Source organism: Balaenoptera musculus, chromosome 1 (genome assembly GCF_009873245.2).
Source record: "Balaenoptera musculus isolate JJ_BM4_2016_0621 chromosome 1, mBalMus1.pri.v3, whole genome shotgun sequence".
Lineage (NCBI taxonomy): Eukaryota > Metazoa > Chordata > Mammalia > Artiodactyla > Balaenopteridae > Balaenoptera > Balaenoptera musculus.
Genome location: NC_045785.1, coordinates 38905245 through 39049423, shown reverse-complemented (window position 1 = coordinate 39049423; position 144179 = coordinate 38905245). Strand labels below are relative to the sequence as shown.

The window sequence follows — 144179 nt, the reverse complement described above, 5'->3', positions numbered from 1 at the left end:
GCATGTGTATTAATGCAACTTTTGGGGCCTTGGCTTTCTTTTCTGTCACACATTGAAATAGTTAAGCTCCATAATCTTATTGTTTGTTTAAAGTTTGCTCTTGGATGCAGGCCTGTTCCAGAATAACTAGCAGATGCGAAAAGCATCCATTATGTATTTTTGCAATTAGCCGAAAACCCAGAAACTTTTTCATAAATAACAGACACAATTCTGTGGGTTGCTTATTGCTGGGAGCCGCCTCCTCTCCCCGGCTCGCCTGAGCCGGCCCCGGGCCCAGCCCCAACCAGGCCAAGCCAAGGAGGGTTTGCACACTGTCCCTAGTGAGATGGAAAAACCATTAAGAGTTCAGAATAGAACTCAAGGGACAGCTTACAGTGAGGAGGAGAAAGAGAAGAATAAAGAGGAGGGGTGAGAGGAGGAAAAGTGCAGCTTCCAAAATCTGAGAAGACTCTGTCACACTGGCTCATCCAGCCTAGCAGTTACCCAGCCTTCTGGTCTAGACCCAGCTAAACAGACACAGGACAAATCCACATTCTTTTACTTGTCTTTAAGGTTTGTCCATTGTATTTCTCCACCTTATCTTTGCATACTACCATCTCCCATTGTTCGGAACATGGTCTCCCCTATGCCTCACGCATTCTCACTGCCATCCTTTTGCCAGTGCTGTTTCCCTCTCCTGGAATACACTTCTCCTCTTCTCCAATGCAAACCAGGCACCTCTTGACCACCAACAGCATTACCATCAGCAAACTTCTTTGAGTACCTATCCCAGGCACTGGGGAGGGGACCTGGGAAGCAGAAAGAAAAGCTTAGGGAAACTTCTCAGTATTTGAGTTCTTATGTGAAGGCACAGACTCTCATCATGTTCCTCCCTGCTACTATGGACAGAGAGCTGTTCTGTGTCCTGGGTTTCAGGAGGGACCAGAGAATGTGGCTGGGCTGCCAGGTGGACTTCAGACTGAGACTACAACTTGAACAGGATGGTCTGTGAAAGAAAGAATAGCTGGGCTAGAAGACACTAAAGCATCCCGCTGAGTAGAGTCCTAGGCTCTGCTTCCTCCAGTGATGGGGAGCTCATCAAGCCCTCAAGCAGATCAATTCAATGTTGGTCAGCTCTGACTTTCAAAGGCCTTCCTTATGTTGCTTCTGCTGCCCTTGCTCTGCCCTCAAGCCCACACTGAACACAGCTACTCCATCTTTCTTCAGAAGTCTAGAGAAAGTGACAATGGCCCCCTGGGCTCGCCTTACCTTTCAAGACAGTGGCAGCTACTAAGAGAGATGAAGGCAGCTCTCCTATGTCAAGCTGGCGGCCATTTGACAACTTCCTTAGTGGGGGAACACTTGTGACCTTCTCGAAGTACTTCTCCTGCCTCAACCCATGAGCTTCAGGGATGGCAGGCTAGGCAACTGCTTGAGCTGTGAGCTTCCATTAAGGTTGTTATCAATTTGTCAATTCATCATGCACTGAGTACCTACACTATGCTAGGCACCGTGGAAACAAAGACCAAGAACACGTAGTCCCTTGCCCGTAAAGATTCAAGGCTGGGAGTTTCCAATACTGCATCTGGCCACTCTGTTTAGTACAGTGTTTCTCAAAGTATCAATATCAGCATCACCTGGAACTTTAAAAGAAATGCAAATTCTTGGACCATACCCCAGATCTACTGAACCAGAAACTCTGGGTGTGGGCCCAGCAATCTGGGTTTAAGAAGCCCTCCAAATGATTCTCATACACTTGAAAGTCTGAGAACCACTGGTTTAGATTCACCTGGGGAGCCTTTAAAATTAATCAGAATTTCTGGGGTGGAGCCTGAGGCATTGGTTTTTAAAAAATGGTTTAAAAGACGTTGACTAAAAGCTCAGCACACTGAATGAAATCCAATAAAAAGTACTGGTTCTGAAGCATCACAAGATATTACTTTGCCTTCCCAAATCCTTGTTAGTAATGACAGAGGTAAAGGCATATTGGTGTTAAGGAATGGGAGCTGGGTTCTAGGCCTAGCTCTGCTTCTATCTGGGGGGGTTTGCTAGTGCTGTTTCCCTCTACTGGAATACACTTCTCCTCTTCACCAATGCCAACCAGGCACCTCTTGACCACCAAGAGCATTACCATCAGCAAACTTCTTTGAGTACCTATCCCAGGCACCGGGGAGGGGACCCAGGAAGCAGAAAGAAAAGCTTAGGTAAACTTCTCAGTACTTGAGTTCTTATGTGAAGGCAGAGACTCTCATCACGTTCCTCAGTCTCTCTTCCGTGCTACATCAATAGCCAATAAAATGTATTAATAATAAAACCTATTAAGAATATACTCTGTGCCAAGTCAGTAAGAGAATAAAAATATACAACTAAGACCTCTTAGAAACTTCTTTCCCAAAGACTCCATTGATCAAGAACTACAATGCATATTTATTGAGTGACTACTATGTGCAGGTACTGGGAAACAGAGATGAACAAGACAGACATTTTTGCTTTCCTGGCACTTATAATCTAGCAGAGATCAACAGGAAGTAAACAAAGAAACTTCATAAATTATGCATATGTGCAACAGAGAAGATAAATGTGGGTAATGGGCTAGAGACAGAGGAAGTCTGGTGGGGTATTAGAGGTCACACTTCAAAACTGGGCTTAAGTACAGGTAGGCATGGACTACTAGAAAGACAGGAGGCAGATGTGGTAAGGCCCAGAGGTCTGGGCTCCGGTTCCAGACGCACAACTATCTAGCTGTAAAGATTGTGGGGCAACTGACTTGGGCTCCTTGGACCTCAGTTTAATCATCCATGAAACAGGTCGGTAAGAGAATCATCGCAGCCTACCTTGTTGGGAAAACAAAATGAGATCAGAGGTAAAAAAGTTTGCCAGCATTAAAAGCACTCTACAGAAACACAATACAGTTAAGAAACCAAAGGTTGTATACTGTTGTATTCCTCACAAACCTGCATCATAGTTTGAAGGAACGGCCAACCAGTTTTTTTGTAATGTCATCATTTTAGTGCTACTGTCATCTCCTGTAACTAACCCTCTGGTCTCGGTCACAAGGGTTAGCATCTCTGAAATCTGGCTTGCTAATGTGACCAGTTAGCTCAATTAAGATGGCAGATCCTTGCATGAATGTGATTACAGACTGTAATAACGCCTCCTATATGCATCTATTATTTCAGCAACTGGCCATAATCTGTGTATTGTCATATAAAACAATGATTTAGCTGATGACTGTAAATTAAATAGCTCCTTTCCTAAGTCAAATACACAACCTATACTCAGAAATATCCATGAAATTACTCAAACCACAGGATAAATAAAGATAGAGGGTGTTAAGGACATCACCTAACACCTGAAACCCATCATGTATGAAGTAGAACTGGGCTCAACCAGCTCTTGCTTCTCTGTACAAATGATTTTATTCTCCCTACCCTCATCCCATCCCATCCCCTAAATTTCTGAATCTTCCATTAGTACACAGTACCAGCAGTAGCCTCAAGTCAGCAGTTACCTTCTTTCCCTAAATAGCACTTATCCAGACCTAAGTAAAGGCCCTAAATAGAGGAAGGAATACAGATACAGTCTCTGCTCAGTCACGTTTGATATTGGATATGACAGAGACATTCTGACACAGAATTTGACACTAGGTGTTCTTTTTTTTTTTTTACTTTTTGGCCCACCACGCAGCATGTGGAATCTTAAGTTCCCAGACCTGGGATCGAACTTGTACCCCCTGCAGTGGAAGCACGGATTCTTAACCGCTGGACTGCTGGGGAAGTTCCAACACCAGAGGGGTTTTGATGCCGCTGTTTTAACTTGGTCATTTTGATGTGGGAATATTGACTCAATCTAAAAGTTAGCCATGAAACTTTAGCATTTTTCCCCTTAAATAATGTAAATAATGTGTTCATCTTGACCACCATCCCAGTTGAGGATAGGATGACAGTTGTGCCTTTTGCGCCCATTACCTGATAACTTAAAAGAGGCTGGGACTTCCTGGTGGTCCAGTGGTAAAGAATCTGCCTTACAATGCAGGGGACGCGGGTTTGATCTCTGGTCAGGGAACTAAGATCCCACATGCCACAGGGCAACTAAGCCCACGTGCCACAACTACTGAGCTCGCGCGCCTCAACTAGAGAGCCTGCGTGCCACAGACTACAGAGCCCATGCGCCCTGGAGCCTGCGCGCCACAACTAGGAGAAAACCCGCATGCCACATCTAGAGAGAAGCCCACGCACTGCAATGAAGAGCCCACGCACCGCAACAAAAGATCCTGCATGCCTCAAAGAAGATCCCGCGTGCCACAACTAAGACCTGATGCAAACAAAACTAAATAATTAAAAAAAAAAAAAAAAACAGAGGTTTACATTTTGACAAAGCCACTTTGATGCAGCCTTGCAATGCTCATAGGTACTCTGGCCAAGTTCTGGCAGCTGCTTTGGAGCCACTTATGAAAATGCTTCTTTATAAAACTAATAAACAATCTAGGGTGAGCCACGTACAAGAGCTTTGTGCTTTTCAGTACTAACTGCTGGACCGATTCAACATCTTTCCCCTCTGGCTCAGGAAGTCCTTGGAGCCAGGTGGCTGTGAGACAGCCAGTTCCACCCACAGTCCTCAAAGGGCTGTAAGTATTTACCAACTAGCAGGGAAACTTATCCAATTCAGGAGTTTTCTTGGAAGTCCACCCTGAGTCCACTGTAGCAATTTTTTCCCCTTAATTTCATAGACGCTGCCACCGAAAGCATATTTCTTCCAGGGAGCCTTCTAAAGGGAACTATATGTGTGTTCCCAAAGTTCACATACATGGCTTTATAAAAATTTTACATTCTCTTTTTAAATGTGGTTACTCAACCAAACAAGAATACATCTGCTATTCTGTAGTAGTATGCTGCTTAACTGCTTGATTTCACTGTGTAGAAGACAGCTCTTAATATTTCTTAGGGTTATCTACCATTAGGGTTGGGATGTAGTAACCCACCTCTGCAGATGCTTTTCCTCTGGTTGGTTAGGACATCAAAGACCAGTGCTAAGAAGTTGCATAAAGTTACTTCAAAATGTATCACAAAATAAAAAACAATTTTCTGTGGCTGCAAGAACCTCACCACCTAGAGAAATGCTGATTTATTACCTGTCTCACTAAACAGTACAAAATAATTAAGCCCGCTTCTCTTATGCCTGAGTCTTAGAAGGACAAAGTCATGAAAGAAAAGCCTCTTTGAAGAATGAATGGGATGGAAGAGATCCCATAGAAGTCTGAGCCCTGGTGATAGCCTGGAGCTGGTATGGCTGACATAGGGCATAGGGTGGTAGCCAGAAATTCAACTTAGTCCTTCAGCTCTCCCCAGAACAGGAAAGATGATGACCTGCAGAATTTAGCTGAAGTCCAGAATTAACATCACAATCAAAATAACCACACCCCTTCAAAGGAAAGCAGACTTGAACCCAAGAGAGTACTTACACTGAAGTCAGAGATGAATAAAGGGATAAGTGATTAGGACCATTTTTACCTTTTCCTTTGGTACACAATATATGAACTTCCTTTCATTTAAAAAAAATTGCTTAGAATTAAGGAGTACTTAATTAAGCTGAAGTATGCAGGAAGGCTAGGGAGAATTGCAATAAGCTATATAAAAATGACTGAAGTTAGCCAACAGAAGACATCTGAAGGTCTGTCCACGTCGGAGTGTTAGTTTTAGATAGAAAACTCTTGGAAGGCAGAGTATGTGTTTGTAGCACTGTGGCTTGTGCAATTAGTATATGTTTGCAGATGAAGGACCAAACCTCCAGGGAAAAGATGCTGACCTTGTCTGGCCAAAACTGTCAACCACTATTATCTCCAGGGACCACTGGAATGTCAGGCAACCACTTAAATTACATGGACAAAGCTACAAGGCCACAAAAAACCCCGCATCCTGATGCACATTGCCTGCTGCCAATTTCCCCCTCAAAGAGACAAGCGATTAATGCTGCAGGCCAGTAATGAATTGGGCTACTTGTGCCTCAATCTGGATTACTTCTTTAAGGAACAGGATAAAGTCATGCTTTCTGCTTAATTCAAGATGCATAAACATCATACACAGAGCGGAAAATTCTCTTGGATCCTGAACTCTGCTTTTGCCCTGTGAGGACCCACATGTTAAATATGATACTTCTTGATCTTCAGTATGCTTGAGAGAATAGAAATCTGAACCAGCAAACAGCAAAGCCCATAGCACAAAATTTATTGGGATTACTCACTAAATATTGATAATTCATACACATCCAACATCACTGAATAAAAATAATGTTAGTTAATTTTTTAAAAACAGCAAGCCTTCCATTGGGGTCTTTAAAGTCAAAAACTCATTGATGACTGTATCTTTAATAAATGAAATGACCAAAACTAGTGAAGTCAGATGTAACTCAATCAACTCCTAAACTCAATATTGCCAACATGTTTTTCTACTTAAAAAGCAAACAAAAAGGAAAGCCTTGTAATTTAGCAATTACTATGTTTCTGGGTTTTTGCTCTCAAATGCCACAGAAAGATATTTGATGAAAGGAAGCAAAGCACCTAGTCTCAGCAGTCTTCTTAAAAACCTTAAGTTTGCTTTCACAATATAAATATAAATATTTAGATCCCCATCCAATGGATTTCTTCACTTATGTGAGTAGGAATGTTCTCAAAATTGTAGTCTTTACTCTTGCTTCACACTACAGCTGTTTGATTGAACTACCACTACCAGTAAAATCCCTCAGTATTGGCTAGATTAAATCACTAGATAAGAATTCATTACAATCTCTTCCAAGAAGCCAAGATAATCTTAACACAGATTTTAGTGGCTAATATGTTACAATACTTATGGATACTTTGTTTTCTATGGCAAGTATGTTGAAAATTCATCACTAATAAGTGAATTTCATAACACACATAGAAATAAATAAATCTATTACAATATAAGAACATCCATAAATTGTCCTCACTATTCCCAGTGACTTTAAATATAAAATATAATTATACAAAGTCAAAATTCCTTGCCCAATTTAACCCTGTATACCAAACAGTATAAGTGCTGAAAATGAGAAAAATTTTAATAAATCTCACATTAAGAACCTTGGATACCACTTTGCATTAGTGATGGCAGAAAAAGATATGGAGAAAAATTTTTCAGAGATTTTTAAAGGAAGAATGAATTTAAGAGAAAATTCCTTTGGACTCTATATCTTTTTAAGAATTCTGTACCTTTTAATACTTCAACATGATGCCAAGAAAAGAATTTACTGAATAAAAGTAGCCAGGAAGGGAATCAAACATTTGTAAGATAAATTTATTATTTTTCTGACCAAAGTGCAATTTTTAAATCTTCTTAAACAACTACGAAAAAAAGTATTCAAGAAAATAAAATACAAATGGGAAATTTAACCATTAGATTTCTTCTGCTTTGTACTAACCCTATGCTTAGTCTAGAAAACAAACAAAAAAAACTTTGAAGTCTTACTAAAACACTAACCAAATCATTTTACCATAAATCCACTAAGTACATGCATTTCAAGGTTCCACTACTAGGAATTTTGTTAAGATCAGTTTAATCATTAATAACATTATATAATAGAGCAAAAGGAACACATGTCATTAGATGTGATCCTTGCCCCTTACCCTCAGATTTATGTCAGAATAAAGCTGACAATTCCACCAGGCTCTGAACCCCCAGTGCCCCCATCCCAGCCCCTGGAAGCAAAGACTATGCCCTGCAAACAACTTTGTACAAATTGTAGTAAAACAAAGCTTAAGTTTTCTTACCTTTCTATAGGAAATGGTCAGCTATTTGATAAATACTAAAATACTTCTAGGAATTCATTTCATGAGTTTGTTTAACCAAACACATTGTCCAAGAACTCACTACACAAAAAGTTCCTTAGAATTTGGTCCATAAATTCACTTAACAGGTTGGAAATTTAAAACCTGCAAGAGAAAGAAGACGTGGGGAATCCCTAATCCAAACATGTTGTAATTACTAAAGGGATATACACACATACTAAAAAGTTTCGCTCACAGAAGGCACAAACTATAAAAGGGATATTCTTTTTGAATAAAAATAAAGAACTAGCTAACACCCTTCTTTGTTTTGTGAGCACCATAGCTAAGATGAAGTTAGACTCGAATTCAGTCTACTCCTGTGACAAAAAAAAGAAAAAAATGAAGATAAAAAATTTAATTTGTCTTACTACATACTTTCCAGCCATTAACTGAGATGTAATTATGAAAGATTAAAATTGCCTTAAAAAGGGGTTGTGATAGCAGCTATCAAAGCAATATTCAAGCATGATTTCAAGGATGCTTTCAGGTTTAGAGTTAGCCTTCTTTGTCAAAAATCTTCACAACTTCATCAAAAACCTGTAAAGGAAAAAGATAATAATAATAATTTAAAAGGCAAATATTGTTAAAACACCATATGGCTAAGTTCCTGTTAAAAGTCAATTTTACATGAATTTTCAAAATGGATTATTAAAAAAACACATTATAATTTCTTAGTTTCATCTATTTTACTTTAGACAGTAGTACAAAACCGTTAATAATTATGAACGTGTTGCTTCAATATAAAATTATGAACATGTTGCTTCAATTTTACTAGTGCTTTTAGGACAAAACAAACTTCTTGATAGGCTACCAATACTATAAAAAGTAAAAGTAAATGCAAGTGGCTTATCTTCCTAGTTCTGATTCTAAAACACTAGGTCTTCTGTATTACCTCACCTCTACAGGAAGGGACCATGGATAAAAAAACAAAAATTACCTCACCTCTACAGGAAGGGACCATGGATAAAAAACCAAAAATGACTATATGATAAAAAAAGGTCCAGGGGAAGATGATTCAGGGAATCAGGGAAAGACTGGGTGAATTTAAGAGACACTAGTAGTGGCTGGGCACTGAAAGTCCGCAAACCACAGTACAGAGACGCAAGATTCATGAAGGAAGAGGCAAGCATTGAGTCGTGGAAACCCTGTACCTCTGGAGCTACGTGCTCTGTGATGGAAGAGATGAAAGAAACCTGGGGCTCTTCAGCTAGATGATTTGCTATTCATGTTACAGATTTTTAAAAAATGATCATGGTCCAAATCACAGTTCTGAAAATGCCAATTTTCCAGTGCTTGAGAAAAGAGGTTTGGAATAAATACACCACCCACTTTTTACAAAGAACAAGTCTGAAATTGTAAAACCCATTTTAGACTCTATCCAAAAAGAAGTACACCTGAAACTAACACAATATTGTAAATTGATAAAATATACATACTTCAATTTAAAAAAAGAAGAAAAAGCCTAGCTTTTCATTCAGTCTCCAGTGTTTTGAAAAGCAAAATAATCTGTCATGGTATTTCTTTTTCTCCTGCATATTGCTCCCCTCCCTGCCCCAAATCACATTGTTACTTTACTATTAGGCAGGCTAGGGATACTCACTTCATCAACAGATTTAGAAGCATCTATTTTCTTAACTTTCCCCATTTCTTCATATAAGTCAATAATTGGCTTTGTTGACTGAAGATAGGTTTGAATTCTGCAACAGAAGCAAATATTGCAAAGTTCTAAGCATACTTCTCTCCCCCCTGTTATAGGACAGATCGGGGGACAATACAGAATAAAACCCAGTTGGCTCCCTCCCTTATCAGCTTTTTAGACAAGCCATTCTACATATTTAAGCATGACATTTTCTTTTTCTGGTCCAAAATGGGGCACGTGTTTTATCTGTTATTCAAGTTCCAAACTGAGACGTGGTGGCAATGTGTAAAAACTGCAAAGTACCTCTTTTCCAAGCTCTCTCTGTTGTCATCACTTCTACCACTACTCTTTCCCCTCTCAAGACATCGTTCAATACAGATCTAAAAAGAGAAATATATAAAAAGTTATTTTTAAAAAGATATGAATTTGCCAGTCTTTTAAACCTGAAAAGAGAAGAAAGTTCGGAGATTACCAACAAAACCCTGCATTAAACCCAATGTGTTTAATTCATTAATCAACATGCAAAGTTGAAACATGTGGTTCAATTTATATAAACTAGGTTAAATAAGTACAGAGCATAATAAGAATTCATTCATGACTCAGTTTTTCCTGTGTATTTTTTTTCAAACCGCAATAAAGAGATGATCTCTATGTGTATGGTTCCATCTATTATTAACTTATTAGGTATGAATTACATGCGTCAAACTTTGTTCCATTTTTGCTTACTTTTTGATAATTCCATAAATATCCAAATATTTAAGAGTTAACATATTTGCATTTGAATAAAGTATCCCTTGTTAATCGTGAATAAACATTCCTTAGTTATAAAGCTGTGGTAACATTCTAAAATTAACTCTGAAGAATAAGTGAAAACATACTTTTGGGGGTTGGAAAAAGAGAGTTACATTTTAAAACAACTCAAAGGCTGCAGCAAGTCTCTCCACCACAGGCACATTTGCAATTCAACCTAAGAATAGTCAACTTCCTTCAAGGCAGTACTGCTGATTCTTATTCTTTCAGGCCGTTGGCATTAATTTAATAAAGTTTATATTACAGCTGTCATACAGACTCAGGCCTTTTAATTAAATGATTCCGGGAAAAAAAAAAAAAAAGATACCGAGAAATTCATTTAGTTATTCAAAAGTATGTCTGGGTATGTTATTAGAAGTACCAGAAAGAAAAAGACTGCTTTCCTGCTTTTTTTCATTTCACTCTTAGAAGACAAATCAGGCTATCATACACGTTTCTTTAAAGTAGAAAGTTTTCCCAACTTCCCAGAAATGTGTGTTTGTTTTCCAGTAAACGACATCCTAAGGCAAGATACTCTCTGATAATAGTGCCTACTCAAGAAGTAACAATGCAGCTTCATTACCTAACATGGTATGAGTCAATTCTTAACTCAAAACAAAACACAAATTCTTGTTATTTTGAAAATAAAGCAGATTTTAGGCCCACAATATTGCTGATGCCAAATAGCTTAAGACAGTGCTGTTCTGTGCATCCAACTTACCAATTCAAAAAATACTGCTGTCAATATAAAATGTAAATATAAGTGAAACAAATCACTTTCTTTTTCTCTAACAGTTGACCATCAGCTGTTTAAAGCCCATATAGGCAGATGAAGATTTTCATTACCTCATTATTACAGTCAAAAAACAAAACGAAAGATACATCAGCCTTCCCATCCATGGTCTTGTTCCAACCTTGAAGGTTGTCTTGATTTCTTGGAAACCCATCAATCAAGAATTTATTCTTCTGAGCACTGGCCGCCATTATCTGATCCATTTCCTAATGAAAAAGGAAGATTTAAGTTCAACACTACATTAATGCAATTTCTTAAGCAGAGTGGTAGCTATATGGGTGTGTTTTATTATTATTCTTTAAATCATAAGCGTGGAGGGTGCATAGGAAAAAAAAGACTTAAAGGAAATAACGTTTGCCTCAAGCTGGTAGAGTTATGGTTATGTATCCCCCATTTTATACACATACACACACAATTTTTTTTTCTGTAGTTTTAAAATTTTCTATAGTTAAGCATATATTATTTTCACGAACTTATAAACAGCAAAAAGAGAAAAATAAGCATTAACCAGTATCTTTGCTCCAGTCAATAGAGACCCTTATCTTGCCTTCCCTTTCCTCTTCCCAAGTCATTTTGCTATGGTAGGAAGTATGCTGCTTCTATAGGTACTCAGATTCTCTGCAATAATTCAAGTCCAACTGCAAGAAGCTTTGGATATATAAAGAGATTGCTAGCATTAATTATTAGTGTAGGAGTCAATAGTCTTTTTTTTTTTTTTTTAAACTGAAGCTAATTTAAACCTAAATGCCACTGGCCACCCCAAAACACAGGTAGCAAAGGAAACAATACATTCAGAAAGACAGCAATAATTGCACATTTCACCATCCTCTTCCAAAGTCTGAATTTAGGTAGAATGTGGAAATATGTGAATGGGAGATGCAGATCTCGAATCTCCAAATCCTTACCACTATCAATCACCATGAGATAAGCACAGATGCATGTCTTCGACAAACTCCAGAGGAGCCTCTACTCTAAAGCAAAACGACATCCCGTTCCCTCAGTGCTCAGACTTTCCTGGTTCCTCAAGAAGAACAATGGCTGTCAGGACCCCTAATTCCTTTATCTGAGGGTTGGCTTTAACCCAGCATCTAGCTTCTCCAATATTCACAAAATTTCACAGAATGCTTTTGGACCCCTGCTATAGCATTTCTATCCCAATTATGGTAGTAGAAGACATCTGAAGGGGTACATCAATATTCTACTCACTCAACATACACTCATTCAAGGCCTACCATCAGGGAACATGAAGAGCAAGGTCATGGCCCCTGGCGGGCTCACAGTCCAGTGGGTAACAAATATGTGTAAGTAAATATGCTAAGTTCTATACTGAGGTATGCAAGGATGCTGTGATAAAATGAAGAAGCAAGCACAAACTACCTGGGAAACTGCCAGGAAGAGCTCTACCAAAGAGGTGGCAGAGGAGCTGAATTCTGAATAATGAAATGGCAGGCAGACAGGGATCAAGGTACTCCAGATGGTGTCAACTGGATGTTAAAGGCTCAGAAATGAAGAAGCATAACAGCTTTGATGAATCTGAAATAAGCTGGTAAAGGTGAACCTTAGGATGCGTGTAGAGAGTGGAAGGAGAAATGACTAGAAAGTAGGTAGGGCCAAAATTAATGAAGAACTTATTATACCACACTAAGGATTTGGTTTTTATTCTGCAAGCAATACAGGACCACTGAGAAATTTTAAGTAGTAGAAGAACATGCTCCCATCACCTTTAGAAAAAAAAAATCACTGACTGCACCATGAAGGATGAATTAGAAGGGGACAAAGATGGATTAAAGGCAAAAGACTAATGATAAGGCTCTAGTGATGGTCCAAATAAGAAAAAAAGAGGATCTTGGGACTTCCCTGGTGGCACAGTGGTTAAGGATCCACCTGCCAATGCAGGGGGACACGGGTTCAATCCCCGGTCCGGGAAGATCTCACATACCGCGGAGCAACTAAGCCCATGCGCTGCAACTACTGAGCCTGCGAGCCACAACTACTGAAGCCCGCATGCCTAGAGCCTGTGCTCCGCAACAAGAGAAACCATTGCAATGGGAAGCCCGCACACCACAATGAAGAGCAGCCCCAGCTCGCCGCAACTAGAGAAAGCCCGCACACAGCAACGAAGAGTCAACGTAGCCAAAAAATAAATAAATAAAAAATGAAAAATATATTTCAGTGATTGATTTCCCAACATAATGTCTGCATTCTTCCCAATATTACTAAAAAAAAAAAAAAAAAGAGGATCTGAACTAAGATGATAGTAGTAATAGAGGAGAAAAAAACTATTAATAAATAGAAGAGGATAAAGAGAAAGATAATTGAAAGGATCTGCTCACTGAGTGGATTTGGGAAAGTGAGGAAGAGGTGGAAAATATAGGATGGCTCCCAGATTTCTGGCTTGGGCAGCTGGGTAGATGGTAGAACCATTAACCAGGATAGGAAATAAAGGGTGATCACATTTTAGATGATACAGTCAGACTCGGACATGTTGATTTTGAGATACTTGTGAGACATTCAGATGGATGCCTAATAGTTAGAAATATAGGTCTGGGGAATTCCCTGGCAGTCCAGTGGTTAGGACTCCGTGCTTTCACTGCTGATGGTGCAGGTTCGACCCTTGGTCAGGGAACCAAGATCCTCCAAGCTGTGGAGTGCAGCCAAAAAAAAAAAAAGAAATACAGGTCTGGAGTTCAGAAAAAGAGGTCTGTGCTAGAGTTATAGATTCTGGGATCATTAGCACAGTGAAAACCTTGGACATGGCTAACAACATCCAGCAAGAAATGTATAAAATAAGAGGAGAACCAAGGATGAAACCCTGAGAAGCATCATGGTTTAAGAAACTTGCAGAAGAAGAAGAGTTATCAAAGGAGACTTAAGAAACAGCAGTCACTGAAGGAGGAAGAGAATCAAGAGAAACGGTGTCACAGAGAACAAAGGAGGAACGAGTTTCAAAAAGACAGGAAGTTAAAGGCTACAAGAAAAATGACTGAAAATATCCCCTAGATTTGATAGAGATCACTGGTAACATCAGCAAGAATAGTTTCAATGAAGATGGAAATAGAGTCTTAGTGCAAACAGCTGAAGAGTAGAAAATGAAAAAGTAAAAAATGTAGACTACTCTTTCACAATTAAGCATAAAAGTGGAGAAAGGGCATTAAATCCAGAGAATAAGGAGAGAGGATTTAGTTACTCTGAATGGAAGCAGGTTACTCCACTCTCTGAGACAAGAGGTAAGAATGTGTGTGAATGAGCCACTCTTCAAGTTTCTATGGTTCCAACCAGAAGCTCATGTATCTCTTTTCCATTGGGCTTCAACTATTTCTTGCTGTTCCCACTCTTCCATTTCTCCTTCACGTTTCTTATATGTGAAAATATCTATTAATGACTATAATCTTGAGAATCTATAGTGGAGAGTTATCATGTAAATGCAAGGCATCTGTTTTTAGATGGGACCTATTTTAGTTTGATAGCTGTTAGTCTCAGCATTTCACACTGAAGATGGTGATGCATGCACCAGAAAAGGAAACATCAAGACTGAGAGAATGGCAACAATGGGAGGGTCATGGGAGGGAGAGAGGGAGGGAAAGAAAGAGGGAGGGAGGGACAAAGTCTGGAAGAAAACAGAAAAGGGAAAGGAGGAAAAAGAAATAGAAATGGAAGGAGGATGGATTCTCTGCACGCTGGGAAGGGTCAAGTGTACACATATGAATGTTCAGTTGTAGCTGATCCTAGACCAAGGTAGAGAATGTTTCCTACTGTACAATTTCTTCCCAGGTGAAAGTGGAATTTCCAGTTCTGCCATTCTCAAACACCATGACCACCCTCCACAAGCAAGAAATTCAATACTCTGATTTTTTTCATTACTCAAAGGGAGAGCAGATTTAATTTCTCATTTCCTTGTTGGTTTTAACTGGTTGGCATTCACACTCCTTACCCTCCTCAACAAACTGATGGTTATCTCAACTGGCACAATCTTTCCATCTTTAATGTACTTTTCAATGAGTTCACCATACTGTGAATCTGGGTTCTTCCTTTCATCACGAAGAAGTTCTCCTGCAGAAAGGTGTGTGTAGCCATATTTCTGAAAGAAAAAACACATAGGAAAAAAATCAAAATACATTCAACCCAGTGTTAGGACTACTGTTTGTTTCCCTTCATGGTAACTTCTATATTCTAATTTTTCTATAATAAACAAGCTTTGCTTATAGAATAAATAAATAATAAAGAAAAATTGAAGAGATTTCATACAATCCAGTTTGCTTAAAAAATATCCTTAACCTACGTAGCACATGGTAGCTATAATGTTCACAAATCATGCAATCGACCCGAAATTTATTTAACTATTCAAGGCATTAACAGCTCATCATATTCCTTCACAAACACAAAGTTTAAATGTTATTAATAATGTTCAAAGAAATGTCTAACAAAAATCTATATAATTCAAGGCAAAACCCCCAAAATCTTACCACAGTTGGCTGTACCCACCTTCTATAAGATCTTCCCTTCCTTAAACTCAACACATCTAAACTGAACTCATCAGCACTTACACAAACCCCATTCTTCTGTTTTGTTCCCTTTCTCAGTAAACAGTACAAGTCCTACCTCTCCATGAAATTACCTTTCCTGACCACTCTGGAGAGTGGACACATAATCAAATAGTGTCTTAGAGTATCACTGTCTCTCCGTCTAAACCAGTATCTTCTTTACCACTCTCAAAAGTCCATTTCCTACCTCTCTAGTTGTGACTAGAGAGGTCTCATCTGTAAAATGGGAATAGAGATACCTATTTTATAATTCAGTGGTGATGATTAAATGAGATAATGTATTTATATAAAATGCCTACCAAAGAGCCTGACATGTAGTAGGAGATAAAAGCCATTTACCTCCTTGCCATCATGAAGATACTTATCTTAAATAATCTGTAAGCATTTTTATATTATATATACACACCATTTTTATATTATTACATATATGCGTGTGTGTGTATATATATGTATTCACTTTAAAGGTTTTTTTTTTTTTTAAATAAATTTATTTATTTATTTTTGGCTGTGTTGGGTCTTCATGGCTGTGCGTGGGCTTTCTCTAGTTGTGGCGAGTGGGGGCTACTCTTTGTTGCAGTGTGTGGGCTTCTCACTGCAGTGGCTTCTCTCTGTTGCAGAGCACAGGCCCTAGAGCGCACGGGCTTAAGTAGTTGTGGCACGCAGGCTCAGTAGTTGTGGCTCATGGGCTCTAGAGCACAGGCTCAGCAGTTGCGGCGCATGGGCTTAGTTGCTCTGCGGCATGTGGGATCTTCCCGGATCAGGGCTCGAACTCGTGTCCCCTGCATTGGCAGGCGGATTCTTGACCACTGTGCCACCAGGGAAGTCCAGCTTTAAAGGTTTTGACAGAGAGACCAATCAAAGGACTTAAGTGAGATAACAGATATGAATACAATAAATACACTGTGAAAGGTCAGGAGTATAGTAGTATTACAATTGTGATGGTCATTATTATTAAGGATTTACAAATGATGTATTAGGTCAGGGTATAGGGTAATAGTTGAACTAAGTCACATAAGATGTTATAGTGTTATTCTGCCACTTCCCCGTGGTTGGAATGAGAAAACAATATGGATCTAAGAGACAATTATGAATACTGAAAAGCTTCTTCCTCCACATGAACTAGCATGTTCCCTTTTATTAAATCAAAAGAACTATAAAATCTATTTTCATAATAATAATTTTCATAATAATAAAATAGATTATTTTTACTCTCAAATATCAGGATACTGAGATCTATATTCAATGTTCAATTAAAACAATCATCTCATCCCAAATTTTTACGATTCCCTAAATGGGTTTTTATCTCATTCATAGTAAGTGTACCATAAATATTTGATATCTTAAATTTTATCTTTAATTTCAATGTTAAGATTTGAGGCAGCCCACACTCCCACCCCTCCTTCCAAAATAGAATGTGTCAATTGCACATCTTACAAAACTTAACTCTCTCAATTACTGAGGCTACAGTGAGTTTTCTCTCTCTCTCTTTTTTTTTTTTAGATTGCAGAAGCCATTCTTTACTCCTTTTCTATCTCTAAAAATTGCTGGCTAAACTTGTTCTTGTTTACTAAAGTAAGCCAACAATAAGGTAGTCAGCAAAGAAAAACAAACTAAATAGTTTATTTGCTGACTAAAATTGGATATAAAGTTTGAGGAGAATAAACAAAAACCACAGTATCACTCATGTCTCTCTTAGGCATACAGCTCCTTGCATTAAAAGAAATGATCAAAAGTGTATTTAGTTGTTGTAATAGGCTTTTAAAAACATTCCCATCATTTACAGAAAATGGAAATAAGTACAAAAGTACTTAATTATTTAAATTGTTATTTTAAAATTATTTTCACACCACACCATTTTTAAACGCCTACTTTTATCACCAAGTATAAACTTTTGAAAGACGGGTATGGATATGGAAAAGACTTTATAAAAAACAAGATGTGACCTACTTTCCCATTTACTATGCACAATTTTCAGAAAGTATTTTGCAACGGCTGTCCACAAAATTTTACAGCAGCTTCATTTTCCACTGCTTACTCTGGCTCCTGCTTGGAAGTCTATGCTTGCTGGATGCTCTCATCTGGTCTAGAGATTATAGCATATGGTAATATTGAATAAATGCAGAGACAAACAGTACTAAACAATGGCAAACGCTCAGTGAAACACCAACAGTACAGATTGCTCTGTACAGATTGCCTTGGCTGTATGAACAACGTATACATTTAGAAACCCAGCTAGTAATTTAGAAATTAGTACACACACTGTTTGTTTCTTGACATTGAAGAGCTCAAATTTCCAAGCTTACATTACATTACAATGGGTTTTGGCATATCACTTTTTTAAAAGAGAGACTAGTTGTAAATTGTAGAAGTGTACAAATGATATGTTTTTTAAAAATTACACAGAAAACCACCTTATCTGCAAAGTCCAAGGAGATAAGGAATTTAAATAAATATAATCATGCCAAATCTATATGTCTTTCTATTTCTCATCCACATTCCATTTTTTAAAATCCTCTATTTACCAGTTACTTTTTTATACTATATTTTTAAGGATTTTGCTGAAGCTTTCCTCTTACCACAGAGTTTCTACAACAAAAAAGCAACTATCACTTACACACTAGTTATTATGGTATTTAATAATAGCTAAACTTTAAAGAGCACGTTTTCAAAGCATTCTGCTGTCATGAAGTAGTCACTGATGCCAATTCTGAGGAAAGCAAGAATGGATATTTCCCAGGCTTAGCCCAAACTTTTTCACATTCTCTGAAATTTCCTAGCAATTAAAATCTAGTGGGTCACTAATTACAGTCTTAAAACCAACATTTAAACCACAGCAAATTATAAACACTATAAACTATAACTACAATTACAAGCCACTATTCAGCTAAAAATAGTAGTTTTCTAGTGACAAATGTATAAATTCAATTCATTTAGAGTAACCGTCTAAATTTTTTTACTTTCATTTTCTCCTTTAAGAAGTTGAAAAACAACTCAATAACTTCTGTGAATTAGACACTAAGATTTGGAGGGAGGAAAAATGCACCATATTCTCAACAAGTACAGAACAGCACTCTGTTACTACAACTAAGCAAATGTTGACAATTTTACGGTATCAAATCTCTAATCATCTTGATAACTTCTCTCCCTTCTTAGCAATTCTCTTTCTTCCTTTCTAAATTTAGGTAATGTCGTTCTATGTGAATAAAAACAACAACAAAAAGAATCAAAACCAAAACAATAGCAAAAAAAAGAGTTCAAGGTACAAATGATGCGTAAATGGCAAGTCCTTGGGGGCAGAGGAGCTCCACATGCCAGGCACCTCCTCCTGTGAGTATGGCAATTAGAAAGTGCCATTGGACTGCTACTGAGCCTTGAGCTACATAGAGGGAACACAGCAGAGATAGCAGATACAAATATATTTTTAAAGCAACTGAATTAAAACTATTGGTGTCCTTTAAATAGCTGACACATCTATGAAGCATCTAAGACTAAGTTACTTTGCATTCCCTGTAAGATTAGTGAACCTTAAAAATCTAATTCTGATTATGTACTGTCAGCAATGCACCTTCAGCACAACACCTGGAAATGCTATCCGGAGCCATCCAGACTCACCAGTTTGGCACTGTTGCAAACAATAGCTTTAGAGCTTACAGCATCCCAGCAACACTTCATGTAAGGCTATCATTTATTTCAAAAGGCATTTCCAACAGAACTTTTTCCGATTACTCTGAGATGTCTGATAAGCACTTTCCAGTAACATTATCTGCCAGTCTTGGAGAGCTTACTTTTGACTGTAAGAACTGCTGTACAGTGCCCAGATGCTTAAAATTGGTGAACTGTTTAGGGTTCCTTCCAGTTTTACCCACAGAGTGTTAGAAAAAGGATTTTTCTTATAATCACCATTTTACAGAGGTTAGAAAGAAAGAAAGAAAGGAAGGGAGGGAGGGAAGGAGGGAGGAACGGGAGTGGACGGAGAGAGAGAAAGGGAAGGGGTAGGGAAAAGAGGAAGGAAGGAGGAAAGGAGGTATAGGAAGGAAAGAAGACAGTGGGAGAAAGGTTAAATATAATATTTGACTTAAATTGCTAGCTGATTTCCAATCTCATTTTTAGTCCGCCCTCATTGTATTTCCAAATGTGTACATCACGTTTGACCATGCCTATTTAATTACAAATCTACATATTAACTATAAACTATGAAAGTTATAAAACAAGCTAAATCTTTTCTTAGGCAAAATCTTTAGCAGACAGACTCCAAATTAACATGAAGCATATTTCTTTCTCTAATTAAAGAGTGATAGTTTAAAAGCTTATATCCTGCAAAGGAGAAAAGAGGAGGGATATAATCCATTCAACTGCAGACAATTACAGCACTATTTTATTTTCCTCAATGTTATGCTCTTCATGTAAGAAAACCTTAATTCAGGCAATACATGGAACTTATTTTAAATCCATAAATATTTATTAAGTTCCTATAAAGTGCCAGGCAATGTGCTAATTTGGGGGAAATAAATAGGTTATATTCACAAAGGATGCAATAATGACTTACATATTTACAGTGACTTGAGCCCTACTATTAATTAATAAAGTCAATTTTTCATATTTGCATTAACTTTTCCTAAGGAATTCAGTCTTTACCAGCACTGTCTGCTTGGGGAAGAGGTGATTCTTCAGAGGCAATGACAAGAAGGTAGAACAATAAATAAAACTTAAAGAAAGGGGTGATTTAGGGGCTTCCCTGGTGGCACAGTGGTTGAGAATCTGCCTGCCAATGCAGGGGACACGGGTTCGAGCCCTGGTCTGGGAAGATCCCACATGCCGCGGAGCAACTAGGCCCGTGAGCCACAACTACTGAGCCTGCGCGTCTGGAGCCCGTGCCCCGCAACAAGAAAGGCCGCGACAGTGAAAGGCCCGCGCACCGCGATGAAGAGTGACCCCCGCTTGCCGCAACTAGAGAAAACCCTCACACAGAAACGAAGACCCAACACAGCCAAAAATAAATAAATAAATAAGAAAAGAAAGGGTGATTTAGAAGCCATGAAATAGACTGTTTTCTCATTTGTGTAAGGCCTCAATAACCCTCTAACATTTTGCAGAAGACTTCTCAGAATATTGAGGATTTTGGCATCTGTTTTACATACCAAATGGCCCCTATAGCAACTGTGAATTGGAATTTTCACACTCCAATTTCATTCCAGTTGGTCATTTCCAGTATTTTTACTTCTTTTAATTCATCTCAGCCATTCTGAATCAATCCACATTCCCTATAACAGAAAGGGATGGAAAATAGTCAAAGATGAAGATGAGGCCCAGAAGCCTCCAGGGATTCCAGGAGCTCACAGGCAATAATTTGAAAATTTCCAACATGAATGGATAGGCACAGAGGTCTTGTTAATCTTAAGAAACACTCATCTCATCTTGTTAATTAAATGATCAATTCTTATTGTCACTGCAGAGCCTACAAGCAACACACTCATATCACTACAACACAAATACTGCTGCAGGTGGTCTAAGAGCCTAGAATTCAGTTAATTCGATTCCTGTGAGAACACTCAGAGGATATACATCAAACCACTCAAACGAATCTCTAGCCTCTATTCACTTTATGAAAGAGAGGTTTCTTAAACACTAAGCAGTACAGTACCAACTGTACTTATTTTTTTTAAAAAAGGTAAGTAACATTAAAACGAGAATACCATTTACCCAGGGAATACCAAAAGTAAGAAAGTCACCCTAAGAAATATAACTACTTGGGAATACAATTTGTAAAGAGCCTCACTACAAAATAACCACAACATTTTAATAGCTTGGGTTCTCTTTAAGAACTAGAATTTATTTGGATTTACCAATCAACACTTGAGAAAAATGTGCAAAGGATAACAAACTCTGAATTCAGTAACATATGCAAACATAAAATTTGAGCACCTGAAACATTATCAAACAAATGGAGAAATGCATTTAGAGAAACACATAGGCTTCAGCAAGGATCAGAAGAACATAAGAACCTTGCATGAAGTCACATACTTAGAACACTGAACTAATAATTTGAGATAAGGTTTTATAACTAAACTCTGTCACAATCCAGTGTGACTCTAGGAAATTTATTTACCCTTTTTTAGATTTCAGTTTCTTCATCTGTAAAACAGAAATAATATCTATACTACCAGAAATCATATCTATACTACATTACACTATCAGCCACAGCCAAATATCATTATTAGCTGTTAAAACTAGAAGTATGAAGAACATACTCCTAAAAATGTGGTCTACGCTACTAGATTCAAGACCTACTATGAGAGCAGTCAGACGGGTCAGGGAGGAGTTAGACTAACTCATATAGGCTATTCCTGGAGCAAAGTCCAAGATAATCAGTGGCTAAACTACTAATTACATAGCAATAAAGGAGTGAAGTCAAAGAATAACTATAGAACAAGGAAAATATGATACATGAAAATGCAATTCACTATGAAAATACCCTCAAACACCCAGGCTCCAAAAATTGGCATCACAGATGTATTTGAGTATATTAAAAATTTTATGAGAACAAGAATGTATCTATCTTGCTTACTATCTTCTTATAAACAAACAGATCAATAGCCTTCCAAACAATTAGCAATGGCTAATTAGAAAATATACATTTTAAAAGATCCTATTCAAGTCAACTGTACCTCAATTTAAAAAATCCTATTCAAAACAGTACTAAAAACTTAAATTTAGGGATAAATCTAAAACTAATATGTAAGAATTATAAGAAGAAACTAGAAACACTTAAAATCAGTATCATAAAAAGAAGGCATTCTATGTTCCTGGATAGAAACATTCGATACTGTAAATATTTAAATTTTCCACAAATTAATCTATAAATTGATTGCATCCGCAATCAAACTTCACCTGGGATTATTTATTTTTTAATGAAACTTGATGAGTTGATTCTCAAGTTTATCAGGAAGGGTAAATGTGAGAGAATGACCAAATTCGAAAATAATATTAACAACTACAAATGGGAACTTGTCCTACCAGGTGGCATAAAATATTATAAAGCTACAGTAATTAAAACAGCATGATACTGGTATAAAAATAGACAAATGGAAAAATGAAATTCAACAGAGTCCAGAAACAGACCCAAGTATAAATGGGAATTCAATAAGTGATAGAGTCATCATCTAAAAATCAATGGGGAAAAGATGAACTATTTAATAAATGATACTATGCAACCGGCTACCCATCTGAAAAAAAATTAGACTCTTGCATCATATCATATGCAAAACTAAATTCCAGGTAAATTAGAGTTCTAAAACAACACAATATATGCAAAAAACAAAAACAAAAAAAACAACAAAAAACAACCCTAGGATAGTACTAGGGGAAGATAATCTTGAGATAGAGAAAGACACTCCAAAACAAGAACCAAAACAGCTAAGATTTATGTTTGACCACATAAACAATAAAAACTTATCACAGATACAACCAAATGACAATCAACAGCTTGGGAGAAAATATTTTCACCATACAAAGGTGACAGGGTAATATACATTATACACAAAGAGATCCTACTAACAAAGAAAAAAGCTCAATACAAAAATGGGCAAAGAAAAAACAATTCAGAGAAAAGAACATATGCTCAACCTTACTGGTAATCATGAAAATGCAAATTAAAGCAATGTGATTTCATTTTTCACCCATCAGATTGGTTAAAATAAAGACTTATATCTGGCTATGGCAAGGGTGGGGGTGGGGAAGAACCAGCATCCTGACAGTTTGTGGGAGTGTAAATTGGTTCAGCCTTTTTAGAGGGCAATTTGGCAGAGTTTAACAAAATTTAAGTTTGCATACCCTTTGGCTCAGTAATTCCATTTCTAGGAGCTGTGCTACTGAAATAGTTGCACGTGTGCACAAAGACATATGTAATGAATGTTTATGTCAGCATCATCTGTAAACAGAAAATCTAAATGTCCAAAAATATATGAATAGCTAAGTAAGATTATTGTATATATTATGAATGGAGTTGAGCTATCTGCATGTTCTGATATGGAAAGCTATCCAAGATACACTGTTAAGCAAAAAAATAACAATAGGCAATGTTTGTGTGCGTGCATTTTTATCTGTGTATAAATACATCAAAAGAGGACCAGAGAGCCACACACAAAAACGTTGGTAGGTGATTACATAAGGAGAGTAGGCTGGGACTTCCCTGGCGGCGCAGTGGTTAAGAACCTGCCTGCCAACGCAGGGGACACGGGTTCCATCCCTGGTCCGGGAAGATCCCACATGCGGCAGAGCAACTAAGCCCGTGCGCCACTACAGAGCCTGTGCTGTAGAGCCCGTGTGCCACAACTCCTGAAACCTGCGCGCCTAGAGACCGTGCTCCACAACAAGAGAAGCCACTGCAATGAGAAGCCTGTGCACTGCAACGAAGAGTAGCCCCTGCTCACCGCAACTAGAGAAAGCCCATGCACAGCAATGAAGACCCAAAGCAACCAAAAAAAAAAAAGAGTAGGCTAAGGTTAAGGAGAACTTTCACTCTACTTTATGTACTTTTGAATTGTTTGAATCTCAATGTACATGTATGTAAACTTACTAAATTTTTAATTTAAAAAAGCATATATTCTATCCACACATCTCTACATGGCAAATATCACAAAGACTTGGTTTTTCTTAAAATTTAATTTAATTTATTTATTATTATTTTTTTATACAGCATCACAAAGTAAGATTGTTGATTTAAGTGTTTTATTAATATCAAATCCTAAGAGAACACCAAAATGAACTGCCTCACATTAGGAATAAAAATCCCTACATAAAAAACATTATCTAAGTTCAAGAAAAAAGAAAAACAGTACCTGCACAATCACAAACTTATTTAAAATTTAAAACTAAATCACTGTAGAGAATAGCAGCAAAAATCAATTCAAATGTTTAGATAAAAATTTCTCTGGAAAGTGATCCATTCCTTAAACAAAGGAGAAACAAAAGTATAATATAGCAACACTGAAACACACTGCATGGGCATGAAGTCAAGAGTTATAGAAGGAGACAGAAAACAGTCCAGTTTTATAGCCTAGAAACAGATGGAAATTTAGAGACACACTCAGTTGAGAGGATCCAAAAGGCACAGCAGCAAAAGTTTAAAAGGAAACATATTTCAGTGAAGCCTTACTCTAGACACTAGAGTTCAAAATTATAAGCAAGATGTTCTGGAAATGACACCTCCATGACAGACAATGTACCCACACTACTTCTAGTCTCCAGAATGACCCCTTGGAGCACTTTCAGAACTTTATTGTGCCAACCACTCTCATGATTTTTTTTTAAAAAGAGAAAATTAATCTAGCTTAAACAACAAAGAATCATCTTCATTTTTAGTCCATCAACCTGTGCTAATAGGAGAAAGTGTGAGGAAAATCAATATTTGGCTTTAAAAAACAGTATATGTTTCTAAAATTTTTTGGTATAAAATTTACCTTCATGATTACATTTTTCTCAATCTAAAATTAAAGTCAGTCTAAGAATATACATTTTTGATGGTATAGCCATCAAATCCTAGCCCAGCCTGGGATTCAATGTTGACCAGAGACAACTGTACCCATTTATATAATGTAGAACAGGACATAAGGGATTACTGGTTCTTGATTAGAATCTAACTTCTTCACACAAAGGAAATGTCCTAAAAAGTGGTAAGCTTATGGGAAATTTTTATGGAAAACTTTCTTTCCTGCCATGACTACACAACAGGAAGAATGCTGGAAACCATTTTGCAAAATGGACAACCTCTCCCACCTCTCTAGCCTGACTTAACTTGGACCCGATTATGCCCTGGAATCAGTCAAGGAAGTAACAAGAATCTGTTGCCCCCACTCTTCCTTTCCATCTACCACTATCTCCTCTCTCTTCCACCCTCAACTCTCAGTCCCAGGCACAATACACTTACCAGTTATACCTCTTTTACAGTTCTGGCCTCACTTTATCAATCTTTTAATCTCTGCACCACAGGCAAGAGAAAGCATACTGTATGTTCTAAAGTGCAAGATATCAGACCTCATCAAAATTTAAAACTTCTGTGCTTCCAAGGACACTACCAAGAAAATGAAAAGACAACCCACAGGATGGGAGAAAATATTTACAAATCATATATCTGGATAAGGGACTTGTACCAAAAATATATTTTTAAAACTTTACAACTTAGCAATAAAAAGATTAATAACCCAATTTTAAAAATTGCAAAAGACAATTTTTTAAATGCAATATTCTGGGGGGGAAAAAAAAGGACAAAGGATTCAAACAGACATTTCTCGGGGATTCCCTGGTGGCGCAGTGGTTGAGAATCTGCCTGCCAATGCAAGGGACATGGGTTCGAGCCCTGGTCTGGGAAGATCCCACATGCCGCGGAGCAACTAGGCCCGTGAGCCACAATTGCTGAGCCTGCGCGTCTGGAGCCTGTGTTCCGCAACAAGAGAGGCCGCGATAGTGAGAGGCCCGCGCACTGCGATGAAGAGTGGCCCCCACTTGCCGCAACTAGAGAAAGCCCTCGCACAGAAACGAAGACCCAACACAGCCATACATACATACATACATACATACATACATACATCAATCAATCGATCAATCAATCAATCAGACATTTCTCCAAAGAAGATATACAGATGGCCAGTATGGAAAAGTTCCTTATTAGTCATCAGGGAAATGCAAATCAAAACCATAATGAGATGCCAGTGCACCCTTCAGGATGGTAATTTAAAAAAAAAAAAAAAAAAAAAAAAAAAAGGACATGTGAGACATGAAAGATGCTCATAGCACTAGTTATTAGGGAAACGCAAATCAAAACCACAATGCGATACCACTGCACACCTTGTAGGGTGGTTATAATCAAACAAACAAACAAACATAAAATGATAAGTGTTGGTGAGGATAAAGAAACCACACATCACGGGTAGAAATGTAAAATGGTACAGCTGTTGTGGAAAAGAGTTTGGCAGTTCCTCAACAAGTCAGAATTATTATATGATCCAGCAATTTCACTCCTAGCTCTATACCCAAAAGACTCAAACAGATGCTTGTACGCCAGTGTTCACTGCAGCATTACTCACAATAGCGGAAAGGTGGAAGCAGCCCTTATCCAACAACAGATGAATGGATAAACAAAATGTAATAAATACATACAACGAAATATTATTCAGCCATAAAAAGGAATGAAGTTCTGATACATGCTAACATGGATGAAACTTGAAAACACTATGCTAAGTGAAATAAGCCATAAAAAAAAAAAGGACAAATGTATGATTCCACTTACATGAAGTACCTAAAATAGGCAAATTCAGAGGCAAAAAGTAGATTAGAGGTTACTAGGGGCTGGGGGAAGGGAAGAATGGGAAATTATTGCCAATAATTGATGAAAAAGTTTTAGAAATCGTGGTGATGGTCGCAAAACGTTGTAAATGCAATTAATGCCACTGAATTGTACACTTAAAGTGGTTAAAATGGTAAATTTCACGATATATTTTACCAAAGTTAAAAAAATAAATAACATACCAAAAACACTGAATTCTATGCTTTTTAAATTTTATTTCTTTTTAATAAATTTACTATTAATTTTTGGCTGTGTTGGGTCTTCACTGTTGTGCGCAGGCTTTCTCTAGTGTGGCAAGTGGGGGCTATTCTTCGTTGCAGTGCGTGGGCTTCTCACTGCGGTGGCTTCTCCTGTTGCGGAGCACGGGCTCTAGGCACGCGGGCTTCAGTAGTTGTGGCACACGGGCTTCAGCAGTTGTGGCTCCCGGGCTCTAGAGCGCAGGCTCAGTAGCTGTGGTGCACAGGCTTAGTTGCTCCGCAGCATGTAGGATCTTCCGAGACCAGGGCTCGAACCCGTGTCCCCTGCATTGGCAGGCGGATTCCCAACCACTGTGCCACCAGGGAAGTCCCGAATTCTACGCTTTAAATGGATGAGTTGTATGGTATATAAATTATATCTCCAAGTATTTTTTAAAAAACACAGAATACAACTTCTGAAAAAATCAGAAACAAAATTTCCAAAACAAGGAATCAATTAATTAAATAATGTATGTAATCTACAGAGTACAATATCATATAGATTATGTGGTAAAAGTGCATTTATTAACATGGTGATATGTTTGTGATATTATTATAAGTAAAAAGCAGGTTTCCAGAGTATGAGCCTACTAAAAAAAAAAAAAAAAATCTCTGGAAAATTATGTCCCTAAATATTGATTAACGGTGGTTTTCTCTGGATGGTAAGATTACTGGCAATTTTTACACTCTTCTTTTTACTCACCTGTATTTTCTAATTTTTCTATAATGTATATGTACTACTTGTATAATTAAAAAGTAACCAAAAGTGGGACTTCCCTGGTGGTGCAGTGGTTAAGACTCTGCACTCCCAATGCAGGGGGCTCAGGTTCAATCCCTGGTCAGGGAACTAGATCCCACGTGCATGTCGCAACCGAGAGTTCACATGCCACAACTAAGGAGCCCATGAGCCGCAACTAAGACCCGGTGCAACCAAATAAATTAAATAAAAATTTTTTTAAAAAGTAACCAAAAGTAAAAGTATGCATATTTTTAGTAACAGGACAGTTAAGGTACATATACAGGCTTAACTTATGAAACTTATCCAATCATTAGGTCATTAGCTCCATCTGGCAACTAGTAACCTATTTTGAATATAAAGAGCGTGTATACTATAAACTTTTCCTTAAATCCACTTGCCCTTTCTAGGATTTTTAAATCTAAGTTAACTCCAAACATTTTCTCTAAGTAGAAAGACCTTTCATATTTGATAAACTCTAAAATACCATCCTGGGTTTTTAAAAATCTGTAAACTTATTAGTGTGGGTAATCATTTCCTTATGCTGTAGTAAACAATGGGAATACAATGCTCCCCAAAACTACCTTAATCTAAATTACTCTTTGATCTCTTCACTGTAGATCTTTTCTAAAATTATGCTAGCCTTTACAAATTTACTGAGTGCCATGTACTGTGCTGAACACTGTAGAAGCATTATGCTGTTTCATCTTTATAACAACCTAGTTAAGTTGTCATTATTATCATCACTTTACAAATGAAGATAACAGAATCAGAAAAGTTAAGCAACATAGCCACAGGTGTTAGACCGAGATGTGAACCAACAACTGACTTCAAAGTCTACATTCTTTCTACTACTATGCTATATTGTAAGAAAGTTGGCTCCAATGTCCCATTTCTTAAATATTTTTAATTAAAAAAAATTCATACATACACAATTGTTCTACTTCAAAAAACTATTCCTTTTCCTGCCTTTACACATTCTTTGTTATCACTCTGAAGTTCTACGCAAACAAGAAATACAGTGGGAATTTATTAAATACAATTCCTTGGTGCTCCCATTCATACAGCATAGAATGGCAAAGAAGATACACATATTCATAGTGATTGGATAACATGCCTCTTGAATGTGACTACACAGGATTACAATACTATCTAACAATGAAGTCTCAGTATACAGAACTGTTTTAGGGCTAGCAAGACCACCTATTTCCATACCCCTCATTTTATGAAAGGGGAAACTGAGATAAGCTGACTCGCTAGTTAGCAGAGAGGAAACTGGCACTTGAACCCAGGTCTCCTGACTCTCAGTGACGATTATTCCACGGTGGGCCTCTGAGGTAACTCCTAGGTGACAGACATGGAAATACAGAGTCTTGCCATCAAGCTACTATGGCCTTCGCATGACAGAATCTGCTGGTGGAAATTAAAAAGGAGACTCCAAGTTCATGGACTTTATCATTTTGTTGTATCCTAGCATGGAGAGAAGATCAGGAACTTTATCCACACACAGAGCCAGGCATATCTGACCCACCATTCAGCCAGATTCTGACCATCCTTGCTTCGTTTGCTTCATTCTTGCCTTTCTCCACTTGTGACACCATTTCCATTTCCACTTGCCTCACCCAATAATCATTAAATAAGTAGCAAATAAAAATTTCCAATTTAAAAACCTAAATTAACCATCAAGTCAATTCCCAATTACATAATATCAATAAAACATCTTCTGGACTGTCTGTTTACTCCCAGTAGACACCAAGAGAACAGAAATTCATGTTATTATCTACCTAATTATACTTAAAGTCTTATAGGTTAAATTAAGCACATAGAACTTTTCAGTGGCAAACATCAATGACTAATACATCATGGAAATTCCAAACACAAAGTGAGCAAAGAAGCAGTCTTTTGTAGAGTCCCAAACTAAGCATATTCAATTGCTTGTTGGTATAGAATATACCTTAATGATAAATGGAACCAACTTACCGGTCTTCTGGAGACAACTGATGGAAACCAAGCATGGAACATGTGTTTTTTTTTGGGACCCAGTTCCTCAAAGTGAAAGTTTCTAAGAATGGTACGTAATAACTGGGGCTTCTTCCTTTACCAAAGTGCTGTTTGGTTAGCTTTGTTCACCAGCAGCAGGAAACTGTCGGCAAACAGTATGTTCAGTCACACCTGTTCTCTATTAAGTTCTAAATGCTCTTATCACATGTTCAGTCTAGAAAAATGTCCTTAATTTAACTGAAATGTTAGAATAAATACATTCTCATATGGCAACTGGGCTAAAAGTACTAGCTTTAAGGTTAGCAAGAGTCAGTGTGATCAAGCTAACATGACACAAAGAGTAAGATGGTTATCCCGTCTCCACCTTTTCTCTCTTATCTAGTCTAAAAGTCCCACTACTAGAGTGGTTTCTCTGAAATGCTCTCAATTTCAATTCAGAAGGACAACCATTAAAATACTGTACTCCTATGTGACTTTCGGAGGTCTTTCGTGACTACAGTCCTCTCCTATTAGCATCTTAACTAGGATGTGGTGTTTAATCGATTACCATCCATCACTAAAACTTTAATCCAAAGGATGTAAATCAAGTAGATTTCAATGGGAGTAAGGATAAGGGGAAGAACTGACATTGAAGAGGTGTTCTGAGCTAGGGCAGACTTAGGTAGAGGCGTCTAATTTTGATGGGGGTGAAATATATACATTCATTCAGAGAAACTCCTCCCAGGACTTCCCTGGTGGTGCAGTGGTTAAGAATCCGCCTGCCAATGCAGAGGACGTGGGTTCGAGCCCTGGTCCGGGAAGATCCCACATGCTGCGGAGCAACTAAGCCCGTGCGCCACAACTACTGAGCCTGCACTCTAGAGCCCGCGAATCACAACTACTGAAGCCCGTGCGCTTAGAGCCCGTGCTCCGCAACAAGAGAAACCACCGAAATGAGAAGCCTGCACACCACAATGAAGAGCAGCTCCCGCTTGCCGCAACTGGAGAAAGCCTGCGCGCCGAAGACCCAACACAGCCATAAATAAATAAATGAATAAAGAGAAACCCCTCCCAGCACAGCACACCCATGTAGTTGGATATATATATAATCTCTAATATTTGTATATTTATTAATATATAATTTTATTATTATTTTTTAATGTATGACTGAGCTGGCCAAAAATTAAAGGAGTAACTCAAATTCAGATAAGTCAAGAAAGCACAAATCCAGAGGAGAGAGTGCTGGAGCTATGGCTGCCCTGGGGACTTTCCCCATCCCCAAATCACAGGGGGCTAGACCCCAGGATTTAATCAGCCACAGAGAGGGGAAAGGAGACAAAGACTGAGACCTAAATAGGATTGGAGGTCAGATCAACGAGCTCCACATAAAGTCAGGACCTCTGAAGGATGATACCCTAGGTGCTTGAACTAGGAAAAAAGAACCTACCATGTAAGGAATACAGCAAAATTTCCTAACCACAAGCCCATACTGATTAAAGAACCGTCTAAAGGATATACTTCAAGAAAGAAAATGATCTCAGAAGGAAGATCTGAGGTGCAAAAATAAATGGTTAGTAAAGAAAATGGTATGTATGTAAGTTATTCTAAACAAACATTTGTTATAAAACATTAACAGGTCATTTGCGGGGATTAAAAAGAAAACTCAATATAGAATTAAAATCCTAAAAAAAAGAACAGGATAGAAAATAGAGTTGTGTCCTAAGGTATTTGTATTGTTTGGGGGAGAGTAAAAATATTAATATTAGACTTAAGTTAAATAATATGTGTGCTTAAAATTTCTAGGGTAACCACTAAAAACAGATTGTATAGCTTCCAAAGTACAAAGGAATAAATCAGGAAGGAAAAAAATCTTAAGCAAGTCAAAAGAAGGTTGAGCTAGGTGTGGCAGGAGGGAAAACACAGAAAAAGTAAGATGATGATGATAATAATAAAAATAATAGTTAACATTTATATAGGAATTATCACATGCCAGGCACTGCTCTAAGTACTTTACATACATTAGCTCATTTAGTCCTCACAACACCCCTCTGAGGTAGATACTATATATTATTGTTCCCATTTTACAGATGAGGAAATTGAGGCAAAGAGAGACTAAATCTTTGCTAAGATCTCACACATAGTAGGTGTTAAGATAAGATTCAAACCAAGACAGTCTAACTCCAGAGTCTGAACTCTACATACTGCCTAGTAGACAATACACTGGTATGACACTTCGACATTTGTTCATATCCTTGCAAATCAATTTTTCTTCAGTCTACTGACTAAGAATGACCACCGAAGTGTAGCTACTGACACTGCTCAAGATATTTCTTTCATTGACTATTTATAGATAAGCACAGAATAGGCAAGGAGAGAGATGCTAACATATATGAAGTACCAGACACAAAGTAGGCACTGTGTCAGACATTTTATTACGTGGATTCTCTTGGCTAATCCTCATAATCACCCTGTAAAGTAGATTAATATCCCAAATTTTCAGGGGAGAAAACCAAAGAGCCAAAAATTTAAATAACTCACTAAATGGCAGAAATCCAGGTATGACTGGCTTCAAAATCTACTTAACAAATGTTCATTGAGCATCAATTTATGCCAGACATTGTACTAGACACTGAAGATGTAAGAGTAAATTTAGAAATCTAAGGTTCTCATCCTTATGGAGCTTATGGTGTAATGAGGGAGACAATCCAATAATCATGAAATTAAACGTGAGCTACAAACAGATAAATGTTATAAAGGACAACAGAATTAAAAACTGAAAGGACAAAAGAATAACAAACTGACAGATGTTTTGAAGTGCTATGAGATCACATAATAGAGAAATCTGACCTAGTCTAAAAATGTGAGGGCCAGTTTCACTGAGGAAATCATTTTTAGCTCATGGTTCCCAAACTGAATGTCAAAGTACCCTGGAGCACTGCAGTGAATTCACAAGAGTGCCCTGGGTTTACATTTTTAAGGGAAACAGAGCAACACTGGACACCTATTAGATATCATGTGAACCATCAGCTCAGGGTAGTTCACAATTTCAACTTTAGATCATGCACATTCTTTTCAAAGACACATCTTTGTGATGCTGACTTTTTGGTGGGCAGTTGCTGTGATAAAAATAAGTACCACGTGAAAATTAATGTGGAAAATAAAATGAGTATGGAAGCGTCTAATCTGATTCCAAGGTATGAGAAACTGGGCAGTGCCAACAGGCATTTACATCCCATTAGTAAGTGACTGTGGTTACATAAGAATGAAATTAAGTTGCTACCTCTTCTTTTAATGTATATGTACTGTTTCTTCAAACAGCTACTAAGTTGTTAGAAAATACTTATTAAGTATTGTTTGGATCCAATTACTTAATAAATACAACTGTTAGATACTTATTTTGGACTAAGGTGTTTGTGAAAAAAATTACTGAGACACTAAGGGGACCATGAACTGAGAATGTTTGGGAATCTCTGTATTAAGCTAAGATCTGAAGGAGAAGTAGGCACCTCAAACACCATGCAGTAGAATGAACAGGAGCAAAAGACAGGGTCCCCATCCTTGAAGACATTACAATCTAGTTAGGGAGGCAAATCTAAAAGATAAACAGTTTTTGTTTTTTTTTTGTTTTTTTTGGCCACGTTGCACGGCTTGAGGGATCTCAGTTCCCTGACCAGGGATTGAACCCAGGCCATGGCAGTGAAAGCCCAGAATCCTAACCACTAGGCCACCAGGGAACTCCTGATAAACAATTTTAAAACAATTTAATGTTAAACTTTAATATTTGCAAAAATCTTTCATATCTTTTCTCATGAAATTCTATTAAGTATGTGTCTATCTCTACTCTAAATTGAGAACCTCTAGAAGCCAGTATCCCCCAACACAGACAGAGCAAATAGTTTGCATTTAGGAAGTGTTTTCTGGGTCAATCTCACTTGTGTCCGTTTACTCTCCTTAGCCTTTTCTCAGAATTGAAACCTCCAACTACCCTATGCAAGGGTAACTCTGCTTAAGTGTTCTCCACTCCCCCACATCTCCTGGCTGCTTCTTTCCTACTGTCCTTCTAAATTCAGCTCATACATATCACTGCCCCCCAGGAAGCCTTCCCTGACCCACTGAGCTGTAACTTAAATGTCCCTTATCTAAATGGTCTGTGTGTATATTTCTGTCAGAGGACTTACCACTCTGTCCTGTCATAGTCACTGTTTAACTTCCATATCTCACAGCTCACTGTAAACTTTTGACAGTAGGGTCTGTGTCTTATTCACCTTAGCAACTATCACAGTGCCTAGCTCTCAAAGAATGTTTTCTGAATAAACGACAAGTAAAGGGAAATTTTTTTTTAAGTCTAATTATGCTTTTCACCTTAATGGACTTCTTGGAAAAAATGAGTAATTTACTCAGAAAAACTTTGAAGAGGAGATTAACAAATTTGAAAAAATTAAAATGATTGATAATCATCCAGTGCTAGTAAAAAAAAAAAAGCATACAACTGCTGATAGAAATGTAAGTATAATGTTTTTGAAAAGTAATCAAACAATTATCAACTAAAATTAAAAATGCACTTATCTTCTGACTTAGCAATCCCACTTTTAGGAATTTTGCTTGCAAAAGTAAAAGCATCCATATGCAATATCATATTTACAAGGAAATTTATTGAAGCACTGTTTGCAATAGCAGAATAATTTCTTGAAAACTACCCTGAATGTCCATCAATGGGGGGAATGGTACAACTATGCTGTGGTAACATCCATATTATGGACTATTCTGCAGCTACTAATAAAAATGAGTTAAGTCTAGGGCTTCCCTGGTGGCACAGTGGTTGGGAATCTGCCTGCCAATGCAAGGGACACGGGCTCGAGCCCTGGTCTGGGAAGATCCCACATGCCTCGGAGCGGCCAGGCCCGTGAGCCACAACTACTGAGCCTGCGCGTCTGGAGCCTGTGCTCCAAAACAAGAGAGACCGCGATAGTGAGAGGCCCGCGCACCGCGAGGAAAAGTGGCCCCCACTTGCCACAACTAGAGAAAGCCCTCGCACAGAAACGAAGACCCAACACAGCCATAAATAAATTAATTAATTAATTTAAAAAGAAAAAACATTAAAAAAAAAATGAGTTCAGTCTATGTGTAGAGGCCTGAGAGGATAGCCATGATACATTCAGTAAAAAAAAAAAAAACAGAATAATCCCATTTGGAGGTAAAAAAGGTAACTATATGCACTTTTATTTGTAAAAATATTGAGAAAGAGTTAATACCAGACAGTTAATACTGGTGACCTCAGGGTTAGAGGTCACCAACAAATATGTATTACTATTGTAACTTAAAATGCAAAGAAAAAAATGAAGTTTTCAAAAGTAAGAATAGTAAATAATCTGAACATATTCTCCCCTCCTCCAAATTCTTAACAACAACAACAACAACAAAAATCCCACGTTACCATTACCTTAATGAAAGGGTGGTGCTTCAGGAGAGTCGAGGATTCTGTGGACTCTCTTTTACAGATAATTTAAACTTTCCTTTAAAAAAAACAAAAAACCTATCTCTCACTCCAGCCCATCCCACCAAAAGGAGAAAGGCCTGTTCTGAAGCAAGCTTAATGTCCAGTGGATCTTCCTATCTCGTTTCTTTAATGAGTGGTAGTCTGCTTTAGGGATTTGTAATCAGGAGCTTAAAAATTTTAGAATGCTCATCATATTTTTACAACTATACCATTTATTCACTGAGAGTAAACTGAAGTGTTACATGAGAAATCAGAGTAAGACAGAGGTTTCATTCAAATACTTCTGGTCCTGAAATTGGGAGTACTAACTGCTCCTTGGGTGCCCCCTGGAGACCGAATTTTAAATTTTTTTACATCTTCAGGACAAACTGGTGTGCTATATATTCATTCAAAGAATACTTATTAAGCACCTATATGTCAGGTACAATGTTCAACACTAGAGACAAAAAGATAAATAAAATCAAATTTCTGATTTCTACATACTTAAAGTCAGTATCACCCAAAACTTTCTAAGCATAGCAGGTAGGATACAATGTATAAGTTACCCATACAGGTCCTGGAGGAAGTTAAAACACAAGATGATAAAAATGCTTCTGGGGTGCTACAGAAAGCAACTTGGCATGGATATAAACTTTAGCATAATTGTTCATTTAAGCAGAATGTTCACCATCTTTAAAAGAGAGTAGGTTTAAATATCCCAGCTAACACATGCAAAATTGTGGTTGTTATTTTCAGACAAGTTTAGGTTATGGCACCATAATTTTTCTTGGGCTAAAACAATATAAATAAAGCTTAATTTAAAAAAATTCAAAAATGACATGGTATCTTCCATCATGATTTTTTAGTCACACGTTATTCCACAATAATAACTCCACTCTGAGCACTTGACTCCTGATTGCACTGATTTAGAAAATGGCTAATTTTCAAAAACAAATTTGAGTATGAGAAGACAGACTTAAAAATTAGTTAGAAAATAAAACAAAACTGAAAAAGATCAGTTCAACTAAATGGGCAAAATTCAATCTCAAAGCCTCCCTCAAACCTTTCCTTTCCAGTTCACAACACTTTCAGAAGATGCTGCATCGGATCTGCCTTTTCTTCCTCAAGGTCTGGGAGAGCAAGTAGCACAGGTAGAATTCACAGCTAGAAAAACAAAAAAAAAACAAGCAACAGCTTCCCTCTGGTGACACCCTCAACCATAACTGCAATGTCCCAGGATATTAGAGGGCCAGATATTCTCAGGTTCTGTAGCAAGGGTCCAAAGATGTACTTCTGGTGGCCTAAGCTGGAAATTAATGTAATCTTCCTAAAGAAACAATTCTGATTCAGCCACATTTCAGGTACCCTGTTAGCTAAATTAGTAATGGCATGATAGTTGGGGAATTTAACCTTGATTTATATAACTTTTCCCCTACAGAAGAAAATTAGCCCCCAAAATTACAATCGTTTGGGATTCAGCTTACATTTGCCTGTATAATAAAACATTGAGTCAAAATGCAAGAGACTCACAAAAGAAACAAAACAAAACAAAAAAATCCTCTGACTTAACTGACCATAGACATTCCATTGCTTAATCCACTAGAAGACAGCAACTGCTGAATTATAAGCTATTTGGAATTGTAAGAAAACAGTTGAATTTAAGCTCATATAAGTGTTGAAATCTTAAAGAATAAGATAATACATTATAGAACATATCTCATCATGGAAATCTTATAATTCTTAATTAACAGGTTTAAAATATTATCCATTGGGCTTTCCTGGTGGCGCAGTGGTTGAGAGTCTGCCTGCTAGTGCAAGGGACGTGGGTTCGAGCCCTGGTCTGGGAGGATCCCACATGCCGCGGAGCAACTAGGCCCGTGAGCCACAACTACTGAGCCTGCGCGTCTGCAGTCTGTGCTCCGCAACAAGAGAGGCCGCAATAGTGAGAGGCCCACGCACCGCGATGAAGAGTGGCCCCCGCTTGCCGCAACTGGAGAAAGCCCTCGCACAGAAACGAAGACCCAACACAGCCAAAAATAAATAAATAAATAAATAAATTAATTAAAAAAAAAACCTTTAAAATACTATCCACCATTATCAAACAGAATAAAGAATAAATACTAGTTACAGAATGTGGAGATTATTTTTAACCCAGTAGAGTAATATGGGTATTATCAGTTTGGGTGTGAACACTTAAAGTCACATTATGATTCAAAAACAAAATATTTAAATACATTCCAATACATCAGTCATAAACCAATTTTTAAAAAGTAAAACTACAGTGCACTTCAAAGTAAAAACAACCAATCTCATAAATTAAGAACAGGAACTCTAAAACAGAGGAAAAAATTATTTGCATCTATACATGCCAGATACTTTACCTCATTTCATATTCATAAATACCATACCAGACAGGTATTATTTCTTCCTTCTTACAGAGGAACCCAAGGTAAAACAACAACTTCTCTGGGACTAAAGAGATAGTAAATGGAACAGTTAGGGTTTGAACCCATATCTGTTTGACTCTAGTAAAGTCTTTTCCCCCTCAGAATGGGAGAAAATATTAGCGACCGACAACAGATTCATCTCCAAAATATACAAACAGCTCCTGCAGCTCAATATTAAAAAAACAAACAACCCAATCAAAAAATGGGCGGATGATCTAAATGACATTTCTCCAAAGAAGACATACAGATGGCTAAAAAGCATCATTACATCATTGCTAATTATTAGAAAAATGCAAAATAAAACTACAGTGAGGTATCACCTCACACACATCATAATGGCCATCATCAAAAAATCCACAAACAATACAGGCTGGAGAGGGTATGGAGAAAAGGGAACCCTCCCACACTGCTGTTGGGAATGTAAATTGGTACAGTAACTATGGAGAACAGTATGGAGGTTCCTTAAAAAAGTAAAAACAGAGCTACCATGTGATCTAGCAATCCCACTCCTGGGCATGTATCTAGAGATAACCATGATTCAAAAAGATACATGCACCCCAATGTTCATTGCAGTGCTATTTACAATAGCCAGGACATGGGAGCAACCTAAATGTCCTTGACAGAGGAATGGATAAAGAAGATGTGGTTTATATATACAATGGAATATTACTCAGCCATAACAAAGAACGAAATAATGCCAATAATGCCAAATGACAATCTCTAGGTCCATCCATGTTGCATTTGTAGCAACATGGATGGACCTAGAGATTGTCATAATGAGTAAAGTAAGTCAGACAGAGAAAGACAAGTATCATATATCTCTTACATGTGGAATCTATAAAATGGTACAAATGGACTTATCTGCAAAACAGAAATAGAGTCACAGATGTAGAAAACAAGCTTATGGTTACCGGGGGGAAGGGAGAGGGAGGGATAAATTAGGATATTGGGATTGACATTTACACACTACTGTGTATAGAACAGATAACTAATAGGGACCTGCTGTATAGTACAGGGAACTTAACTCAATACTCTGTGATGGCCTATATGGGAAAAGAATCTAAAAAAGAGTGGATATATGTATATGTATAACTGATTCACTTTGCTGTACACCTGAAACTGACACAACATTGTAAATCAACTATACTTCAATAAAAATAAAAACAAAAAACAAACAAAAATAAAGTCTTTTCTCCTTCCCCTACTATGCTATTTACATGTAAGAGTTATTTCATATATACAACAAAAACCTGAAACTATCCAATTGTCATGTCTTTTAAAAAGTGAAAAGAACGAACAAAAATAAGGAGAAAAATATTTATGTATTTTTTGGTTGAATTAGCTCCACTTATAGTCTTACAAATGATCAACAATTATAAATACAGCTGTAAAACACATAATGAAGATGCTACCATCCGACTTTTTCTGGATGCTCTTTAGAGAATAAAATATAGGACAGGAGTGGGTTGTATGAACCTGGGAGAGGAGTAAAATCCCAAAGGTAATAAAAGCCATATCCTGGAAAAGAGGAGGAAACTATTTTAGAAGTTCTGGGTGAAAACTTTTGCTGGTCACCGAGTTTCACAAGGATTCTTTGGTGTTTTACAGCACTACTGGTCTCCTCTTCTGTTTCTAGATATCTTCTGTTTTCCTTCTCTCCCAAACATTCCCCCGATTCTCCAATAAGCCTTTCACCCACACTGCAGCTAACCACGTATCTGTTCGAAAATTGTTAACGGAATTGAACCATTAACCTTACCACGCTTTGGGGAAAAAAAAAAAAAGTAACACCATTTTAGACTTGGGAGGCATTTCATACTGAGTTTAAATCTGTGTGCACAGCCTCTACTGTTCTAGTGGGGACAACCGAGACTCGGAGAGAGGAAGTGACTTGGCCATGGACTAAGTGTAAGTTGGCAGCCGGGCCAGAGGTTGAAGTTTGATCTCAGACTCCACGTCTTTTTCCAACCACACCAACCCGGGCTGAGCCTCAGGGATGGCACTGACTTGGACGGGTTCAGAACACCTAAAGTAACGCCCTGTCGCCCGGGGCTCCTTTCTAGGATAAAGACCAGTTAGTAGACGGTTCAGAGTTTAGAGGGCCTGCAGGAATGGGCGTGGTGGAAAAACCGGTCTCCCCTTCAGGCAGCGGTGGGCGCACCCAGCCTCTAACCCAAATCGACGCCGCTGCCGCCTCCGGCCGCCCCACAACCAGCGACACGCTGACCTCTGCGCGCTGGGGTCCCCGGAAGCGGACCCTCCCGGGATCCCTCTCCCAGCCCACTCTCGAGACGAACTTGGTCCCCAAAATGAAATGAAAGAGGGGCGCAGGAACAAACCGATCCCAAGCGGTCCCCCTCCTTTCTGGGTCCCCCCGAGGCGGGCGGACGTGGACTACCAGTCCCGACATACCACGCGCCGGCGGACCCTCGAACCACCGCCAAGCCGGCGGTGCGCCGGTCGCCGGGACTCGTAGTCCGTGGCTCCGGGACGGTGGGGGGTGGGGTGGGGTGGGGCGCGTGGGGGAGGCGCGGACAGCCGCGCGCTGCGGGACGGGCCGGCCCGGCGTCCGGTCAAGCACAGGGAGCCGCCGGCTGCCCGGGCCTCACCTCGACGATGCGGGTGCACTGGGTCCCCTTGCCGGCGCCGGGACCGCCGAGGACGAACACGACCTGCGGCTTCATGAGGCGGTGCGGGCAGAGGAAAAGCGGCCGGCCGGTCAGCAGCGGGAAGCTAAGGCCTAGGACGTGCAGCAGCCGGTGGCCGCAGCGGCGAAGCATGCACCGTGGCTCGGTAGGACGCTGATGCAGCTGACAGCGGCCGAGCAGGCGTTAGAGCGGGAGGGGGGCACGGAAGAGGGGGCGGGCCGAGCCGGTGCCAGCCGCGGTCCAGCCGCCGTGGCTGCCGAGGCGTCCGCGCCGCGGCCGGAAGGGGCGGGCTTCCGCTGCTCTCTCGTTGGCCGCGCCCCTACGTCCCCCACGCGGGGCCGCGCTCGCGTCCTCCCCGCCCCTCAGCCGGCTCATTGATTCTTTCGGTCCGCGGGTCCTTTATACTGAGCGTCCTGGTGTCGGGCCTGGGCTGGCGTCTGGGATGTGACCCACGGGAGAGCAAAGCCCATTGTCTGTGCTCGCAAGTTTAAATTCCAGGGGCCAGGCAGCCGACCTGAACAAGTCAACACACGAATAAATAAATGCAAATAGCAATATCGGCTTTGAAGGAACCAAACGGAGGAATAACAAGAGATGAATGTAATTTGGGTAAGGTAGTCAGACCTCTGAAGAGGTGACATAGAAGACAAGGCATAAGGATAGGAAAGAGCAAAACTAGGCAAAGACTGGGATAGAGTGTCCCACAAAGGGAGAAAAGGCGAGTGCAAAAAACCTAAAACTTTCAACTGTTAGAGCAATTGAAAGGCCAGTGAGATCAGAGCTGTGTGAAACGAAGGAGGGAATGAAAGGTGGGAGAGTTTGGCCGACGGCAGATCAGTCAGGCCCTTTGGTTAAGGAAAGGAGTTTGGATTATATTCTAATTGCAATGGGAAGCCCTTTTAACTATAACTCCATTTCCCTGCCCCTTGCATTAGGGAAAAATCTTGAGAACAAAAGGAGTCCAAGGAATGAGTCTTAGTGAACAGACCTTTAAAAGTTGGAGAGAGGAGGAGGAACCTGAGAAGACAGAGCCAGAAAGGTAAGAGGAAAATCAGGAGAATGTGGTGTTCCAGCAAAGAGTGTTTGGGGTGGGATTGTGGTGGTGTAGTAGTGAACACTGTTAAAAACAAATGAGTAGGGCTTCCCTGGTGGCGCAGTGGTTGAGAATCTGCCTGCCAATGCAGGGGACACGGGTTTGAGCCCTGGTCTGGGAAGATCCCACATGCCACGGAGCAACTGGGCCCGTGAGCCACAACTACTGAGCCTGCGCGTCTGGAGCTTGTGCTCTGCAACGGGAGAGGCGGCGATGAAGAGTGGCCCCTGCTCGCCGCAACTAGAGAAAGCCCTCGCACAGAAACGAAGACCCAACACAGCCAAATAAATAAATAAATAAATTTATTTAAAAAAAAAAAAAAAGCTTAAGGTCAGACACTTACATTACGATTAAAGAAAACAAAACAAAACTCTCGGGCACTTACACTACAAACTGCTAGAAAATAACATAAGAGAAAACCTAGATGGGTATGGCAGTGACTTTAAAAAAAAAAAAAAACAAATGAGTACAGATAAATTGGATTTGGCAGCAGGGAGACTTAGAAACTCTACATTTCTGCCCAAAGCAAATCATACACTATATCTAATTTGAATCCCGATTGAAAAAGGAGTGGATAGGAGATGAGTAACTGAAAACAATACTGAGAATAAGGGTCAAGGCAAAGTTCATTTAGGATGGGAGATAGGGGCCATGCTGTCTAATATGGTAGCCCCTAGCCACATGTGGCAATTTAAATTAATTACGTTAAGAACAATTAAAAATTCAGTTCCTCAGTCACAATAACAACATTTCAAGAGCTCAGTAGTCACATGTGGCTAGTGGAAATTGTATTAGACAGCACACATACAGAACCTTTCTGTCATCACAAAAAGTTCTGTTGGTCAATGCTGTACTCAAGCTTGTATTTAAGCCGCTAGGAATGATTTGACAGAAATGAAGAAAGGTAACCCTTGAGAAGAAAAGTCAGATGGGCAGGTCCAAAGGGCACATGGAGGGCCTTAGATGATTTAAAAGGTCTTAGAGAGGAAGATGTTCATTTGTAACAGGAGTTACAAGAAGGGTAGAGCTGCAGGAAGGTTTGAAGGTAGGAAGCGTTCCTGTCTGATAACTTCTGTTTTCTTAGTAAAGAAAGGGCGATATTACCTGGGGGGAAGGAGAAGGGACTAGGATATTTGAGGAGAGAGAAGGTATGAAATAGACATCTTTGAGATTGGAAAATGTGTTTTTCTAAAGAAAACTAATCAGTAGGACTTCTGGGAAGTATTAAGAGCTCATCTGGTTTTTGAGACCATAGGTTTAAAATAATTGAAGATATTTGTTCAGGTGCAGGCAGAGAGAAGGCAGACTGTTGAGTTCATCTGGGATTGGGGTTTTGCCAGGGAAGTACAACAGAGGGAGAGAAGACTAAGGGAGTGTTTGCAAGAGAATGTTTATGATGATGTATGCAGAATCAAAATCATACAGAAAAGCAAATGGTGGCATGTGAGGGCTAATAGTGGGGATGTGGAGGGGAGCCAGGAAAGGGGCCAAGGTATTAGAAGTATTGATGTCAAAGAATGGTTGCAGTGGAGTACTTGAGCACGTGAGCAGGCAGGCAGTACAGATGCTGGTGGTCTGAGTTGGATATTTGGAACTGAGGTATCAGAGCTTGTGAGTTTCTGCTGATGCTGAGATCCGGGGTGAGCCCATGGGAGTGGAAGAGTGAAGCAGACGCACACCCTGTTATTAGAACTGAGAGGCCCGGGTGTTCAATTTATTATCCAAGTAGAAGTTTAAGTGAGATAGTATTGGCGTGAAGAGAGAGACTACAAGAGAGAAACTAAGTTGTTGAGGGCAGAGTGCCAGGAAGGGATACAAACAGGAGAGGAGGATAGTGGTACAGCCTTCTGTCTGGCTACCACCACTCTCCTTTTCCCTGTACTACCCCTTTCCTCTTCCCTCACAGTATTTTCAGCCTCTTCCCCATCTTTTCCCCCAACTCCTCCACTCTTTTTTTTTTTAATTTATTTAATTTATTTATTTTTGGCTGTGTTGGGTCTTCGTTGCTGTGCGCAGGCTTTCTCTAGTTGCGGTGAGCAGGGGCTACTCTTCGTTGTGGTGCGTCAGCTTCTCATTGCGGTGGCTTCTCTTGTTGCGGAGCACGGACTCTAGGCGTGTGGGTTTCAGCAGCTGCGGCTCGCGGGCTCTAGAGCGCAGGCTCGGTAGCTGTTGCGCATGGGCTTAGTTGCTGTGCGGCACGTGGGATCTTCCCAGACCAGAGCTCGAACCCGTGTCCCCTGCATTGGCAGGCAGATTCTTAACCACTGCGCCACCAGGGAAGCCCTCCACTCTTTTTTATTTTACTTATTTCCATTCCCCCTCCCCTTCTTTTCCCATTTCTAACTTCCTCCCCTTCTCCCCATCTACTTCTCTTTTCCTTTTCTCCTCCCCACCCTCTTTCTTTGCCCCTCTAATCCCTTCTCCCTTCAGTTCCTGCTTTCTTCCTTTCCACACTTCTACCTTTCCCTTCCCATCATGGAAGAAGGAGTGGAATATCTCTGATTATCATAGCTAAAGAAGTCTTATTATTAATAACTTATTATTCATATAGCTTCAAAATAGTCCCTTTTTTGCTTGTTTATGACACCTGTCATAGCTACTATCTTATCAATTTAGTGACATAGGTGTTACTATTATACTCATTTTGCAGATGAAACCAAAGCCAAAAGTTGTCTGAAGACAGCCAGCCAGTAAGCAGCAGGAGCTGGAATTCAGCTTGTTGTTGTTGTTGCTATAGAGTTGGCATTATCTCGTTTAAAAAGCAGAGCACATCAAGGTTGAAAGGAACTGTAGAGTTCGTAAGTCCAAAGTCTTCATGTTACCAAAGGGTAACAGGTAAGAAAGTAAGTTCCTGATCCAAGATCTCTTCCCACTTAGTACGACAAATAATTAGGACTCAGGGAGGATTAACAGGCAGGGGCATCTGACTAAGAGCAGGGAGACCTATGTTTAAGTCCCTATGCTACCAATAAGTCGCTGTGACCTTAAGAAACTCCTGTGAATCTCGGAACTTCAGTTTTTCATCTTTCAACTAGGAAATGGAGAGAAGGGTAAAATGAAAGCCTTGGTGTAGATGACCTCAAACCATCCTACTGTGTTTAGTTTTTTGATGAGAAGAGGGACAGTTATCCAATTGCTGCTACTATGCCTCTTGAGGGCATGTCCGTGGTAGCTAGCATAGGGATCTGCAAATTTTTTCTGAAAAGAGCCAGATAATAAATATTTTACGTTTTGTGGGCCATACCATCTCTGTTCAGCTACACAACTTGGCCATTATAGTAAAAAGCAGCTTCAGACAATACATAAACAAATGAACGTGATAATGTTCCAAAAAACTTTTTTTTATGGACACTGAAATTTGAATTTCATATAATTTGCACATGTCTCAAAATGTCATTCTTTCTTTCATTTTTTTCATCCATTTAAAAATGCAAAACCCATTGTTAGCTTGTAAATCTATACCAAAACACGTGCCCACAGGCTATAGTTGCTGCCCCCTGGCCTAGCAGAATGCGTGGTGTTAGAAGTCCAATCCAAGCTCAGAGGAAGGCTCCAAATCCTCCACCTACCAGGGAGGAGGACCTAGGACATGTCAGCTGAAAGTAAGAATGACTGGTCATATTATAAAGAGGTAGTAGGAGTACAAAAAAAAAGGCCATATTGAAGCAAATGTGCCTCTTTTCCATTGTGCATGTTCTCTTAAGTGACTTTTCTGTATCTCTTATGGCATAATTGCCAGAGTTGAAAGATGTTAAGGGGATGGGGGTCTGTGGAAAAGGGTCTAGGAAGCTATTCTTTGGCTTTTAGTGAAAGCCTTGTGCCCTTTTCACATGCGTTAGGAGAGAAACAAAAAGATAGTCTTTCTGGCTCCCATGATAGAGTCCACCAGTATTAATGATTGCACATAGGAGTCTGGGTTCAAAACTTCATTGTATACTTAGAGCAATATGTAGTGACTTTTCTCTCTTTGACTCCCTGGAGAACTTGACTACAGCAGGCTAAGTCCTAAGTATCCTGCACCTTGCCCATCTCCTGCCAACCATGCTAGGCAACTGAGGAAAATACTAAAGAAGAAAGATATAAAAAAAAGTGAAACCTAGATACCCACATCCGCCAAGGGTTTTCCAGGAAGTCATTTCCAGGAAGAACAAGACTAGGCCAAAAGGACAGTTTATTATTTGTTGGCTCTTTGGGCCTATTCTGGTTATCTGTTCCTACGCAGCAAACCTTAGTGGATTAAAACAACAAGGAATGCTTGGCATGGGAACACCACCCCCAGCCCAAACGGCACACACATTTGGTGACCAGAAGTGTTCAGTATGAGTAGTGCTGTGGGTAGAGAGAGGAGACACATGGAAGTGTTTTTCCAAGACACCTGTTTACCACACCAGGCAGTCCCATGGAGCCAAGCCAAGGAGGCTAGGATCCGTAAACGACACGGTGCTACTCTGATGCTCGAACATTTAACCCGCCTGCTGGTCTAGAGTGAAAGGTCTAACTCTTAGCACCTTGGTCCTCATTTGTCCCCAAAGAATTCATTTTGCCTTAGCCTTATATCAGTGCTCCTACTCCTTGGAGGTGGCAGAGAAGCAATGAGTTCCACCTAGATGCAAACAATCAGACCCTCAATAAGAAAATGTCCCAATAAGAATATATTGAGTAAATGGCTGTCACCTGTAAATGGTAGAGGGCCATTTCCTACCTAAATCCATAGATTGAATCCATAGATTACATAAATTTGATTAATATCTATTGAATATCCACTATGTGCCAAGGATTTCCTTATATTACTTAGTTTTTGGATGATATTCAAACTTTTAAATAATCAGTACAATCAGAATATTTATAGAGATTTCTGTGCTGGGGATTTGCTGTGCCAGGCATCAATCCTCTAATTGTGGGGTCTTGAGGAGGTCCTAGATGTCCCAGGAGAGGGGAAGAGGGCATTCAAAGTTCTCAGGGGAGAAGCTATATCCAACTCATATGGAAATAATTCACTTTTAACCACCAACACAATATTACCAGTTGTCTGTTGGCTAAACATCAAGCCTGCCTTATAAAATGCTTGTAATGCTATGAAGTTAGTACTGTCATTTTGCATATTGAAAAAGAGAGCCAGGAAGTGGAAGTACTTTGTTCAAGGCCACAGAGGCAGTAGATAGCAAAGTCAAACTCAAACTTAGCATGTATAGCTTCAAAATATGCATTCTTTCTATACATTACTGACCCTTTATGAGATAAAAAGTTCCATACTCACAAAATCCCTTCAAAGTAAGTTCTGTTACAGATGAGAAGACTGATCTCAGAAAGATGTATAACAAGAGCTATCCTCAAAACCCACTCCTACCCATATGAGTTTATTTATCAAGTACGTTAGGTCTTTGGGGCATATATTCAGTGTATGCATACTGTTCCCAGAGTATAGCTATGTTCCTAGTGAACTCTTGAGGGTCTTGAGAAGTAGGGCCTTGTCACCATTTATGTCCTATTTATCATAATTGTCCTTTAGATATCTGTTCCCATACTTTCATTTTCCCACTCTTGACCACACCTGTTTGCTGGTATGTGCTGTTCATTTTTCAGGATTCAGCTCAGATTTTACGTCCTCCAGGAAGCTCTCTCTAAATTCCCAAGACTGGGTTAGGTGCCCCTCTTTTGTGTTTCTACACCCACTACCACCACCACCACACTTACTCTGTTCCTTGTTTACTTCTGGCCTAACACTGTGGTGTATTGTGCATCTCCATACTAGATTTAGAGCTCCTTGAAGGAAGAGACTATGTCTGATTACTCTTTGTACAACATAATGTGTTACTGTTACAACGTGATTTGCTCTCTTAAGGGAACTCCAGGGTTCTTGGAAGATTCAGAATATATAACTTGGTTGCTGCCACTCAAGTTCTATCTACAATGGTCTTTGGCAAGTACTTCCTTGTAATTCCAGAAATACCTTTCTTGAGTATACCTAGGAACTGGTTTCTAGGATCAGTCTGGGTGATGGAGCAAAGATAGGGCATGTGGGTGGCACAAGTGGGTGGGTGGCAGGCCATATGCTTTGCGTTCAGGACTTCATAGCCATCTGTTATATTGTGATCTATTTCCTGGAGGGATGCTTGGCCCATTACACAGCTTGATGCTTAATGGAGGTTCTAAGATGAAGATTCACGTTATTCAGATTTGCACGGTTATTGCTGTAATGCTTTATCAAAGGAGCTTTTATCAAAGATTCTGAGAGCATTGGTTAAAAGAAACATGGTCTTTTAAAAGCTGATGTGCCAAATCTGGCAACAGACAATATGCCTACCCTCCTGGGAGTGACTGTCAGCTGAGCTCAGTCCATACTGCAGAATGGCAGCCTGACCAGTGAAGGGAGATTGTCTTTGGCAGGTCTTACAGTGTTTTTGCCTGTTAACTTTGCAAGCCTAGGTAGTTTGGTTATGCCTAGTGTCTTTGTCTGCAAAATCAGGATGATGGTAAAAAAAATCAGTGTGGCCAATACTTACAGAGAATTTACCGATGTGTGTTATTTGCTCATTCTAGTCTTTATTCCAAACAATCCAAGCTCAAAAAATAAGTAGAATAAGTCAACATGACTTGACACATAAATTGTTATTATTACCTCTCCCAAGAGGTTTGAGTCTCAAAGGAATTGTGCATAAATTAACAGATTAACAGTCCCCCTTAAAAATGTGATGTTCCTTAAAAGCAAAGCTGTAGTTGTTTTGGAAAAGCAGCAGTCCAGCTTAGCTCAGAAGTGTAAATAGAGAAAGGGAAAGTTGGGTGTTTGGAGAAATTTAGTAAATAAGGGCAGAACCGGTAACTGATTCCAACTTCCCTGTTCCTGGTGAAAACAATAGCACTTTAATTCCCACGACTAGCCTATTAGCAGGCACATCAGGGTTTATAACACTGAACATTTACCAGTTCTAATCATAAAGAGCATGTCATGTGGTCAGGGACTGAAAGGGAATAAGGAAAAATGAAAACAATTGATATGTTAGAATGTAGAATTTTGGATTAATTTTTCCCATTACACTTTTTTTCTTTGTAGCATCGTTTATGCGACAAATTCATACATTTTTTTAGAAGTATGACATACTGGAAATGGTTCTCTGTGAAGCAAATTAAAGTGCTTAGAAATTTGAAAAATAATACCAGTAGCTTTTCTCTGTAGGGGCCAATAGCCATAGCAATTCCATGGTGTCCTGAAATGACATGAATATATATAAGCAAGGATCAAAGAATAGCACAGTATATATTCAGTCTATTTAAACTGGACTATAATCTAACAATAATTCATATTTGCTTTGGATAATTACCTCTTATTACCCCCCCCCATAAAATTGTGCCTTCCTTGTTCTTTGCTTGTCATGTCCTTCCAATTCCCCATGCCATCTAGCACAAAGCTTAATGTGTGGTAGATCCTTGGTAGAACATTTGTAGATTTTATTTCACTAAGCTTATTCTCTAATTTAACAAATCATTCCCTTAATCTCTATGTATGTACAGCAATGTGTTGCTCATTTATTAACACTGTCAGTTGTCAGTATACCTGGACTAATAATATATGGGCAGCCTTTTAATTGACTTTCACACTTATTATGAATTAACTCTTTTATGATAATGTACAATATACAAACGAGGAAAATCAATCTTAGAGAGTTTAAATGGCAGAATTGGGGCCAGATGCCCAAAGCCAATGCTTGTTACATCATACCATATTTCAAAACAAAATTTTTAATACCTAAGGAATAAGCCCTTTGGACTCCTCCAGGTTGTCCTAAATATGAGGCTGAGTCATTCCAATCCAAAAATGAAGTCAGTAATTACTTTTCATTCAATTCAAAAAATATCTACTCCATCCATAGCATTTAATGTATATCCTGCTTAGAAGTCCAGTGGTAACAAAATGGTTAATTGAAGTCTTTTTGAGTTATTATTAAGCAAAAAAGAAGGCATTTATCTTATTTTATTGCTGTTCAAAAAATTAGCATATACTTCAGCTCTCCTCTTGCCCCCTCCTTTCTTTTTTTTTAAACAGAGTTTATTTTTAAGAACAGTTTTAGACTAACAGGAAAATTGAGAATATAGTAGTCTCCTCATACCCACCGCCCCGCCACCCAGTTTCCCCTATTATTAACATCTTATATTTAGTATGGTACATTGTTACAATTAACTATCCAATATTGGTCACTGTTATTAAGATCCATAGTTTATTTACATTTTCTTAGTTTTTAACCCAGTCTTATTTTTCTGTTCCATGATACCCCATTACATTTAGTTATCTCTTTAGGCTCCTCTTAGCTAGTTTCGCAGACTCTCCTTGTTTTGATAACCTTTACAGTTTTGAGAAGTACAGTTCAGATACTTAATAGGATTCCCCACTGTTGGAATTTGTCTGATGTTTTTCTCAGGATAAGTCTGGGTTTATAGATTACTTGGAAGGAAGACCACAGAGGTAAAGTGCCATTTTCATCACAGCATATCAAGTATACATACTATTGGCCTTGATCACCTGGCTGAAATACTGATGGTCAGGTTTCTCCACTGTAAAGTTACTCTTTTCCCCACTCCTTTACATACTGTACACCTTGGAAAGATGTCAGCATGCCCAGCCTACACCTAAGGAGTAGAGAGTTGTGTGTTATGCTTGCCCCTTCCTTTTTGTCTAATTCATATCATCTTACATTTCTCTTTCAGATATTTTAAAGTAGTTCTTAAAAGAAAACATAAATCATGAGGGGCCCACACAAAGTTTTTTTCTTTTACATCCTAAATTCACTCTGTAATCAAATTCTATTGAGTTTACCTTCAAAATATACACAGAATCTAACAACCTCTCACCACCTCCATTGCGGTTCAAGCCATCAATCTCTCCCTTACGTTATTGCAGCAACCTTCTAACTGGTCTCCTTGCTTCTGCCTTTGCTCCCTACAGTTTATTCTCTATGTGGCAACCATAGTAATACTTTTAAAACCTAAAATCAGATCTTGTCATTCTCCTATTTAAAATCTTCCATTGGCTTCCAGTCTAACTGAAGAGTGCAGCTAAGTCCTTATAATGCCTTATTTGATCTACCAACACCTCCTCCCTCTTCAGCTGTTGATATTCTTCTAACCTACTTTGCTCAGCACATGCTGGCCTCCTGCTCTTCCTTGAAGATGCCAGGAAACTCTCACCCCAGGGCCTTTGCACTTAATGTAAAGCATGGCAGCCATCAAAGTCTGCCACCTGTATCTCTAGAAAGGACATGACAATTAGCTGCGCAGAGTACACTTGGCTGACAGCCTCTTCTTATGGTCTTCTGGATCTGCCTTAATTTTGTGCTTGCTCTTTATGGGAAGCTCCAGGCAATGACTGAGCACAGCAAGGGTTCTAGTCATTTCTGCCTAATGTGGGACTCCTCCAATGGGCAATCTTTGCTCCAGAGTTCCCCACTGGGTCAGCCAACTTTGTCAGACGTGCATCACTAGCTGAGGCTCTTCCTGTTCTCACACCAGAGCTGAGGAACTCACCAGCATTTCTCTTAAAATGTGTGCCCTAGATTCTAGGAATTTTTCCAGGAAAGCAGAGAATGACACTCTGTGGAGCATATATTTCTTGGCTAGTTTGATACATTTTTCAGGATAGTGTTTTCACTCTGTCAAAAGGGTGGATGCATATTCAGAACCAGACAGCCTACAAATGCAGCGGACTTCAAGACACTCCCATATTGCTCAAGAAACTAACAAAAGTCTAGAGAAACGTAAGTGACATTTGACATTTTGAATCTGGACTCTGCACTAACTAGCTGTGTGATCCCTTGTTGAATAGGGATAGTAATACCTACGTTGACTGTTAGGACAATCGAATATGATAATGGAGGAGAAGGCTCAATTACCAACAATACTTGTGGAGATAACTATAAATCATCACACTAATACTAATAACATATGCTATATATATATAATACCAATACTATATATAATACCAATACCATACATAATACCAGTTTTCGTTGTGGAGATAAGTATAAATGGCTTATAAATTTGTCACGTTCTTTTCTGCTCAAACAAGAAGGAATTAAATTTTTTTTATGTTATTGAGAGGAGAGGACGATTCTTAGGGAAGAAATCTAACTTCCCCTCTCTTTTTGCCCAATCAAGGGATTTGGTACGCTTCTAGTCGCCGAGTGAGAACCGGGGCAACGAGCACTTCCGGTTTCCTCTGCCGTCCTCTCATCCTCCAGGCTAGGCTTTCCACTGCGCGTGCGCAAAGCCCGCCCCACCCCGGAACTTAACCGTTGACGAAATTGAAGTGTTTAAATCCTCCGGAACCTAATCCTGGAGCGCGGGTGGCGCCCTCCTTTCTGCACGGAGGCTTGGGATTGGTCGGTATGGGACCGGTGCGGGGCGCTGATTGGCTAGAGCGTCAAGGTGTCGCGGCGACCGTGCGTGACGCCTTCGGCACCGCCCTTGCTCCCTGACGGGTTGGGCTTCTGACCAGTTAGCAGGCGTGGCGCGGACTTCGGTTTTGCGAGCTTCTGTTTGCCGCCCTGGTTCCCGCGACCTCAACGTCCCAGAGGCGGGGCGGAGTCGGCGGAGGCGCTCTTTGGGGCCGACCTCTGTTCCGGCCCAACAAACAAACCTGGACTCGGCGGAGGTTGCGGTGAGTGGGGCTATGTGCTTCGGTTCCCCTGAGGAGCGGCAGCAGGACGTGGGGAAGGAGGGTGGGCAACACTCAGGGCCCAGTGGTGGGTTCAGGCCTCCAGGAGCCTGGACTAATGAAGTGAAGGGAAGCTAGTAAGGAGAAATAAATTAAGCGGACCATGAATTCCTTGGGAATCGTTTGTACGTAGGTGTGTGAACGAGGTTTGCAATCGATAACGTGCCGTTTAAAGTTTTTACTGTGAAAATTTATTGACTAAAGCCCTGTGTGCTCGGACAGCTACATAGTAAGGAATCAGTTAACGTTTGAAGTTCGTGGTCTACTGGAAGTAATGTATAAACAGCAAAGCGTGAAAATGCTGTGTATGTGAACACAGGCGTTAGTAACACCACCATGGTGCCTAGGAAATGGTTTCACAGAGGAGTTGACATTCGGATTGGATTGTGAAGGATGATGGGGGTTTACCAGGGCTTTCCAAGTAAAGGGGACAGCCGGTGTGCAAAGATACTAGGAAACTGCAAGTAGTTCACTTTGATTGTGTTGTTGGAAGAGTAAATAGGGGTTAAGTTTGGAATAATAATAGGGTGGGGCCAGATTTTGAAGGTCCTTTTTTCTGTACATAGAGAAGAGCCATCAACTCTTCAAGCAGAATAACTTGATCAGATTTATATAGAAATATCCTTCTAGCAGCACTGTGGGGACATTTCAGTAAATCTGGTGAGAGCTGATGAAGTCAGGAACTGAGGTAGCAGAGATGGAAAGACAGAATTTACATCGGGGAAGAGGGAGGAAGGAAGAGGTAAGGATGACTTGATGGTTTCTATTATCCAGGGAGAATATGTTTTGCTAGGTATAGGTGTTATGTTTCACTAGCTTTAATTGCTTGTGTGTTACTGTCAGAATAAACTGTCTCGTGTGTTTTTCTAAAATGAGAAGTAGGTCAACATTATCTTTTTACCCTAATGCATAAAGGAAGAGCAGACAGATATGGAGTTTTAAGACTCTTTTGTTTAATGAAGAAAAACGGCACTTTATTACTTCCTAGAGTTACAACTATCAATCTGAATATTGTTATCCATGACAACCAAGTAGCATAGAAGGACTTTAGAGTTTAAAACATGCATTGCCTGGAAGCTGCGTGAAGTCCAGATACCTCTAACAGGGACTTTTTATCAACCTTACAAGGGCACTTTCAATAGGATTTTGTTCTTATAAATATTTCCAGCTTCTGACTTTAACTGAAAAATTCTTCTAAATGACTTCTGCACCAGCATGAATAACTCTCTCCTTCCTTATCTTGCTTTACACAATTCATTTTTGCTAGAATTGAAGTAGAAGGTACAGGGCCTAAAGATTAACTCTAAGATTTAGTAAAAAGACATAGCAAATAATGAACTGTAAAGAAAGGACTTTGAGGTTTGTATTTTGCTTAGGTAATATTTAGATTTAGATATCCAGTGGGCAATTAGAAATATGGGCTTGAAACTCAAAAGAGAGGTGGAAGCTGAAAGTTTGTTATATACAGATAGGTGCGGAAACAATTGAGAGTGGATGAGATTACCCAGAGAGGGTATGTGGAGCCAAAGAAACACCGCTGACTTGGCACTGATACAAGTTAGTTTGTGGGTATGCAGCATTTGCCTCCCATCTCCACAAGACTGAAGATTCGTTGACTTTATTATAGACCTGATAAACATCTGGCCCGAATTGTTCCTATTTGCTTCTTTGTGGTTTTCTGAATATTATGAGGCTTTTGGTCAAAACCTCATGCCCAAAATACTACTGCCCTACCCAGCTCACTAAATTCATACAAGGATCTTGGGGCAGTATCTGTACTTTCCTTAATGAATAGATATATTGGTGGGTTTTGCTGCCTAGAATAAATATTAACATTAATTATACTGAATACTGTAAAGTATGAAAATGATCAGAATCCACAAGCACTTTATTAATTATGGATGAAGACACTTCACATAAGTAACCTAACTTTGTCTATTATTTTGTTAATATGTGGTTAAATCATGTTTCCTTTTAGTTTTTGTTTTTGTCACTCATTAATAACATTCTTTTTACTTCTTTAGGATCCTGAGCATGTGAAATTGAGTAAATCATTCACTAACTATCATGGAGCCTATGTATCCTCTCACAGGGACCCAGATGAATACCAGGTATAGAAATATTTTTACAAAATGTTTTTTTTTCAGAGCTGCTCATATAACTTGGGTTGGAATAGAGGGGAAAAAGTAATCTTTAGAACCAGGAAAATCTGGGTCCATATCCCAGCTCTACCACTTATTAGGTGGGTGACTGTGATCAAGTTATTTAACTTCTCTAAGCCTCAGTTTCCTCATCTGTAAATTGGGGACAGTAATCTCTAACAGAAGATAATTGTGAAGGGTTAAATAAGGTTACTAAACTAAAGGGTCTGGGACATAGTAGGCAGTCAGTAAATATTAGTCTCATTTCCTCCTTCCCTTATTTTAGTTTCACAGAGGGTCTTTTTATTGATGAAAAATAGTACCTGAACTTTTGAGGCTAAAGATCACATACATATTTATTTACATCCTAGACAAATGGGAAAGTGGTTGAGTTCCTTCCTTCTTCTAAACCCTAATTCCTTGATGGGAAAAATTTCACATTGGATGTATCAAGTTTCCTACATGTCCCTAAGCCTTTGCCCACTCAAGTGGTGTAGGAAGGAGGGGCTTGCCACCTGTCTCCTGATTTTCTCAATCTGTCACTACTGTGAGGACCAGGCAAATTGGCTTGTGTTATTTGGCTCTTTGGATCATTTATTGTTCTTTTTTCCCCCAGAGAAGAACAATTAATGCTGACGTGTGAATTTTTTTCTTCTAAACTAGAGTTGCATCCATGAGTTACCTTTATTTTCTGTATTATTTTTCTTTGTGCCAGATGTTCTTGATGAAGACAATGGGAAACATGACCCAAAGAGGCTGTCATATTCCTTTTGCTTAATTTTGGCCCTTCTGTTCTGTCCTGTTGCTACCTCTTATTCTTTGAAAATTCGTCAACCTCTGTTCTTCTCTTTAATTTTATTATTGGGTCAAATCCATTCCTTACATTCTAGGGAAGATAATATACTCGTGTGATTTAAACTGATTATTCCTGGTATATTCAACTCTAGTTTTTTAATTCATTTATTGAACTCTGGTTTTCAGTAATCTGTGGGCTTTAGGGCAGCAGTTTTGAATTATTTTTGGTTACAGACCCCTTTGAATATCTGATAGCCATGAATCTCATTCCCTATAAGGAAAAATACTTTTATACATACATGCAACATTTTGCACCCAATTTCAGGGCGTTTGTGTCTCTCTTGCCTCTAAAGTCTACCTGTATACCTTAGATTAAGAAAAAGACTAATAACGGCATTTATTGAAATCTTGCTCTGCCAGGTTTTGTGCTGAGCACTTTGCATACATTATTTTTATTTAATCCTCACAACAAACCCATGAGGAGTAGGTACTATTATTATCCCCCTCTTTTTTTTTTTAAATGAGGAAGCTAGCATAGAGAGATTAACCAATCCAAAATTATATAGTTGGTAAATGGTATAGCCAGTATTTAAACCTGGAATGATTTCTACTCTGTACTGCAAGGAAGTAAACCTGAAGTAGTGTAGGTTGGGCTTTAAAGGTACAATGGACTACTTAGAGCAAAAAGAAATAGCTAACATTGAGCACTTACAATAAGCCAGGAATTTTTCTAAGCATTTTACGTATATTGACTCATATTCAATATAACTCTACCAGGAGATACTGATGTTATTCTGTTTAACAGCTGAGGAAACTGAGGCACGGAGACAAATTTTGAAGCCAGGTTTCAGACCTAGGCAGTTGATTTCCCGGCTTTGCTTTTAACCCTTATGTCATAGTGCCTCTCACCAATTGGTAAATAATAAATATATTAGATATAGAGACACAGATAACTTGACAGTTGGTCACTTACTACCTTTGTGACCTTGAACAAATTTCTTAATTTCAGACTGTGTCCTCATTTCAAAAAAGGGAGATTAAAAATCCTTATAGATATTATGAGCTCAAATCAGACAAAGATTTGAAAGCAAATAGCTAAGAATGTGGTGGATAAAGCACTACATCATTCAGTTTCTAGTAGTATAAGCTTTGAAATCAGCCACAGTTAGATTCAAATTCCAGCTCTGCCTCTTAGTTGCTGTATCAAGTTATAAAAGTTACAGTTTGTTATCTATAAAGTGGACAATAAAGTGTTTCTGGAACAGTTTTAGTGAGAAATATTGTATATGTAAAGTGCCCAGTAGGATGCCTGGTACATAGTAAGTGATCAGTAAATGGACTAATATATATATTTTTTTTTACTGCAATTGACTTTTTTTAAAAAAATATTTATTTATTTGGCTGTGCTGGGTCTGAGTTGCGGCACGCGGGATCCTCCGCTGCAGTGCATGGGCTTCTGTCTAGTTGTGGCCCGAGCGCTCATTAGTTGAGGGCACGGGAGCTTAGTTGCCCCGAGGCATGTGAGATCCCCGACCCAGAGATCGAACCTGCATCTCCTGCATCAGAAGGCGGATTCTTAACCACTAGACCACTTGGAAAGTCCCTGGTGCTAATATTTTAGTTGAGAAGTTTTATCAGATGAAACATGAAAGTAAGATCTAGAACAAGATATTCTTAGTGCATGATATGAGAAATATTTTTTCAGTTCAACTATTTCATAATCTACTACCATGCAAATGCACTTCTGTAAGTAGCTCACTGTCAGAGCTTTCTTGCTTTAGTTACATGTGATTAAAAACTCTGTGATGAAATCCTATATGATTTAACATTGAAACCTAGCTTTACATTGCTTGTGTGATCTTTGTGGAGGAATTATTAATGATGTCCTTTTGATGCTTCATTAATTAAATTTATGTGTGGGACTTCCCTGTCCATCCAGTGGTTGAGACTCCACGCTTCCACTGCAGGGGGCACAGGTTCGACCCCTGGTGCCTGATGCCACGTGGCACTGCCAAAAAAACCCAAAAAATACACAGAACAATAACATAAAAAACTTACGTGATAGGGCCCAAGATACCAAATTTGAAAACCCTGAGAAGTTTTTGTGCTTTTCATAATTTTTTAAGTATTATCTAGAAATCATCTAGAAATCAGTTCAGGGCTTCCCTGGTGGCGCAGTGGGTGAGAATCCGCCTGCCAATGCAGGGGACACGGGTTCGAACCCTGGGCTGGGAAGATCCCACATGCCACGGAGCAACAAAGCCCATGCACCACAACTACTGAGCCTGCGCTCTAGAGCCTACGAGCCACAGCGACTGAGCCCACATGCCACAACTACTGAAGCCCGCGTGCCTAGAGCCCGTGTTCCGCAACAAGAGAAGCCACCGCAATGAGAAGCCCGTGCACTGCAACAAAGAGCAGCCCCTGCTCGCTGCAACTAGAGAAAGCCTGCGCGCAGCAACGAAGACCCAACACAGCCAAAAATAAATAAATAAATAAATAAAATTTTTTTAAAACACAGTCTTTAGAAATCAGTTCAGAAGGATGGATATTATTTTAAATTTAAATGTAAATTCATGGTTTATATTCATTTTTCAGTTACTTAAAGAAGATTTTATAGAATTGATATTCCCAGTTCTTTTTAAAAAGACTCACATGTATATAAATATATATATGGATAGGATAAAAGGACAGAAAGTCATACCTAAATTTTGAGTGCTTATTCTCTTGATAGTAGAGTTACAAGCGATTTTTCTTTCCTTTTTACTTTTTAAAAATATTTTTCAAGTCTTCTAAAATTACAAAAGTAATCTGAAAACCCTATCATTTACAGTTAAACTGTTTCTTATAAAATTTCTACTGTTTTTCATTGTGCTTTGATTTAAAAAAAAAATTTTTTTTAAGGTTTTCTTCAAGTAGGATGGTGCCTTTCTATTTTCCTCCGTCAAAATGTGCGCTTTGGAACCCAGTGCCAATTGGAGATTATATCTACTTACATCTCAATTACCACAGGTATAAAACGTTTCTCTTTCCAAATCAAACCAGTTTAAACAGGAGTCAAAAGAATATGTAAGGCAATGATTACAGTGATCCATTTTTCTTTTTTAAACTTTTCCATTCAGGAGCTCCCCTCATACAAAGTATTCTTTCTGCTGCTTCTTAAATCTGTTCCTTGTGCTTTTGAGAAGTAATCTTAATTTCACAGTTAAAATATTCTGCAAATCTAAAGTTCTAAGTATTATAGGAATTCAAAAGAGACAAAATATAATAAAAACTGAGTTTTTCGTCATGCTTCCGCATGGTGTCTTTGAAGAACACTGAGAAGATTGATTTTGAGTTGAATAGCCCATTTTAGAAGGAACATAAAATATTTCGGTATGGCCAGGATCGTGAAAGACATAGAAGCTTAGTCTTCAAGTAATAGAAAATAGAGATCCACTGAGATTTTATATATAAGAGAGTTACTTGCTAAAAGCAGAGTTCTAAGAAGGATGGATCATAGTGGGGAGACCCTAGAGTCAGCCTAATGCGAAATGATTTTCTATAATCCAAGGAATGTAGATTTATTCTGTAGTGGTTTAAGGTGGTGTAACTGGAGTCAGACTTCCTGGAGGGTCAAATCCTGATTTTACCCTTTCTTATTTAAGTGACCTCAGTAAAGTAGCCAAGGATCAGTTTCCTTATTTATAAAATGGGGATATGACACTTATTTCATAGTACTCTTGTAAGGATTAAATGAGACAGGCTGTAAAGCAGCAATTGGCACAGTGCCTGGACATAGGAGGTAGTCAATAAATGCTAGCTCTTATAAGGGTTTAGAGCAGTGTAGCAGTATGGAGACCAAGAGGAAAGAATGAAACAAGGTGTTTTGAAGAAATGTATAGCATTTGATGATCAACTGAATAGAGGAACTAAAGGAAAATTACAAGTCAAAAAGTATTTAAGGGCCTCCCTCATGGTGCAGTGGTTAAGAATCTGCCTGCCAATGAAGGGGACACAGGTTCAAGCCCTGGTCCAGGAAGATCCCACATGCCACGGAGCAGCTACGCCCGTGTGCCACAACTACTGAGCCTGCACTCTAGAGCCTGCGAGCCACAACTACTGAGCCTTCGTGCCACATCTACTGAGCCTGTGTGCCTAGAGCCCATGCTCCGCAACAAGAGAAGGCACCGCAACGAGAAGCCCACGCTCCTCAATGAAGAGTAGCCCCCGCTCACCACAACTAGAGAAAGCCCACGTGCAGCAACGAAGACCCAATATAGCCAAAAATAAATTAAAAAAAAAAAAAAGTATTTAAGTTCTCAGAGAAGGATGGTATCATTGACAAAAACAGAGAGTGTCTTGTGGAAGTTTAAATATTTGTCAGACTTGTTCATTCTTTTCTATGTGTCTGTTAACCTATATTTTCTATTGCCATCTTTCTCTGCTGCATTTTGAGTAATTTCTTTTATTCTTCAGCTCTTCTAATTTTCTCTTGAGCTGTGCTTAGTTGCCATCTAATCTGTTCATTTAGGTTTGTAAATGTGGGCGTATACTCTATATGTGAAAGATTATTTATAATATATACACACAGTTTATGGAATAATAAATTTGTCTGGTCTTTTTTGATAGTATCTTGTTCCTTACTCATATTTTAGAGTCCCTTTTATATTTCTTTAAACATGTGAATTGTATTTATATTCTGTATTCAATAATGCTAGTATCTGAAGTCCATAGATCATATGTAAACAAATGGATGTGACTATTTCAATCAAACTTTGTTTACAAAAACAGGAGGGCTCATAGGTTCTTGATCCTAAAATTCATAAAATTAAGAATTTTATGAATGCCTGGAGAACAACTATAACTTCAGTGTCTGCTTATTGCAATTCTGCTTTCCAGGCAGTCCTCCTTACCCGCTGCCTTTGACCCTAGGATTTCCCAACAGTGATCTTTCTATACATTTTAAAAGATGTGTATTATATTTTAGGCAACATTTCATGGCAGGAAGGTTTTTTAGGCTATCAGATCCACCACATTTGTAAAAGACTTTTGTTATTTTTTAGAAATCCAAAGCTTGTGGTAACTGAAAAGACCATCCGACTTGCTTGTCGTCATGCTAAGCAGAATAAAGAAAACTTGCCATGCTTTTTACTTGGTTCTCTCACAGTAGATGAAGGTAATATACTTTGAAAAATTATTTTTATGAGTATAATAGATTTTATGTTTACTGTTTCAGTCAATTACTGTAATGTACTTTGGCTAATTTTCTTTACTGTATACCAACGTTATGAAGATGAGTAAAAGTTGACACTACTCATCATAGACTTTACAGTTTGGTCAGGTGGATAAATATATATGTAAGTCATTCTTTTTAAATGAAAGTTTAGTGTACTCTTAGTATGAACAAAATGCTTTCCTGTAATCTAGGCTTGCTTGGTTAATTTCACATTTCATAATTGGCGTGCTATATAATAACTGCTATTTTTGTTCTTCAGATGAAGAAAGTGTGACATTGACAATAGATCGTTTTGATCCTGGTCGAGAGGTACCTGAATGCTTAGAAAGAACCCCTACTGCTTCTCTTCCTGGGGACTTTGTGATCCCATGCAAAATTCATACTCAAGGACTTTGTTCAAGAGAAATAATAGTGCATAATGCAGATAACTTCAATTCAGCTTTTAAGGTGAGATTTGTTGATAATGTGATTATTCCTTATTCAACACAAGAATCAAACTATGTGTACTGTGTTATATTTTAATAAACCCGTATTTAATAGGTATTCATTTAATTTCTGACTAAATGATGTTGACCTAAAATGCAATTAGATATGGCTTCTGAGGACAGAAATCCTAGGTAGGTAATATGGGTAGCATTCCAGAAGAGGAAGCAACATGACCAAGATAGCAAAGTGCAAGATGTGCTCAGGGTAACATTGAGGGTGGAGATTTTTGCTGGATTTGTGGGCAGTCAGACTTGAGTATTAGTTTGTTTAGATCATAGAGAGCCTTGTCTGCCAGGCTACGGAATTTGAACTTTATCTAATGGGCCATGTTTTTCATTGAAAATTTCTGAAAAGAGGAAATACTGTTAAATCAGGGATGGTTAATGTGATAGGGAGGGCTGACTGAAGTCAGAATAGTTAGGCCATTGCAGTAGTCAGATGTGTATTAGAGGTGGGTGTATTAGCCTATAGCAGAGTGGTGGCAGTGAGACCAGAAAGGGCACAGTCGTGCATGAGCAACTACAGAGGAAGAACTAACTTGACAATTTGGGGTAATAAGAAAAGAATCAGAGAGGAATGGACCTTAGATTCTCTGAGACTGAGTCAAAGTTAATTTATGCCCATTTTTAGCCACGTAATAAATATTTATTGAAAGCGACATTCTCCAGTAAGAGTTTAAAATGCTGCTGAGACATATAGGTTGGAAATATGTGATGGAGCTTGGTTTAGTAAATCTTTTTTGCTTTAACATAATTATTCATGTAACCTTTTGGTCACATGGAAGAAATAAGAGAATTGAAATGTTGCAAATCAGAAATTGTTTCATTTTGTTAATGTAAGATATATGAAACAAAACCTTCAGAAATAAGGACAAATTTCAAAGCTTTAAAATAATTGTATAATATTGATTCCTCAGGCTCTGCAGCATCATGTGTGTAGCAAAGATTCCTTGGATTGTGGTAAACTGCTTTCCCTAAGAGCTCATATCACTTCCAGGGAGAGTTTGGACACTGTGGATTTTGACTTGGATTGGGCAGCAGTAACTCTAGCAAATACCTTTAAATGCACACCTGTGAAGCCCATCCCCATTATTCCAACAGCTCTGGCAAGAAACTTGAGCAGTAATCTGAATATTTCTCAAGTTCAAGGTACCTATAAATATGGGTAAGTAAAAGAGCTATTCATCCAAAATTTTAAATATTCGTCACATTAGTATATTTTCATGTTATTCACATAATATGAAATAATTGTTTGGTCAGTTTACATGCCTGAGATCTGTGGCAGCTAGATAAATAACCAAGGAAGGTGAAAAAATTGTTAATTTTTGCTGAATATAGTTTTCTGATAATGAGCCTAATGGAGGCTGGAGAATTATTTATAATATGCAGGGGTTTTAAAAAAATTAACTTATTTATTAATTAATTTATTTTTTGGCTGTGTTGGGACGTCGTTGCCGTGCGCAGGCTTTCTCTAGTTGCGGTGAGCGGGGGCTACTCTTCATTGCGGTGCGCGGGCTTCACATTGTCGTGGCTTCTCTTGTTGCGGAGCACGGGCTCTAGGCACGCAGGCTTCAGTAGTTGTGGCACGTGGGCTCAGTAGTTGTGGCTTGCGGGCTCTAGAGCTCAGGCTCAGTAGTTGTGGTGCACGGGCTTAGTTACTCCGCGGCATGTGGGATCTTCCCGGGCCAGAGCTCGAACCCGTGTCCCTTGCATTGGCGGGCAGATTCTTAACCACTGCACCACCAGGGAAGCCCTATAATATGCAGTTTTAATTGTGAATAATGAGCACTGCAGATAAAGGAGATTATTAAATTATAATGTATAATACTCTTGCTTACCAAATTGTCAACCACTTGAGGGTGGAGTTTCCTCACATAGCTGAAGCAGCATCCTCTCTAGCTTCCTATTAACGCTCTTAGATTCTTAGGAAATGTAAGCCAAATTGCTTGCTTTCTGATCCTCAGCAGGGCTGCTTCCCTGAATCCTCATCCACTTTCTTTATCCATTGTCTACTGAGCTAAGTCAGACAATGTAAGCACCGACTGCTTTAAAGTCTAAGCAATTCACTTCTGGCTTCCTTTCCCACTGACTCCACCCTAGTTCCTGTTAGGTCTCTAGAGCTGAAAATGTTTGGCAGGGTAAACTCAACTTCAAGTCTTGTCTACCAAAAATGCCTCTTCAAAAGAGGATAAGAAAAAGGATTTTCTTTTCAGAGGGTCCCTGGAACAGCAAGAAAAGTTCCCACATGCTGATCAGAGCACCTTTCTGGTTGGGGTGGCACAAAAGAAAAAGCGTTGCTATATTCCAAAATCATGGAATGGTCAAAGGTGATAGTGATTAAAAAGTGTTTGAATTAAATTGAACATTTAATTCTCTTGGAGTAATAAAATACTTCTCAATTGGTACATAGAAATTTGTGTTAAAATTAACCAAAAAATTAATTTATTTTCCTTAGTACCTGTGTCCATCTAGTGAAGCCTGAATTTACCTTTCTTTGAATTATTCCTTTGTGACCCCTTGGCATGCCAGTAGTAACCCTGGATGTTCAATATTCTATCTAATCACTTATTCCTCTTGCCCCTTTCGACCTAGAATGATTTAATTTATGACGTTAGCCTTTTTCTTTGACCACATTCACTTGTTTACCCTAATATTTATTAGGATCCATTGTGGAATAGTATTGTGTTATACACTGGCATTAAATAGATAAAAAAACCATACTTACGGTCCACTAAGTATATTATCATGTAAACATGATGTGGATAAACGTAATAGGGGTTTATATATAGTGCAGGGAAAGCAGGAAGGTGTGTCCAAATTGCCTGGGAAAATCATGGAAAGCCTAAGCTGGTTTATCAGGTTGTCAAGGCAGAAGAGCTCTCAAAGCAGGTGTAAGGGTCATTGTTGATACATAAATCTTGTGCCAACTCAGGCTTAATCATCTTGTCACATGGCTTGATAAATTCATCATCTTTGTGTTTTAGGGTTATTATAGCAATAAAATGTATCCTCAGTGATACTATTAAGACTTTATATCACAGATGGCATTGTTTTTACTTTTGTGTTTTAAAGCCATAACAGTAAACTCTTGACAGTTGTACTTATCATATTCTTAAAACTTATTGTCAGTAATAAGTATATTATATTAACAAAGTATAAATGTAGTATAATGTCCTTTTAGGGAAAAGTGAGCTTTGGGGTTCTATCATGATGGTTGCAAAATTCTTTGATAGCGGTTGGAGGAATATAGTACATGGAAGATTGAATATCCCTCACCTAATTCAGCCTCCTTCAGTGAGAAGTCACATCTGTTGCAATCTTGTCAAGTCACCTGCATGCTTGAATACTTCCAGCAACAGGAAATTCATTTCTCCCAGGGAAACCTATTTGGTTCTGAAATTGTTAGCCTTGATTTTAATACTTTTGATTTAAAAAAGTTGATACTTTTAGAGCAAACTTTTTCAAAAGGTATGTAATCTTCAATGACCATTTTAATATATAGAAATTTTAAGATATTAAATCTCTTCCATGTCATCCTCATAATTACTAGAATCTTTTTCTACACTTTGAACTGTTTTCTTTGTGTGCATGTGTATGTAAGAGAAATTATTCATTTGAATCCTCTCCTCTGCTTGAAATATACTTCTTCGGCACTCAGATTATCTCTTTTAGGTAAAAGTGCATATTTCCAATTGTTTTTACATGAATGTCTTCTGTTTAGATATCTTACCATGGATGAGACACGCAAATTGTTACTTTTGCTGGAATCTGATCCCAAGGTTTATTCTCTACCATTAGTGGGAATGTAAGTATTGCATTACTTATGAAAACCTTTTCAGCCATATATGTATTCAAATGTATATTATAAGCATGTGAATCATTTGTACTATGAATATGTCATTAATACTTGTATCACCTTATAAAACCATAAATGCCAATGATGCTTAAGCTTTCTTATTTTAACAGCTGAATCAGTTAAAACAAGATTTTTTTCCAATCTTAGGAAGAATTCCAGTATATAAAACAAAGCTGAATTCTTCTGGTTGAAGTTGAAGCCTTACAGCCCTGTTTCTTTAACCTTATTCACTACCCCTGTCCTTAAGGCACCTTGAAGAACTCAGGAGTCAGGATAACACTGTTTAAAATTCACTGCCAGGCAATTTTGCAGAAATTCTCTTTGGTGTTTATGGCAATCTCTTTTCGAGTTGGTGGTTAATGACATTTAGATAGATTATTCAATCAGAAATTTATATTAATTCAGTATTTATTGAGTGCTTACCCTATACATAGTATTATGTTTTATACTGTGTTGGGATTTAAAGCTCCTCAAGGAATTAATAATTAAAGGTGAGGTGATAAAATATTCAAATATTCCCACATAGAAAGATAAATAATAAGAAAGTGTATGATTTACTATGAAATAAACAATTTAGGCAGTGAGCACTATTACTGTTTGCAAGAGAGATGATAGGGGACGTTTTCTTAGAGAAGGCAAACTTGAGCTGGACCTTTAAGTGTGTAGATAATAGAAGGGAGGATTGATTGGGAAGGGAACCCATATGTGGGAATGGTATGCGCAGACTTAAAAAATGAGAGTAATGGGAGGGACGGAGACGCAAGAGGGAAGAGATATGGGAACATATGTATATGTATAACTGATTCACTTTGTTATAAAGCAGAAACTAACACACCATTGTAAAGCAATTATACTCCAATAAAGATGTTTAAAAAAAAAAAAATGAGAGTACAGAAATGTTCTGTGGACCATGAAATCTCCTTACAGTCCTTTTGCTCTGGTCCTGGTAGTGGCTGTGTGTTATTGCTGCTAAGTGAATATCTATTAAGAGCTTTCTGAGACTTCCCTGGCGGTCCAGTGGGTAAGACCCCGTGCTCCCAATGCAGGGGGCTGGGGTTTGATCCCTGGTCGGGAAGCTAGATTCTGCATGCATGCCACGACTAAGAGTTTGCATGCTGCAACTAAGAGCCAGTGCAGCCAAAATAAATAAATAAATAAATACTTTAAAAAATAATAAAAAAATATTTTAAAAGAAGAGTTTTTTGTTTTTCAGCCTACCTGTATATTTATAGACTTAAATCCTCTCAATAACTTTATGGTTTTAGGCTGTTAACTTCTTTCTCCCCTAATTCAGCCTATTCTTTCTAATGCAGGCTGATTGATTCTAATTGATTTCTGCTTTCACCTCTATTGTTAACCATTTTCTTTCCCACAGTTTTACCATCATTTCAGGTGGAAGAGGACAGAAAGTAGTGCTCTCTCTCTGTATCTGTCTGTGGTTATAGGTATATCTATAGTCTCCCTCTTAATTATCAGCATGGTTTAATGTTCATAGATTTCTTATTTATGAGCCCTTTAATCTGTTCCTGGTGAATGCCAAGAATTTCTGCCACATTACCTTGAGAAGAACATAATCTAAAGGATGTTAAGTACTATTTTGTAAAATGACTATAGTTTTTAATTTCTATTTTTTGTTTTAGCTGGCTGTCTGGAATTATACATATCTATAGTCCTCAGGTGTGGGCTTGCTGCTTGCGCTACGTGTTCAGTTCTTCTATTCAAGAAAGGTAAGTGATATTTTTTTCTGTAGGGTTTTATTTTGATCTTTACCTCCATTCATGTTTTACTGGTGTTATTTAAAGTTCATGCAATGCCTTAACCTTTTATAATACTTACAAACCAGAAGGACACACTAAGGCAGTCAAACATTATATTAAACGGGAATAAAACCAGACAAAAAAGGTGACATTGTGCTATACGTGGAAATATGAAGGAATTCACTTGCCTAACGACAGTACTGTAACACAAAAGACATACTTTTTATGAGTGGAAAAAAGACCCTAGGGATCATCTACTCTAGAGTCCTATTTTATAAAAAAGATTAATTTTCATTGAAGTGGCTGAAAATGAGTTTGAATTTGTTTCAAGTGTTTTATTGTTACCCTGTGCTACTGATAGTACCTTAAGAAACACTTGAGATGAAGTTTAATGTTCTTGGAACTAAAGCACAAGCATTGGAACTAATAGGGAAACTTTATTTCTAACCTCAACTCCTCATTTAATTTTGTTATTTTGTACATGGTACCATTATTTGCCTCTTACTTTCTTCATCTATTAAATGAAAATTCCAGAGTCTGTTTCTGTCTGCTTTGGTGGCTATAATACACTTTTTAAAAAAAACTTTAATGAAAAGGCAGTATAAGTACATGGCAATAAATCAGACATATATAAAGATACATAATAAAAATGTCTCTTCCACCCCATTTCCCCAGACTCTATCCCCAGAGACAATCACTGTTAAAAGAGTATCTTGTGCTTCCTTCTTGAAATACCAATGCATAGACAAATAACATCCTTCCCTGGTCTGTAAAAGTTAAATCACAAATGGGATCAAACCGTTCTCCCTTTTCTCTGTTGCTTTTTTCTTTATATCATTATACCTTGGAAATCATTACTAAATCTTGGCACATACAGATTTAATACACATATTTTACAACTGAATAGTAAATAATATATACTATATTTTAAAAACTACTCCTTTTGCTTGCGGACAACTTTGTGTATACAACTTTGTGTGTATATACTAGTATATTTGTGGAATAAATTCCTAAAAGTGGTTTTTCTGGGTCAAATAGTATATAATTTTAAATTTTGGTAGATATTGCCAATTTGTGCTTCAAAGACTATCAGTTTATAATCTTTCCAACAGTGTTTGAGAGTGCCTGTTTTCTCTGTCCCCTCACTAACACTGTGGAACAAGTATTTGTTGAGCACCTACTATGTACCAAGCACTATTCGTGATATTGGCAATAAGCAGTAAACAAAATAAAGACCCTGCAGAGATAGGCAGTAAACAGAAAAAATAAGTAAAATAAATAGTATTTTACAAGGTGATGAGTGCTGTGGAGAAAAATAAGCAGGGGAGGTGGATGTTGTGTCTATGGTAGTGGCAGGTAGGGTTGCAGTTTTAAATAGGGCAGTCAGGCAGGCAAAGACTTGAGATAGGGGAGTAAGCCATGTGGCTGTCTGGGGCAGTATCACAGGATGATGGGTACAAAGCTGTGGGTGAAAGATCACCTTGCATCTTCAAGGAACAGCAAGGAAGTAGCGTGGCTGGAGTGGAATGAGGGAAGGGAAAAACAACAGGACCTCAGAGAGGTAACTGGAAGGCCATTATTAGACTTTTTTTTTTTTTTTTTTGGCTGCGTTGGGTCTTTGTTGGGGCGTGTGGGCTTTTTCTAGTTGCGGGGAGCTGGGGCTACTCTTCATTGTGGTGCGTAGGCTTCTCATTGCAGTGGCTTCTCTTGTTGCAGAGCACAGGCTCTAGGTGCACAGGCTTCAGTAGTTGTGGCTCGCAGGCTCTAGAGTGCAGGCTCAGTAGTTGTAGCGCACGGGCTTAGTTGCTCCGCTGCATGTGGGATCTCCCCGGACCAGGGATCGAACCCGTGTCCCCTGCATTGGCAGGCGGATCCTTAACCACTGTGCCACCAGGGATGCCCCCATTATTCGATTTTTGATCTTTGCAAATCTGATGTTTTATAATCTCATCTTCTGGGAATCTCCTAATCATGTCTCTTGCCATTATTCTATCGGGTTGTGTATCTTTTTCACATTGCTTTGTAAGAGCTCTCTTATTCTTTCTCACTCTCTGTATATATACATTTATATAATATGTAAAGTATACAGAGAAGTATATATTTATTAAAATATATGTGTTATATGCTGCAAAGATTTTATATATGTGTATATAAATATGTTATAAAAATGTGCGTGTGTACATATGTATACGTATTTGTATTGGTATAGATATGTGGCAAAATTTTATTTCCCCCAGATTGTCATTTCATTTCACTTTGGTTAATATTTTTTCCCAGACATTTTTTAAAGTCAGATTTATCCATCTTTTTTTTTTTCTATTTTGCTTAGAAAGGATTTTTATTGAAATGAAAATCTCTTGTTCTTTCTCCAGAAGCTACAGTTCTACTTTTTACATTTTATTTTAATTATATAATATAGTTAGTTTTATTTGCAATAAAAGAGAAATTAAATATTCATTTTAGCTTATTAGTAAAATTAAGTTTTATTATCAGTGACTGGTCTTGCTTTAATTATTTATTGTTAGTAAATGCTTGGTGAAGTTAGTTTTGAAGTTCTCTCTGCTAATCTGAAGCATTAGGGAATTTCTTTGATACCTGGACTCTTTAATTACTGCCAGCCTTTAACCAGGGAGGCATCAGCACTGCTTGGCATAGCTTAGGTTAGTACTTTACAGCATTCTGATCAGTGGTCTTGTCTGACCCTAGAGAGAGGAATTGAGCAGAATAGACATTCTGCCTCCTAAACCCTCGGTGCTTTGTTTTGTTAATAGTGTAATATATCCCCAAATTATCTTTCTTTTTTTTTAATAAATTTATTTATTTATTTGTTTGTTTTTATTTTTGGCTGTGTTGGGTCGTCGTTTCTGTGCGCTAGCTTTCTCTAGTTGCGGTGAGCAGGGGTTACTCCTCGTTGCGGTGCATGGGCTTCTCACTGTGGTGGCTTCTCTTGTTGTGGAGCCACGGGCTCTAGGCACGCAGGCTTCAGTAGTTGTGGCTTGCAGGCTCCAGAACGCAGGCTCAGCAGTCGTGGCGCACGGGCTTAGTTGCTCCACGGCATGTGGGATCTTCCCGGGCCAGGGCTCAAACCCATGTCCCTTGCATTGGCAGGCAGACTCCCAACCACTGCGCCACCAGGGAAGCCCCCCAAATTATCTTCCATTCAACATTTTACAAAGTAGAGACAACTACTAAAAGTATTTTTATTTTTTTATTTATTTTTATTTTTTTTAAGTATTTTTAAATAGTGGGTTTTGGTGTGTATTTTAAGGACTCTTGATTACTTTACAGATATTTGTTGAGTCATGTAGTGAATAAGAAAATGAATGTTCATTTTATCAGTGTTTATAGTAGTGAAATATTGTGAATAATTTAAATATCCACTTTTAGAAGTCTAGGTGAATCAATAATAGCACATCTATAAATTGTAATACTGGATAGTCACTAAAAAAGAATAAGGAGGTCTAAGGTATAATATAGAATAGTGACATGGAAAGAAATCCAAGATTGTCAAATAATAAATAGCAAATGCAATTAAGGAAGCAATCCCATTTACCATTGCAACAAAAAGAATAAAATACCTAGGAATAAACCTACCTAAGGAGGTAAAAAACCTGTACTCAGAAGACTGTAAGATACTGATGAAAGAAATCAAAGATGAAACACATGGAGAGATATATACCATGTTCTTGGACTGGAAGAATCAATATTGTGAAGATGGCTATACTACCCACAGCAATCTACAGATTCAGTACAGTCCCTATCAAATTACCAATGGCATTTTTCACAGAATTAGAACAAAAAATTGTACAATTGGTATGGAAACACAAAAGACCCCGAATAGCCAAGGCAATCTTGAGAAAGAAAAACAGAGCTGGAGAAATCAGGCTCCCTGACTTCAGACTATACTACAAAGCTACAGTGATCAAGATAGTATGGTACTGGCACAAAAACAGAAATATAGATCAATGGAACAGGATAGAAAGCCCAGAGATAAACCCACGCACCTATGGTCACTTAATCAATGACAAAGAAGGTAAGAATATATAATGGAGAAGAGACAGTCTTTTCAATAAGTTGTGCTGGGAAAACTGGGCAGCTACATGTAAAGGAATGAAATTAGAACACTCCCTAACACCATACACAAAAACAAACTCAAAATGGATTAAAGACCTAAATGTAAGGACAGACACTATTAAACTGTTAGAGGAAAAAACATAAGCAGAACACTCCTTGACATAAATTGCAGCAAGATCTTTTTTGACCCACCTCCTAGAGTGATGAAAATAAAAACAAAAATAAACAAATGGGACCTAATGAAACTTTAAAGCTTTTGCACAGCAAAGGAAGCCGTAAACAAGTTGAAAAGACAACCCTCAGAATGGGAGAAAATATTTGCAAATGAAGCAACTGACAAGGGATTAATCTCCAAAATATACAAACAGCTCATGCAGCTCAGTAACAAAAAAACCCCAAACAATCAGAAAATGGGCAGAAGACCTAAGTAGACCATCTCTCCAAAGAAGACATACAGATGGCCAAGAGGCACATGAATAGATGCTCAACATCACTAATTATTAGAGAAATGCAAATCACAACTACCATGAGATATCACCTCACACCAGTCAGAATGGCCATCATCAAAAAATCTACAAACAATAAATGCTGGAGATGGTGTGGAGAAAAGGGAACCCTCCTACACTATTGGTGAAAGTGTAAATTGGTACAGCCACTGTGGAGAACAGTATGGAGGTTCCTTAAAAAACTAAAAATAGAACTACCATATGACCCAGCAATCCCACTCCTGGGCATATACCTGAAGAAAGCCATAATTCAAAAAGATACATGCACCGCAGTGTTCATTGCAGCAGTATTTACAATAGCCAGGACATGGAAGGAACCTAAATGTCCATCAACAGAGGAATGAATAAAGAAGATATGGTACATATATACAATGTACTATTACTCAGCCATAAAAAGGAACGAAATAGTGCCATTTGCAGAGATGTGGATGGACCTGGAAACTGTCATACAGAGTGAAGTAAGTCAGAAAGAGAAAAACAAATATTGTATAATATTGCTTATATGTGGAATCTAGAAAAATGGTACAGGTGAACTTATTCGCAAAGCAGAAATAGAGACACAGTTGTAGAGAACAAACTTGCAGATATCAACGGGGGAAGGAGAGGGTGGGATGAATTGGGAGTTTGGGATTGACATGTGTAAAATAGATAACTAATGAGAACCTACTGTAGAGCACAGGGAATTCTACTCAGTGCTCTGTGGTGACCTAAATGGGTAGGAAATCTAAAAAAGAGGGGATATATGTGTACGTATAACTGATTCACTCTGCTGTACAGCAGAAACTAACACAACATTGTAAAGCAACTATACTCCAATAAAAAATAATTTTTAAAAAAAACTGTATCACAGACCTATTGAATATGTGGTTTAGAAACACCAGTAATCACGTTGTGTGCTTTTAATTAAATGTTATTTCTCTTTTCCCTCAAAAAAAAAAAGGAACAAATGCAAATATTGTGTATAGTACCTTGTTTTTGTTAAATTGTACAAAATGTTTGCATATGCCTAGGGGAAAATTCTGGAAGTAAATACGGTAAACTGGAGAGTGGAGTGGGATGGTTTTCATTTTCTATTTTATACATTCCTGTTTTTGTTTGAAGTATTTACAAGGAATATGTATTCCATAATAAATGTATTTTAAAAATTAAAAATTAGTAACATTAAAAAGTAAGCATAGCGAATTCCCTGGTGGTCCAGTGGTTAGGCTCCACACTTCCATTGCAGGGAGCATGGGTTCGATCCCTGGTCAGGGAAAAGTAAGCATAAATTTGCCCCTCAGTTTTCTTCCAAAAATTGGACTGTTTAGTTAGTCTATTAACTAGATTGAGAGACTCACATAGAATTCTTTGAGTGTACTCTTGTTATTCTCAGTAAATTTTAATTAAATGGCATTTTTTTATCCAGGGTTTTTTCAGAATCTGGAAGTTTCATTATAGTTCTCTATTCTGTGACACATAAGGATCCTGAGTTTTATGAATGCCTCCCTTGTGATGGCAGGTCACCTGACCTTCGATTCCAGCTACTAACTAGTAAGGAAACATTACATCTTTTCAAAGTAAGTGATTTGATTACCTAGCACACTAATGACTATTCAGGGTTGTACTCAAATTATTAGGCTTTATTTATAATCAATCTTACTGAATATTAACTTTATTCATTTATGGTTAATTTTGTTTTGTAAATTTTAGGCCATGCCTCCAGAACCAAATTCTAATGCAGGATCAAACGTTATCTACAGAGTAACTTTCCCATGTTTTCCTAAAACCTTTGAAGACTATATCAAGAATTTAATGTATATGTTGTATCATTTTATGATATTGAGAGTTAATTTGTGATCTTAGTGTTTTCTTTGTCCTGACTGTTAATTTCTAAATGTATGGGTATAACAAATGGTTTCTCATACTTAAAAGTCAGTGTCTATAATATATAACCCAAGGAATCAGGATAGATTAATATGACTGGCAAAAAAATTCGTTCAGGTTTTTCTGTAAGATCTTATGGGAAAACCTGAAAAGAACTTTTTGGCCAACCCAATACATTTAGGTGATGGTCACAGAAAAAGTAGATCTTTGAAACCATAAGTGTTGTTACGTAAAAACATTCTAAGGCCAAAAATGAACAATAATTCTGCTTTTTTTTTTTTTTTTTTTTTTATAAAAATATTGACTATCCCGGGCTTCCCTGGTGGCTCATTGTTTAAGAATCCACCTGCCAATGCAGGGGACATGGGTTCAAGCCCTGGTCCCAGAAGATTGCACATGCTGCGGAGCAACTAAGCCCGTGTGCCACAACTACTGAGCCTGCACTCTAGACACCGTGAGCCACAACTACTGAGCCCACGTGCCAGAACTACTGAAGCCCACGTGCCTAGAGCTCATGCTCCGCAACAAGAGAAGCCATCGCAACGAGAAGCCTGTGCACTGCAACAAAGAGTAGCCCCCGCTCACTGCAACTAGAGAAAGCCCATGCGCAGCAATGAAGACCCAACGCAGCCAAAAATAAATTAATTAATTAAAAAAAATTTTTTTTACTATCCCTAAATAACTGTGTGTTTCCACTTAGATCTTATTTTGTGCCTTTAATTTCATTTATAGGTTGTATTGATTCATGAATCAAGTTTTTGTATTTTAATTATAAACATAATCATCTTAAATGAGGTCTATTTATTTCCATTTTAGAGACATATATCATTCACTCATTTTATTCTTCAGATTGTATGCTCAGTTTAAAGTTACTATTTTAACTGAATCCCTGGTTATTGAGTAAGTTACATAGTAAAGGTAATTAAGTTTTTACTTTCATTTATGTAGTAGGGAGACGGATAGTTTTTTAAAAAGGTTGCATAAAAATAGAACCATATGATTCAGCAATTCCACTTCTGGGTATTTATCCAAAGGAAACAAAAACACTAATTCAAAAAGATATCTGTACCACCATGTTAATTGCAGCATTATTTACAATAGCCAAGGTATTAAAGCAACCTAAGTGTCCATGGATGGGTGAATGGATAAAGAAAATGTAATTTATATTATATGATATTACATTGTATCATATTATATTAATATAATGGTAAAATATTCAGCTGTAAAAAAAGGAAGGAAATCCTGCCATTTGTGACAACATAGATGGACCTTGAGGGCATTGTGCTAAGTGAAATAAATAAAACAGAGAAAGACAAATACTGTATGTCACTTATATGTGGAATATTTAAACAACAACAAAAAAACCATTTAATTGAACTCACACAGAGAACAGATTGGTGGTTTGCAAGAGGTGGGGGGGAGGGGGGGTTTGAGGGTGGCCGAAATGGCCAAAGGTGGTCAAAAGGTACAAACTTCCAGTAATAAGTAATGGGGATGTAATATACAGCATGGTAAGTATAGTTAATAATACTATATTGTATTTTGAAAGTTTTTTTTTTTTAATTTATTTATTTACTTTTTGGATGCGTTGGGTCTTCGTTGCTGTGCGCAGGCTCTAGTTGCGGCGAGCGGGGGCCACTCTTCATCGCGGTGCGCGGGCCTCTCATTGTGGTGGCCTCTCCCGTTGCAGAGCTCAGGCTCCAGGCGCACGGGCTCCAGCAGTTGTGGCACGCGGGCCCAGAAGCTGTGGCTCGCGGGCTCCAGAGCACAGGCTCAGTAGCTGTGGCGCATGGGCCCAGTTGCTCCACAGCATGTGGGATAACCCCGGGACCAGGGGTCGAACCCGTGTCCCCTGCATTGGCAGACGGATTCCCAACTACTGCGCCACCAGGGAAGTCCTTGAAAGTTCTTATAAGAAAAAATTTATCATTCTGCATGGTGATGGATGGTTAACTAGATTTATTGTAGTGTGTGTTTCACAGTATATTCAAATATTGAGTCATTATGTTGTTCACCTGAAAGTATTATGTCATATGTCAATTATATCTCAGTTAAAAGAATGATTTTTTTAAAAAAGATTATAGTTACAGAAGTCAGAAGTCACGTTCCCCCCAGTGTTTCAGAGCTACTTGTCATCTAAATAGAATTCTCTGGTATTTATGTAAGTCACATCTCAAAGTATGACCTACTTTATTTCAGAATGTTGAACCTTCTGACAAAAACCCAGCCTGTTTTGAACTGAGTGCTGAAGGCCAGAATGCAGAAAGAGAGTTTTTTAACAAGGTTTCCAAGAATCTTTCAATTAAGAGGTAAAAGATATTTTATTGTCATGTGTACTTTTTTTATTACTTTTATTAGTTTTTTGGTGAGTAATTAAAGTAACTCCCTAATTATTTCTGAGGAAACTCTTTGTAAATCTTATACCATAGGTATCCTTGCTTTAAATGCATTCCTTCATACTCAGAGGTTGGATGATAATTTTAATGAAGTGACAACTCTAATATGGTTCTCATTTGAGTTGATTTATTACATAGGGGAACAAAAGTATTTGTCGAGACATTATCTGTTTAAGAAGAAGCATCCTGTTTTTGTTTAGTTTGCCTTCTGTTCTTCCCTTCTTTGTAGTATTAAACCTAGGCCTGTCAGATAAACTACTATAAAAAATAACTCCTCTACCTAAAAAAGAAAACTTTTAAAGCAAATGCACTTGGAGAATATTAAATAATGGTTGTGAATTTTTGGGTCCATATATACCTTTTATGGTAAAGTAGATATTCCCTTTGTATTAGGGTTCTCCAGAGAAACAGAAGCGACAGAATATATATACATAGAGATTTGTTTTAAGGAATTGATTTGTGCAGTTGGGGAGGCTTGTCAGGGCCAAAATCTGCAGGGTAGGCTGGCAGCCTGAGAAAAGTTGCAGTTAGAGTCCAAAGGTGGTCTGCTGGCAGAATTCCCTCCTCTTGGGGAGGTCAGTCTTTGTTCTATTAAAGCATTCAGCTGATTGGATAAGACCCACCACATTATGGAGGATTACATGCTTTACTCAGAGTCTACTGATTTAAATGTTAATCTCATCTTAAAAACACCTTCACAGAAACATCTAGAATAATGTATGACCAAAAATCTGGCTACTGTGGCCTAGCCAAGTTGACACATAAAATTAACCCTTCATATCCCTATTCCAGCTTTCTCATTTATTTTACTATGTGCCAGATAATGTGCTAAGAGCTGGGGATATAGTGGTATTAAAAACAGATGCAGACACGATCCCTTTCCTCATGGAATTTATAGTTCAGTAATGGAGTGTTGAATTCTCTGTATTATTTGAGAGGTCCATTAATTTAAGTTAATATTTGCCAAGTATTTAATAACCTCATTTAAAAGTTACTTTGGAATGCTGGTTTATTCTTTGATTCTGTAGCTCAGAAACTATTGTTATTTTTAACTTGCACTTAAAACTGATTTGTCCTTTTCTCAACTTTTTGATTATAACCTTAACCTATCTTTGGGCCTCTTTAATACTATCTGTTTAGTATCTTGCATGAGAAACAAGCAGGTATAAGGTTCATTATAGATTATTGCAATTATTGAGAAAATAGCTCGACTTTTTTTTGGCCACGCTGCCTGGCACGCGAGATCTTAATTCCCCAAACAGCGATTAGACCCATGCCCCCTGCATTGGGAGCACTGAGTCTTAACCACTGGACCACCAGCGAAGTCCCTAGCTTGACCTTTTTTTAATAGCATTCATTCATCTGTCCTTAACACTTGATTCTGTAGGTGGAAGTTAACTATGATACAGTTTTAAAATAAATGCCAGCTATGCCAACTATTTATAGAGGCTACATAACATAATAGTTGTGAGTTCAGGTTATGGTATAAGACATATATGTGTTCAAGTCTTGGTTGTAAACATCACTATCCCATCTGTAAAATGGGAATTATGACTATATCCGTATTGATTTCCTATTGCTATTCTAACAAAGTACCACAAACTTAAGTGACTTCAAACAATACAAAGTTATTATCTTCTTGTTCTGGGGGTCAGGAGTCCAAAATGGATCTTTGGGGCTAAAATCAAAGTGATGGTAGGGCTGCGTTCCTTTTGGAAGCTTTAGTGGTGAATCCGTATTCCCTTTTCCAGCTTCTAGAGGCCACCTGCATTCCTTGTCTTACTCCATCTTCAAAGCTAGCAGCATAGCATCTTCAAATCTCTCTCTGACTTCTTCTGTCCTCCTCATATCTCCTTCTCTGCCTGACCATCTTGCCTCCATCTTATAAGGATGATTGTGATTACATTGAGCCTCCACATCTCAAGATACTTAATCACATCTGCAAACTCCCTTTTTTCTTTTACACTAACATATTCACAGGTTCTGGGGATTAGAAAGATGTCTGAGGTATACTCTATCTTTGGGCATTTTAAGTTATCCTTGAAACAGGTTAGATCAGCAGAAAACTATATTCTTATAGACTTGCAGGACCACCTTCATTGTCTTAAGGTTTAAGGTTTTATTCAAGATTTTATTGAATGTTTATGGAAGAAAAAGCCCAATTAAGGGGACACTTGCAGTTTCTCTAACATTGTTGAAAAACCGTGTCTATTTTCTTTTTTTTAATCAATTTATTTATTTACTTATTTATGTTTGGCTGCATTGGGTCTTTGTTGCTGCGCATGGGCTTTCTCTAGTTGCAGCGAGCGGGGGGTACTCTTCATTGCGATGGCTTCTGTTGTGGCCGAGCACGGGCTCTAGGCCCACGGGCTTCAGTAGTTGTAGCACGTGGACTCATTAGCTGTGGCTCTTGGACTCTAGTGTGCAGGCTTAGTAGTTGTGGCGCATGGGCTTAGTTGCTCCGCGGCATGTGGGATCTTCTGGGACCAGGGCTCGAACCCGTGTCCCCTGCATTGGCAGGTGGATTCTTAACCACTGCGCCACCAGGGAAGTCCGGCCGTGTCTCTTTTCAACTCTGACCAAAGTTTTGATAAGGATCAGTCATTTTTAGATTTTAATTTTAGTAAAATGTTTATCTCATCTAGATAACTGGTATTAAAATTATACAACATTAAGTTTTTTCTTTTTGTCTTGGGTGCTAAAAAAGCTCAGAAATGGATATTTTTTGTTTCTTGTGTTTTTTTGGCTGTGGCACGCAGCATGTGGGATCTTAGTTCCCTGACCAGGGATTGAACCTGCACCCCCTGTAATGGAAGCACAGAGTCTTAACCACTGGACGGCCAGGGAAGTCCCTCAGAAATGGATTTTATTGCTCAGCGTTGGGAAATTTTATATGTGTGTATCTATGTGTATATTTGTATATGTTTATCATAAGTAAGTATGTAGCAAATATTAATTCCTTGCCACAAACTCAGGTGTACCAAAAATGTAACTCTTTTTGTTTTTATTCTTTTCTCTTTTTTTTGGTGCAGCATGTGGGATGTTAGTTCCCCAACCAGGGATCGAGCCCGATTCCCCTGCATTGGAAGTGCAGAGTCTTAACCACTCGACCGCCAGAGAAGTCCCTTACTTTTTTTCTTTTTAAAAGTAATTGAGGGAATTCCCTGGCGGTCCAGTGGTTAGGACAACGTGCTTTCACGGCCGGGGCCTGGGTTTGATCCCTGGTTGGGGAACTAAGATCCCACAAGCTGCGCGGTGCCACAGCCAAAAAAAAAAAGTAATTGAAGTTAATTTCTATTTTGAGCCCCTATTCATTTTGCTCAGTTATAGAAGCCAAATTTCAGTTAATTCAAGGTCTGTTTATCCTGTTTCTTCTGAGGTTATATGTAATTTAGAGGGGACTAATGCTCTGCCACTACTGGTGATGTGGGGTGACATGATTATCATCCATCCACACCACTCAGCCATCTGCTGAGGTGTTTTCTTTCTTTCTTTCTTTTTTTTCTTTCTTTCTTTCTTTAGTTGCACCAGGTCTTAGTTGCAGCAGGCAGACTCCTTAGTTCTGGCTTGCGGGCTCTTTAGTTGCTGCTCGCTGGCTCCTTAGTTGAGGCATACATGTGGGATCTAGTTCCCTGACCAGGGATCGAACCCAGGCCCCCTGCATTGGGAGTGTGGAGTCTTACCACTGCGCCACCAGGGAAGTCCCTGAGGTGTTTTCATTTGCATCTGGTTTTTGGCAGTTGGTTTGTGCAGGATCCTGCTGCGAACTCCTTACCCTATTCAGGTCACTGGCTCTCTGAGTCATGTCCATGCTGCACTGAGGCATATGGAATATCATTCTGTATTCTCCATGTCCTTCTTGAGTGTGGGTGGAGAGCTTTGTGAGATTGTTTCATTGCAGCACCTTGGCACAGAAAGAACTCTGTGTTTGCCTCTACAGACTATTAGGGTTTGGGACTAAGGTCTATTCTGCTGTCAAATCTTCCATATCTACCTGGGGGTTTCTGTTGTTCTCCTGCTAAGGAGACAGGACCCTTTCTTAGGAATTCCGTTAATGTCTAAGCTCTCTTAGCTTCCTTCTGGCTTTTCTTTTGTCTTCCCTACCTCATCTTATTGAGATTTTATTTAGTTTAGGATGGAAAAAAACTGGATGCATATAGTCTTTCAAATTTTAGTCTTAAACTCTAATTTCAGCTTTTGAAACTCAGTACCAGCACTCAAAATTTTTCTGTGTTCTATTGGGACATGGCACCTGTGACACAATAACTTCAACTGACTAAATGGAAGGAGGTATTTCAATTAACGTCTCAGAGTATTTTACCATCACAGATATAAGTACATAGGAAAATGTAATTCCTTACTTGATTTTTCTTTCCAACATAATGAGTGTTTAATGCAGTATGTTTAATACAGTGAGAATACATCTCTCTTATCAGATGGTAAATTTTTGATGGCAAGCTCTGTATCTTATTAATTTCTATACTCCCCTAAGTGGTGAATCAGAAAATGCTCAGTAACTATTGCTTTATTATGACATTAAGAATAACTGGGTTATGGATGCAACTAGAGATTATCATACTAAGTGAAGTAAATCAGAAAGAGAAAGACAAATACCATATGATGCCACTTATATGTGGAATCTAAAATACGACACAAATGAACCTATCAGTGAAACAGAAACAGAATCAGGGACATAGAGAACAGACTTCTTGTTGCCAAGGGGGAGGGGGGTGGGAGAAGGTTGGGTTGGGAGTTTGGGATTATCAGTGCAAACTGGTATATATAGAATGGATAAACGACAAGATCCTACTGTATATAGCACAGGGAAATACGTTCAGTATCCTGTGATAAACTATAATGGAAAAGAATATGGAAAAGAATGTATGTGTGCGCACATGTGCGTGTGTGTGTGTGTGTGTGTGTGTGTATGGATAACTGAGTCACTTTGATGTACAGCAGTAATTAACACAACATTGTAATTCATCTATGCTTCAATTAAAAATAAATTTAAAAAAAAAGAAAAACTGGGTTAAACTTGCCATGATCAGAAGAGGGTAGATTATTAAGCATCAATCTGACTGGCTCAGCTTTCCTGATCATCTGGCACTGACCTGAAAAAAATAAAATAATTTGTGGTTGTCAGATACGAAATTAAATGATCCAGATACTATTGTGGCTTATTAAAGGACTTTATTCAGCTTCAGAAAGAAAGAACAAATGAAAACTAAATTACTGAAGACTTACATTTTCTCCCCTCTGTTCTTTAGGTCTTCTCAAAAGTTACCTCCAGGGAAAATGCCAATAAGTGATCATGACTCTGGTGTTGAAGATGAAGATGTTTCTCCAAGACCAATTCCTAGTCCTCATCCAGTGAGTCAGAAGGTATCACTGATCTTAGAACTCACCTTTGTGATTAGAAACCTAAAAATCTCTTCGTGTTAAAGCACTCAATAATATTACCTAAAACTTCCTTAAGTTCATTCTAAGATATATATAGCTATCTATATGTATATGGCTTTGACTATATATAAAGATATGTACATATTCCTCACAGGTACATATAATTATTATATGTAATAATATATATGAATATATACATATATTGTAATAAGTATATGTAATTATTATTCCCAGAGAAAACTGAGGAACAGATTGGTTAAGTTACCTGCCTAGGATTACATAACTATTAAGTAGTAAAGCTGGAATTCAGGAAGTTTGGGATTTGGTAAACCTCGTGATTTAGGAGGTTTAGTTTCAGAATCTGGTGCTTTTAACCCATTTAGACTCAACATTCTGTACATTAACCAGAACTCAACATTGTTTCTTATTACCATATTCCGAGAAAACATTCTACTTCCTTTTAGAGATTGCTAATAACCTGTCATAATTTTTTATTGAGGCCAACTAGTGGGTTATTTTAGAATTGTTGTGTCTTAATTACTTATTAGAAGAAAAAGGAATGAGAAAGGCTTTTTTAAATTAATATTAAATTATAACCAAATTCACCACAGTGAGTATTTTGTTTATTCTTTTTGGCTCTCTTCCAACTCTTTTAGTTGGTATCAGTAAAAAGAATAGCAGTGAATAATTTCACTTAGTAGAATATTCTGAATACTTATTGGAAGACCCTTATTTAAAATGCAGAAACATTATTCTTTACTAGATGTGTTGAAGCATCAGGTCTGATAATTTTTTTTGCAGGGAGGGTAAAAAAAGTCTGTTATAACATAGTTTCCCATATTGTGTTCTGTGATCTAAGCAACATTAATCAGTGTTCCAATGAAAGGAGTTTCATTGTTAAATAAGTTTGTGAGGGCAAGGACCTTATTTATTTTGTTCACAATTGCATTTCTAGTACTAGCACATAGATGCCCAGAAAATATTTGTTAACTGTCTAAATAAAGAATAAACACTTTTTAATAAATAATTGGATGTAATTTGGAAAATACTAATCGAAGGAAAATGAAGCATATATCATTATCTTAAAAAGTACTTTTTCCTCTTTCATTTCTTTCCCACTTACAGGTTTCTAAGATCCAGCCATCAGTTCCTGAACTTTCACTTGTATTGGATGGCAACTTCATAGAATCAAACCCTGTGCCTAACCCACTGGAAATGGTGAATAATGAAAATCCTCCTTTGTTGATTAACCATTCTGAACACTTTGAGCCATTGCAACCCCAGCTTTATGATGAGAAACACAGCCCAGAAGCTGAAGCTGGAGAGCCTTCCTTGAGAGGGCTACCAAATCAAGTAAACCAGGACACTGCTCTTTTGAGACACTGCAAAGTAAGACGGCCATCTACCTGTAAGAAAGGGAACCCCCATATCAGGAACAGTGTTAAACCGTCTTCTTTTAATGGACCATCTCCTGAGGCATCTGAAAAGCTTCAGACAGTTTCTGCTGGAAATGTACACAAAGAAGAGTATCCTGTAAGATCCTCCACATTTAATTCCAGGCAGTCTTCCCTTGCCCCACAGTCCCACCCACACAATTTTGTTTTTTCGCCCCATAATTCAGGAAGACCGATGGAATTTCAGATACCTACTCCCCCCCCACCATCTTACTATTCCACAAATGTTTGCAGTTGTTTTCAGCATCATGGCCGTATTCAATATAGTCCAATAAATTCTTTGCAAGGAATGAATACAGTAGGATCCATTCAAGACCTCCAGTCTGAAGCCCTTCAGAAACATTCATTATTTCATCCAAGTGGATGTCCAGCTCAATATCATAATGCATTCTGTTCCTCAAGTAGTCCTGTAGCCTTGAGACCTCAGGGAAACATGGGGGGTTGTTCTTCCCACAGCAATGTAGAACCATCGCCTGTGGCAAGACTACCTCCACACGTGGACTCATGTAACCCATGGCCTTGTGCAGTATGCGTGCACACACCCAAGACTGGGTCAGATAATGGAATGATGGGACTATCTCCGGATGCGTATAGGTTCGTCACAGAGCAAGACAGACAGCTGCGACTACTTCAGGCACAGGTTTGCTAGCTTTCTTCTGTTAAATTCTTGGTATTAATAGGGTTTTTAAAAAATAACTGGCAACTCTTCAGTAATTATAGTTTATGGAGTAGAATTGTAGAATGTCAGAACTAGAAGAGACCTTGAAACTGAATTCTAGTCCCTGTTGTTTTACAGGTAAGTAAAATGAGGATTAGAGAGAAAAAATAATTTACCCAATGACACATTGCTAGTTAGGAGTAGAACTAGGCCTAGAAAGCAAGTCCTCTCTTCTCTGTCTTGTGCATATCCTAACCTACAACATAATTGTATTTTTCTTTCACTTTTTGCCTCTAATGAGAAGTCTGTATAATTTACTAAACTTTATATACAACTAAATATAAAGCCTGCACAATAGGTTCTGATACTCTCTAGTTTGTCAACCCTATAGTGTGTAAACTAACCTTTAGCCAGTGTACCTTTACAGAATACATGTAGTGCCTCCTCTGTGTATCTATACTAGACTTGTTCTACTCATTTTATTCTGAAATGCTTCCTTTCTTCAGGCCTTTACGACAGAGTTCTTAGTCTTTTAATTATATCCTTGCACAGTTTAGTCTTTATTGTATTGTGTCTTTTTCTTTCTTTGCTAACTGACACCCTTCTTCCACATACCTACCACAAACCCCCCACTCCTTCCTTTCCCCCTAGTACCAATGGAAACAACCTGAAATAGATTCTCTCATAGTTTTTTCCATGACCCTATAACTATACAAATATATGTAAAATGGACATATATACGTGTGTGATTTTTTTTAAAACAATCTTTTATAAAATTGGGGTCATAGTGTTCACATTTTGCAAAAACAAGACAGTGACATTTTTCAAATTCTGCTTTAAAATGCTTTAGATAAGACACCCAAGAAAAATTCAGCTTTGCTGTTTGTTTAAACCCAGGTATATCCTCTGAAATTGTAAAATGTAACTTGGATTTTAACAAATGATTATAAACATTTGGCAGAATTTTTAATGTGGCTAAATATTTCACATTGAAAAGAAATTTTTCTTTCTTTCTTTCTGGTCTTGTTTTTTTGTTTTTTTTTTTTTAATTTATTTTTGGCTGTGTTGGGTCTTCGTTGCTGTGCGCTGGCTCTCTCTAGTTGAGGCGAGCAGGGGCCACTCCTCGTTGTGGTGCGTGGGCTTCTCCTTGTGGTGGCTTCTCTCGTTGCAGAGCACGTGCTCTAGGCGCGTGGGCTTCAATAGTTGTGGCACGTGGGCTCAGTAGTTGTGGCTCACAGGCTCTAGAGCACAGGCTCAGTAGTTGTGGCTCACGGGCCCAGTTGCTCCGCGGCATGTGGAATCTTCCCAGACCAGGGCTCGAACCCGTGTCCCCTGCATCGGCAGGCGGATTCTTAACCACTGCGCCACCAGGGAAGCCCTTTGGTCTTGTTTTTTAAAAAAAGATATAGCGGCTAAAAAGGTCTTCTAAGCTTTTAGGAATCTTAGTACTTGGGATTTATATACTTAAAATGTAAATTACAGACTACTGGCTCTGGTGTAGATTATGAGTCACTATACTTGGAGAACACAAAAGATGATGTAGAAAATGCTTCTATGATAAATTCACATAGTATTTTGCTAATGTATTTTTAAAAACTTTTTTAAGGTAACATATATTTAAATTTTTTTTTAACTTTTTTTTTTAAGCTGTTTTTGATGTGGACAATTTTTAAAGTCTTTATTGAATTTGTTACAGTATTGCTTCTGTTTTATGTTTTGGTTTTTTGGCCACGAGGCATGTGGGATCTTAGCTCCCCGACCAGGGATCGAACCTGCACCCCCTGCATTGGAAGGCAAAGTCTTAACCACTGGACTGCCAGGGAAGTCCCTATTTAAATTTTTTAAGAGTATCATAACATTTTCTATATACGTTTCTATAGAACTATCTTATTCTGCATGGGATTCCCTTGTTATGTACAAGAAATCGTCTAATTGGTCTCTTACCAATTATTTCAGCAGTTTGAAGTTTCTGCTTTTACAAACAGTGCAGCAGTGAACACCCTTATACTTGTATCTTCCTGTATATATGCATGTACCACTGTGGCATAGATCTCTAGAAGTAAAATTTTGAAGTCAAAGAGAACACACATTTAAATGTTCGAAGATACCCAAACTTTCTCCTCTTCTAATATTCAAAGTCTTATTTTGGTGTAGTGGTTAAGAGAGTGGGCTCCTTGGGTTCTCATCCAATTTTGGTGTGACATAAGTTATACAATCTTGGGCAAGTTACTTTATGTGTCTGACTTAAGTTTTCTCATCCACAAAAGAGGAATATACATAAGTGTATGGAGTTCTAAGGACTGAATGAGTTACTAGGTAGGGTCCAAGAATAGTGCCTGGCATATAGTGCTCAGTAAATGTTAACTATTACTATTATTTTCATTATTGTTATTATCTCAGTTAATGACATCACTTCTCATCCTGCTGCTCAGGCCAAAATCCTATGCATAAAAACCCAGGCTTTTACTTTTCTAGCTGTATCGTGAACTGAACTATTCTTTACCATCTTTCCTGCTACCACCCTAATTCAAACCATCATTTTCTCTTCTCTGTACATGCTGCTTCCAGTACTGTTCCCTCATGTTTTCCTGCAGTTGGAAACATGAGAGCCATCATTTTAAAGCCCAAGTCAGATCATAGGGATCCTGCTTAAAACACAGTGGTTTTCCACTGCAATTAAAATAAAATCAAAATTTCTTACCTTGACCCTCAAAACCCTTTGGGTTCAGCTTCTGTCTCCCTCTCCTCGCTCATCTCTTGCCACTGTCTTTCATGTTGACTACACTTCAGCTGCAGTGGTATGCTTTTTGTTCTTCAAAAACACAAGCATCTTTCCACTTTATGTGCTTAAGCTTCTAGTCCCCTTTGCCTGAGACATTCTCCTAATTCTACTAATGGCTAGCTCTTTCTCTTCGTTCAGTCAGGCCTTAATTACATGTTTTAGTTTTTTGTCTCCAGGGAGCTCTAGGCAGGGAGCTTACAAGATTCATCACTGTATTCTTTAGCACCTTGAATAGTACTTCACTTAAAACAGTTGTTTAATACATATTTTGTAACTTGAATGAGTGAAAAAGGCCACCAGAAAGGCTATACCAATTTAATACTTCAAAAGTTTTCCCACGTCTCCAATACTGGACATATCTACTCTTAAATTATTATCAGTCTTTATTAATAGAAACTGTTTTGATTTGCATTGTATTATTATAAGTGAGTGATCATTTTATCGTTTATTGGCCATTTGTATTTTCTTTCTATAAAGTCTCTGTGTTATTTACCCATTTTTCTATTAAGTCCTTTTCTAATCAATTTATAAGAGCTTATTGTATATTAAGGAAATTGGTTCTTTATCATCTGTATGTGGTATTTCTTACAGTTTGTCTTAAGTGTTTTGTGTTTTAATCATTTGTACAGAATATTCCAGCTTAGACATAATTAGATTTATCAGTCATTTTCATTTTGGGTTTTGTATTATGTTTAGAAGAGCCTCTTCCCTTTAAGATCATAAAAAATTTAGTCTTCATTACCACCACGCCCCCAGGATTATATTTGTTGCTTTATTTTGGTATATGAGATAAAAGATTTTTTTATTTTTAATCCTTAGATGACTGACTCCATATATTTACTGAATAATATATCTTTTTGTTAATGATTTAGAAATGCATTTTTTATTGTATAATGAAAGTATCATGTATTTGTATCTGTTTCTGTACTGTGTTCCCCATTGATCTGCCTGTCTATTCCAGCACTACTACCATTCAGTTTAATCTGTATAGCTTTATAATAAATCTCTTATCGAGTACTTCCTAGGCAGTCTCTCTAAACTTCACTTTTCTCAACTGTAAATTGGGAGCAGTGATTGGTATTATATGTAGATTTGATGGTTAAATGAATTTATATGTGTATGTATATATATTCACACACACACCTGTCTGTCTAGATAAAGTGCTTACTGTAGGATGAGGCTATAGTAAACACTCAACAAATTACAATTATTTTGTTTATCTCTTAGTCCTCACAACTACCTTAGTTTTAGGTAATGTTGAAGCTCATAGTAGCTAAATAGCTTTTCCAAAAGGTAGCAGAGTAGGATTTAAACTTAACGTCCTCATGACACTAAAGCCCATGCTCCAAACCACTATAAGTACATATGCCACTTTGTATTATTAATGCAGGTCATATTTCTACTGATCTCAACAATTATTGGTAATACTTATTTTCCTATATTAATAAAGTTAATCTGCTAAAGTTAATGAGTTGAACACAACAGTATAACTTATAGGGAAATAGAAAATTACAGTGTTTAAAAAGGGAGGCTTTTCCACTCCTAGGTGTATATCCAGGAGAAATGAAAAAATATGTTCACACAAAAACTTGTATACACATGTTCATAGCAACATTATTTTTAATAGCCAAAGATGAAATAATCCGAAGTCCATCAACTGATGAATAGATGAACACAATGTGACATTATCTATACAATGGAATATTTTAGTCATCAAAAGGAATGAAGTACTGATAGGTACTGTAGCACAGATGAACTTTGAAAACGTTATGCTAAGTGAAAGAAGCAAGATATAAGGCCGCATATTGTTTGGTTTCATTTATATCAAATGTCCAGAATAGGCAAATCTACAGAGACAGAAAGTAGATTAGTTGCTGCCAAAGGCTAGGTTCTGGGGCCGTGGAGAGTGACAGCTAGTGGGTACAGAGATTTTTCGGGGGTTGATGAAAATATTGTAGAGTTAGATGGTGGTGATGGATGCAGACTTTGTGAATATCCTAAAAACCATGGAATTGTATACTTTAAAGGGATAAGTTTTATGGTATGTGAATTACATCTCAATTTTGAAAGGAGGAGGGGAAGCTTTTGATGTTTGAACTTCAGCTTTGCTACTTGTTAGTTATGTGACCTGGGCAAGTAACTTTATTTTTAGTGCCTCAAGTTTTTTTCTCTGTAAAGTGTGCTTAATAGTATAGTACATTCTTCATGGGGTCATTGTAAAAATCATACATAAGAGCTCTTATTATAGTGTCTTGTAAACAGGAAGCACTCAGTGTTAGAGACTGTTATTAATATTTCCAGTTTCAGCATGACCAAATGCGGGCAATTCTGGTTAACTTTTATAAGATGAATCTTGTGTAAAAAATTGTTCAAATTTGGTATATGGAGTTAGAGTATGCCTCCTATCTTACTTTTGGTTTGTAAGTGAAATAGGAATAAAATGTTTGTTTGAAGTGTTAACATTAAGGCTTTTCTACGAGAGTGTCAATTTATGAATGCTAATCTAAACACCTGTATGTTTTTACTTTTAAATTTATAGGTAGCCCACTTAAGTGCTTAATAACTAATGACAATGATTTTCGACATTGAGTAAGTTTTTTTATAATCTAGTTGAAATGTGAGAAAATATAGTTAAAAGTCAGTTATTTATAATGGGGGCACTTTGTAATTCATTTTTAAACTCTTATGCCAATTTGGTTGATTACTTCACTGTCAGTGTAAAGTATGTTTTTAATTGATACAGATTCAGCGTTTGTTGGAAGCACAGTCTCTGCAACCCTGTTCCCCTAAGACAACCACTGTTGAAGACACAGTGCAAGCTGCCAGACAAATGGAGTTGGTTTCCATGGAAGCACAGTCTCCCCCTGCTTTGCACATGAGAAAAAGTGTAAGCATTGCTGTGAGCACAGGTAATTTCATTTTTTTAATTTGTACATGGTACACATAATATCAAAACCAAGGTGATGAGAGTATAACTTGTCTTTGTGTAATTTTACTCTTTCTGAAAACTATACCTGAAAACAGATTGGAAACCATATAACATAATATATTGTTTGTTTTTGCTGCTTTCTCAAGATGAACCGCCAGTTCTAATGAGAGAAGTCATCTGTGGTTTGAGGGATCGGGGAAGGTTTCATCTATGTAGTGTTATTGATTCTGGGCTTTGAAGGGAATGTAGAATCTTAGTTGGTGGAATTGAGAGATGGCAGAACAGATGGTAGAGAAAATAGGGCTCAGTGGGAAAACACAGGGTTCTGAGTTGTCTAGTACTCTACACATTACTGTGTCATGGAGAGCCTTTACTGCATATTTCTCAAAGCCATGTCTACTTCATTTGGTAAGCAAAATAGAAGACCTTTTTTTTTTATTTTATTTTTTATTTATTTATTTTTGGCTGTGTTGGGTCTTTGTTGCAGCACGCGGGCTTCCTCTAGCTTCGGCGAGCGGGGGCTACTCTTCATTGTGGTGTGCAGGCTTCTCATTGCGGTGGCTTCTCTTGTTGTGGAGCACGGGCTCTAGGCATGCGGGCTTCAGTAGTTGTGGCACGCGGGCTCAGTAGTTGTGGCGCACAGTCTTAGTTGCTCCGCGGCATGTGGGATCTTCCCAGACCAGGGCTTAAACCCGTGTCCCCTACATTGGCAGGTGGATTCTTAACCACTGCGCCACCAGGGAAGTCCCGATATTTGATTTTTAAATACTTGCCTGGGGCTTCCCTGGTGGCGCAGTGGTTGAGAATCTGCCTGCCAATGCAGGGGACACGGGTTCGAGCCCTGGTCTGGGAAGATCCCACATGCCACAGAGCAACTGGGCCCGTGAGCCACCATTACTGAGCCTGCGCGTCTGGAGCCTGTGCTCCGCAACAAGAGAGGCCGCGATGGTGAGAGGCCCGCGCACCGCGATGAAGAGTGGTCCCCACTTGCCACAACTAGAGAAAGCCCTCGCACAGAAACGAAGACTCAACACAGTCATAAATAAATAAATAAATAAATAAATAAAAGAACGTGAATTTCTTTAAAAAAAAAAAATACTTGCCTGATATTATGTATGTCTGATACATCTCTAAAATAGTATCATAAATATTGTATTTAAGAATCAAAATCAAAGAGCCTAGGGATTTGCATTTTATATATTTTCTCCTGTTTTTCAGAACAGTTTTCAAAACACATATACACCCCAAATCATATTCAGAACCTTGATAGGTAAAACACATCATTTGAGAGCCACACCTCTTGAAGAGGTAGGGCCCAGAATGTCCTCTTTCCCTTTGTACCCCAGTTTTCTCTCTTTTCACCTTTCACTTACCTCTTCATGGCATTTCTGAGAAAATATAATCTGAAAACAGTTCTGGGTAATTGTGTTAAACTAATATAGCTAGTGTTACTTAACAAAGGTTTGTCAGAGAATTATTTTTATAAGTGAATGTTTGTTTCAGTATCTGTTAAATCATCTAACATCTAGGTGCCAGCTTGTTTTGGAATGCGGCAGGTGATGATCAAGAGCCTGAATCTCAGCTGAGACAAGATGATACCAAGATTTCCAGTGAGGACATGAATTTTTCTGTTGATATTAATAATGAAGTCACAAGTACTCCTGGTAGTGCATCTTCATTAAAAGCTGTTGATATTCCCAGTTTTGAAGAGAGCAACATTGCTGTGGAAGAAGAATTTAATCAGCAACTTTCTATATCCAAGTAAGATCTCTTTGATTCAGTATTCATCTTACCTCTTTTTTTCTTTTTAAATTCTAATATTCTTCTGGTATTCTAACTCAGAAACTGTTTTCTAAAAGTATTTTCATTGGTGTCTTTCCTAATGTGATTCCTATGTAACAGACAGTTCTTTTCTTTTTTTTTTGAATTTTCTTTTTTGGCCACATTGCGTGGCATGCGGGATCTTAGTTCCCTGACCAGGGATTGAACCTGTGCCCCCTGCAGTGGAATCGAGGAGTCCTAACCACTGGACCATCAGGGAATTCCCTGTAACATAATTCTGAGCCTTCTAGAACCATTCCCAGATGTCAGTCATTGGATGTGTAAAACAGTCTGGCTGAATCAGAACATTTGAAGAAAATTTCAAAAATATGTATGCTCAGGCCTCACTGTAGAGGTTCTGATAACACTAGATCCCAGTTGGAACTGGGGTCCTGAATTTTGTAAATTTTTAAAGATTTACCATATTGCAATTATATATGTATAACTAAGTCTTTATTTCTGAGAGATACAACCTGTTACCTGAGATATACTTCAGAATAAGCTGGTGGGGATGAAATGGCTAGGGGTATAGTTGAAGTAAGATAGAGTAGGTAATTTTAAAAAGTGATGGTACATAGTGATTTGTTAAACTATTCTCTCTTGTGTCTGAAATTTTTCATTTTGAAATTTTCATTAAAAAAAAATAAGGATTGTGAAGTAATTTAGATCCTTAGCAAATTTGGAAATAAATTCAACAAATATTCTTTGAGTTTCTGGCATGTGCTGCCACAGAACTAGGCCCTAGAGATTGAGCAGTAGGTCAGGCAAAGCTCCTGACATCATGGAATTTCCATGAGTTGTAGAGACAAACAGTAACCACATCAGCAGGAAATCATATAATTTCATATAATGACAACTGCCTGAAGAAAATAAAGCAGGGTGACCAAGTGGAGTGTAACTGGGATAGTGGCATGGGAGTGAGGGGCATTATTAGGTAGGGTGGTGAAAGAAGCCTTCCCTCAGGGGGTAACATTTGAGCAGTGGCTTGAATGATAAGAAGCCAGCCATGACAATATCTGGCGAAGAGTGTTCCAGGTGGAGGAAATGGCAAGTATAGACCCTGAGGTGTGCCTGAGCTTGAGAGTTTCAGAAACAAGCAGGAAAGCCATTGTGGCTGAACTTAGTGACTGAGAGAGCACAGGAAATATGGTCAGAGATATAGGCAGGAACCAAATTATGTAGGGCTTTGTAGGTTGTAGAAAGGAGTTCTGAATTTATTTTGTGTTCATTAGAACCAGGGAGGATTTTAAATGATGGAGTGGTATGATCTGATTTTCATTTTTTAAAGGCCATTCTAGCTGTTTTGTGGCAAGTGAACTGATGAGGGTTAAGAGTGGAAGTAGGGAGACTGGTTAATAGACTAAAGACCAAGTGAGGTGAAGGTGCCTTGGAATTGACTGTGGTGGAAGGGATCAGGTGTAGAATAAATGTTAAAGGTAGAGGAATAACGTAGGCTAAAACGCTACAGGGTAATATCACATGAAACAGTTTTAAAAGAGGTGAATTCAGTGGTGGGGGTGGCATGTGGCAGGCAGTTGATTACTTTTTAAAATTATTAGCCTTTTGATAATATTTGACATTTTAAATTATTCTGATTACAATAATGAGTAAAACAATAAATACACCCCTCCAGAAAACTAGAAATGTTTATCTGCTTTGCTCAGTAGAGTATATGTCTTAACCTTACAATTCAATTAAGTACTCATAGTATGTACCACAAGTGTATTAAAAAGATCTGTATATGTGTCTCCCCGACTAGACTGAATTCCTACAGTATAGGGATCCTACTCATTTCTGTATCTTTAGGACTTGACCCAGTGTCTGTTTCCCCATGTTAGCTCCTTCATAAACGTTCAGTGATAGGAAGAGCAATTTGGGGTGAGCCCCAAAATAAGTCCACATTTTATTTGGAATAATTATAGAAACTGAGAACAAAGAGGCATGAACTGTGGTTATCCTTGTTTATTCTCCCTAACTTCTGTAAACTGTAGACTATCAGGAATTAGGAGGTTTTACCCCTGAAATAGTTTTAAGTCAGAACTTTAAAAAATCTCCAATCCAGAGACCTCCCTGACGGTCCACTTGTTAATAAGACTTTGCCTTCCAATATAGGGAGTGTGGATTTGATCCCTGGTTGGGGAGCTAAGATCCCACATGCCTTGTGGACAAAAAAACAAAACATAAAACAGAAGCAATGTTGTAACAAATTCAACAAAGACTTTAAATATGATCCACATCAAAAAAAAAAATCTCCAAGCCATTGTGGTTTTTAACTTCAGAAACAGATCTGAGTTCATTGATAGAATGCAGTTAATTGCTTTTTCAGGGCAATTAACTAACTCTGTTGAGTCCAACATATAACAGATGTAAATCTGATCTTTGTTCAGCATAATATATGACTTGGATTAAATAGTATCTCCAGTGTTGTATATGGTGGTTTTGGTGCTTCTTTAGGAGATTCTTCCCAAACATCTGGTCTGATTCATGCTGTGGTTCCCAGTGCTAAGTATTCATACATGGCACCTGGCCACCTGGGTTCCCTGCCCCCTTTGGGTGTCTTGCTGAATCAGTCTAATGTTAAAACAGTTTGTGAAAGATAAATTTTTTGGCTTGCAGCATATATGGTAATTGGTTGCTTCTTCCCAGGGAAGAGTGGTAGATGATATTTCTTTTGACACAAGCTTGCTTTTTTTTTTTAAGAAGTCGTGCTTTGGACATACCTACTAATACTTGCCATATTAGAATCATCTTTAAACAATTTTTTAAATTTGAAATCTTTAATGTTTTGGTTCTTTTCTTCTTTTTTAGCTTTTATTTTTGTTTGGTAGGTTAGACACCAAGACACATATTTTTAAATTCTTGAAAATGCAATATAGTAGAGTGATTAAGAGCATGGTGCCAAACTGCCTGGATTTGAATCACAGCAGTGTGACCATGGGCAGGTCTCATAATGTCTGGATGACTCTGTTTCCCTGTCTATATAAATGGAGACAGTGAAAGTAGTACCTATCTCAGCATTGTTGTAAAGATTAGATGAGTTAATGTATTTAAGGCACATAGAATAGTACCAGAATTAGTATCTAATTATTGTCATCATTTAGCTAAAGGTAGAATAAGGCAAACTCAGTAACTGACATGGACTCTCCTTAAAAATAAAGTACTTTTGCAAATGTTTGCATGATAAAAATCCTGCTCAGTACAAGTACTTTCCCAAAAAGCCATAAAATCTCTACAGGCTGGATTTCTGCTTCTACATTTGAGTTTTGGTATTTTCACTACAGTGAAATTAGTTAACATGGTTGAAGATAAAAGTTCAATGTGATATTTAGGAAGCAAGGGGATAGCAGCAGGAGATGAAGAGAACTAGCAATTACAGACCACCCACTATGTTTATCTGGTACTATGCTAGGTACTTTGTATCTCCTTTAATCCTGTCTCATGTTTTTCAACCCAGGGAGGTGGATATCATTTTTCCCATTTGATGAATGAGGAAACTGAGGCGCAGAGAGATTAAGAAATTTGCCCCAGACACGATGAACAAACTGTATTATAAATGAGAATATATGTGACCTAAGAGATAAAAGGAAGTGCTAATGGGGGTTGAAAGAAGCAAGAGGACATACCCAGTTAAGGTTTTAGAACATCATAGAGGAAGCAAAGTTTTAAAATGTCCCTCGAACAGTAGATAGGATTTTGATGAGAGTGTGCCAATTTAAAGGCATTAGAACAGTAAGTCTTGGCTCCATGGCACTTGAAAATACAGGTAAATTTGGGCCCTTCACCAATTCAGACTCTCTGAAGGGAGAAGTCCAAACAGTTGTATTTTTTAAAACTTTACAAGTGATATTGATGTGTAGCCAAGATTGAGAACTGTTCTGCTGTAGACAAAATGTATGGGCAGAATTCAGAGTACTGTTAGTAATCCAGTTTGTTCAGAATATAAAATAAAACAGGAGGCATTGAAAGAGATTGGCTGAAAAGCCAAGTTGACTACCAAATTTCAGAGAGCTTTGATTTACAGTATAAGGAATTGTGTTTGTTTTAATAAACCTTTTAAGGTTTTTGCTTGTTTTTTTGTTGTTGTTGTAAAACAAAATAGCATAGAATTTACCATCTTAACCATTTATATACAGCCTATCAAGATGAAATGCTTATCTAGTATCACTAGGAGCTGACGGTACAAACCAGAATGCTGCCGAGTCTTACCCCGTTCTCCCAAAGTTACTGCACTTCAAATATACTTTAAAGATACCTTGATAACTAACACTTACTTTATATATGTCCTTTCAAGCAGCTCTTCTCCACTTGTGGGAAAAGAACCTGATGTGCCTGTATTCTTTCCAAATCCTCTGCTGGCAGAGAGTGTAAGCATGTGCTTCCAAAGTGGACCAACAGAGGGTGCCACTAATAGCTCTGTAACATCAGGGGAACCCAAAACTGAGCAAGTAATGCAACCCTTGCCTCATCAACCATCAGATAACCAGAAACTATTCCAGGATGTGTTGGTAAGAAAATGTAAAGCATTTCATCTTTTGTGAGATGGTTATTTAGTCTAGGGTATGCTAGTTAAGCCTTTCCTATCCTTAAACTGATTGGGACCTTGATATAAAAAGATTTTCCCCAAATTAATGATATATCACTTATTTCTTTTAGCTTTTCATAAATTATGATAACCTAAATTCAATAACTCATTGTAAGCATGCCAGTCACCAGATACTTAGATAGCCAGGAAAAAAATGTCTTACTTTAAAAATATGTTGACATTATGCCAAATTCAAACTAAAGTTAGTACCAGAAAAATAAGCGAGAGTTTGCAGGAAGCTTGAAAATTGGAAAGTAGTAGAATATTTATGATAATATTTACTGACTTTAGTTCACATAAGCAGATTTTTATTGAATACTTAGCTTAGTCTAAGAAAATGAACTAAGTGGATAATATACAGATGAATATGACCGTCTCTGCCTTTGAAAACCTGGGGGAAATAGCCCATGGATACCAGTAACAAATAACTATAGGACAGGCTGAGAAGTGCTGTAAGCAAAGGCAGCACACAATAAAAAGGGGTAATTCTGGTTGGAGGACATAGTCATCTTGGAAAAGCTAGAATGTAAACTGGGACTTGAAGTTCGAATGACCGTGGCTGTCACTTACCAATTGTAGACTTTGGAACATTTGATTTCTCCATTTATAATTGAAGGCTAATTAAACATACTTCATAGGGCCCTAAGTATTCATGAGTTAACACATATTTGTTATTTGCCTGCTAGGTCCTAGACTGGTGCTAGCAGCCGTGTGCTCAAGGGAATGAAATATGATTTAAGGTCAGGAAGGCAGAGATAGGATCACAGGTCATTCTCATTCAAAGCGAGAAAAGAGAGGAGTCAAATTCTCAAAGTAACATAAAGATCAAACTTATAACTCTGAAACATTATCATTTTTCAAATGAAGGCATGATTTTAAACTTTTGTTTATAAAGAATTTACTATAAATCCTTAAAAACACTTGAAATATTACTCAAATGATTTTAAATCTTTTGGTTTTAAAATGAACAAGTTCTGAACAAACATTCTAAGTTTTCTCTAGGAGCTGATGAAATCATTCATTCATTAGGATGGACTTCTTTTATAAAAACTCCATAAAACTTGGCAAATGTATTTGATATTTTGTAGAATTTTAGCAAGATAATATTTTGCTCTTCTCTGGCATTACTTACCACTATTATTTGCATTTTTGTTTCCTAAGACTGTTAATAGTGATTTTTCAAATATGTCCTTTTTCTTTTTTCATCAGGGTCAAGGGAACCACCTATTGAATAACTCCCACCAGGAAACTGAGCAGCCATCTACCAAAGCAGTGATTATCAGTCACGAATGCACCAGAATGCAGAATGTTTACCATACTAAAAAGAAAAAACATGATTCAGGACCGGTGGACAAAGATTGTGTTCTTAATGCAACCCTTAAGCAACTAAGAAGCCTTGGAGTAAAAATTGATTCTCCTACTAAAGTGAAGAAAAATGTACATAAAGTGGATCACGCCAGGTAAGTTTAAAATTTGTTTTAAAAGATAAAGAAAAATTTAAATGTATTGCAGCTGTCTCATGAAAAAAGGTATAAGCTTGCCACTCAATTCTATTGGCTTATCCTTTTTTCAGGGTCTACTATATAATGAATATAAGAGATCGTTTCTACCCTTTAGATTTTTCTAGTAGAGGAGAAGGTTATAGACCTAAGTAATTTGAGGGTTATTGGGGGATATCTCCTGGGTAAAGATGCCAACAAAATGCTCTGGGAGTCTTATAGAAAGAGAAATGAGCTTTTGCTCATTTTTGGTGTCTGGAAAAGTTTTCCTGGAGGTGATGAGATCTGCGCCAGCTCCTGGATGTACAGTTAATGCAGTTGTGCCATCTAAAAGGCAAAAACATTCCTTTTTGTGGGACTCCCCTGGTGGCGCAGTGGTTAAGAATCCACCTGCCAATGCAGGGGACACAGGTTTGAGCCCTGGTCCAGGAAGATCCCACATGCCGCGGAGCAGCTAAGCCCGTGCACCACAATTACTGAGCCTGCGCTCTAGATCCCGCAAGCCACAACTACTGAGCCTGTGTGCTACAACTACTGAAGCCCGCACGCCTAGAGCCCATGCTCTGCAACAAGAGAAGCCACTGCAATGAGAAGCCCACGCACCACAATGAAGAGTAGCCCCCGCTTGCCGCAACTAGAGAGAAAGACTGTGCGCAGCAACGAAGACCCAACGCAGCCAAAAATAAATAAATTTTAAAAAACGATTATTTCCTTTAAAAAAAAAATTCCTTTTTGTAGAAATGTGTTTTGAAGAATATAGTTATATGAACCTTACTTATTGCTCACCAGTTGCAACTGGCCATGTTCTGTTTAGATTCCTCTTCATCAAAGATCACCTCAACACATACTTGTTTTTAAAGAGGATAAAATCTGGAAATTATGTTATTAAGGCTAGTGTGCTTTCTATTAATTATTTTTGATGTCATTTTCTAGTTACAAAAGTAATACAATTTCATGATTTAAAAAAATATCAGGGGCTTCCCTGGTGGCGCAGTGGTTGGGAATCCGCCTGCCGGTGCAGGGGACACGGGTTCGAGCCCTGGTCTGGGAGGGTCCCACATGCCGCGGAGCAGCTGGGCCCGTGAGCCACAACTGCTGAGCCTGCGCGTCTGGAGCCTGTGCTCCGCAACAAGGGAGGCCGCGATAGTGAGAGGCCCGCGCACCGCGATGAAGAGTGGCCCCCGCTTGCCGCAACTAGAGAAAGCCCTCGCACAGAAACGAAGAACCAACACAGCCAAAAATAAATAAATAAATAAATAAAATTTAAAAATCAAATAACATGCAAGAATATCAGATAGAATGCAAAAGCCCCCACTTCCCAAACTCCTCAGTCTGACTCCTCCTAGGTTATTTCTCTTAACTGTTTCTTTGGTATTCTTCTAGAAATGCTCTAGGCATGTTCAAGTATGTATCTGTGTGATAAGTGTTGCAATTTGGGTTTTTTGCTTAACGTTATATCTTAGGTACTTTTCTTTATAGGTATATGCAATTCTTTCTCATGCATTTAAACAGCTGCATAATATTCTCTTGTGCTCATGTACTATAATATAGTGAACCCGAGTTCTCTATTAATGGACTTTTAGGCTGAATCTCTTATTTCTTATCTCAAACAATGCTAAGTGAACATCATTCTACACGTACTTGTACAAGTGTCTTTGTAGGATAAATTCCTGGAAGTAGGCAGGATCAAAGGATATGTGCATCTGAAGTTTTGGTAGATGTTGCCATTGCCCACCAAAATAGTTCTACTAGTTTATATGCCTACCACCAGTGTAGGAATGAGTCTAGCATTTTTGAAGGTTTTATTTGAATACTCTTGGGATAGAGGCTATATACATCTGTTAGAATGCATAAATCACCCTGCTATCTGTGTGGAACCCTTACGTTTTGGTATGGCTGTCTGTAGGGAATAGTTTTTAAGTAATGTATTTCTTCATAGTGGCCACCCTGTTTTGTTTTGTTTTTTTAAATGTTAAATTTACAAAGACTCTACTGAGTCAGTTTTTTGTTTTTTTTTTTTAATTTATTTATGGCTGTGTTGGGTCTTCGTTTCTGTGCAAGGGCTTTCTCTAGTTGCGGCAAGTGGGGGCCACTCTTCATTGCGGTGCGCGGGCCTCTCATTATCGCGGCCTCCCTTGTTGCGGAGCACAGGCTCCAGACACGCAGGCTCAGTAATTGTGGCTCACGGGCCTAGTTGCTCCGTGGCATGTGGGATCTTCCCAGACCAGGGCTCGAACCCGTGTCCCCTGCATTGGCAGGCAGATTCTCAACCACTGCGCCACCAGGGAAGCCCCCGCCACCCTGTTTTAATGTCTTAAGTGTGAAACATTGAAATGAATAAATTTTCAGTATATAATGAACTTGATTCTGTTTTTAAATGCCTATAATGAAATGGAAAGTAAAGCCTTTTTGATGTATCAGTGTGGAGTAGTCAGATTCTTCTGCTCTCTATTTAAATGACAGTTTATATTATAAATTTATACTATAAAAATAATACATGCTCAGGGTTGGAATTTTACAAAATGAAGAAAATGTCATCTGAACTAATAACACCCAAAGAAAACTATGTTTCCTCATAGTTGCTGTTTTACTGTATATATAATTTTGTTTATTTTTCTTTACTTACCATTACAAAATAGACATTTTCATTTAATATTATGGGCTGTTCCCATTTTTAAAATTCAATTACCTATATGAGTTGAAAAATACATAGATATACATTCATAGATAGGATTTTAGTTTCATGTAAGATGATTTTCTCAAGGAAGTAAAAGCTGATGTGAAAAAAATTGTTTTCAGTTCAAAACAATATGTTAAATTAATCATTTCCATAGAGGGGTAAGCTGGCTAAAATTTTACAATAACATAGCTATATCTTCACATGAAAACTTTTTTTAAAAAAGCTTTATTTTATGTTATAAATTGTGTAAAATATTGTAGAGCTTTGGAAATAGAGTTTGATATTTGTTTTGTTTCCATTGTCAAAGTAATATGTTTATTTTGGAAACCTTGGAAAATTTAGAAAAGTAGACAAGGAAAACCCATATTCAGGGGAATTCCCTGGCGGTCCAGTGGTTAATACTATGTGCTTTCACTGCTGAGGGCCTGGGTTCGATCCCTGGTCGGGGAACTAAGATCCCACAAGCCGCGAGGCCAAAAAACCCAAAACAAAGCATATTCATACCAACCAACTTCATTTATTATTAAAAATTTTGCTTTTGTATTTCCTTTTATTTTTCTAAAGTAATTTTAACAGCAACCATTTATTGAGTGCTCATAATGTATGAGGAACTGTGCTGAAGTTTTATGCAACATTATTTCAGTTAATCCTTGCAATAATCTATGTGATAGATACTATTATTATACATGTGTTATAGATGAGGCAATTAAGTACCAATTTACTCAAGGCTCCACACCTGTAATTTTAAACCTGCTCTTCTAACTCCAAAGTCCATAGTTTTTTTGTTTTGTTTTGCTTTTTTACTATTTTGCTCTATTCTTATTGCTTGTTTAATTTTTTGGTGGGGTCTTAACGGTGATGTATATTTTGCTGCTTTGTGTTTTTTTTTTTTTTAATTTATTTATTTATTCATTTATTTAATTTTTGGTTGCACTGGGTCTTTGCTGCTGCACGCGGGCTTTCTCTAGTTGCAGTGAGCGGGGGCCACTCTTTGTTGTGGGGCGCAGGCTTCTCATTGCGGTGGCTTCTCTTGTTGCGGAGCACGGGCTCTCGGCGCGCAGGCTTCAGTAGTTGTGGCACACGGGCTTCAGTAGTTGTGGCTCGCGGGCTCTAGAGCACAGGCTCAGTAGTTGTGGCGCGCGGGCTTAGCTGCTCCGCGGCATGTGGGATCTTCCCGGACCAGGGCTCGAACCCGTGTCGCCTGCATTGGCAGGCGGATTCTTAACCACTGCGCCACCAGGGAAGCCCTGCTTTGTGTTTTGACCATACTGTATATACCCTCCCAAAAAAATGTTTTTGGTTTACACTGGAAAATAATCATGTTTTCAAAGTTGTTGTAATGTTTTCTAAGCATCATCTTTAATGGGGAACTAATAAACCAGTAAGTAGGACATAGTATTTGTTTACTTAACCCTTCCCCTCTTGTCAGAACTGAGTCAAATTGTTTTCAATGTCTTACTATTTTAAATATTGCTATGATAAACATCCTTTTGCAAAGATTGCATTTTTTAGGTTTAGGGTTATTTCCTTAGAATAGAGTCTCAGAAGTGGAAAGACTAAGTCAAATGGTAGGAAAATTTTAAGGCCGTCACTACATTGCTTTCTGAAAGAGTAAGATTTTTACCTTCCTACCAGCTATATGTATTAGTAGTTCACCAATACTTTTACTCATTTTACTTCAATAAATATGTAATGAGCTGCTACTGTGAGCCAGCTATGAGAAATATCATGGTATACAAGATAACCTAGGAAAGACATCTTTCCCCTCATAGATCTTATAGTTCAGTGGAGAAGATGCACAAATAAAGTCAATTATAAAATACTCTGATACCTGCTGTGAAAAGAAAGGATATAGTATATCATGGAAGCACATAGGAGAGGTACCTAGCATATTTTCATACTGTATTATAATTACCCTATATTAAAATTGACCATTTTAAGGATCTGTGCTAATTTAGACCAAAAATTCTTAAATTATCTTTAATTTATATTTTATGCATTATTAATGGGTTCTATATATTATTGTGATTAAAAATGAAACTGCACTGAAACTATTTCTCTAACACATATAAGTCATATTTTGTTATCAATAGTCTTAGGCTGAGAGGAGATTCCAAGCATAAGACTATCTAAAGCCTACCTAATTAATTCACGTTGTTTCACAGTTTGTCTTGAGCTTAATTTTTTTAGTATAATCTCCTACCACTCTCTACCAAATTCCAGTTTACCCATCTTTGGCATTTGCAAAGTTCCTTGCTGTTAGTTTTACCTGGGATGCTCTTTTTTATCTTTCTGCTTGCCAGAATCCTTATCCTTCAAAGCTGAACTCAGACGTCACCTCCTTTGTCAATGTTTCTGGGACCCCTCACCAGAATATTGACGTTATGTACTCTCAGAGTACCTCGTTTCTAATAAATTATATAGCATGTTCTTGTGATAGCCTTTCCAGCAAGACTGTGAGTTTTATCTATCTGTGAATCCTTATTGCCTCTACCACACTTGGTGGGTCTTCATGGATTGATAAAGGAAGGAAATCCAAACTACTCAGGTCATCACTGAAGTTTACAATGAATGCCTTATTTTTATAAGTACCTCTGGAATACTTTTTGTCAGTATTTATGGCCTTGTGTTGTTATCTTTTAACACATATTGGTATAATATAGCTGGTGTACTAAAAGTTCATAAGGCAATTGTTTAGAATTTAAGACACATTTTTCCTATAGAAATAGTATATAAATTGTAGTTTGGTATTCCAGAAAAGTAATCTTTATAGTCCTTGTAATGCCTGTTGTTGTTCTAGTTCTATAAACCAGCTACCTTTGTCATTGTACCTATGTGAAAACTTATTTCACGTTCCAGTTCTGGACTGCAGGAGCATATCTTCCAGCCAGAAGAGTAGCTGAGACAGGGCAAGGAAGATTTCCTTTCTGCTTTCCTGTTCCATAACACTGCAGATTAAGAAGGTCCAAAAACAGGAAAACAATGAAAGAAGGTCCCAGACATACCTAGAAATTGTAGGGAAGATGGAGGACTGGCAGCAGCCTCTACAGGCATATTCCCAATTGGAGTGACCTTTTGAATTCAGAACAGATCCTTAGCAGTCTCTCTAGTTATTTCCTTGCTCTCTACTTGAAAATGGTATGTTTTCTCTAGTTGAAAACCCTATGTAGGATAAGTAGGGGGTAACTAATCAGGATTCAAGCAGGACAATAGTCAGGGTTGGTTTTCATCTTTAAGTAAGTTGGAATAATTCCCTTAATTATTGGCATGTGACTCTCATATTTAAACATAAATGGACTCTCATCATCCTTTTGTGACTGCATATCTAATGAGATTCTAATATAGTATATCTGTGATCAAGGCTTTTAGGATTTGATCAGTGGAATGGCCTACTTTTGCTTTTCATCTTAATCACGCTAGTGTTGTTTATATGCATTTGTTCTGAGTATTATTGATTTGTTTTGTTTTCAAAGTAATGGTGTTTCCTCCAGACCCCAAATCGAAACTAGCTAGCTGTGTTAGACAATGAAACTTGAAGAACCTTCTAAACTGATATTGATTGTTTTCATGGATTTATATAGATCTTTTAACCATTCTATAAAAGATCTATTATTACTCAGCCATAAAAAAAGAATGAAATAATACCATTTGTAGCAACATGGATGGACCTAGAGGTTATCATATTAAGTGAAGTAAGACAGAGAAAAACAAATATTGTATGATATCACCTACATGTGGAATCTAAAAAAAATGATAGAAATGAACTTACTTACAAAACAGAAATAGACTCACAGACATAGAAAATAAACTTATGGTTACCAAAGGGGATGGCGGGAGGAGATAAATTAGGAGTTAAGGAGTTTGGTATTAATGTATACCTATTACTGCATATAAAATAGATAAACAACAAGGACCTACTGTACAGCTCAGGGAACTATATTCAATATCTTATGATAACCTATAATGGAAAAGACTCTGAAAAAGAATATATATATAAATAACTGAATCACTTTGCTGTACACCTGAAACTAACACAACATTGTAAATTAGCTATACTTCAGTTTTTAAAAATGGTTTAAAAAAAAAGATCTAATTCAAATTAGATCTACTTTTTCTCAATATTTAACCTTTTGAATTAGAAGTTTTTATTTGCCTTTTCATATTATTTACATTAATATTATCTATAGATATTATATATTTTTAATATGTACAAGTCTTCTGATTTAATATGCAAATTGCTTATGATTTTGAGGAAATAGGCAAAGAAAGTAGAAAAATAACTTTATATTCAGAAGATATTAGCACTATGAATATATCATAAAAGAATAATATCTAGATAGATTGGTACTATCTCTTCCATCTTTTTTTTTTTTTTTTTCTTCCATCTTATTAAGACAGTCTCCAAAGCAGTAAATACCAAGAAGGTTGAGGAAGAATTCCAAGGTAGTTATAAAGAACAGCATTATTAAGCACGTTCTTCCATTGTTTGGTAATGACATCACTGGTTTTAGGGGATATTGATGGTTGAAAATAGTTTCTTCAAAATTTCAGGTACTTGTGAGAATAAAAATACCTGATAGTTATTTGGGTTTTGTGAGGGTAGGGATGCAGGCAGTGGCTGGCATGTAAACAGCTGAATTTCTTCATTGGATGGTATGGAAAGTCATAGCATATTCTTTGACTAGAACATAATAATAATATAATATATTGTATATTATATATGTATTATATATATAATATAATAGTACACAGAGGACTCTGATTTTTAGGGAATAGAAAAACTCTGATAGCAAAATACAAATTGTTGAATACAGTATAGTGAAACAGTGCTTATAGAGCCCCAGAGAGTAAGGCAGACCTGGGCTTAGCTTGCCAGTTATTAGCTGTTCAACTTAGGGAAATTAGTTAAAATCTCTAGTCCTTAGTTTTCTCAACTGTAAAATAAAGATAATAATACCTATTTTATTCATTCAGTAAATATTTATTGAATGCCTACCCTGTGCCAGGCACTGTTCCAGGCACCAAGGATACTGCAGTGGTGGGGGAAAGAGACAAAAAATCCCTTGCCCTCATGGATTTTCATGAGGGAGCTAGACAATAAATGAGAAATGTGAGGTAAATATATAGGTAGCCATAAGTGCCGAGGAGAAAACAGAAAAGTAGGGGAAGGGAAATCTGAATTGTTGTAATGGAGAATAAGGTTGAAATACATGATAGGGACAACCTCCCAGAGAAAGGTTTCTGCAAGGATTAAATGAGGCACTGATTGTTTAGCAGAGTGCCTGGCACATAATAAGGCATCAATAAAAATTAGCAGCTATTACTGTATATGTGATATACAGGAAAAGGCAAGTCAATTGATTACTGTTAATGAGATAAACCAACCAAAGTGAGTGAGGATTATATCTAACAAAAGAAAATTAGTGTATACACACACACACGCACACACGTCCATATCCAGAGACTGGTTGATATTTTTCATTCATTACAAATGGAATCTCTTCAACTATGAACAATGTAATATTCTGAGCTACTCACCAAATCTTGTAATGTTATATTATCAGATGTGTTTTCTGTTTGATTTTATTTTTGTTTTACTTTATCAATATTAAAAAGCTTTACATCTTGGGGTCTTATATTTGGTCTTAAAACCATAACTGGTATAAATTTAGGAAAATTAATTTGTGTTCCACTTTCAGTCTTTGCATCATGGATTACCTTCTAGGTTATCATAGTTACCCCTTGAATGTATCTGGATCATCAAGACTTAGATGTCTGAGCTCTCAGATAAAAAGCACCATCAAGCTTAAAGCTGAAGACTTAACTGTTACCTTCATAGAATGGAACATATTTACAGTAACACTGTTTAGTACCCAGAATAAGATAAATGATGGCCTGCTCTGTTCTGTCTTTCAGTGTGTTGGCATGCATCAGCCCTGAAGCAGTGATCTCTGGATTAAACTGCATGTCATTTGCTAATGTTGGCATGAGTGGCTTAAGCCCCAACGGTGTGGATTTGAGCATGGAAGCAAATGCTATAGCTCTGAAATATTTAAATGAAAATCAGCTGTCACAACTGTCTCTCACTCGATCAAACCAAAATAACTGTGACTCATCTTTTAGCCTTCTACATATTAATACAGACAGAAACACAGTGGGCCTTAGTTTAATTTCACCAAACAACATGTCATTTGCAACCAAAAAATACATGAAGAGGTATGGACTGATTCAAAGCAGTGACAATAGTGAGGATGAAGAGGAGCCTCCAAACAATACAGATACCAAGAGTGAACATTTAGTGAATCAAAACCTTACGTGCATAGCTGAACAACTTGATTGTCAGAAAGAGCCTTCTAAGAATGCTTGTGAGATAACTACTCGTTATAACTATGACTCCATGGGCACCCACACAGATATGCCAGTACTGAGAAATATTACAAACGAAGTTGTTCGGCCAAAAGCAACACCACAGTTGAATGAAAACCCAGATTTCTTATTAAAGAACCTTAAATCAAGTCCTGCAGTGAACCTCCGAACTGGAAAAGCAGAGTTCACCCAACATCCTGAGAAAGAAAATGTAAGGGACACTCCGGTTTTTCCTGAAAGTTTGAAACCTTCTGATACTTTAAAGCAAATGAATAGTATGAATTCAGTAGGCACCTTCTTAGATGTGAAGCGTCTCAGACAGTTGCCAAAATTATTTTAAACTTTTAACTCCCCTGCCCTCCTGATATGAGGATGGGATGTCTCCTGAAGATACTTATGGAAGCCAGAGCCTTTTGATAGTTTGGGAATTCCTAGTCATTCTAGGGATCTCTCTGTTTCTTGGTAGCAGCTGATGGCAAAGAGCTGAACAAGTGACCTGATTGTCTATGACATGGCTGGCTATTAGGAGGGCTAAGTGCTCTTTGTTCAGATAGTGGCGTTCAGCATCACTGGATTTTTTTTTTTTTTAAACAAATCCTGAGATCAGTTATTTCAACAAATTTAGATAAGCAGATGCTATCCAACTATGAATCTGAATTGCTCTTTTATACTGTACACTTCGAAAAGTAAGTCTGTTTTCCTAGCATTTTGCATCTACCCAGTATCACCAAAAGAATATAAAGTTATCATGACCCTGAGTAAATTAGCTAAATCAACCCTTATTGAATTTAAGGGGAAAGTTTTATTTTTAAAAGTAACTTAACATCTTTTATACAAGGAGTATAGATGTTGTCTTAAGATGCATATTTGTTAAATACTGTGGAAGTAAAACTTTTGCACTCTTGTGGGTTGATGTTAATGTAACATTTTCAACATATAGCACTAGCTATCACATAATAAGAAAATTATTGAGTATGAGTGTGTTTTATAAACTTTGTGAGTTTTTCAGATGTTTTAGTATTTTTTAATGGAACTTAATAAAAATGTCTAGATTGACTGCTTTCCTTTGTCCTCTGCTGTAGCATATCCTTCTCCACTTCTTAAAAAAAAACTTTTTAGACTCCCCCAAAATTACAAAAATTATACAGAGTTCAGGTGTACCCTTTATCCAGCAACCCCCAATGATAATATCTTATATAACCATAGTAAATGATCAAAACCAAGCAATTGACATTGGGTGCAATATTAGTAACTAAACCACAGACTTTTCAGGTTTCACAAGTTGCTGTACTCATTTATTTACTTTTTGGTATATAACTATGAAATTTTATCACTTATAGATTTGCATAACCACCACCACAATCAGCATACAGAACTGTCCCATCATCACAAAGAAACTCCCTAGTTCTACTCTTTTAAAATACAGCCTCCCTCCAACACTAACTCCTGACAACCAATGATCTGTTCTCTATCACTAGAGTTTTGTCATTTTGAGAATGCTAATATAAATAGAATCATAGTATGTAATTTCTTGAAATTGGTTTTCACTCAGCATAATATCCTTGAGATCCATCCAACTTGTTGAGTGCATCAGTAGTTGCTTCCTTTCCTCACTTTCTTAAAAAATAAATTTTAAATTGTTTTTTCTGAATGTAAATGAAAAAGTCCTCATTCACTTGAGAGAGAAAGCTCTTCTGCTGAAGTTAGATTAAGATATCATTGCCTTATATCAAAATTTGATATGTAAATTGGAAAGAAGTGGACTTTGGGTCTCTAAATACCCAACTGGGGCCTTCTAAGGTAATAATCTGATGGACCAATTTATACTTAGCCAGCCAAAGTATGGCAACATGGTGCTCTCTGCTGTTCCCCACTGGAGCCAGGCACCAGTTAGTGTACATTTCCCTGTTACATTGCTCTTTCAGGTTAAAATCAAGATATAGAAATGTCACTGATGGTGATTCTCTGTGTTTACCTTTGTTCCCATAGGCAAGGTCTGGGGCTTCGGTTATTTTAATAAATATTTTTAAAATCCACTTATAGGTTTCATTGGAGTAAATTTTTAAGTAATGGAATTGTCATCGCCACTTCAAGTGTGTTCTGTTTAACTTTAGCCCTCAGTGTTTCACCCAAGAAGTGAGTGTAAGTACAATTTATATTGCATATTATTTAAAAAACTGAGAGAATGCTGATTCACTGAAAGCCTCATTAACTATACCATTATCTCTGGGAATCCTGTAATTTTCACACCAAACAAGAAGCTCTCTATCTGAGCAATGAAAACTGAACCCGAGGCTTTTTAGGCAGAATCTAATTCCATCACTGCTGTTAGCACATCTAATTCAAGGCCTCTGATAAGACACTTAAGCAGTTTTGGAGACTGAGTTTAGACTGTAGATTAATTCAACAAAACATGTCTCCTACTAACATCCAGAGAAGAGGGACCATCACTGAAGCCTCTCTAGAAGTTCTCTAAGAAGAGAACTCACTCTGGAAGTTATTTGACAAATTAGTATCTACGATAGCTTTTCAGCATCTTTGGATAAAGCATTAATAAGGGAAAAGTTGGATTAAAAGACTTTGGAGATGACTGCCTCTCAAGTGACATTTGTCTGAATTTCTTTCTTTCATCCAGTCCCACAGAATACTGTTTATAGATATGTGGGCGCTACGTCAAATGGAATAAGGAAATGATGGAGCTTCTATTACCTGGGAAAGAAACCTATTAGTCTAGGTCCTGGCCAGTCGGCACCTCCACCCCCTTCATCAAATGTCCCTTCACTCAACCTCTGAGCCCCTTGATGGTTAATTACTCTATGCTCACTTGTCCTCTGCCTTTCCCTGCCTGTGCTAAATAAGCTCCAGAGAAGTGGATGTAGACATGTTAGACATAAGTCTTGCTTTTGCCAGCTGTAAAGGCTCTAGGGAAAACAGATACACACTGGAAACAGTGGCACAACAGTATGAGACAGTGTATGATGAAAAGCCAAAACGAGTGATTCAGACTATGAGGAGCCACAACAGTGTAATCACGATAGCTTCCATCTTTTAAGACTTAACTGCATGCTCACAGGGCGCTGTGCAGAGCACTTCACATGCCTTAGTTCATTTAAGCCTCCTGGCTGACCCCAGCTGGTGATTGTCATCCTCATAGTTGAGGGACTGACCTTAGGGAAGTAACTTACACAAATAAGTTGTTACCAGAGATTCAAGCTCAAGCTCCTGCTAAGCCACTGAGAAATGCAACTTATCTGAGGCCTGAGGAATTCAGGAAGAGCTTCCTACGAGACACAGATCTTGAGCTGAATGAATGATTTTGAATACTACAGTCGGTGCTATTTCAGGTATGTGCTGTCCTCCAAGCTGCCGGCCTTATTTTCTGCCAAGAAGTCCCCCTGCCCTTTAGCCAAGACCAGAAACTACTGGTTTTTTAGTCAACAGTCCTGAAGAAGGGAACCCCAGCTCTGTTAATGTTAATGAGTTCACGTCAATGATTTTACATCGTGGTAACCTCTATTGAGTACCGTAACGGCTCCAGGAAATTAGAGGAGCAAAAGAGTTTTCTATGCCCTTGTTTTCTAGACATTACTCTTCTTTTTTTTTTTTTTTTAGATTTATTTTATTTATTTATTTACTGGCTGCGTTGGGTCTTCGTTGCTGTGAGCAGGCTTTCTCTAGTTGCGGTGAGCAGGGGCTACTCTTCGTTGTGGTGTGCGGGCTTCTCATTGCGGTGGCTTCTCTTGTGGAGTACAGGCTCTAGGCGCACAGGCTTCAGTAATTGTGGCATGCGGGCTTCAGTAGTTGTGGCTCGCGGGCTCTAGAGCGCAGGCTCAGTAGTTGTGGCGCACGGGCTTAGTTGCTCCGCGACATGTGGGATCTTCCCGGACCAGGGCTCGAACCCGTGTCCCCTGCATTGGCAGGCGGATTCTTAACCACTGCACCACCAGGGAAGCCCCTAGACATTACTCTTTTTTTTTTAATTTTATTTATTTATTTATTTATGCCTGTGTTGGGTCTTCGTTTCTATGCGAGGGCTTTCTCTAGTTGTGGCAAGTGGGGGCCACTCTTCATCGCGGTGCGCGGGCCTCTCATTATCGCAGCCTCTCCTGTTGCGGAGCACAGGCTCCAGACGCGCAGGCTCAGTAATTGTGGCTCACGGGCCTAGCTGCTCCGCGGCATGTGGGATCCTCCCAGACCAGGGCTCGAACCCGTGTCCCCTGCATTAGCAGGCAGATTCTCAACCACTGCGCCACCAGGGAAGCCCCCTAGACATTACTCTTGAGGGCAGAACCTTTCCTAGCTCCTAGATTAACAGAGACCTTTATGCCTGCAAAATAAATTTAATGATAATGTCTTAGATTTGCAGACTGCTTCACACTCTTCAAAGTGCTTTCCCACACATTTCCTCATATAATCCTCACAACCAAAACCCAACTGAAGTATGTATGGCAGACATCATCAACCTCTTTCTACAGATGATGAGACAGACACAAATAAGGTATAAGTGGGCCAAGGTCACACATTTATAATTAACAACCTAGTCCTTCATAGCATCCAGCCCAGCAGCAGCCATTCCCTCCATTCTTCCTCTCCCCACCGGCACCTTTTATACCCCTAGTCAATCAGCAGGTATCTAATGTTGATTCTGCTGGGCTCTGGGCTGGGATGCTGAGCATACCGTGATGAACAAGACAACTTGTCCTGTAGGATCTCGATCTAATGGGGGAGACACATGCAAACATTAGCAATACAGTGAGGTCAGGGCTTATAATAAAACTATATGACATGAGGATATATTAAGAGGACGGTTATTTTGAGAATGCTCCAGGTTTTTCCAAAATCTTACAGGAGCAATATGGAAGAGAAGGGGAAGATGTGATATTTCTGATAGAGGGATCAGCTTGTTGGAAAGCATGGAGATCTGAATAGGTATAGCATTGGAGGAGGGGGTTGGGGGCAGGAAACCAAAGATGGGAAGGGAAAAAATATACATCTAGAAAGAACACTGAGTTAGGAGTCAGCAACATTTAGGCTCCTCTTGTCCCTCTGCTCAAAATTCCATAACATTGGGCAAGTCACCTCATATCACTAGGTTTAGTTTCCCAATTTTTTAGGTGAAGGGGTTAGCCATGTATCTCTAACATTCTGTGATTGTATGAAATGTTAATGCAGAAATAGGCTGTGAGGAGTGGTTTATAAGTCCAGAGGAGGGAAAGGCTTCTGCAAGAGATAGCATTGGAGTTGGGCCTTGAAGCATTTTGAAGGATTTCCACAGTCATCGGTGAGGAAAAGGAGATTTCCTTACTTTTAATAATACCTAATTATTTAACACTTTAAAAAGAAAAAGAATTCCGTTTTCACCACCAAAATTGTTGAGTAATAATATCTGTTCGAAGAGGTGCCAACATGTCTTTCTCCAGTTCTGAATTATTACATTCCCTGACTTCAAGGAGCTCAAACTCCAGTGTGGAAGAAAACATCAAACCCACAGAAAGGGGCTTAAGGGTTTGGAGGCCTGGGTGATGTTCCCTATCTCCTCTCCGCTCCCCAAACGGGAACTGTTTGGATCACAGAAAACATCCTCACAGGAAATCCTGCTTTCCCACCTCCTGGTAAGAGGCTGAACTCCAGGAAAAGGATGGATTTGGGGAGAGCCCTGTGTCCTGCCTCTTCACGGGAGGTCTGGGACCAGGAGGACAAGAGGAACTAATTAAAAACACAATGGAAAAGGCGATGTCAGGTATTCAGAGCTGCAGGGCCCTCAGAAATCACTTGGTCCTCATTGTACAAATGAGGACATCGGGGCCCCAAGAAAAGGGACTTGCTCAAATTCACACAGCTCAGTAAGCACAGAGCTCAGGCTGGAACTCAGGACTCCAGCCTCCCAGAGCATGCTGTCATATGCCGTGGTATTTGAGTCAGTAAATCAGGTACCAAGCATCAAACCTAGCCTCGCCTCCCCCGCCCCCCATTTCCCTTTCTACCATAAAGGAATGAAAAGGCTGTGTGTGCACGCGGGCACGTACACACACACACACACACACACACTCCAATTGCTCCCTTTGCCTCCACACCCTCCATGGGCTCAAAGCCCTATTAACTCTTCAAAACGCAGCTTAGATGCTCCCCCGCTCCACGACTCCTCCCCACCCTGCAGGAAACCTTCCCAGAATCTTCTTGTGAGAATGATTTTTTTCCTCTCTTTTTTTTTTTTTAACATCTTTATTGGAGTATAATTGCTTTACAATGGTGTGTTAGTTTCTGCTTTATAACAAAGTGAATCAGTTATACATATACATATGTTCCCATATCTCTTCCCTCTTGCGTCTCCCTCCCTCCCACCCTCCCCATCCCACCCCTCTAGGTGGTCACAAAGCACCGAGCTGATCTCCCTGTGCCAATCCCACTACTGGGCATATACCCTGAGAAAACCATAATTCAAAAAGAGTCCTGTACCAAAATGTTCATTGCAGCTCTATTTACAATAGCCAGGACATGGAAGCAACCTAAGTGTCCATCAACAGATGAATGGATAAAGAAGATGTGGCACATATATACAATGGAATATTACTCAACCATAAAAAGAAACGAAATTAAGTTTTTTCCTCTCTTGACTTCTCATTACCCTCTCTCTGGTGCTCTTTTTGTCCTCTTCCAGATGATTATAGCCAGCTTGTATGTTGGTTTGTAAGTACCCACGGCTGGGAGCTTCTTGAGGGCAGGGACCATGTATGATCGCCTTGTCCAATGAAGAGTCACAGGGACAAGGTCTGTTGAATGTCCCCACTATGTCTGGGACCTTGTGCTAGACCCTTGGGAGCAAAACCAAGAAAGAGAAGGTTTCTGGTAGACCCTGCCACTGTAAAGATGCATCTATGCACGCACGGACATATGTGCAGAATCCCACTCATCGAACATTTATCTTAGTCCTACTCAGTCTCGTTAGACCTCACCCAGCCCTGCGAGGTAACAGCAGCAAATGTGCAGTTTCTCATGCAGTCACAGAGGTACTCACGACCACAGAAAACCGGGACAAAAGCAGAGGAAAAGACCTGCAGCGAGAGACAAGATCCGGGTTCAGGGCTGTGGTAGGAGCATGTGATGGGGGAAAGGAAGACAAGATTATTCTTAGAGATCTTTCTGAAGATCAGAAACTGCCTGTTACAGAGTCAGTACAGTTTGCTTATTGCCTTGCGGATCATTCAGGTCACAGAGGAAAGCACGATTACATTTGTTTTCTCATCTAATCACCATAACAACTCAGTGACTTAAGAACAATAGTTAACATTTACTGACTACATCTGCTATGTACTAAACCCTTTACATTGTTAGCTTATTCCTCACAACAACAGTATGAGGTAGATACTCTTATTATCCCCCATTTTAGGGAGTAGGAAATAGGAACAGGGGGGTTAAGTAATTTTCCCCAAGGTCACACAGCCAATGTGAAGAACCAGGTTTCAAACCCTGGCAGTCTCGCTCCAGAGCCCTCGCTCTTCACTCGAGCATTCTATCGGGACTATCCCTGAGAAGAAATGGACACTCAGTGCTAAAGTGCTGTGCCCAAGGGGCACACAGTGGAAGCCAGGATTTGAATATAGGTCTGTCTGGCTTTTCATCTCCTTTTTCTCCTCCTCCCTCAGAGCAGAGGGTTGAGGGAAGCATGTGTTTCCGTTCCCTAAAGATCCTGTTCCTACCTTGATAAGGTGATACCAGGTCATAGATGCTGGCTGCACCACAGCTGAGTCACTCCTGGTGAGTAACTTGCTCCAAACTCCCAGAATCACCCCCAGGGGGTGCGCTGTGACTCTCCCCTCCTTCCCCTCCCCCACCCCCAGCACGGAGAGTACCACCGAGCCAGGGAGAGTCCAGCGCCCCACCCCCTTCAAGGCCTGCATTCCCGGGGCCACCCAGGAAGGGACTGCAACTCACAGCCTGTGTAATCGCGGAACCATTTCTCTCTCCTACAAGGGCCATACAGGACGCACTTGCACGTTCTCTGGGGCTGTTTTCTAGAAACCGGAGGGCTGACCAGTTCTGTTTCCTCTAAGTTCATGGCCCAGGTTCCTGCTGGGTGGTGTCGCTCTCCCTCAGTTTCTTTCTCCAGTTCTGTCTCTGTCGCTCTTATTTCTTCAACATACATTTGTGGTGCTCCTGCTCTGTCTCTGTGATAGGCTGGGGCGCGGACAAACCAGACACGGGCCCTGTCTCCGAGGCCCCCATTGGGGTACACAGAAGCCCATCACGTGTGGTCGGCACCACAATGGAGGGAGGTTTAAGGGCCACAGGAGAAGGAGCTGGAGGCAGGAACTTCTGCTCTGCTGGAAGTCCCAGGCCAACCAGAGTCCCTGGCTCCCTCTGTCTTCCTCCAGGAGATTCACTTGGTGTTCACCCTTGTCCCCGCCTCCTCCTGCCACCCCTGTGCAGCAGGGCCCCAGCGCACAGTCCTGGGAAAACAAGACAGTGATGGGACTAATCCAGGAGAAGCAAGGTACCCAACTGTGTGCTGCCAAAGGCCCTAGATCATGGACATGATTTCATTCCACTCCTCTCCATTCTCCTAAAGGTGAGCCTTGGCTCCTTGAGGGCAGCCCAGCTGGGCTCTGCGTCCTCTCCCATCCCCCGCAGCCAGCGTGGGGTCCAGAACTACCGCTCCAAAAGTGTTTGCTTAAAATAGACAAACAAGCAGGGGCTGTGCCCACTGTGCAGATGGGGAAACTGAATTCCAGACAGGACAGGAGATTGCTCCCCCACCATGGCTTTTAGTAACAGAATGAGAAGGAGCCCAGGTTTCTTACCCTAGTGCAGGGCATGCTGTCCAAGAAAGGGGAGCATGTCTTATTTGTCTCTGTCACCCAGGCACCTAAGATGTTGTCTGGCACGAACCAGATGCTTAGCAAATGTGGAATAAAATGAACGAATGGAGCTGGGTGGCATGCGATGTGGAGAGCCCTGGCCCCCCATTCTCGCTGCATCTACCACGGAGTCCCTGTGGATCACTTGAGCCACGGTCACACTGAGCTGCTTGCTGTCCCCATCCGTGCCCTTCACTTCCCACCACTGGGCCTTTTTGTACTTGCTATTACTCTTCCCTGTCATCTGCCCCTGTTCCTCACAGTGCAAGACAGATGACACCAGTTCTGTAAAGTCTAGAAAGTCTAGTCTGATCCTTCTTGGCAGAATAAACATACACGTGCACACACACACACACAGTCTCTCCTGGGTTCCCAGCACACTTTGCACACTCCGCCCTAGTTGCATACTGATTAAGCTGCACTATAATTCTTTGCTTGTGCGTCTGTCTCCTCCATCTTAGGATCCCTAGGCCTAAACACAGAGCTGGTGCAAAGTAGAGGCTTCTCATAAAAAATAAGAGCTTCTATGTATCAGATGGTGCTAGGCTCTGTGCTAAGTTCTTTCTATATGTCTCATAATCTTTCCAACAATCCTGTGAATCATATGTTATTTTTACCCCCACTTTAGAGATGAGGAATCCGAGTCACAGAAAAGTGATATAACTTGCATAGGGACACCACCTACTGAGTAGCCAAGGAGGAACTCTAGCCTAGGTTGGCCTAACAATCAGTAACATATGCTTAACCACACCATTAGGCTCTGTCCTGTGGGAGGGTTCTGGGCTGGACGCACAGGACCCAGGCCATGTGGACAAGAGGGCTCCTGCCACAGTGTTTTCCTGGTGACTCAGAGCTGGTGACAGAGTCCAGTAGGCCCGTGTGTGTCTTTAAATGGTGACTTTATAAACTCTCCCCTTCCCTTTCCACCTTCCTTTCCATCACCCACCCCCTCACCCTGGCCCAGAACAGCTGACAGACCAGCTTATAACTCTCTATCAGGTCTGACTTGTTAGAAATATGACAAGGGAACCAGATGTCTGTTGGTACGGGTACCTGTGGGGGAACTGGAGTTCTCAGTGAGAGCCAGAGCAGAGACCAAAAAAGAGGAAGGAGGCAAAGATGAGAAGTAGGTTAAGACAGAGACAGAGAGTGAGGACCAGAGGCAAGAAAAAGAGCAGACCCAGGGAGAGAAACAGAGACAGAGACAGAGAGCGCAAGCTTGAGATAGAGGTGGCAGAGATGAGAGGCAGAGTGAAAGAAATGATAAGAGATAAAAGGGAGAGAGGGATCCTGTGGTCCTCTCACCCCATTACATTCCCTATTACAGATGGGGAAACTGAGGGTCAGAAGAAATGACACTACTTCCTGGCAGATGTCTCTGTCACTTTTCTAAACACCATTCATTTAGTTCCTCTCGTGTCCCCAGATACGTACGAATGCCTCCTTTGCTGGCCCTGAGCAGCACGAGTTGGACTGTAGTGGAGGGTTCGGGGGCATGCTCATCAGAAGAGCAAGAGGTGAGAGGAAATATCCACGCAGGATTGACCAGGGAAGGCTCCCTGGACAAGATACGATTGAAACTGGGCCACAAAAAAAGGTTTATAAATGACTTTATTGAGGCATGATTTATGTACAATAAAACACATCCAGTTTGAGTGTACAGTTTCTTGAGTTTTGACATGCATACACTCATATAATCACCACCACAATCAAGATATAGAATATTTTCATTACCCAGAAAGTTCCCTTGTGCATTTTGCTGTCATCTTCCCTCTCCCACCACCCTGATCTGAACTCTGTCATACTATAGATTAGCTTTGCCTTTTCCAGAGTTCCCTATAAGTGGAATCAGACACTAATATGCTCTTTTGTGTCTGGCCTCTTTCACCGAGCATAATGTTTTTGAGATTCCATATTCTTGCATGTATATCGCAGTTTGGTTCTTTTTTTATTGCTGTGTGGTATTCTATTGCATGAATGTACCACAGTTTATCCATTCACCTGTTGCTGGGCATTTGGATTGTTTCCAGATTTTAGCTATTATGCATAAGGCTGCTATGAAGATTTATGTACAAGAGGTCCTGTGGATATATATTTTTCAATTCTCCCAAGTCAGTGTATGTTTATAAACTACATGTTTATAAGGAACTGCTAAAGATCAACCAAAGTGGTTGAGTCATTTCTGCACTCCCTTCAACAATGTATGAGAATTCCAGTTGCTCCACATCCTCACCAGTACTTGGGATTGTCAGCCTTTTAAATTTTAACCATTTTAGTGAATGTATCACGGTATCTCATTGTAGTTTTAATTTGCATTTCCCAAATGCAAGTTTGCGCATCTTCCCATGACATTTTGGCTATTTGTTTATCTTCTTTAGGGTCACAAGGGATTTAAACCAGGACATACCACAAGATTTTTAAGTAGTTCTCCCAATGTAGCAAATATGTCCTTATAGCCAGCAGGAATGGAAAGGACATTGGGTCCAAGCTGACATGGGTGCGACTGGCTGAATCACCTTGGGTAAGACGTTTCCTCACCTCTTAAGTTGGGGTCACATTAACAGCCCAGCAGGGTTATTGTGGAGGATGAAGTAACCAACAGAGGCAGAAGCGAGGAGCAATGCAGCCACACACAGCAGGTGCTCAGCACATATAGTCCCCCTCATCGATCCAAGGATCCCACCCACAAGTATTTACATTACACAAGGGCCAGGGCCCCATCTGGGTGACCAGTAACAACTATTTGCTGGCCAGAGGGCTGGTGGCTGCATACATGTTCTTCTGTCCTTTTCTGACAGTTCTGGGAGCAAAATCATTGATGGCAGAGCTGTGTGGGGTTCTCGCCTTGTGAGGACAGACCCACTTAGGTACTATTGGCTCTATAAGTCTGGGGAGCAGCTCTGGTCTTCTGGATGCTCCTGTACAAAGCATGGGTTAGGGAAAGGGAAATGGCTTCAAAACGTTGGGAAGCACAGTGCTTTCTAAATACATTCAATTCTTTTACATTGGTCTTTGCGACACGAGGGCTGTAAACCAGAGCAGTGGTTCTCACGATTTTGTGCTCATCAGAAATCACCTGGTTGTCCTGTTAGAACACAGATTTCTGGGCCTCACTCCCAGAGTTTCTGATTTAGCAGGCTTGCGGTGAGGCCTGAGAATTTGCTTTTCTAACAAGTTCCCAGGTGATGGTGATGGTCCCCTTTGAGAACAACTGAATTAGAGTGAAGTCCTTTCCATCCCTGAGCATTGTGATGGCAGCGCTGGGTTTGGCAACAGAGATGAGTCTCCCCACATCTCAAGCTTGGAATTCTGGGCTCAGATGTGCTTACTGAGGGGGCAAGGTTCTTCCAGGGCAAGGAATGGAGACAATGGTCATATGGAGGTAGAAGGGGGAAACAATGACATCTCAAATCGGAGTTTTTACTGTTAAAAATAATCCTAAGAACAGTATGATGTATAGACAATTATCATCTTCCTTCTACAGATGAGGAAAGTGAAACTCAGAGATTAAGTAACTTTCCTGGAAACATACAGCAGGCAAGTTGGGGAGCAGGGTGGGAACTCAGGACTGCCTGACTATTGTACTCATTCTGCCGCCCTAGGTGTGCAATCTGACTTCACCACCTACCAGCTGGGTGTTCTCTGCAAGTTGCTCAACCTCTCTGTGCCTCAACTGGCTACTACAATAATGGAGGTAATGGTAGTCCCTAGTCACTGGGTTGTTGTGAGGATTAACTGAAATTAATATTTATGAGGTGTTCAGGACAGCACCTGGCACATAGTACCACCATATACGTGTACTGAAAACAAACCTGGCTGACCACAAGAGTGCACACACACTGCATCCCTCCAGGGGACAAGCTCTGGGGAGAAAGCTCAGAGACTGCCTAGGACGCAGAGACAGAGTAGGCAGAAACACTTGAAAAAAATTTAAAGCCTCGAATCTGGGGGAGAATCCAGCCTTTGGTGGGGGTAGGGGACAGGTAGGAGAGTGGCAACGACGCCCTCAGGCCCAAAGCCCCAAAGCCGGGCTAGGCTGTTCTCTCCAGGCTGCTCCCTCCAGGACCAGACTCTAGACGCACAAGTCCCCACGTCCCCTCCCCCTCGACATCCCCAGCCCAGGAGCTCCGGGTTTCCTGCCCGTCCGAGGCCCCTGCTTGGGGCGGGCGGAGGAGGGGTGGCATTTCCTGGCGAGGCCGTGGCCAGCGTCACTCGCTCCCGGACACTCGGACAGCTCGCTGATCGACAGGCACCAGACGCTATTTCGGGCGGCTCTCGGCTCAACGCGCAGTTTCCGTTTTTCCATCGACCATCGGAAATAGGGAAGGGGGGGAGGGTGTAGACGTCACGAGCCCCCAACCCCAGGCGGGGAGTTGGGGGACAGGTCGGGATGGCTGCCAGACTGTCAGAATCTGGAGCTTCGAGAATAGAGGGGGATGGGGAACATCACCTCCCCTCGCGTCTCTCTCTCCAGCTCGGCAGGGCTGACAAAGCTTGCCTGTCCAACAGCCTGTAGGTGCCTCTAAGGCACCTAAACTCAAGAAATTTAAAACCAAATGCAGAATCCCTCTCCGTTTCCCTTGGCTTCCAAGCCCCCGTCACCTGGAATAACACTCCCATCTAGGCAAATACAGCCAGAAACCCAGAGGGTTCCTGGATTTCTCCTTCCCCCTCATCCCTCAAACCCAATTCTTATAAACCCGATTTTGTATCCTAAATACATGTCATCTGCATCTGCCTCTTGCCATGTCTCCTGGCAACACCCTAGTCCATGCTCCGATCCCCTTTATTTGGACCACTGCATCAGCCTCGGAACTGGTATCCCCACATCATTCCACCCCCACATACCCCTTCTCCACCGTGCAGCCAAAGAGCTTTCTAGAAATGCAAATCTGATCTTTTATAGGACGTTACGCACCCCCCCAACCAAATGAACAAAATGGTGCCCCCCCCCAAATTCTTTGAATTGTCCACAGCCTTGCTCCAGCCAGTACTGGACTCTTCTCTATGCCTTTCATGAACCTCAAGCCCTTCGGATGCAGCCCTTGGCTTACCTGGAAGGTTCTCAATGCTCACTCCTCTACCTACCCTCAGAACCCACTTTCCCATCTCAGTCCAGGCATCAGTTCTCAGAAAAGCATTCCCTGGCTGGGCTCTCCTTTTTTGGAGGGGCTCAGAGATGTGAAATGACTGGCCCAGTGGTGCCACAGCCCAAGGGTGGCAGCGCTGGGCTTTGAACTCAGAATTATATTTAGTGATGCAACCAAGCAAAGACAACAGGGACCAGAGGAGGGAGAGATGAAAACCAACCCCCGTTGCAGAGAGGCTTCAAGAAGGAAGGAGCAGAAAGACTGAGTCTTGAAGGATGGATGTGAGAGGAGAGGGTGCGGTAAAGCAGAGGCTGACACATAATGGAGGGTGAGTTGAATTTGATAGCAGTGGGTGATGTGTGGCTAGAGCCGCGGGGAGAGAGTGTGAGATGGGGCTGAGCAAACCACAGAGGTCGGTCCCCTGAGTCCCTGCTGAGCAGTTGGTGTGGCTGGGCCAGGGGAGGCCTTGTGGCAAGTCCAGGAATTAGACTCTTTTCCTCAGGACATGGGTAGCCCTTCTCCCATGGGATTCTGTAAAAGTTACCTGTATCCACATGGCATCCTGACTTCCACCAGAGAGCACGAGAGGAACAGAGGGAACAGGCTGCACTGGATTAACTGTATCTTCACGGAGAGTTGCCTGATGGCCAAGGAGGGGCCAGACTCAGACTGCAGCCACACTCTGGGCTCAGTCCTCGACTGGGACTCAGTCTGTGAATTCTCAGGCGCCAAAAGGAGCTCTAAACCAGAGATGCTAGAAGGACAAAGCAGCCTGGCATGGTGGGTAGAGTTGTGGACTGGGAACTGGATAACTGAGTTTGGGTCTTGGCTTTTCCTCTAGGTCACTGTAAGCTTTGGTCAAGTCACATCTCCTCATGACCTAATTTCCTTCTCTATAAGGATAGACCAGAACTCCTGTGTGCAAGTGCACATGATGTCATGCTGGGTTCCAGGCTGGTAAGTTTCCACAGATTATTGCCCTCACCACCTTTTAAAGATCATCTTATGTAATCCTCATAACAGCTCTCTGAGGTGAAACTGAGGTTTGGAACTAAGTGACTTCTATTTATTTATTTATTTATTTTTGGCTGCGTTGGGTCTTTGTTGCTGCACGGGGGCTTTCTCTAGCTGTGGCGAGCAGCACGGGCTTCTCGCGGTGGCTTGTCTTGTTGCGGAGCATGGGCTCTAGGCACGTGGGCTTCAGTAGTTGTGGCTCGCCGGCTCTAGAGCACAGGCTCAGTAGTTGTGGCGCACGGGCTTAGTTGCTCCGTGGCATGTGGGATCTTCCCAGACCAGGGATTGAACCCGTGTCCTCTGCATTGGCAGGCGGATTCTTAACCACTGTGCCACCAGGGAAGTCCCTAAGTGACTTTGGGACTCCACCCTAAAAGAATGAACCCAGATACCCTCCATGGGCTGAGCCCATTGCCTACCCCTCACTGAACCCAGATTTCTAGGACACAGTACAGATCTCAGCTCCTGCAGTGAGTTGAGCCCAGATCCCTCCTCCAAGCCTAGGCTCTAGCTGGGCTCCAGAGGACTCTGGTGCCAGATTTGCTTCAAACCCAGGTTCTACTGCTCACTAGATGTGTGACACTGCGGAAGTTACTTTCACTCTGCCTCAGTTTCCTCATCTGTAAACTGAATAATTGCACCAACCTCTTAGGATTGTTTATGAGAACTAAATGAGTTAATATTTGTACAGTGCTCAGAAGACTGCTTCAGTAGCGAGATTAAAATGTTAAATTATGAGAGGAGGGATGTTTCCCAGCTCTGGGCTCAGCCTGAAACTCAGTAGAATGGGTATTTTAAACTCTTCGTTGACACCAGTTCTGCCTCCATAGAACCTGTTGGGTGTGACCTCAGTCCCAGCATTCAGGCAAGCAGTCTCCATTTTAGAACAGAAAAGAGCCAGGGTTGAAGGGGGTGAGAGTCGGGGGGAGCTGGGGAGCTTTCTGGGATAAGAGGAACTGCCCATTGAAATCCGGGTATCCAGGACACTGGTATGAATGAATGTCAGGGAAGGAAGGGTTGGATGTGATCATTTTGGTGTTGTGGTCTTGCTGGGGTTCGAGTCGTTGGAGAAATGTGTCTGGAAGGCCGAGGGACTGAGGTTGTGGGGAGCCCGGGTTCCCGAGAGGCCTCGGGATCAGTAATGAGGCTGGACCCACCGGGTCCTAGACAGAGTGCCCGCCCAACTCTCTTCGTGGCGCATTACGGAGACGGTCCCAGAGCCGCGCAACCAGTCCCCACTCCCTCCGGTGAAATTGCCAAATTAAAATGAATCATTTGGCCCGTAATGGCCGAGGCGCTTATCGGGGGCGAGCGGACCCGCGGCAGTGCCTTATCTCCGCGGCACACACGGCCCCCGCGCGCCTCGGCCCATGCTAACGAGGCCTAGAACGTGAGCGGGATTAGAGCGCGGCGGTGGAGGAGCCGGGCGCGCCGCGGCGCGGAAGGGGGAGACTGGAGGGGGGGGGGCTGGGGGAGGGCTCGGCACTAAGGACCAGGCCTCAAAATGGCCACACGCGTACCCCCTTAGCGGCAAAACGTGAGCATTATGGCCTTTTTCTAGGGGCAGGCAACCTACAACCTCCCACGGAATCCCCCATCCAGTTCCTCCCTCTTTTGCCCGTTCGCAGAAGAGGTTTCGCTCCTTTTCCCTCGGTTTCTTTCGATGGGGGGCATTTTCCACCGACGCCCTTGAGCTCGCCGCCGCCGCCGCCCCTCCCGCCTCGGAGACTCTCTTCCTTCCTTCCCCTTTTCCTTACGCAATATACAGAAATGCGCGAGGCGGTGGTTGGTTTTCATTTCTCCTTGGTGGTTGTGTGCATGCGGTGGGATTGTGAGAGTGAGTGTGTGAGCTGTGGGCAGTGTTGACTTCTTCTGAGTGTGGTCTTCTAGGCGATAGGTTGTGTGTCCAACTGTGATAGTGTTTGCCCTCTTTGGGGTGTAGATTTGAGTTCTCCGAGGCCCTTCTGCGTTTTCATCGTTGTATATAATTATGCTCGTTTGCCTTCTCGACATGTGTGTTGGGTTGCTTGTCCTTTGCGATTGTGTTTGGATGGTCTCGTTGTTGTGTCGGGCGTGTGTGATCCTGACTACGTTGGGTTGTGCGTCCCTGAGCGACTGCGTTTGATCGATTTCGTTGTGTCGTGCTGGACAATGTTTGGGCCTGACCGAGTCGGCTTGTGGGGCAGTGTTGGGTTGTGCTTACTTTGCTTCCCTTCTATGGGGCTGGACCGCGTGTGGCCCTGTCCGCACCGGGTTGTGTGCCTGTGTGCTGGTGTCCTTTGGAAATGCGTTTGTAAATCGCTGGGGGGTGGAGGGGAGGGCGAGCGAGCGAGAGATGGATGCGCAAGTTGAGGAGGCGGCATGGGGGCGGGGAGAGGGATTTCACGTTTTATTCCAAATTATGATGTATTCGGAAGCCAGTGTTGGCTTGGATGAGCAGCCCGATCAGCGGCTGTTCTGTCCGGAGGCCACTCTGTGCCTCGGTGTTGGAGGGGTTGTTAGTGAGTGGGAGGCTCTTCCAGGCTGGAAGCTGAGCAGCGCTCGCGGAGGCCAGCGCCTTCAGGCCGGTAGCCGCCGGCTTCGGTTCCCGCCGCATTCAGGCTTCGTCCATTTCTGGTCAGTTTCGCGGGTACGGCCGCCGGGGTCTGCGGGAGAGGCCCGGAAAAGACAATGGGCGCATTCTCCAGGCCTCGCGCCTCGGGTGGGGACCTTCGGGATCATCTCCAAGGAACATTTTTCTACCCCCTCCCCGGGTGAGCGACATTCCCGCGTGGGTCAGGTACCCGTCACATCGATGACCGGGACCGGGCTTCATGGAGGGACGGGGTCAGTGCTGCCCTAGCTCCGAAAGAAAGGATTTTGTTTTGCCAGTTATTGTGGTTGCTAATGTCATCATCATCACCACCACCACCACCACTACCACCACCACCATCACCATCATCATCATCATCATCATATTTTAATTAAAATAATCGTCCAGGAGCGAAGCGGCTTGTCCCTTTTAGCTTCTTCGGGGCGATAACAAAGCAGCGCGGGTTTCCTCCCACCAGCGCTGTTTTTTAAATTGCTGGGTTTGTGGTAGGGAGAGAAAATGGAGAGAGGGACGAACACAGAGACTCCGTCCTAAAGCAAAAATTAACCCCGACCTCAGACACCGGGCATGACTGGATTCCTCCTTGTTCCCACACCTCCCCCCTCATTTGGATTAGAAGAGGAGAAAGAAAATCTCCCGCATTGAACTGAAACCGCAGAGAATAATTATTACTGTATTTCCACTAAAGCCGGGGCAAAAAGGAGGTGGCCTTAGCAATTAATCCAAGACTTCAATGTGTGACCATAAACTGGACAATTTAGGCAAAACAAATTAAACAAACCTTCCGGAGGGAGGGGAAAAAAGGTGAACTAGATTTCACTACCGCTACACCCTGGGAAGCAGTACTGGATTTATTTTTACCCTCCCTCCTTTCCTTGTTTATTGCTGAAAAGAATTACTAAAATTCTCCCCTTCTCTGGCGATCTGAATACCGATAAATCGAAAATCTTGTGTAGGGATCGTTGAGGGAAAGGCGAGGGCCTTTCTTTCTTTTTCCCTTTCTTTTCTTTTCCTTTCTTTCTTTCTTTTCTTTCTTTTCCTCCTCTCCCTCTTCTTTTTTTTCCCCCCTTAATCTATAGGAAGAAAAAAAGGGACCGGGATACATCAGATATCCCCCAACCCACCCCTTTCTCTCAGATCTGCGCCGTTCAGACTGTATCCCTTCGGGAAAGTAGCCTTTGGAATTGGGTTCTGGTTTCGCTTTGGGTTGGAGGTGGGCAGGTGAGAGTCATGAAGAGAATGGGGTCCTCAGAGGTTCTGTCCCACCGACCAGGGTCTGAAGATTGGATCCCCCTTTCCGGACACACACCCCGCTACCCACCCATGCCAGGCTGCGGACGACTCCGCGCTGTGGCCACAGCTCCGGCCTGACTTCGGTTCCCGAGCCAACGGCGTAGACGAGTCTGCTTAGAAAACAAACGGCCACACTGAACCAGACATCCCGGTTGGAGGGTCCGATAACGTTCCGGGCAGTCTGCGGCGGGGTTGTTGTTGTTGGACTAGATAGTTATTCCTGATTGGTCAGGTGTAGGGTTCTTTTTTATGGGGGTGCGGGGGAGGCTTCAAACACCTGCAGGTTGGGGGCGGAAAGCTGCTGGCGATTCCCGGGGCGGGTTGGCGAGGACATGAGGTAATTCCCAGCCATTGACCCCCATTTCTCTCTCTCCCTCCCTCTCGCCCTCCCTCTTTCTCTCCACCCCCATCTTTCCTGGAAACTCGCTTTGGGCGCGGCAGACCGCCCAGGACCACACCGCGGCCTAACTGCTGGTCTCTCACTGAGAGAGGGGGAAAGCAAAGACCCCTTTCCACAACCTGGACCTCGGCTCCCGCCACTCTCCCGCCGGAGGAGGAGTGGAGATCCTATTCAGAGGGGCCGCTCTCTCTAAATATGCCCCAGGTGAGTTTTTGGGGAATAGTACTGGTGGAAACAGTCACCAGGAAGGCCTTGGGATCTGGCCTGAGGTGGGGAAAGCTTGGGACAGAGGACAGTCCAGTTTCAGATTGGGGAGGAGTAGGGGAGGAAGAACCCAGAGCTGGGAATCCGGGATCTGACTCTGCCATTGACTGTGGCCTCTGTGCCACTGTGGCTTCCAGCAGGGCCCTTTCCTGACCCTGGGTGAAAACAGCTAGTTGGACTTAGTCCCCCCACCCCCACCCCAAAGTCCCCCTCTGTCCTGGTTCTGTGGACGTTTCACAAGGCTCATGACTTTGGGACGGCTATATCCGGATAGCGCAAGCTGTGTGCGCCCGGGGCTCTGGCAGGAAGAAGGCCGCAGCCATCCTGGCTAACGCAGTCCCAACTCGGGTGGGCCCAGGCTGGGGCCTAAGGCCTAGGGTGGGGCCGCGTTCAAACACCCCTCCACTCCAGTAGCAGCGGGAAAGTGGTTCTGTTCATGGGCGATTTTGGTTTGCGTGCAGGCTTGGGGCTCCCCCAGGGGGTCATGCGGGTGTGGATGTAGTATCAGGGACCAGAGGCTGTGTTTAAGGCGGTGGCTCTAGCCGGGGCATGGCGGAGGCTGTTTTCACATAAGAAATTTTCCTTGCTGGGAATTGGGAGCTGCGGGAGACCAGGTGCCTGCCCCCCCAGGAGCTCTCGGGTTCCCCTGTCTTGTTCAGACACACATGGAAGTGATCGGGCTGGCTGTCTGGCAACAGGAGATGAGCCGGTGTAGGGGGCTTCGAGCTGGGTCTTGGTTGCACAAAGAGGAGTTGTAATGGTCCAATAGTCTAGTGCTGTTCGGTTCGAAATCTGAAATCTTCTCACCTCCTTCTTCATTTTCCCTAATAAAAACAAATAAACGTCACTCAGGCTTTCCTTTTAATAATCTTAACCAAAGCCAAGTGATGGGGTTTAGTCACCGACCACCGAAAGTGCTTGTGAGTTCTCTGGCAGCTTCCTCGAGAGCCTGGACCTCTGGCCTGGGTGATCCTGGTTGCAGACGAACTGGCAGGGTTTTCCTGAGGTCCTGGGAGGGGCGGGGAGAGGCTGACCACAGACCCCTGGGGACCAATCATAGGTTTTGGGGGGGGGGCTCAGAGATATAGATATTTATAGGCGTCTGGAGAGGGCATTTGGGGCCAGAGTCAACTCATCTGAAATACGTGCTCCCCTTGCCCCTCTGGGATCTGCTCCTACTCAGAGTCTCGGAATTAATCAGAAGGTACAAATGTGTCATATGGAGAGCTTGAGCTCATTCTGGCAATTGCTGAGTGAACCGTTTGTCACTCGGTTAGAAGCTGGGACTTAAGCACGTGTCACTGGGCGCACAACGGTGCCTGGGGACAGTAAGGTAGGGAGCCAGCTCCCTGGGGCTTGTATGTTTTGCCAGAGGACAGTATATTTCTAATGCATTTCACTGTTGCAGGGGAGCCAGGAAGTCTCCAATGGTATACCTCTGGTGCATTTCTAGTGGCTGCAGTGTCTTGACGGTCGGTCCCATTCTGTGGATACAGACCTATTGTTTCCACCATGATCATAAACTCGTTTCCAGTGAAGTGTTGCGGACCTACTGCCTTTGCAGCCAGGGTACACCAGGTCTGGGGGAATTTTGTCGTTTTGGGGCGCTGCCCATAGGGCTGGCAGAGCTAGGGCCGTAGCTTAATCTGAATGGTGATTCTCCATCAGCTGTGTGTCCGGTGGCAATTGAGCTGAGCTCCTGAGGAGGTTTCAGAAGGTCTGGTCTCTCTTCTGGGGTGGGAGGATGGTTCCCAGGCCGACTCCAGTCCAGAGTGGTGCAGTGGCAGAATGGCTGCCAGGAATGATCAGATGGACTCTGCTTGGTGCTGAGTTGGATTTTTGTGTATTTGTTTTCTGCTACAAAATACCCCAATTATATAATTCCGACAGCAGAAACCTTATTTTGAACATCTTATGAAGCCTGTTGAGTTGGTTATATTTTTATTGTTGTATTAAAACTCACAAGCATATCCACACTCTGGACCCAGAGTCTCATAGTTTTTCTGTTTTCATTCTTGCGGGGGTGGGGTGTGTGTGTGTGGCGGGTTATGGAAGAACTGGAGGGAGCGGTAGTGGGGAGTGGAGCCTCGGCCTGCGGTCACCCAGGAGTATGGCTGAGGAGGAGAGAACTGTCCTTGGCTGGTGGGGGGGGGGGCAGGATATATGAGAGGGTGTATATGGGAGGATAACAAAGACAGAGCGAGACTGGAGTGCTAGTCCTGCTCTGTGGCAAACAGGCGAGTGTGACCTTGGGCAAGGTAGTCTCCTTGCGGGCCCAGTCTCCCAGTCCATAATGTTTACTTGAGCATTTGCACAGTGCTTTTAAATGCATATATGAGGTACTCCTCCCATTTCCCAGAGGACAACACCGAGGTAGGAGAGGGGGATGGGGGAGTGCTGGAGGAGTTCAGCAGCCATCATGACACCCCTTCGCCCCACACTCCTGGATGGGAGCCCAGACCCCAGTGGCCTCAGGAGCACCCTTTGAACGTCGGGGCTTCACACTGCCTCAGGCAGGCTTCCCTTCTAGACCGCACCTCACTTTTGAGTCCAGCTGAGTAGAAGGGGGTATAGTGTGCGAGAAGGTATGGCCGGGATCATCTTCTTCCCTTCCTTATGTCCCATCTCCAGTCCCGGGAGGAGTAAAAGTAAAGGGCCACTGGGGTTTCCGGCGGCTACACAGAATACAGGTGGATTCGCTGAGTGTAGGCGGACGCCCCCGCAGGGGTGAATATGTGTTGAAAGGGAGAGCTGGCTCCTCCGGATAATTCTCTGCCAGCTCTGATCCCTCTTGCACCCACCCCCCCGCACCAGGTTTCTGGGTGTATGTTTGTGGCAGTAGGCTGGGGGCAGGTATTGCTGAAAGGCAAGGGAGGTTCGAAAAGCACCCCACCTCCGCGCGACAGGTTCCCCGCCAAAACCAAAAGGGGGGCGGGAAGAACACGGTCGGGGATTTGTTCCCTCCTCTTCCCTTGCGGCCTGAGAAGGGGCACGGGGTGATATTTCTTTCTCGCCTCTTTCTACATTTCCTTCCTCCTTTCCCCCCCTCTGTTTTTCTTTCGCTGGCTGTATTCCTTTTCATCCAATGTCTTTGTCGTCCTTCTCCACCTCTGTCCTTTTGGCCCTCAGTCTCTGTCTCCCGGGCACCCTCCTCTCTTCTCCCAAACCAGAGGCTCCCTTTCCCTCCCGCCCCAGCACTGCGGGCGGGTGTGTGTCCACGTGGCGCTAAGTTTGTCCGCTTCTTCTCACGTTTCGGTGCGTGAGTTTCTCTCTGCCTTTCACCCCCTCCCCCACCCCCCGCTCCGATCCCACCCCACGTGGATGGGCTGGGGGCGGTGGTCAGAGCGGGTGTCCGCTTGTCTGTCTGCCCGCAGGATGACGGAGCGGCCGCCGAGCGAGGCGGCACGCAGTGACCCCGCGCTAGAGGGACGGGACGCGGCCGAGGCCCGCATGGCCCCCCCGCACCTGGTCCTGCTGAACGGCGTCGCCAAGGAGACGAGCCGCGCGGCCCCGGCGGAGCCCCCGGTCATCGAGCTGGGCGCGCGCGGCGGCGGCCCGGGGGGCGGCCCCGCCGGTGGGGGCGGCGCCGCGCGAGACTTAAAGGGCCGCGACGCGGCGGCTGCCGAAGCGCGCCATCGGGTACCCACCACCGAGCTGTGCAGACCTCCTGGGCCCGCGCCCGCCTCTGCCCCCGCAGAGCTGCCCGGTGACGGCCGCATGGTGCAGTTGAGCCCGCCCGCGCTGGCGGCCCCCGCCGCCCCCGGCCGCGCGCTGCTCTACAGCCTCAGCCAGCCGCTGGCTTCTCTCGGCAGGTCAGGGCCGGCGGGAGGGGCGGGTGGGCAGGAGGCATGGGCGCCGGGGCTCCCCTTCCGCACGTCGGGAGCCGGCTGCCCTCCTCCCGGCGGGGCAGTGCGGCTGAGCGCGCGGAGAGAGGGGGAGAGGGGGACGTTTTACACCCGGGGTCGGAAAAGTCTGGCTGGAGCCCCCGTGCAAGTGAGGAACGAGCCCTCTGCTAGTGTGTGTGTGTATGTGTGCGCACGCGGGGGGCAATGTGCAGGTGCCTTGTTAACGCGGCGTGCTGGGAGCTTGGAAGCCGAAGAGGGGGAGTACCGGCACGCGGCTGGCTGTGAGCAGAAGCGCGGGGCGCTGCCTGGTGGTGGTAGTGGTGGTGGGGTGGACAGGAGGAGTCTGAGTGTGAGTACCAGGAAGGAGTGTGTCTGAATGCGCTCCGCTGTGAAATTCTTCTGGAAGCTGCAGCCCTCGGTGGACAGGTAAGAGATGTGCATCTGAGGGTGCTTGCAAGAGGGCTGCCTCCTCTGAATCTCCCCGCCAGGGCCCGCCTGGGGAATGGATCCCTCCCTCCTCTCCGGAGCTCCTCTGCCCCTAGCTGCGATCTCTGGCCAGGACCTGTGCTCCCTTTGGTGTGAGGGTATCCATTTCCCTGCTGGGGCCACTGAGGTGGTGGAGAGCAGGAGGCATGGTTGGGGTGGGGACAGGAAGATGAGGCAGGGAGTGACAGTGGGGGGCAGTCGGTGAGTCTGTGGGACACTGGAGGAAGAAGCTACGGAGAGTCGAGTGGGTGATGGGGGGGCATGTCAGTGGGGCTGAGTCAGGGTTTCCTGTCTGTTGTCTGTCCATGGGCCCCATGGGGCTGGAGTGAAGGTGGGGTGAAGTTGGGGGTAAGGGACAGGGTGCCCTTATGTGGTGCAGGAATTGCACACTCCCAGGTGTGAAGGCCGTGTCTGCCTGTGTGAGCACCTGTTTGGGAGCGGAGGTGTCTATGGATTGTGCACTTGTATGTGGGGGGTGTATGTTCATTTTTGTGTTTGCTCCCTGTGTTCACCATTAATTCTGTGTGTGTGTGTTTGTGTGTGTCTGAGTGTGTGTGTGTAGGGGTGTGTGGCCACCCTCCCCTTGTTTGTCTCACCACAGAGAGAGGCTGTGGGTGTTGTGTGTGTGTGTGTGTGTGTTTCATGCTCCTTCTATCCCCAGTTCCGATGTGAAGGGACCAGGGTTGCCCTTGTTTTTTGGGGCGGGGGCTCAAGAACATGTGGGGAGGATCTGTGTGGAGCCTCTCTCTCCCCTCCACCCACATGTGATCTTGTGATCTGCCTGCTCCCTCCCACAGTGGGTTCTTTGGGGAGCCAGATGCCTTCCCTATGTTTGCCAACAACAACCGAGTGAAGAGGAGACCCTCCCCTTATGAGATGGAGATTACTGATGGTGAGTCTACCCCCCCGCCCCACTTGTGTACTCACTCCCTCAAGCTGTTAGAACCCTGAAGGAGGGATCATCGGGGACTACTCCCTAGGTGTCTCACATAGATGGGCAGCTCTCTTGGAGCCAAGAGAAGCTGTCGAAGTCCTCTCCCTATTAACCTGGGACTAGGGGAGGTCAAGGGTGGGGCTGGGGGTTGCCACACTCATAGTCCTGGGAAGAGAGTGCATGGGAGTGAGGACACGCTGTGGCGCTTAGCCCAAACCTCCACGTCAATTGTAGTCCCCACTCTAGCTCCATTCCTACAGTTGGTAAGGATCCCCCGGGAGGGCAGAAACACACAGTGTTTCTAAGCACCAGCCTCCAGGGATTCTCTGTATCTCCTCCCAAGTCCTCTTTGGAGTATGAAGTCTTCTCCCTGCCTGGAATTGCACCTTTTAGGGTCTTGTCCCAGGTCCCTGCAAAGTGGGGCCCTCTTGTCCCCTTTTCCACACTCTGAGCTCAGACTCGGAGTTCCCTTCCTGACATCACAGATTCTACCCTGCTCCCTCCCTCCCCCCCCCCAACCCCAAAGGCCTCAGCACTTTTAATGTGAACTACCTGAGTAGTCTTTGGCCCTGAGAACTTGGGGGAAGGAGTTGGATGAGTGGGAAATTTGGAGGACCCCCTCCCTCTTCCCAAGGTTGACTAGATGTAGTAGATGGGGCCCAGCACCAGGGGGCAGGAGAGCAGGCTCTTCAGAGCTGAGGGACTTCCTGGAGCTCCTGGTGCACACCGGAGGCCTTGGAGCCAGACTGGGATTTCTGCAAGTTGCTGGTGGGAGGGATGTATATTGAGCTGGGGCTTCTGGAGGGGATCCCTCTGTGGTGTTCTGGAGAGGAGGCAAGCTAGCATCTGGACAAGGAACAGATCTCAGAAGACCCAGCCAGCCTGGGGCACAGGGGTGTAGGGCCAGGAGGGAAGGGTGTTGGAGTGTCAGTGCTGCTAGGTTAGAGGCAGGAGGTGGGTGTACCAAACAGGAAGTAGGCAAGACCAGCCCTGAAGTTCCCCAGGGAAGAGGCATTTTCTACAAAGGTCAGAGACAACAGAAATCAGGCACAGAGGAAGGGGCAAGGGGTGAGGGTTTGGGGGGAGTGCAGGAGTGTAGAGAGGCGATTACCCATAAATGATGCCAATATTTACCAAGCACCTACTCTGTGCCCTGCCAGCATGAGACAGAGGACCTGGAGGGAGGTACAGACTCAGGAAAGAGGAAGGTGTGGAGAGGTGGGTGGTTCTCTGGAAAAGACCAGAGAGGAATAGACAGAAATGGAGGTGAAGGGAAGGGTGGAGGTGTGCAGGATATGTCCACAGGATTTTGAAATCAGAGATTTAACCGAAAGGAGTCCATAAAAGTGGAGCTAACACAAGGTCTAAAGCCAGGACTTGATGTGCATTCCTGTTGCTGAACTTTTCTGGGCCTCGGTTTTCTCATTTGTAACGTAGGGAGAATAATAGCTTCCTCACAGGTTGTTGAAGGAGCACAGTGGGGTAAAGTGCTTTTAGGGCCTGGCTTGGGGTAGGCGCGGCTTCTGGAGTCTGTGTAGCTCTAGCTGTGACAGCAGCCATAATGCCTCTCTCCCCACCTAGGAGCTCCCTCAAGATCAGCCAGCTTCAGCCACAGAGCAGTGGTCCTCCTGATGGCACAGCTGAGGGACTCCCCTCTGTCTGTCCTGGAGGCCGGAGAACAGCAAGTTATTTCCTCTGAGGCGCCCAGGGTAGGACTGCCCAGCAGGTGTGCTGTGTTTTTCCCAGCCTGGGTCTGGCCTTTGGCAAAGAGTCAGCTGGGCTGGGGCCTGCTGGGGTTTGGAAAGATAGCTCTGAGGCACTGTGGGCAGAGGATGAGTGATTCTCCCTGGGGGAAACGTGGTGTGTGTGTATGTGTGTGTAAGACTGGTGTGTGTATGTGTAAGACAGAGATGATCAAGTGGGAAGTGTCGGCACAGATGAGCTGGGTTGCAGAGGCAAGGTCTGCCTCCGTCCTGGCCACAGTCTCCCTAGCTGTGAAATGAGCAATGGGTCTTAGGTGATGTCTTCTCTCCTACCCAGCTTTCCACGTTCTGAGATCCGGTTCCAGGGTCATCAGAAGAGGGCAAGCAACCATCCCAGTACTGGCAGTTCCTTCAGTGCTCAGAGCTTCCTGAGGACTGCCAGGAGCTGGCTCTGTGCCTCAGGGTTGCGGAAGGAAGCGGCCGCCTCAGCCCAGGAGCCTGGGAGCGCTAGCGGGGCGCTCCTCTGCCTTTCCTGGCTTTGGGAATCCCAGGTCACGCTTGGACATTTAGTGCAGTGCTTTGTATACTGTAGGTGCTCGATACATGCACGCTGGTTTCTGCCCCTGCTCTGCAAGTCTTAGTACACGAGCGCTAGTGAATACTGTTCTAGTCTGTGATCAGTGCACTGTAGACACGGGGAGACGGAGGCAGCCCTCAGACGCCTGCCTAGAGCCTCAGGCCATGCCTGTGCGTGGCTGTCTCTCCACTCCTCTCCTGGGGGAGAGAGCCCGCAGGGTAGGTCATTTCCCCACCACTCTCTGCTGTCTCCTCCATTCCGCACCTGCCAGCATGATCAGTTAGTCAGCGAATATTTATTAAGCTCCTACCTACTCTGTGCTTCCATCACCCTTAGAATAAAATCCCCACATCTTACCGCAGGGCCCTATGGGATCTGGACTCAAGCCTACTCTGATCTTACCCACACTAATCTAGCCGGGCTGGCTTCAGCCATTTTCCAGCTCAGGGCATGTGCACATGCCCTTCCAACTTCCCTTCCTGTGTCTGGCTGGCTCTTCTTTAGCCTTAAGTTCTTCCCTTATAGATGTCATCTCCTCCGAAAGGCTGTCCCCAGCCACCTCAGGTAAACATGGCAGCTCCTTTCCATCTTTCATTTACATTCAGCTTCCTGTTTGTTTGTTATTTGTTTGCTGATTGTTCATCATCTGTCATCCCCATTAACATGTAAGCTCCACGAGGGCAGGGACTCTGTGTACCCTTATTCCTTAATGCCTAGCACAGTGCCGGTTGTCAGTAAATAATTGATGAATGGATAATAATAGCTAACATTTATTGAATGTTTCATCAGAGCCAGGTATTATCTTAAGTACTTTAACTGTATTAGTTGTTAGATCCACAAGACAATCTTATGACTTGAGTTACTAGTATTATCTCCGTTTTACAGGTGATGAAGCTAAGGCACAGAGAGTTCAGGTAAATTGCCCAGAGTTACTATCTAGGGAGTAATAGTCAGGAATTGAACCCAGAAAGTCTGGCTCCAGAGTTTAATCTTTCTAACTAGTGCCATATGGCTTCTTAGCACAAGTGAATGAATGAATGAATGAATAATATATGGTTCCTGTCCTCAAATGTCTCACAGCTCAGAGAGGGGGGCAAACATGGAAACATACAGTGATGATCAAGAGTGATGGAGATTACAGGACTGTAGGGCCGTGGTGGTTGGTTAGATCTGTCTGGAGGGGTTGAGGGAAGTTCTCAGAGAGGAGGAAACAGATAAACAGGGTTTTGAAGGACAAGTAAAGAGTTTTCTGAGTAAAAGGAAAGAGGGCATTCTGGGTTTTCCAAATTTCCAGGTGGATGGCTTCTCTGCTTCCCCACAGGAGAAGACGCCCTAGGGGATCCCCGACCCACTGTCCTAACCCTTGTCCTCCTACCTCCAGGTCCCCACACCAAAGTCGTGCGGCGCATCTTCACCAACAGCCGGGAGCGATGGCGGCAGCAGAATGTGAACGGGGCCTTCGCTGAGCTCCGCAAGCTGATCCCCACGCATCCCCCAGACAAGAAGCTCAGCAAGAATGAGATCCTCCGCCTGGCCATGAAGTACATCAACTTCCTGGCCAAGCTGCTCAATGACCAGGAGGAGGAGGGCAGCCAGCGGGCCAAACCTGGCAAGGACCCTGCGGTGGGGGCTGGTGGAGGGGGTGGTGGCGGAGGGGGCGCTGCACCTCCAGATGACCTCCTGCAGGACGTGCTGTCCCCGAACTCCAGCTGTGGCAGCTCCCTGGACGGGGCAGCCAGCCCGGACAGCTACACCGAAGAGCCGGCACCCAAGCACACGGCCCGCAGCCTCCATCCTGCCATGCTGCCCGCCGCGGATGGAGCCGGCCCTCGGTGATGGGTCTGGGGCCACCCAGGACCAGCCAGGAGGGTGCCCTCAGGCCACGGGCACCATGGGCTTTAGGGCAGGTGGGGTGAGGCTTGGGCAGCTCTGAAGCAGGGCATGGACTTTTGATGAGCTTTCCTTGATGTCTGAACTGTGGGAAGTCCCAGCTGCCTCTGGGGCTGGCTTTCCTGTTTCCTGCCTCAGTAGGAGAACAGAAAAATGGAGCAAAGTGGTAGGTACTTTTTATGAAGATGGCACGGTCTTCCCCCTTTTCCAAATCCCTAAGACTTCTCAAGTAAGAGGCTGGAGTGGCATTGCTTTTGGCCTGGCGCATGGGAGCCCTGTCTTGGCTGAGACCTGGGGTTGTCAGCTCTCTCCTGAGGCGTCCGGCAGCCTCTGCCTTGCCTTTAGCCCCTCCCAAGCTGGCTGGGGTGGCTTTTGTGGCCACACTGTCCAAATATATAGGTACCCAATAGCTGCCCGTTTCTTGAGCCCCACCTTCACCCAGGCCCCTGTTGGTCCATCCAGCTTGCCAGTGCTGCAGAGAGTCACAAGCCTCGAGGTGCCTTCTTCAGGGCCTGGTTGAAGAAGACAGCCAGTGGACAGCCTGCTCTCGACTAGCTGGGCCAGAGGGTCAGAAACCCAGAAGCCCTTACTTCTTGCCCTGGGGATCGAAGCTCTGCTTTCTCCCCACTGAGACTTGCCTTCCTCATCCTTGTGGCTGTGGGGACTGAGTCTGCGGCTGTGAGCGTGCCCTGTGAGCTTTGTTCGAAGGCAGACAAAGGAGAAATGATGAGAGTGAAATTGAGCAAGAGCTATTTGGGGCACGTGGGCTTCAAATCGTGGTGGTGTCTCAGAGCTACCTGCCTGCGTCCTCAGCGACACGTCGCGGTTCATGCAGGGAGCAGATGCCAGTGTGCTGATCGGTGTGTGTGGGTGCTGAGAGTAGACGTGCGGCCCCGTCTTGCGTTCTCCTAGCTCCTCAGAGGGGCCTCCCTGCTGCAGGATGTCTGTTTGCTGACGGTCTGGTCTGTGTCCTGAAACTGAATTGACAACAAACTCTGTCCTATGAATTCCTGGCATTTGGGATTTTGCTTGACTTCAGGTATTTGTGGGATCTCTAGGTCTCGATATGACCCAGGATCTAGCCCCACTTCTAGGGCCCGGGGAGCCCAGTGAGAGACCAGGCCCTGGCGGAGACCCAAACACATTGACATTCACTTAGCAGAACCTTCGGCATCCCTGAGTGCACAAATTTTGGTCCTCAAGGATGTGTATGGGAGGCTGGCGTGACGCAGTAGGAGTGCTCCCCGCCAAAAGTTGTACATGACATTTTTGTAAATCAAATCCTTATCTTCACCTTTTAAAGAAATACTGCCACAAGTCCCTTGGTAAAGTGGAGAATCCTTTTGTAGAGTGGACTGCTGCCCCCTCATTGACCTCCCGTGTCAATCCAGATGGTGGGACATGGTTTTCTTAAGGTGAGGCCTGCCTGTGACCCACATCCCAAGCCCCTGGAACAAACTGCACACAAGTCCTACATACCTGTCATTGTGCCCTCACGTCACCCCAGCCGGCTCTGACCAGGCTCTGCCTTTGAGGTCAGAGGGAAAACAATGCTCTGACTTTGCCCTGTCCATAGCAATGTGGAAGAACCAGCGCTGCCGCTGTCAGGAAAGACCCTCACACCTTATGGGCTCCAGCCTGGGGGCTCGCCCTCACCATGGCAGGACCTTGGGGACAGCCACATGCTCATGGGGAATGATCCCTGCTCTCCTCCCCTTCCTTTTAAGTTGTGAGAGGTCCAGTTTGTGGGGGTGGGAGCAACATGGTTAACCCTTGTAGCACTCTCTCTGTCCCATTTCAGCGCTGCCCCCCCCCAGTCATATTTTGATGAACATTAGGATTCATTCCTTTCTGATACTTGGAAGCTCCTGTGAAAAATCCCATCTGTCTAAAGATGGAGCACCTATTCTAGATCCTAAGGCTGTGTTTGCTTCCGGTGGATTAATTTGACCTGGGAGTGAAAAGTGGCCACGGTGAGCATAGGTGGATGGGTTTTAGGAGATGGATCACACATTCTATGAGGAACTCCAGCTTCTGGCTTCCTCTTCTCTCAGACTTGCAGTGTGACCTGGAAAAGTTCTCTCTCTGAAGGTCAATTTATCATAAATACCCTGGCTTGGCCTGTGTCCTAGGGCGGTGGTGTGGACTGAATGGAATCATGAAAGTAGAAGCATTTTGAGGCTGTACGGAACTCTGTCCCCCTCACTATCATTCCTGCAGTGGGGTTTCCCACCCTGAGTCCGGGACCTAGGCAGTGGGCCAATCTGCCTGTCTCCATAGCATTTGGGTAATTTAGGTTCTAAACCACTTGAGCCTGAGTTATCTAGGTTATCCTTATCTCTCCAGATTGACCTCATTTCAGTCTCATTCCAAAGCAAGGCACAGGAGGGAGACTAGAAAAGAGATGGGAACAGAGGCAGAATATGTAAAAAGTACAACAGCTACCCAAGACAGGCCTGGGTAGGGGTGGGCAAAGCTTCGTGTCTTTGTTAAGAACTAGAAAAGATCCATAATTTTCACTTTCCTTTCCAGCACCTCCCCCCACCATACTCTTCTCCTTCCTCTGCCTCCTCTTCACCCATGAACATTCTCCATCCAAGAATAATATCTGTACAAAAAGGAAAAAATGTAAAGGTAAAAAAACAGGAGGAGGACAAAGATGATTGTTAATGACTGGAGGGAATCACGTCTTTTAAGACAAATTCGTATTCTTTTATTTGTAGTGGCAAACGACAAGATGGTACAACCTTTATCCTTTTCCGAAAGCAAAACAAAGGGCACAGCATCGGTAGTCAGCCGACACCTGTCTCGGCCTTTGGGGGTGGTCGTGTCGTACTTGTGATGTCAATGGTACGTGGCCCCCGCCGAAGGCTTGCCCCCCAGCCCATGTACATAGCGCATCGTTCCTGCGGGCGGGCCCAGCACTTTCCGTCAATGTTGTACTGTACGTGATGCATTGCGTTGGTCTCTGCATTTTTCTGCAGAAGAGGAGTAACCGCTCCAGGTACCTTGACCTTTGTACAGCCCAGAGGCCAACACTGTGGGCGTGTGACTCTTTAGCGACAAAACCCATGTGGTGATGATGTGTGTATATATATATAAGGATATATTGGGAAGATTTCTAAATAAAAATTTTACAAAGGGGCCTAGACTCTGTGCTTGCATGTTGCACCCCTAGGACTGAGAGTTGGGACTTTAAAGGAAAGGCGTGGCACGAACCTGTCTCCCCTGATATGGGTTCTCCCGGGGTGGGCTCCCACCTTCTACCCTGAGGCTCCCCCCTTAAGGTTTCCATTCTTTTCCCTCTGCCAGGCCTCACGGAGGGGGGCCTCTTCTCAGTGCTGTGCACGCACACTTTGGGCACGGGGCCTCAGGCCAGAGAGTCTTCTTTGCGTGTCGGGTTCAGCTCCGTGGCTGGGGCAGTGGCTTTTATTATAGGTTCAGGACAGATTAAGTTCTCACCAGAGGATGGTCCCAGGCTCCCCAGTGACTCAATGGAGGCTGCTCTTGAGGATTGGGGGTGCGAGTCTTACGTGGGGCTTAGCGACAGAGGCTGAGGCTTTGGGAGCAGTGAGTGGAGGCTCAGGCAGAGAGCCGCCGTTCAGAGGCAGGGACTCTGGATGCCGGTGAGGCTTCTGCATGCAGACTGTTGGATCTTCGGGAACCTCAGTAGGTCAGGTAGGCGCTTCCAAGGAAGTACCAATCCTTCTTTCTTTCGTTCATTTAGCAAATATTTATTGAGCCCCTATTGGGCCAGGTATTGTTCTAGGTACTAGGATCTAGCAGTGAAGAAAACCAAGATCCCTGTTTTTGTGTCACTTAAATTCTAAGAAGGAGACGGTAACCCACAGACACACACAGCCATATGAATATGTTGATTGTATAGTAGGTTAGAAGGTGGTTAGTATTAAGGGAAAAAGATGTGCCAAGGGGGGAGCTCAAGGGGCCCACAGATAACTTTGGCTCTTTTGGGATGAGCCTTGCTCATCCTGCCAGGCTCTGATCTTGGCCGCCCCTGTTCTGGAGGTGCTTCCAACCGTTGCTAGGAGGGCAAAGGCACAACAGGGCATGGGGATACTGCTCTGGCCTGTAGGGAAGCTCCTCGGCTTTTGAAAGACGCCAAGTGTGCCTCTCGCCAGCCCAGAGCAAGGAGGTCCCTGGGCAGAGAGATGGTGAAACTCAGTCATGGGATGGGGAGACCAGGGGGAGTGGGCTGCAGGTCTTGGCGCTGGTGGTGGGAGCAGCATGGTGAAGGAACATGAGAGACAGGGCAGGGCAGTCAGAGGAGTAGGAGAACTCCTGGGAGTGTGAGTGTGGTGTGTCAGAGGCTAAGGCCAAAGGGTGTTTGGGGAAGTGGTTAGCCAAGCCCAAGGCAGCCGAGAGGGCAAGCGAGAAAAGGTCTGAGAGTGCTGACTGGATTTGGCAACGTGGAAGTCGCTGGTGGCATTGGTGAGAACAGCAGCAGGGGAGGGGTGGAGGCAACAGTCTGACTGTCGTGGACACAGAATCGGAAGGAAGGAGCACCCATTTCCAGAAGGACCTTTCTCAGGAGAGAGCGAGGCAGTCCATGTCCAGAGAGCTCAGGAAGAGCCCGTCAGCTCTGTGGCCACCAGGCAGAAACTACGAGGCTATCAACTGCCCAGGCTGGCTGGTGCCCCATCTCCAGATGGGAAGACTGAGGCCAGAGAGGAGAGGGATCTTCCCAGGGCCACACATCCCATGGACAGTGGCAGGCAGGGCAGGACCGGGCCTCCTGCCCCCCCAGGACAGGCTGTGCCTGTGAGGGGGAAGGGCGGCCACGGGGCCTCACCCAAATGGTCTCTCCAGCCTCATTTCTCACCACCCCACCCTTTGTTCTCTCTGCTCCTATTGCACTAGCCTTTCTGCTCCTGCTACAATTTTTTTTAACTGTCCAGTTTGGTTTCTATCCATCCTCTGTTCACACCCGCCTTTCATCTAGTTAAGTTGTCTTCAGCATCAGGGGACTGTCCTGACTCACTGGGGTCAGCTGCCTCCTTTGTGTCCCCACAGGCCTTCCTTCACTCTCTGTCTGCTTGTCCACTTATCTGCTTTCCCACTAAAACACGAGCTCCTTGAAGGTGAGGCCGTGCCTGATTTGTCTCCTCGCCTCCAGCACCCTGTGTCAGACCCGGTATGGGGCTCTTTCAACATTTGCTGAATGAAGAGGTTCCCCTGCATGGAATCTCTCAGCTCGGTGTTGAGGCCAGTGTGAAATGAAAGGGTAGAGGGATGGATGGGTGGGAGGCTGGGTCATTCCTGCAAAGATGCCCTCTGCCTAAAACCATGGTCCTGGGCTGGTCAGGGGTAGACAGACAGCTCTGCCCCCTTGGGCTGGCAGAGGACCTTGGGCTGCTTTGGTTGGTGGATAGGGAGGTGGGGTATGTGTTTTCTTGGGTTGGGCCCCCCTAGCCTGGTTCTCGTACTGGATCCGGGTTGGGGTGAGGTGGGGATAATGAAGATCAGGAGGCTGATGATCTGGTCCGCTCATAGCAGCCTTACCTCCCCACGCTGCCCACTCCCCTTTCCCCAGCTTGCAAAACAACTAACTGTTCCCCAGCAACCAGCTCTCCCCCTCTGGCTGTGTGGCCAGACTGCTGGGGACGGGCCATGGTGCTGGGCACAGTGTCCAGCAGTAGAGGCGCAGCCATCATGACTGTAAGGACAGGAGTCAGTCAAGATCACCCAGGCACCCTCTCTATCGTCCAGAGGAGGAAATGAGGCCCAGAGAGGGTATGGGCTTCACCAAGTTTACACAGGATTTGAATTCAGGTCTGATCCAGAGCCAGTGCTCAGGGCCCCTCAGGAGAGGAAGAAGAAATAGCCAATAGGTAGTTCGTGCTCTTAGAGCAGGTGGGCCTGTGCCAGGCTGGGGGCAGATAGCAGCTCGGTTTGTCCAGCAATCTGCCCAGGACCATGAGCAATCAGTGTGGGCCCTGGAGAGCTTGCCGATAGCTACACGCTCGGCTTGAGGACAGGCTCGCGGGCAGTGAGGACAGTTGATGTGGTGTCAGCTCAGGGAGGGAGAGGCCAGGACATGAATGGGACTGAGCAGGAAAGGCAGCAGGGCCACAGAAAGAGCCTGGCCTTTGGGGTTAAGTTCCAGGGCTGCCGCTTCTTGTGCCTGCTGTGTGACTTAGGGTAAATCACTTAATCTCTCTTAGTCTCAGTTTCCTCATCTGTTAAATGAAGTTATTAACACGTATCTTACAGGACTGTCATGGGACTTCAATAATATATGTAAGTGCTTGTGTTTTGTAGAAAGAACTATTACTATCGCTGGAAATGGGTTTGGGATAGGGCTGTATTTGGAATGGCAGAAGAGAGAAAGAGGGCAGAGGGGAGGTGGGAACATTAATGATTCACAGCAGCAGGAATTCCTCTGGACCTGCCCCATGCTGGGCAATGCTGGGGAGCCAGCAAGGGATCTTCCTTGTCCCTGTCCTCAGGGGGCTTGCAGGCTGGGTGGAAGTGGGATGTAGGGGAAGAGATCCAGAGCATGACAACCCTGGAGGCAAGCGCTGGGAGAGAGAGGCCCAGTGGGTGTGGGAGACCTGGCTCTGGCAGTGGAGGCCCAGAGTAAATGTTTGCTGAATTGAAGGAGCCTGGGAGGAGGCTGGGGAAGGCTTCCTAGAGACGGTGTCATTTCCACCCTTCTAGGTGCCTTTGCAGGTTTGCACAGCCTGTCCCGAGCCCCAGCATCTTCTCTCAATGGCAGTTGCAAGCTGCTCCAGGGATGCTGATCCTCCGTCCTGGAGGCCCTGCTCTTGTCCAGGCCACCTGGGGCAGGGCTGGGCTGCTGGAGCTACCCATGCCCACCAGGATATTCCCTCTGGCTCCTCCTTTCTCTCCCCATTCGCTTGGTCCGAGCCCTGCCTCCCTCCCCAGCTCCTGGCCTTCTCTGTCCACACAATAACAGGATGTGATCCGTTCGAAGAGAGGAAGTGGGGAGGACGGGCAGTGCTGATAGCGAGGTTCTGACTCTCCGCTCTCCGTGCCTCCCCTCCCCTCCCCTTTGGACCAGCCCCTGAGGCCGCCTCCTGTCCAAGGCCCTGCCTGCCTGGGCCTCTCTCTGCGTTGGGAGGGATGAGTTTGGGGTCTTCAGGCTTGACTCAGGCCTGTGTAAGCCCACGGAGAGATACACACTGGCCCTCTGCATGGCCGGCCTCCTGGCTCTGGCTTTGCTGGCCTGGAGACAACTGTCTGAGACGCTGAGACTCAGGGAGACTGACCTGACAAGCTCGGGACTCCAGGGTGTTTTCTGGAGTCTCCAGAGCCTGTGGGTGGGCAGGTGGTTCCCTCAGCATCCACATGAGCAGGGCTTCACCCACCGCCTATTTCCACGTGGGCCTGATCCAAGGCAGCGGGGCAATAGGATCAACCAAGAGGTCCTCATCAAGCACTGACTCTGCTCTGCCTTGCACAGAGTGTGGGATAGGCTGCCATATGGGGAAACTGAGGCTCCGAGAGGCAAAGGGAATGTCTAAACTCAGCATGAACTAGGAGCTAAGCTGGAGTTAGAACCCAGCTGTCCTGACCCCCAACCTGGAGCTGTCTCACCCCCTTAGGCCAGTGCGGTCCAGCAGAACTCCGTGGTGGTGGGCATGTTCTATCTGCCCTGTCCAGTACGGAAGCCGCTCGATCAGAGAGTGCAGCTCTCTGGCACTTGAAATGTGGCTAGTGCAACTGCATAACTGAATTTTTAATTATGTTTAATTTGAATTAACCTTAATGTAGACCTGTTAAATTGCCATCTCCTCAGGGAAGAGCCGGTTTTGGTAGAGCGAGGCCAAGGGTCCCCTGGCCCCAGACCTGGGGAGCTTGGGAAGAAGATGTTGGTCGCCAAGGTTAGCCTCACCTGTGCTCAGTGTCTGCAGTTTATACCGAAGGGCTGTGCTTTCAGCTCTGCCGTCTCACTGACTCCTCCCAAGAACCCGGTGTGAGAGGACAGTCACTCCCATTTCCCAGATGAGGAAATTCCGAGGTCAGAGAGGTTAAGCGATTTGGCCAAGGTCGAGTGGCTGAGAGAGAAGCCCAGCTGGGATTCTGACCCGGGCTGTTTGGGGAACCCGTTCCCTCACCCCAATGCAGATGAGCCCCTGAATACTGCCGGGATTACTGAGAGGGGCACCCCCCAGTCCCTGGCTGTTAGTGTAAGACTACTCAGAGGAGCAATCAGAGGAGGGCTGCCCCCCCCATACATTGGTGGGGGGAGGTTTTATTATATGTTATTTTGTGAGTCCCTGTTACGGGGGAGACACAATCTCTCCTGACTCAGTCTCAGTTCTGCAGATGGTGATCTGAAGATAACACCCCCTCCCCCAATTGGCCCCCACCCCCTTCTTATCCCATAACTGCCACCACCCCCTGCCCCCTGCAAGACCCTTGCGTTTCTGAGACCCAGTGGAGCTACGGGACCAGGGTAGAAAACCCTTTCCCACCCCATGCTTGGTGACAGCCCAGCCAGCTGAGACCCGGGAGCCCAGGGTCCTCAGCCCTCCCCAGCTCACCCCCAGCAGCCTGGGACCTGTGGTGCTCCCGGGTCCCAGGCTCTGCGGGATCTCGGCGGGGGGAGGGGGGCGGGGGCCAGGCCTTCTGCCCTCTGGCCGTTCCCACACCGGCAGCCCCCAGTTCCTTCTCTCGGCGCTCCGCCCCTTCTCCATCAGTCCCCCGCGAGCTGCCGCCTTCAATGGGCTATCAGGCTTCCTCATCACTCTCACGCCCCCTCCCCACTGCCCCTGAATAGGTGGGATCCAGACAGACACTGGCACTCCCAGCCCCAAGCCCCCAGGCAATCTCTCCCAGGACCTCCTGGGACCTCACAGCTATGATGCCTGCTACCTGCCTTCCATGCTCAAGACTCTAGGTCCTGAGGCTGCAATTCTGTTGTTGAGCAATGACGCATTCTAGAGCAGCGGTCCACACAAGGGGCGACATGATGTGATGGCCCTGAACTGAGCTAAGATTCGACTCCGTGAGTCTAATGACAGGTAGCAGTTGATGTCTCTACGATCCTCAGGTTCTATCGCCCTAGGAGTTGTCATTCAGGGATCATACGCTTACTGGACTCCCTTTGGCTTTTTGGCGGCCGCAGCAGGTTCCGTGGGGCAATGCAAGGAGAGGCTTATGGGGTAGGCAGAGCCGGGTGGGGATTGCCTGGCTTGGTTATTTTTTGAGGAGGGGGGCCAGGGTTGGCCACAGGCCCCTTCAGGGTTCACATCTGCTCGGTTGGGGCTCGGCCAAAGCTGGGCTGCCGGTCCAGTTGCCCGGCTGCGGCTGAGCGGGGAGCCTGGCTGGCAGGCTTTCTGTCTGATGCTAATGAAGGCGGTGGCAGGCGAGGAGGGGGAGGCACCGCTTTTGTCTTGCACTTGTCCATGCTGGGGTCCTCAGAGAGAGACAAGGGACCCTCCTCACACCCAAGTGGCCGTGATTAGCCTGCCGTCACTCACTTTGATGGCTCCCCGTGCTCTGGGGGTGTGAACAGAGTTTCAGGGAGGGAAGAGGGAGCAAGTATGGTCCTGTGCCCACCCGCCCCCACCCCCATGTTTTCCAGGGAGTATCCTAAAAAATAGGCTAGTTTAAGATCCGAGCGAAAAATGTGGCCCCATTCTCTCTCCTCCAACCTCACTTAAGGGCCTGTTGAGCTCCCCAAGTGTTCCACATCCATCCTTACTTTCCCTCCCCTAAGCCTTTGTATAAACCCGAGATGCCC

At 41.7% G+C, this 144179-nt stretch overlaps 3 protein-coding genes across 15 annotated transcripts; 2 read left to right on the top strand and 1 right to left on the bottom strand.

Annotated features, from left to right (window-relative positions):
- Window positions 1–7264: 7264 nt before the first annotated feature.
- Window positions 7265–40738, bottom strand: CMPK1 (cytidine/uridine monophosphate kinase 1). Its single transcript, XM_036827110.1, has 6 exons — window positions 40407–40738; window positions 14972–15118; window positions 11094–11246; window positions 9762–9838; window positions 9420–9516; window positions 7265–8356 (listed from the first exon to the last, which is right to left on the bottom strand). The coding sequence occupies exons 1-6, from the start codon at window positions 40575–40577 to the stop codon at window positions 8315–8317; spliced, it is 687 nt and encodes a 228-aa protein (XP_036683005.1). The 5' UTR covers window positions 40578–40738; the 3' UTR covers window positions 7265–8314.
- An 11281-nt stretch (window positions 40739–52019) lies between these two features.
- Window positions 52020–106831, top strand: STIL (STIL centriolar assembly protein). Of its 3 annotated transcripts, none has more exons than XM_036835282.1 (17): window positions 52020–52186; window positions 54268–54354; window positions 58084–58191; window positions 60225–60337; window positions 60657–60844; window positions 61800–62047; window positions 64604–64687; window positions 66379–66465; window positions 72481–72631; window positions 75138–75247; window positions 80602–80716; window positions 81860–82828; window positions 88372–88537; window positions 90087–90318; window positions 94673–94883; window positions 96170–96420; window positions 105056–106831. In XM_036835282.1, the coding sequence occupies exons 2-17, from the start codon at window positions 54311–54313 to the stop codon at window positions 105843–105845; spliced, it is 3867 nt and encodes a 1288-aa protein (XP_036691177.1). In that variant the 5' UTR covers window positions 52020–52186; window positions 54268–54310; the 3' UTR covers window positions 105846–106831. The 3 variants fall into 3 exon arrangements, with proteins under 3 accessions (XP_036691177.1, XP_036691169.1, XP_036691184.1); XM_036835274.1 differs by having other exon boundaries at window positions 94670–94883; XM_036835289.1 differs by lacking the exons at window positions 72481–72631; window positions 81860–82828; window positions 88372–88537; ... (2 more) ...; window positions 96170–96420; window positions 105056–106831.
- Window positions 106832–122261: 15430 nt separating this feature from the next.
- Window positions 122262–137581, top strand: TAL1 (TAL bHLH transcription factor 1, erythroid differentiation factor). 11 transcript variants are annotated; one of them, XR_005017215.1, is made up of 7 exons: window positions 122262–123217; window positions 124331–124509; window positions 124792–124954; window positions 128389–128826; window positions 130143–130237; window positions 133941–134615; window positions 137173–137581. XR_005017215.1 is itself a non-coding variant. In XM_036831507.1 (6 exons), the coding sequence occupies exons 4-6, from the start codon at window positions 128390–128392 to the stop codon at window positions 134393–134395; spliced, it is 987 nt and encodes a 328-aa protein (XP_036687402.1). In that variant the 5' UTR covers window positions 122262–123080; window positions 124331–124509; window positions 124792–124954; window position 128389; the 3' UTR covers window positions 134396–137581. The 11 variants fall into 11 exon arrangements, 6 of the variants coding, with proteins under 6 accessions (XP_036687402.1, XP_036687419.1, XP_036687427.1 ...); XR_005017214.1 differs by having other exon boundaries at window positions 136982–137581; XR_005017212.1 differs by having other exon boundaries at window positions 134912–137581.
- The last annotated feature ends 6598 nt before the right edge of the window (window positions 137582–144179 follow it).

Bases quoted from the DNA above. Each gene is read 5' to 3' on its own strand.
- CMPK1 (XM_036827110.1), bottom strand. From the start codon at position 40,577: ATGCTTCGCCGCTGCGGCCACCGGCTGCTGCACGTCCTAGGCCTTAGC. The intron at 9,517-9,761 runs GTACTTTGCAGT...CTTCTGTTGCAG, and splicing joins AGAGAGAGCTTGGAAAAGAG to AATTCAAACCTATCTTCAGT. The intron at 8,357-9,419 runs GTGAGTATCCCT...TTTCCTTTACAG, and splicing joins CTTCTAAATCTGTTGATGAA to GTTTTTGATGAAGTTGTGAA.
- STIL (XM_036835274.1), top strand. From the start codon at position 54,311: ATGGAGCCTATGTATCCTCTCACAGGGACCCAGATGAATACCAG. The intron at 60,845-61,799 runs GTGAGATTTGTT...TTGATTCCTCAG, and splicing joins ACTTCAATTCAGCTTTTAAG to GCTCTGCAGCATCATGTGTG. The intron at 90,319-94,669 runs GTAAGATCTCTT...TGTCCTTTCAAG, and splicing joins CAGCAACTTTCTATATCCAA to CAGCTCTTCTCCACTTGTGG.
- TAL1 (XM_036831507.1), top strand. From the start codon at position 128,390: ATGACGGAGCGGCCGCCGAGCGAGGCGGCACGCAGTGACCCCGCGCTA. The intron at 128,827-130,142 runs GTCAGGGCCGGC...TCCCTCCCACAG, and splicing joins CCGCTGGCTTCTCTCGGCAG to TGGGTTCTTTGGGGAGCCAG. The intron at 130,238-133,940 runs GTGAGTCTACCC...TCCTACCTCCAG, and splicing joins TGAGATGGAGATTACTGATG to GTCCCCACACCAAAGTCGTG.